The following is a 121,238-nucleotide window of genomic DNA, read 5'->3' on the forward strand; positions in this document are numbered from 1 at the left end:
ATCAAGGCTTACTTCGCCTTATGGAAGTACTACAAAGATGCGGATATCAAAATTTAAAAATTCAAAAACAAATATAACGAACCAAACTACAATTATACCCGTGAAAAACCCAACAATTTACAATATTCCCATGTCAATATTTATACCCGTGAAAATGGCAACATAGACTTAGTGTCTCATGTCACTTTAAATTCCACCCCAAATATGGTGGAATTGACATATGGAAACATATGTCTGAAGAAGAAGAAGGAAGAACTCAACCAAAGTATTTCTCAATGTTATGTTGATTACTTTGCGCCTTAATTACAGAAACAATAGAAATATTGAATTCCATAAAAATTAACATTATTTTCACACAAACAATCTTTCTTTCAATATAATATTTTCACAATACCCCCTTCTACAGTATTTTCTATTTCGATTCTTTTGATTTCTCTAATGTTGCCATATTTATACTAAATAATGAGATTTTCGAAATTCAGGAAATCGATCGAAATCTGAAGAAGCTAGAACAAAAACGATCGAAATGAAATTACGGAATTGAAACTATTTCGATCGGAATCTGCGACATGCCTGATAGATAGTTCTTGCTCTCCTGATCACAACGATATACACTCCATAGTTCCCGAGATATCGATCTTGACTGTTCGAAAAAGTTTCAATATATCACCATTATGTTGTTTTGGGCCGTCCCTCGGAACGGTTTGAAATTTTATTGAATATATAGTCCTTGTTATCCTGATCACAACGATATAAAGTTTTCCGTGGGAAAGTCTATGTCTCTTAAGCTGCTGAGATCCCAAGTGGGCAGATAACTTCAGTATGGGCACTTCCTCCGTCTGTATTGGTCGAGAAGCAGAACGTCGGTATTCGGGTGGGGACTCGTATATTTTTAAAGACCCTATCCAAAGGAAAAATTGCTTCTGAAGACACTTTCCAAAGAGAAGAGTGCTTATAAAGACCATTTCCAAAGGTAAGGGTGCTTCTAAAGACACTTTCCAAGGGAAAGGCTGCTTCTAAAGACCCTTTCCAAAGGGAAAGGTGGCTCTAAATACCCTCTCTAAAGGGAAGGGAGCTTATAAAGACCCTTTCCAAAGGGAAGGGTTCTTCTAAAGACTTTTCTAAAAGGAAGGGTGCTTCTGAAGACCCTTTCCAAAGGGAAGAGTGCTTCTAAAGACCCTTTCCAAAGGGAAGAGTGCTTACAAAGACTCTTTCCAAAGGGAAGGGTGCTTCTAAAGACCCCTTCCAAAGGGAAGGGTGCTTCTAAAGACCCCTTCCAAAGAGAAGTGTGCTTACAAAGACCCTTTCCAAAGGGAAGGGTGCTTCTAAAGACCATTTCCAAAGGGAAGGGTGCTTCTAAATAACCTTTCTAAAGAGAAGAGTGCTTCTAACGACACTTTCCAAAGGTAGGGGTGCTTCTAAAGACCCTCTCCAAGGGAAAGGCTGCTTCTAAAGACCCTTTCCAAAGGGAAGGGTGCTTCTAAAGACACTTTCCAAAGGGAAGGGTGCTTCTAAATACCCTTTCCAAAGGGAAGAGTGCTTCTAAAGACCCTTTCCAAAGTAAAGGGTGCTTCTAAAGACCCCTTCCAAAGGGAAGGGTGCTTCTAAATACCATTTCCAAAGGGAATAGTGCTTCTAAAGACCCTTTCCAAAGTAAAGGGTGCTTCTTCCAAAGGGAAGGGTGCTTCTAAATACCCTTTCCAAAGGGAAGAGTGCTTCTAAAGACCTTTTCCAAAGGGAAGAGTGCTTACAAAGACCCTTTCCAAAGGGAAGGGTGCTTCTAAAGACCCCTTCCAAAGGGAAGGGTGCTTCTAAAGACCCCTTCCAAAGAGAAGTGTGCTTACAAAGTCTCTTTCCAAAGGGAAGGGTGCTTCTAAAGACCATTTCCAAAGGGAAGGGTGCTTCTAAATAACCTTTCTAAAGAGAAGAGTGCTTCTAAATAACCTTTCTAAAGAGAAGAGTGCTTCTAACGACACTTTGCAAAGGGAGGGTTGCTTCTAAAGACCTTTTCCAAGGAAAAGGCTGCTTCTAAAGACCCTTTCTAAAGGGAAGGGTGCTTATGAAGACCCTTTCCAAAGGGAAGAGTGCTTCTAAAGACCCTTTCCAAAGGGAAGAGTGCATACAAAGACCCTTTCCAAAGGGAAGGGTGCTTCTAAAGACCCCTTCCAAACGGAAGGGTGCTTCTAAAGACCCCTTCCAAAGAGAAGAGTGCTTCTAAAGACCCTTTTCAAAGTAAAGGGTGCTTTTAAAGACCCCTTTCAAAGGGAAGGGTGCTTCTAAAGACCCTTCCCAAAGGGAAGAATGGGCAATTCCTCCGTCTGTATTGGTCGAGAAGCAGAACGTCGGTTTTCGAATGAGATGTTGCAGTATTCGGGTGGGGCGTGGTATATTTTTAAAGACCCTATCCAAAGGAAAAGGTTCTTCTAAACACCCTTTCCAAAGGGAAGGGTGCTTCTAAAGCCCCTTCCAAAGGGAAGGGTGCTTCTAAAGACCCCTTCCAAAGGGAAGACTGCTTACAAAGACCCTTTACAAAGGGAAGGATGCTTCTAAAGACCCTTTCCGAAGTGAAGGGTGCTTCTAAAGACACTTTCCAAAGGGAAGGGTGCTTCTAAAGACCCTTTCCAAAGGGAATGGTGCATCTAAAGACCCCTTTCAAAGGGAAGGGGGCTTCTAGAGACCCATTTCAAAGAGTAGGGTGCTTCTAAAGACCCCTTCCAAAGGGAAGGGTGCTTCTAGAGGCCCTTTTCAAAGGGAAGATTGCTTTTAAAGACCAATGGGAAGGGGTGCTTCAAAGACACTTTCCAAAGGGAAAAGTGCTTCTAAAGACCCTTTCCAAAGGGAAGGGTGCTCCTAAAGACCCTTTCCAGGAGAAAGGGTGCTTCTAAAGCAGCCATGCACGCGTCTTTACGAAAAAGTTAACTAAAACTCTCTTTCCCATAAAAAAACCCAAAATAGCATTCTCTTCTTGTGCACCATTGTTCTAAAGACCCTTTCCAGGGGAAAGGGTGCTTCTAAAAACCCTTTCCAAAGGAAAAGTTGGAAAGGAAAGGCAGTTTTTAAAGACCTTTTCCAAAGGAAAAGTTATTTTTACAGACTTTTTCCAAAGGAAAGTTTGTTTTTAAAGACCCTTTCCAAAGGGAAGGGTGGTCCTAAAGGCCCTTTCCAAAGGGTAGGGTGCTTCTAAAAACCCCTTTCCAAGGGAAAGGGTGCTTCTAAAGATCCTTTCCAAGGGACATGGTGCTGTTAGAGACCCTTGCCAAGGGAAAGGATGCTTCTTAAGACATTTAGGGAAATGCTACTTCTAAATACCCTTTCTAAGGGAAAGGGTGCGTGCGAATACCATTTCCAAAGGGAGGTGTGCTGCTTTCCCCTGGAAAGGGTGCTTCTAAAAACCCCTTTCCAAGGGAAAGGGTGCTTCTAAAGACCCTTTCCAAAGGGATGGTGCTTCTAAAGACACTTTCTAAGGGAAAGAGTGCTTCTTAAGACCCTTTCCAAAGGGAAGGGTGCTTCTAAAGACCGTTTCCAAAGGGATGGTGCTTCTAAAGACCCTTTCCAAAGGGAAGGGTGCTTCTAAAGACACTTTCCAAAGGGAAGTGTGCTTCTAAATACCCTTTTCAAAGGGAAGTGTGCTTCTAAATACCCTTTTCAAAGAGAAGAGTGCTTCTAACGACCCTTTCCAAAGGGAAGGGTGCTTCTAAAGACCCCATTCAAAGGGAAGGGTGTTTTTAAAGATCCCTTCCAAAGAGAAGGGTGCTTCTAAAGACCCTTTCCAAAGAGAAGAGTGCTTCTAAAGGCCCTTTGCAAAGGGAAGGGTGCTTCTAAATAGCCTTTCCAAGGGAAAGGGTGCTTCAAAAGGCGCTTTCCAAGGGAATGGGTGCTTCTTAATACCCTTTTCAAAGGGAAGAGTGCTTCTAGACTTCCTTTCCAACGGGAAGTGTGATTTTAAATACCCAAGTAAAATGGTCCTTCTAAAAACTCTTTGCAAAGGAAAGGGTGCCTCTAAAGATCCATTTCTTTGTTTAAAGTTCGCATAATGACTAGGCGAGTCGCCTATAAAAAGCTTCTTCAAAGTCATTTTCAAGTCTCCTATAAAATGCTCCTTCAAGTCGCCCATAAAGGCTTTTTCAAGTCGCTTATAGAAAGGTTCTTCTTTTAAAAAATCCCCCCACATTCCTTGGAAATCAACTTTCCTTGGCAAATTTGACACCATTTTTGTACACAATCTAATTTTAAAATAGATTTCAAAGTAATGAGGAGAGAATTAAATACAGGGTGGCACAAAATTAACCAACATTGGTTAAATTTCGTTATGAGTGGCTAGAAAAAAATTAAATTTCAACGCTTTAACCACTGCAGCAGTTTCTTTCCACCTTGTGCAAAAACTAGTTCTCATAAATTATGCCATGTAGCCATGTATTTCAATTGAAAGAAACCAATTTAATGGAGCCTATCTACAACTATTTAACACTTCCAGCACTTTGCAGACCAGAAAGTCAATGCTATGGCGAGATTACCCCAACGAGAAGAGAGAGCAAGAAAAAGAGTGCAAAAATTAGTCGTTGTTAGTGGGGGCCAGTAAGTTTCTCAATAACCGTTTAACAATAGAGGAGTCTAATAAAAAAAAAACGTATGTACTTCGGGACCGGCGGCGACTTGTTATTCCGGGACAATTCAATATTTCAGTTGAATTGCTGGCGTGGAAAGTAGTGGTCGTGTGTCTTGTTGATCAACGGCAGAGCAGATCGGAGTCTAACGACAAGTTTTTTTATACAAGTTTTTGTTTGTTTTTAATAAAAATTAAGTGTTGTTGGAGAAAAATAAAAAACAATAAATAAACAATATATATTAAAAAATAATAATATAAAATAATAATTTTAAATAATCATAAAACCAGAAAATAAAAAAAATTGCAGAGCAATATGATGTCGCGAAATCTTCTAGGTATGTCTGTCTGTCGTCCCCGTCTGTCTTGTTGTTGACAATCTTCTTCTCGTAGTGAAATGAAATTTTTATTAGTGCATTTAATTTTGCATTTCTTACTTAGCCCATTGTTGTTGGTGCTGTTGTTTATGTGCCTATTTGCATGAATATTAGGGTGTAATGGAGATTTTTTGAAATTCAATAAAACATGATATTTTTAAAAAATATTTTTCATGGACCAAAAGAAGTGAATTTTTTATAGATGTTTTCATCGACCATCAGACGTGGATTTTTTAAGGAATATTTTTTTCAACAGATTAAGAAATGTGGATTTTTTATAGAATATTTTTTTCAGCAGGCTAAGAAACGTGAATTTTTTAAGGATAATTTTTGAGATGCCGTCAGACCAACAAGCGTACTGCAAGAAGACATATTTGTTTTTTATTTTTGAAAAATTCTGTTAAATTGATCGATTTTTGACATGGTCAATAACAATTATTGTTTCCCCTTTCTTTTTACAGTTAATACGTAGTATTTTTTGTAATCTGATTCTAATACATCATTATTATCATTTTGCAAATAGGAAAAATGCTCTGTGACGATACCCCTCCATTAATTGAATGATTTATTTATTCATTGTTACCCATTTCGAAATATTTCGCACATTTTTTGTCATTTGTTTACAAATGAGGAACTTTGATATGACGTATCAGTCAGAACAACCCAAAGCGTGAGAATACAACAAAGCAAAAATATGTATGTAATAATAATTTAGGATTGATAACGAAAATCAACAGGTTGGTTGGTGAACCTTCCATAAAACCTGGATTTTTAAAGAATATTTCTGAGGTGCGACCAATAAACTCGTATTTTTTAAAGAATATTTTTGTGAACCATCCGACCAATAAAAGTAGATTTTTTAAAGAATATTTTTGAGGCACCATCCGACCAATAAACCTCGATTTTCTAAACAATGTTTTTGAGGCACCATCCGACCAATAAACGTGGATTTTTTAAAGACCATTTTTGAGGCACCATCCGACCAATAAACGACCAATAAACTCGTATTTTTTAAAGAATATTTTTGTGAACCATCCGACCAATAAACGTGGATTTTTTAAAGAATTTTTTTGAAGCACCGTCTGACCATAAACGTGGATTTTCTAAAGAATATTTTTGAGGCACCATCCGACCAATAAAAGTAGATTTTTTAAAGAATATTTTTGAGGCACCATCCGACCAATAAACGTCGATTTTCTAAACAATGTTTTTGAGGCACCATCCGACCAATAAACTCGTATTTTTTAAAGAATATTTTTGTGAACCATCCGACCAATAAACGTGGATTTTTTAAAGAATTTTTTTGAAGCACCGTCTGACCATAAACGTGGATTTTTAAAGAATATTTTTGAGGCACCACCCGACCAATAAACGTGGATTTTCTAAAGAATATTTTTGAGGCACCATCCGACCAATAAAAGTAGATTTTTAAAGAATATTTTTGAGGCACCATTCGACCAATAAACGCGGTTTTTTTAAAGAATATTTTTGAGGCACCATCCGACTAATAAACGTGGATTTCTTAAAGACCATTTTGAGGCACCATCCGACCAATAAAAGTAGATTTTTTAAAGAATACTTTTGAGGCACCATTCGACCAATAAACGCGTTTTTTTTAAAGAATATTTTTGAGGCACCATCCGACTAATAAACGTGGATTTTTTAAAGACCATTTTTGAGGCACCATCCGACCAACAAACGCGGATTTTTTAAAGAATATTTTTGAGGTACCATCCGACCAATAAACGTGGATTTTTTAAAGAATATTTTGATGCACCATCCGAATATACCTCAAAAATATTCTTTAAAAAATCCACGTTTATTGTTCCGAGTATACCTCAAAAATATTCTTCAAAAAGTCCACGTGTATTGTTCTGAATATACCTCGAAAATATTCTTCAAAAAGTCCACGTGTATTGTTCTGAATATACCTCGAAAATATTCTTTTAAAAATCCACGTTTATTTGTCTAAATATACCTCAAAAATATTCTTTAAAAAATCCACGTTTATTTGTCTGAATATACCTAGAAAAATATTCTTTAAAAAAATTCACGTTTATTGGTCTGAATATCCCTCGAAAAATATTTTTTAAAAAATCCGTATCCCTACGTATATTGGACGGAATATACCTCGAAATTTTTTTTAAAAAATCCACGTTCATTGGTCGGAATATACCTCGAAATTTTTTTTAAAAAATCCACGTTCATTGGTCGGAATATACCTCGAAAAATATTTTTAAAAAAATCCACGTATATTGGTCGGAATATACCTAGAATTTTTTTTTTAAAAAATCCACGTTCATTGGCCGGAATATACCACGAAAAATATTTTTTAAAAAATCCACGTTTATTGGTCGGAATATACCTCGAAAAATATTTTTTAAAAAATCCACGTTTAGTGGCCGGAATATACCTCGAAAATATTTTTTAAAAAATCCACGTTTAGTGGTCGGAATATACCTCGAAAAATATTTTTTAAAAAATCCACGTTTAGTGGTCGGAATATACCTCGAAAAATATTTTTTAAAAAATCCACGTTTATTGGTCGGAATATACCTCGAAAAATATTTTTTAAAAAATCCACGTTTATTGGTCGGAATATACCTCGAAAAATATTTTTTTTTTTTAAATCCACGTTTATGGGTCGGAATATACCTCGAAAAATATTTTTCAAAAAATCCACGTTTATTGGTAAGAATATACCTCGAAAAATATTTTTCAAAAAATCCACGTGTATTGGTCGGAATATACCTCGAAAAATATTTTTTAAAAAATCCACGTTTATTGGTAGGAATATACCTCGAAAAATATTTTTTAAAAAATCCACGTTTATTGGTCGGAATATACCTCGAAAAATGTTTTTTAAAAAATCCACGTTTATTGGTAGGAATATACCTCGAAAAATATTTTTCAAAAAATCCACGTTTATTGGTCGGAATATACCTCGAAAAATATTTTTTTTAAAAAATCCACGTTTATTGGTAGGAATATACCTCGAAAAATATTTTTTAAAAAATCCACGTTTATTGGTCGGAATATACCTCGAAAAATATTTTTTAAAAAATCCACGTTTATTGGTAGGAATATACCTCGAAAAATATTTTTTAAAAAATCCACGTTTATTGGTCGGAATATACCTCGAAAAATATTTTTTAAAAAATCCACGTTTATTGGTCGGAATATACCTCGAAAAATATTTTTTAAAAAATCCACGTTTATTGGTCGGAATATACCTCGAAAATATTTTTTAAAAAATCCACGTTTATTGGTCGGAATATACCTCGAAAAATATTTTTTAAAAAATCCACGTTTATTGGTCGGAATATACCTCGCAAAATATTTTTTTTTTTTAATCCACGTTTATTGGTAGAATATACCTCGAAAAATATTTTTTAAAAAATCCACGATTATTGGTAGGAATATACCTCGAAAAATATTTTTCAAAAAATCCACGTTTATTGGTCGGAATATACCTCGAAAAATATTTTTTAAAAAATCCACGTTTATTGGTCGGAATATACCTCGCAAAATATTTTTTTTTTTTAATCCACGTTTATTGGTAGAATATACCTCGAAAAATATTTTTTAAAAAATCCACGATTATTGGTAGGAATATACCTCGAAAAATATTTTTCAAAAAATCCACGTTTATTGGTCGGAATATACCTCGAAAAATATTTTTTTAAAAATCCACGTTTATTGGTCGGAATATACCTCGAAAAATATTTTTTAAAAAACCCACGTTAATTGGTCGGAATATACCTCGAAAATATTTTTTAAAAAATCCACGTTTATTGGTCGGAATATACCTCGAAAATATTTTTCAAAAAATCCACGTTTAGTGGTCGGAATATACCTCGAAAAATATTTTTCAAAAAATCCACGTTTAGTGGTCGGAATATACCTCGAAAAATATTTTTCAAAAAATCCACGTTTAGTGGTCGGAATATACCTCGAAAAATATTTTTCAAAAAATCCACGTTTATTGGTAGGAATATACCTCGAAAATATTTTTTAAAAAATCCACGTTTATTGGTCGGAATATACCTCGAAAATATTTTTTAAAAAATCCACGTTTAGTGGTCGGAATATACCTCGAAAAATATTTTTCAAAAAATCCACGTTTATTGGTCGGAATATACCTTGAAAAATATTTTTTAAAAAATCCACGTTTATTGGTAGGAATATACCTCGAAAAATATTTTTTAAAAAATCCACGTTTATTGGTCGGAATATACCTCGAAAAATGTTTTTTAAAAAATCCACGTTTATTGGTAGGAATATACCTCGAAAAATATTTTTCAAAAAATCCACGTTTATTGGTCGGAATATACCTCGCAAAATATTTTTTTAAAAATCCACGTTTATTGGTAGGAATATACCTCGAAAAATATTTTTTAAAAAATCCAAGTTAATTGGTCGGAATATACCTCGAAAATATTTTTTAAAAAATCCACGTTTAGTGGTCGGAATATACCTCGAAAAATATTTTTTAAAAAATCCACGTTTATTGGTCGGAATATACCTCGAAAAATATTTTTTAAAAAATCCACGTTTATTGGCCGGAATATGCCTCGAAAAATATTTTTTAAAAAATCCACTTTTATTGGTAGGAATATACCTCGAAAAATATTTTTCAAAAAATCCACGTTTATTGGTCGGAATATACCTCGAAAATATTTTTTTTAAAAAATCCACGTTTATTGGTCGGAATATACCTCGAAAACTATTTTTTAAAAAATCCACGTTTATACCTCGAAAAATATTTTTTAAAAAATCCACGTTTATACCTCGAAAAATATTTTTTAAAAAATCCACGTTTATACCTCGAAAAATATTTTTTAAAAAATCCACGTTTATTGGTTGGATGGTGCCTCAAAAATATTCTTTAAAAATCCACGTTTATTGGTCGGAATATACCTCGAAAAATATTTTTTAAAAAATCCACGTTTATTGGTCGGAATATACCTCGAAAAATATTTTTTTTAAAAAATCCACATTTATTGATTGGATGGTGCTTCAAAAATATTTTTTAAAAAATCCACATTTACTGATTGGATGGTGCTTCAAAAATATTTTTTAAAAAATCCAAGTTTATTGGTTGGATGGTGCCTCAAAAATATTCTTTAAAAAATCCACGTTTATTGGTTGGATGATGCCTCAAAAATATTCTTTAAAAAATCCACGTTTATTGTTGTGAATATACCTGAAAAATATTCCTAAAAAATTACGTTTTTTGGTCGGATGGTGCCCTAAAATAATCAACATTTTCGTTTTTTTCATGATCCCTTATCTAGACCTAATTTTTGTGACATTTTCAATACTGTATCTAAAATTAAATTTTAGAATCTACATTATATGTTTGTGATTATTAAGGAAATGGGTCAGAAGACATAATTTCGATTTGCTCTATCTTTGCACTCACACTTGTTGATAGCATTTTATTTGTTTATAACATTAATAAAAAAACAATAATCATAATAATAACAACAAAATACCCCCAGTGTAGACCCATCAAAAATAACAAAGACAACAAAGATGGCTATGTCGAGTGTGAGTTGTATTTTTATACTGGGGCCCCCAATCTCGATCATTTATTCAGGCATTAATTGGACAGTTTTTTTATAGTTAAATGTTTGCTAAAATGATAAGAAATTGTTAATAGATTACTAACATACATACATGTGTACATACGGATGTGCATAGCATATGTATGTAGTGCATATTTACCCAAAAAAAGAAATAGATAACATTTTGTTAAATATTTATTAAATTATATGCAAATATTTGAATATACTTATTATACTTTTGCCATATAATTACAAAATAGGCCAGAGAGTGTATACATTTAAGAGCCATATAATTGGGCAAATTCTCTGTATCTGTTTGTACGGATGTAGAGGTGATTTGTTGACACATTCAATTGACGAACTTTCCACTTTGATAAGACAGAATAAATTGTCCACACTAAGAAGATATTTTATTTTAAATTAAATACTTTAAATTGTTTAACAATTTAGTTAATTGTGGATTCGTTCTTCTTCTGCCCTTCCTTGCCATGTCCATTCATAATTGAAGAAATAGCAATGCAACTAAATTTGTTTACGGCGTCATTTAGGGCGTGAGATAAATCGAACGATTTCAACGTTGTTTATAAACAATGAATAGGTAAATTAACAGGCCGACGTTAGTGTCTGGTAGATCAAATCTGAGGCACATAGTTAAAAACTAAAAATAAGTGTATGGATTCTTTTGGGGCCAGCTGACTGATAATTTTTTTCAAGAATATTTTGGAATTATATTCACAACAATAAACGTGGATTTTTTAAAGAATATTTTTGAATTATATTCACAACAATAAACGTGGATTTTTTAAAGAATATTTTTGAGGTGTATTTACAACAATAACCGTGGATGTTTCAAAGAATATTTTTGAAGTATATTCACAACAATAAACGTGGATTTTTAGAGAATATTTTTGAGTTATATTCACAACAATAAACGTGGATTTTTTAAAGAATATTTTTGAAGTATATTCACAACAATAAACGTGGATTTTTTAAAGAATATTTTTGAAGTATATTCACAACAATAAACGTGGATTTTTAGAGAATATTTTTGAGCTATATTCACAACAATAAACGTGGATTTTTTAAAGAATATTTTTGAGATTTCTACGCAACAATGAAGTTGGAATTGTTAAAGAATATTTTTGAGATTTCTACGCAACAATGAAGTTGGAATTTTTAAAGAATATTTTTGAGATATATTCACAACAATAAACGTGGATTTTTTAAAGAATATTTTTGAAGTATATTCACAACAATAAACGTGGATTTTTTAAAGAATATTTTTGAGATTTCTACGCAACAATGAAGTTGGAATTTTTAAAGAATATTTTTGAGATATATTCACAACAATAAACGTGGATTTTTTAAAGAATATTTTTGAAGTATATTCACAACAATAAACGTGGATTTTTTAAAGAATATTTTTGAGATTTCTACGCAACAATGAAGTTGGAATTTTTAAAGAATATTTTTGAGATATATTCACAACAATAAACGTGGATTTTTTAAAGAATGTTTTTGAAGTATATTCACAACAATAAACGTGGATTTTTTAAAGAATATTTTTGAGGTGTATTTACAACAATAAACGTGGATGTTTCAAAGAATATTTTTGAAGTATATTCACAACAATAAACGTGGATTTTTAGAGAATATTTTTAAGGTATACTCACAACAATAAACGTGGATTTTTATTTTTAGTTACGTGGATATTTTAAAAAATATATTTTAGGGCCGAGAATTTTTTAAAAAATATATTTTAGGGTCGAGAATTTTTTAAAAAGATATCCATTAAAAATTCACTTTTTTTAAATATTTTTGAGTCATGTGGATTTTTTAAACAATATTTTTGAGGCAAGAGGAGTTTTTAAGGCATAATTTTGAGGAACTTGGATTTGTTTAAGGAATGTTTTTGAGGCACGTGGATTTTTTATTTAAAGAATATTTGGATTTTTTAACAAATATTTTTACGGCACGTGTGTTTTTAAGAAAATACTTGAATTTTTTAAAATAAAATATTTTTGAGGTCCGTGGTTTTTTTAAATGTATTTATTAAGGGCACATGGATTTTTTTAAAAAATATTTTTGAGGTACGTAGATGTTTTCAAAAAATTTTTAACACACCTGAATGGTTCAGCAAATATTATTGAGGCACGTGGATTTTTTAAAAAAATATTTTTATGACACGTGAATTTTTTTAAAAAAATATTTTTAAAGGGCGCGTGAATTTTTTTAAAAAATATTTTTGAGGCACGTGGATTTTTTAAAATATATTTTTGACACACCTGAATTTTTCAAAAAAAAATTTTTGAGGAACGTAGAGTTTTTAAAAAATATTTTTGAGGTACGTAGATGTTTTCAAAAATTTTTTAACACACCTGAATTGTTCAACAAATATTATTGAGGCACGTGGATTTTTTAAAAAATATTTTTATGGCACGTGTATTTTTTAAAAAAATATTTTTATGGCACGTGAATTTTTTTAAAAAATATTTTTAAAGGGCCCGTGCATTTTTTTAAAAAATATTTTTGAGGTACGTGGGTTTTTTAAAAAATATATTTAGGGGCACGTGGATTTTTTAAAAAATATTTTTAAGGCACGTGGATTTTTAAAAAAATATTTTTAAGGCACGTGGATTTAAAAAAAATATTTTTAAGGTAGTTGGATTTTTTAAAAAATATACTTAGGGGCACGTGGATTTTTTAAAAAAAATATTTTTAAGGCACGTGGATTTTTTAAAAAAAATATTTTTAAGGCACGTGGATTTTTTAAAAAAATATTTTTAAGGCACGTGGATTTAAAAAAAAATATTTTTAAGGCACGTGGATTTAAAAAAAATATTTTTAAGGCACGTGGATTTAAAAAAAAAAAATGTTTTTAAGGCACGTGGATTTAAAAAAAATATTTTTAAGGTAGGTGGATATACTTAGGGGCACGTGGATTTTTTAAAAAAATATTTTTAAGGCACGTGGATTTTTTAAAAAAATATTTTTAAGGCACGTGGATTTAAAAAAAGTATTTTTAAGGTAGGTGGATTTTTTAAGAAATATACTTAGGGGCACGTTGATTTTTAAAAAAAATATTTTTAATGCACGTGGATTTTAAAAAAAAATATTTTTAAGGCACGTGGATTTAAAAAAAATATTTTTAAGGTATGTGGATTAAAAAAAGAAATATTTTTAAGGTAGGTGGATTTTTTAAAAAATATACTTAGGGGCACGTGGATTTTTTAAAAAAATATTTTTAAGGCACGTGGATTTTTTAAAAAAATATTTTTAAGGCACGTGGATTTTTTAAAAAAATATTTTTAAGGCACGTGGATTTAAAAAAAAATATTTTCAAGGCACGTGGATTTTTTTAAAATATTTTTAAGGCACGTGGTTTTTTATAAAAAAAATATTTTTAAGGCACGTGGATTTAAAAAAAAAAATATTTTTAAGGCACGTGGATTTAAAAAAAAATATTTTTAAGATAGGTGGATTTTTTAAAAAATATACTTAGGGGCACGTGGATTTTTTAAAAAAACATATTTTTGATATTTTTTTAAAGAAATATTTGAGAGAGCTTTTTTAAAAAAATATTTTTAATGCACGTGGATTTAAAAAAAAAAACATATTTTTGATATTTTTTTAAAAGAAATATTTGAAATATATTTTTGAGGAACTTGGATTTAAAAAAAAAATATTTTAGAGACTCGGGAATTTTGTAAAACATATTTATGAAGTACGTGTATTTTTTAAGGAATATTTTTGAGGCACGTAGATTTTTTAAAAAAATTTTGTGAGGCACGTGGATTGTTTAAAGAATATTTTTTAGCCAGATGGATTTAAAAAAAAACTATTTTTGATAATTTCGTGGCTCGTGGTTTTTTATAGAATATTTTTAAGCCACGTGGTTTTTCTAAGAATATTTTCGAGGCATGTGGATTTTTTCAAATATTTTTTAGGCAGATGAATTTTTTAAAAAACTATTTTTGGGTCACGTGGATTTTTTAAAAAATATTTTCGAGGCATGTGGATTTTTTCAAATATATTTTTGACACACCTGGGTTTTTTAAAAAAAACATTTTTAAGGAACGTGAATTTTTTAAAAAATATTTTTGAGTCACGAGGATTTGTTAAAAAAATATTTTTGAGGTACGTGGATGTTTTCAAATTTTTATTAACACACCTGGATTTTTGAACAAATATGTTTGAGGCACGTGGATTTTTTAAAAAATATTTTTGAGGCAAGTGAAGACCCGTGGATTTTTAAAAAATATTTTTGAGGCAAGTGAAGACCCGTGGATTTTTTAAAAATATTTTTCGAGGTACATGAATTTTTTTAAGAATTATTTTAGAGACACTTGGATTTTTTTAAAAAAATATTTTTTATTTTTTTTTTTATTTAAGGGCAGCGTATTTAAAAAAAAAATATTTTTAAGGCTTCTATATCTTAAAAAAAATGTTTTTAAGACACGTGGATTTAAAAAAATATATTTTTGAGGTACGTGAATTTTTTAAAGAAATATTTTTGAGACACTTGGATTTTTTAAAAAAATATTTCTTAAGGAAACGAGAATTTTTGATTTAAAAAAAAGTTAGAGACACGTGGATTTTTTAAAAAATATTATCGAAGCAGTTGAATTTTTTTAAAAAAAAAATTAGAGACACGTGGATTTTTTTAAAAATATTTTTGAAGCAGTTGAATTAAAAAAAAAAAAATAGAGACACGCGGATTTTTTAAAAAATATTTTTGAGGCACGTAGATATTTACAGAATATTGTTGAGGAACGTGGATACCCAGCAAACCAATCGTACCGACTTCGTAACGAAATCGGAACAAAATGTCGGACGTATCGTCCGAAATCGTAACGATATCTTAACGAAAGTTGTATGAAGTGGTTGACATAATTTCGGAACAAAATGTCGCAGCGACATCGGATCGATTTCGGTCCGATTTCGTAACGAAATCTGAAGAAAATCCTTAAGAAATTCGGAAAGGAAATTTCTATCCGACATTCGTTCCGAAATCTGAACGAAATCGGTACAAAATCTGAACTATTTCCTCTTCGAAAAATCGTTTAGAAATCGGAACGAAATCTGAACGACTTTGCTTCCGAAATTGTTCAGACGTGTCGGACATCAGACATTTGGTTTGCTGGGTATTTTAAAAAAATATTTTTGAGGCACGTAGATTTTTACAGAATATTTTTGATAATATTTCTGGTCATCATCCGACCAATAAACGTGGATTTCTTAGAGCATTTTTTGAGACACCATGTTACCACCAGATCTTAATTTTTAATTTAATTTTATTTTTTAGTTGTAATTTTTTTATCTGTTTTTATTTATTTATTTTTTCTTTCTTTACAGCAAAATCATCCCGCCTGGTATGTTCGCGGGGTAACCAGCAATATCGTCACACTTCCACATTAAACTCGAAAGCTGCACCTGCCACGGCGACAGTGGTTCAAAATGAAATGCCAGATTGTGATTATAAGCCACCAGAATATAAGGGACCCAGTTATGAAAATATCAAGGAGCTGAGAAAGAATCATCTGACACCCAACATCCAATCCTATTACAAGAAGCCTCTGCTGATACACAGTGGTCACATGCAATGGTTGTTCGATCATGATGGTAATCGCTATTTGGATATGTTTGGTGGTATTGTAACGGTTTCTGTGGGTCATTGTCATCCGTAAGTATTGAAAGGGGAAAAGGAAATTGAAAAGTTCTTTGAAATGTGTTGTTGTTTTACAGAAAAGTCAATAAAGCCCTGGAGGATCAAGTCAAAACCCTTTGGCACACCACAAACATTTATATGCATCCCAAAATCCATGAATATGCTGAAAAGTTGGCTGCCAAATTCCCTGGCGATTTGAAGGCAGTGTGTTTTGTCAACTCGGGTTCGGAAGCCAATGATTTGGCCATGCTCATGGCCCGTCTGCATACTGGTAATCAGGATATATTGACCTTGCGTAATTGCTATCATGGCATGTCACCCTATACCATGGGTCTAACAGCCCATTCCACCTGGCGTTTCCCCCTGCCTGGGGTATCGAATGGCATTCATCATGTTATGAATCCAGATCCCTATACTGGAATATGGGGTGGAGCCCAGTGTCGTGATTCTCCCATACAAACAGATCGTAAATGTGATTGCTCCACGGAGACAGGGTGCAAGGCCTCGGATTTGTATTACAATGAGTTGGAACAGACATTTAAATATTCCCTGCCACGCGGCAAGGTGGCTGCCATGTTTGCCGAATCCATTCAAGGTGTGGGTGGTACAGTGCAATTCCCCAAGGGTTATATTAAGAAGGCGGCGGAATTGGTGCGGGCCAATGGTGGTTTGTTTGTTGCGGATGAAGTCCAAACCGGTTTTGGTCGTACTGGGGAACATTATTGGGGCTTTGAGGGTCATGGTATTGTACCGGATATTGTTACCATGGCTAAGGGTGAGTTGAAATGTGATTTCCTAAAAGAAATTGAGGAAGTAATGTTTACTTTTTGAATCTCTAGGTATTGGTAATGGCTTCCCCATGGCAGCTGTGGTTACCACGCCGGAAATAGCAAAGTCTCTGGGCATGGCTTTGCATTTTAACACATATGGTGGTAACCCTATGGCCAGTGCTGTGGGAATTGCAGTCATGGATGTCATTGAGGAGGAACAACTGCAAAAGAACTCTCTCGATGTGGGCACCTATTTCCTCAAAAAGTTGGCCGAACTCAGGGATAGCTATGAAATTGTTGGCGATGTACGCGGCAAAGGCCTCATGATTGGTGTGGAATTGGTCAGTGACCGTAAGACCAAAGCACCCTTGGGTGTGCCCCACGTCTTGGAGATTTGGGAACAATGTAAAGACATGGGTGTTCTATTTGGCCGCGGTGGACTTAATGGAAATGTAAGTACTACTACTACTACCGCTAAGGGAATATTTTAAAAGCTTTGCTTGGTGTCTATAGTCTGCTTTTGTGTGTTTTCGGTTTTGGCTTTTATGTGTTTCTTCTGTCTGTGGCTTTGCTTCCAAGACTTTTTGTTGGATCTTATCCTAACTGTTCTGTTTTTTGTTTTTGTTCTCCAATCTATTTTTCCCTCTCTCTTTCTCAATATCTTTGCAGATTTTACGCATAAAACCTCCCATGTGTATCACAAAATCGGATGTTAATTTCGCCGTAGATGTCCTTAATCGTGCCATTTCAGATTTCTTGGCAAAAAATTAATTCCATGAATTGAAATTTTGCCTCCCTTTAGAAATGTAGAAGTTTGAAAGACTTTTTTACTTAGCCTTATCTTATGTTTGTCTTAGAATCTTTTTTCTTCTTTTATATATTTAAGGTCATTAGATAATGAAATAAATATACCTGCCTTTACTTTATAATCAACTCTCTCTTCTTCGTTGAAACCATTTTCTTGATGAAAAGGTTTCGACATAAGATTGCTTCTGCTCTCCACACTTATTTCGGTTGCTCGGCACAGAACACTTGTCCCACATGTTTATCTAAGAACAGAATTCCAACACAAGCGCCGCCGCCATCTTCCTTGAGGCCAGATATTGCTTTGCTCGCTCACGTAGGCATGGTTTGCAGCACATCTATTTCACATCCAGTGAAGTTGCGATAATTGTCTCCAAGTCCAAACCATCCAAAATCCCTAACGTTAAAGAAGTTGCGAACAGTAGGTTTGAGCTACTTGACAAAGGTCTTCGAAATATTCATTTCCCATAATTTGCCATTCTAAAGCTAGGCAAATCCGCTACCAATGGAGATTCGTAACTCCCCATATTCATTCATTCACCTGTAGCAAATTTTCTTCCATGCCTGAAAAGGCATTTCCTTTTTTAACCATTGGAGTGGCAATATCTCCAAGAATGTCATCTCTGATAGAGAAAAACCCCGGATTTGCTGATCCGAATCTAGAACATAAGTACATCGGTGATATGTAACAGATGTAGGGAATGGATGCACCTTCGAGACTGCTTTGGTCTTAGCCAGTACTAATGTGATAGGAGTTATGCTTCTACCGGATGTGCCAGAATATCTCCAAGTTCCTCGTCGGAATACGAGACACCCATGCAGTCTACCCAACAACAACAACAAAATCGCAAGGGTGCTTCTTAAGACCATTTCCAAAGGTAAGGGTGCTTCTTAAGACAATTTATAAAGATAAGGGTGCTTCTTAAAATTCTTTCCAAAGGTAAGGGTGCTTATTAAGGCTTCTTATTAAGACCTTTCCAAAGGGTGCTTCTTACGACATTTTACAAAGATAAGGGTGCCTCTTAAGACCCTTTCCAGAGGTCAGGGTTTTTCTTAAGATCCTTTCCAAGGTCAGGGTTCTTCTTAAGACATTTTCCAAAGGTCGGGTTCTTCTTAAGGCCCTTTCCAAAGGTAAGGGTGCTTTATAAGACACTTTCCAAAAGTGAGGGTGCTAATTAAGACCCTTTCCAAAGATGAGGGTTCTTTTTAAGACCCTTTCACAAAGGTCAGGGTTCTTCTTACGACCCTTTCCAAAGGTAAGAGTACTTCTTATGACCATTTCCAAAGGTAAGGGTGCTTCTTAAGACCCTTTCCAAAGGTAAGGGAGCTTCTTAAGGCCCTTTTCAAAGATAGATTTGCTTCTTAAGTCACTTCCAAAATGTAAGGGTGTTTCTTGAGACAATTTCCAAAGGTAAGGGTGCTTCTTAAGACACTTTCCAAAGGTAAGGGCGCTTTTTAAGACCCTTTCCAAAGGTAAGGGTGCTTCTTAAGACCCTTTCCAAAGGTAAGGATGCTTCTTAGGACTCTTTCCAAAGATTGGGATGCTTCTTAAGACCCTTTCAAAATGTAAGGGTGCTTCTTATTACCCTTTCCAAAGGTAAGGGTGCTTCTTATTACCCTTTCCAAAGGTAAGGGTGCTTCTTAAGTCCATTTCCATAGGTAAGAGTGCTTCTTAAGATCATTTCTAAAGGTATGGGTGCTTCTTATGACCATATTCAAAGGTAAGGCTGCTTTATAAGACAATTTACAAAGGTATTTCTTAAGGCCCTTTCCAAAGGTAAGGCTGCTTCTTAAGACCCTTTCCAAAGGTAACGGTGCTTCTTAAGACCCTTTCCAAAGGTAACGGTGCTACTTAAGACCCTTTCCAAAGGTAACGGTGCTACTTAAGACCCTTTCCAAAGGTAAAGCTGCTTCTTACGACAATTTCCAAAGGTAAGGGTGCTTCTTAAGACCCTTTCCAAAGGTAAGGATGCTTCTTAAGACTCTTTCCAAAGATTGGGATGCTTCTTAAGACCCTTTCAAAATGTAAGCGTGCTTCTTATTACCCTTTCCAAAGGTAAGGCTGCTTTTTAAGACAATTTACAAAGGTAAGGGTGCTTCTTAAGTCCATTTCCATAGGTAAGAGTGCTTCTTAAGATCATTTCTAAAGGTATGGGTGCTTCTTATGACCATATTCAAAGGTAAGGCTGCTTTATAAGACAATTTACAAAGGTATTTCTTAAGGCCCTTTCCAAAGGTAAGGCTGCTTCTTAAGACCCTTTCCAAAGGTAACGGTGCTTCTTAAGACCATTTCCAAAGGTAAGGGTGCTTCTTAAGACCCTTTCCAAAGGTAAGGATGCTTGTTAAGACTCTTTCCAAAGATTGGGATGCTTCTTAAGACCCTTTCAAAATGTAAGTGTGCTTCTTATTACCCTTTCCAAAGGTAAGGCTGCTTTTTAAGATAATTTACAAAGGTAAGGGTGCTTCTTAAGTCCATTTCCATAGGTAAGAGTGCTTCTTAAGATCATTTCTAAAGGTATGGGTTAGAGTTGGGTAATCTAGTTCCTAGTTCCTTGTACTAGTTCCAAAACGTATGAGTTACATCATGAAATATAACGTGTGATTTTAAGTATACGCAGTTTGTACAAAGAAAAAATGTGGGCCATTGGAACTGCGAAGTGAACTAGATAGTTCCATATAGTTCCATTGGCACAACTCTAGTATGGGTGCTTCTTATGACCATATTCAAAGGTAAGGGTGCTTTTTAAGACCCTTTTCAAATGGAAGGGTGCTTCTTAAGACCCTTTCCAAAGATAAAGGTGCTCCTTAAACCCCTTTCCAAAGGTATGGGTGCTTCTTATTACCCTTTCCAAAGGTAAGGCTGCTTCTTAAGACCTTTTCTAAAGGTAAGGGTGCTACTTATGACCCTTACCAAAGGCAACGGGGCTTCTTAAGACCCTTTCCAAAGGCAAGGGTGCTTCTTAAGACCCTTTCCAGAGGTAAGGCTGCTTTTTAAGACCCTTTCGAAAGATAGGGATGTTTCTTGAGACATTTTCCAAAGGTAAGGGTGCTTCTTAAGACCCATTGAAAAGGTAGGGGTGCTTCTTAAGACCCTTTCCAAAGGTAAGCGTACTTCTTAAGACCATTTCTAAAGGTATGGGTACTTTCTTATGACCCTTTCCAAAGGTAACGGTGCTTCTTAAGACCCTTTCCAAAAGTAAGGGTGCTTCTTATGACCCTATATAAAGGTATGGGTGCTACTTATGACCCTTTCCAATGCTAAGGGTGCTTTTTAAGATCCTTTCCAAAGGTAAGACTGCTTCCTAAGGCCCTTTCCAAAGGTAAGGGTGCTTCTTAAAACCTTTCCCAAAGGTAAGAGTGATTCTTAAGACCCATTCCAAAGGTAGGGGTGCTTCTTATTACCCTTTCCAAAGGTAAGGCTGCTTTTTAAGACAATTTACAAAGGTAAGGGTGCTTCTTAAGACCCTTTCCAAAGGTAAGGGTATTTTTTAAGGCCCTTTCCAAAGGTTAGGCTGCTTCTTAAGACCCTTTCCAAAGGTAAGACTGCTTCTTAAGACCCTTTCCAAAGGAAACGGTGCTTCTAGACGCCCTTTCTAAAGTTAAGGTTGCTTCTTAAGATCATTTCCAATGCTAAGGGTGCTTCTTAAGACCCTTTCCAATGCTAAGGGTGTTTCTAAAGACCCTTTCCAAAGGTAAAGGTGGTTCTTAAGAACCTGGCAATAATCAAAGGGGTACAGCGCTGACTAAGCAAATAGATATCTCCACGTTTTGCACGATGAATGAAGATACTCCCACGAGGATAAGAGATACCACCATTGTGTCTGGCACCCGGTCTGATAAGTGACGTATCGTGGCCATTATTTCTCTTGGCTAAAATCATCTCCATATCATAACTTCATATCCTGTGACCTCCGTATTTTCTGAACCATGGGAAAAGCTCATTGCCAAGAGTTGAGAGAAATTACCAATCACCGCTTCAAGGAACTTCCCCTCGTTACAAACCTGGGCATCGAATATCGAAATTAGACCAAAATTTCCGAGCGGAGGCGACGAGACTAGCAAATGGCGTTATTGTTGTGGTAGCAGCATAGAAGCTGCGTAGAAGTATAGGTTTGGTGTTGGCTTGGCAGCCACTGGCCGAAAAACTATGGTTTCGGGTCAATCCGGTGCGAAAGATCCTGCTGTCGTGGAAGTGAGCCTGATGTGTTTCGTCATACGAACCGCATAGGCCCAAAGAAAGGGACTTATTCTTGAAGTCAACAGGCCAGTTGGTGAGCCTTAACAGGCTGCCAGCCGACACCTCCTGTCGCCATTAGCAAAGATTCTAGAGGTACTACTCTTTAGCTATGATTAGAAGCCATTTCCCACTTGCTCAATATCAGAATGGATTCCGAAAAACGCACATATCTGATGCAGACTGAAGTCATTGTGGCTCTTGAGCTATCGGACGGAGGCCTACGATACCCTCAACCATGTCAAGCTGGCTTTGTGGACGTAGACAAAACTTCCATCCAGCCGTGTTTGGAACGTTAGTAAGTTTAAGACCCGTTGAGTGAAACAGGGAAATTGAGTCTGCACAAGCCCCAGACGGCGGCATAGAGATTGTAATGTATGCGGATGATTGTACTATCTTAACGTCGGGTTCAATCGTCGATGACATATGTGATGAGTTAAATACCTAGATAACCCACTTAATGCTGCGCTTCCATCTGAGAAATATGAAAATATCTGCCACTGAATCTATCCATACTGAGGTGACCATCATCCAGAGGAACAACTGTCACATTGCTGCCTTCCCAAAGCGATCCAATGTCTTACTGTCTGAACAAGAAAATCTGCCGATTCCTTGTTCTCACAGCTAATCACCTTGACTCCCGCACTTGGCAACCACGTCCGAGATGAGGATATCCGTAAGACCACCTTCCACTAGCAACCAATGACAGTTGCTGATGTGTCCATTGGGTCGGCCCTGTCGATGATTGCTAGTCTAATTTCATCTGGGAATATCCGTCGAGAAGAATTGTTATCTTGCTTCGGGTTAGGTGAGCAGGGAGTCTTCAAAGCACTTAGCTTCGCGTTATTCTTGCTCGCATTCGCATTCGCGGATGCAAAAAGCGTTGAAAAAGTTGCCCTTGTTGAAGGGATTTTGGTCTCTTTAGCAACGATCTTCTCACTAGCCTTCCTTATCAACGAAGCAAACGATGCAGAGGAATGGCCCGTATGCTGCAGGAGGATGTTCTTCGCACGACCTCATACTCTACACAACCACTGTTTGTGATTTTGGATCAGTCAACCGAGGATCGGCTTTCTTTGAAGCAGTCCTTTGGTACGCCTTTACATCCTTTGCTTCTTTGGCTTTGGCATTTTTGGAGGTTTGTTTAATCAGTTATCGCTGCCGCTCTCCTCCTCCAGTCTTTTTTGCCTGAGAAGCAAAGCCTTTGAATAATTTCACACTAAGAGGTAAAGGCAAAAGTTCCTCAACAATTTTTAATGACCACCTTTTATTTTAAGATTACCAAATATCTATAAAACCTTTCGAAATAACTCAACAATAGGTCTGTTCGATAAATTCGCAAGTAAAATGTACTTGCAAGTTCTTCTCAGTTCTCTTTTATTGAACAAGTTTGTTATCGAACAGCATTTTGTAAAAGTTGCAAAAGTTTTTGGGTTATCGAACAGACCTAATAATAAAAATAAACTTATATGTAATAAAATAATGACCGGTAGAGAATGAATTGCTCTGTTCCAGAACCTGCAAGAATCTACTATTTTTTACTACTTAATTAGTTGGTAGTTGTTCCACCTTTTTCCTTATTCAAAATTAATAATTTAGTCAAGCTCGAGGTCAATGTTGTTGTAAATCTTTATTTATTTATCGATATTTCGCAATTACATTGTATTGCATCATCAGGATTGTCTACAATAAATAAATAGATGCAAAATCTTACAATATGTATGTATGTATGTTATTTGTTTTTGTACAATGTATTTTGCCTCGGTCATATTGTAAGATTTTGCATCTATTTATTTACTTATTTATTTACTTACTTACTTAGCTGGCCCATTACAGAACATTTGTTCTATAGGCCGAACTAAGAAAAGATCTCCAATTCTCTCTACTTGTTGCTTCGCTTTCTGGAATACCTCGCCTTTTCATCTCATCTCCACTTGTTTGCGCCATCTATTCCTTGGCCTGCCAATTCTGCGTGCACCGCCAAGCGGTCCGTGTTTATACACCTTTTTAGCGGGGTCATCATCGCTCATTCTTATGATATGGCCTAGCCAACGCAATCGCTGCATCTCAATACGTTTAACAATATTGATGTCGTTGTACAGCAGATACAGCTCGTGGTTCATGCGACGTCGATATTCACCGTCAACGCAGATTGGTCCGTAGATCTTTCGAAGAATTTTTCTCTCAAACACACCAAGCACTGCCATGTCTGCTTGCGCAAGTACCCAGGCTTCGGAGCCATACATCAGCACGGGTAGTATCAGTGTTTTGTAGAGCGTTATTTTTGTTTGACGAGATGTGGCTTTGTTTTTGAACTGCTTACTTAAACCAAAGTTGCATCTGTTGGCCAATATAATTCTTCTTTTTATTTCACAACTGATGTCGTTTGTTGTGTTTACGGAGGTGCCGAGGTAGACGAAGTCTTTTACTACCTCAATATTATAGGAACCAACTTCCACAGTCGGTCCGAGCTCAATGGACGCATTGCGCGTCGACACCATCAACATGTGACTATTGGTGTAGATTGTGCCACTTCTTTTGACGTTTGCCGCTCGTATAACCTTTTCTAGCAGGATGTTGAAGAGGTCACACGAAAGGCTGTCTCCTTGTCTGAAACCTCTTTTGGTACCAAACTCTTCGGAGAGGTTCTTTCCTATTTTAACTGAGGACCTCGTGTCAGTTAAAGTCATTTTACAAAGCCGGATGAGCTTTGCGGGAATACTAAATTCAGACATGGCTTGGAATACCTTTGAACGCAGCGGGCTGTCGAAGGCTGCTTTATAATCGACAAAAAGGTGGTAGGTGTCGATCTGCATCTCTTGGGCCTTCTCCAGGATTTGCCGCAGGGTAAATATCTGGTCAATGGTGGACTTGCCAGGTCTAAAGCCGCATTGGTATGGTCCAGTTATCTCGTTGACCATAGGCTTTAGTCGTTCGCACAATATCCCTGACACGATCTTGTGGGCTTTTCCATCTCTCTCTTCTCCTCTCTCCTTTCCTCCCTGTATCTCTCTCGTGCGCTACGCGTTGCTACGGATTGTGAAGTAGCCTTATATGCCGCATTTTTCTCTTCGGTGGCAGCCCGACACTCCTCATCATACTTTGCCATTGCGCTGATATGTTATCGGGATGAGAAGTGCTTTGATTAAGCAATTGGGCTAGTTGAGTGGAATATGCTGTGGCTATCTGTTGTGATTGCAGCTTACCGATGTCTAACTTTCGTGTTGTGTCTGTTCGTACTTTGTTTGCTGCGTTTAAGCGGGTGCGTTCCTTTGCTGCAACAAGGTAGTGGTCCGAATCAATGTTTGCGCCTCGGAACGATCGTACATCCAACACGCTCGATGAATGTCTGCGATAACCGTTTTTCCTTTATGTTATCGGAACAAATAGTAACAATTAGTAGATTCTTGCAGTTCTGGAACAGACCATATATCTTCCCTCCCGGTTTTAACAATTATCATGCTACTTACCTTGTCTTTATTTCCTTTTTATTTTCTACCAACAGATAATCTGCCTAAAACCGCCCATGTGCATCGGCAAAAACGGCAAAAATGATGTGGACTTTGCCATTGGTGTTTTGGATACGATTTTATCAAATCACTACTTGAAAGAGCCACGAAATTGGAGACAATATGAGAGGAAATAAGAAAAACTATTAAATTTATTTATTTTTTAATTTAGCTTGCTTTGCTTAGTTTATTTGTCACTCCTTTGCAGAGCTCCGAAATACTCGCTCGAATTCTACTCGCGAGTTCGAGCGGGAGTACTCGCGCGAGTTGAAAAAATAAATCGAGTATACTCTTTTTTTACTCGTCACTCGCGGAGCATATTTCAGACTTGCTCGTTTTTACTCGCGAGTGAAAAGTGTTTGCGAGTACGAGTACTTGAAGAGTACGAGTTTTGCAAGAAAAAACGAGTAGGAGTGAAAGTGCTCGAAATTGAGTACGAATTTACTCGAGGAGTAAAATCGAGTAAAAACGAGTTGATATATTTTTGAAAACAAAAAGTGTGTAGTATTGGGGGGACAAGTTGAGGGGGGACAAGTTGAAGAGTTGAAAAAAATTGCCCCCCCCCAAAAAAAAAATTGCCCCCCCCCCCCAAAAAAAAAAATGGCCCGCCAAAAAAATTGCCACCCCCCAAAAAAAAAATTGCCCCCCCCCCAAAAAAAAAAATTGCCCCCCCAAAAAAAAAATTTCCCCCCTCAAAAAAAAAAATTACCCCCCCCCCTCAAAAAAAAGGAAACCGCCCTGAACTTACCCCCCCCCCCTCAACTTCCACGCCCACAACTTGTTCCCCTCAACTTCCACGCCCACAACTTGTCCCCCCCTCAACTTCCTAGCCCTCAATTGAACCCCCCACAACTTGTCCCCCAATACTACACAATTTTTGTTTTAAAAAATATATCAATTTTTTTACTCGATTTTACTCCTCGAGTAAACTCGTACTCAATTTCGAGCATTTTAACTCCCACTCGTATTTTTAATCCGGGAGTACTCGCGAGTACTCCCAAATAAAACAAAAGAGTGGAGAGTAAACTTCTTTTAAAACTCGTACTCTTCGAGTACTCCCACTCCCAGATACTTTTCACTCGCGAGTAAAAACGAGCAAATCGTACTTTTTGCTCGCACTCTTCGAGTACTCCCACTCGCGAGTACTTTTCGCTCGCGAGTAAAAACGAGCAAATCGGAGCTCTGCTCCTTTGTTGTTTTATGACACATTTTCTTTTTGACACTTGACATACCATGATTTTGACAATTTGTTTTAATTTTTTTATTTTATGTATTTGATTATTTTTATGTATTTTCTTTATTTTGTGTGTGTATATTAAAAATATAAGCTTAGTTCTTTAATTTATAAATAAATGACATTTTAATATAAACATGTTTTGTTTTGTTAAATTTATTGTTAAGTTTTTGGCTTTAAGGTAAGAATTCGTGTTTTGGAGTTAAGATTTATTTTTTTAGAATAGAATAGGCACAGCTTGTGGTTGTTTTTATTTTTTTGTGAAAAAAATAGTGGTTGGGTGTTTGCATTTAAAGTTTTGGTGTAGAATTTCTAGACAAGAAGAATAGGTATTAACGGATTTTTTGTAGGTTATGTAAAACAGTGTGCAGTGTCATAAATTAAAGAAAGAGGTGTTAAAGACTTTTTTAGGTTAGTTTAAAGGAGTAATTTAGTGAGTTAAATATAAAAATATGATAGAAAAGAAACTTCATGCAAAATCCGAGGGATGTCCCTAAGCAAGGTAACGGCGATAAAGTAAAACATTTAAAAAAGTTAAGATCCATATCTCAGGGTGCCTATTCTGTAACTTTTTAACAACTTTACTCATTGTTTATTTTACAACAATTTCATTTGTTTGTTTTGTAGTTGTTACAAAAACAAAAGAAATTTTAACAACTTTTCAATCGATAAAAGTTACAGAATTCCTATACAGGAAGTGTTAACTTTCCAGTGGAAAAATATATATCGTTGTGATCAAGATAACAATGTCTAACTATAACGACAATTTCAAACCGATCCGAGGGGTGCTTCTAAACAACATAATGGTGTAAAAGGAAGAAAGGATCCAAGGGGTGCCTCTAAACAACATAATGGTGTAAAAGGGAGACATTTACGAAAAGTCCGGACCCATATCACGGGAAGTATGGACTTTCGGCCGAAAAAAAACTATATATCGTTGTGATCAGAATAACAAGGACTGTCAATCTGATCCAAGGGGTGGTCTCTTCCAGTACTGCAAGAATCTACTAATTTTTACTATTTCTTTCGATAACATAAAGGAAAAAATGTTATCGTAGTAAAAATAGTAGCTTCTTGCAGGTTCTGGAACAGACCACATCTCTGGAAGTGTAGATTTCCGTCCAAAGAACTATATATTGTTGTGAACAGTATAACAAGTACTATATTTGGTAGACATTTCAACCCGATCCGAGAGGTGTCTCTAAACAACACAATAGTGTTGAAGGAAGAAATTTGCAAAAAAAAAATTAGGAACATATTTCAGGAAGTATGGACTTTCGCCCGGAAAACTAAATATCATTATAATCAGGGTAACAAGGACTACCAGTGGTACAAATTTCAACCCGATCCCAGAGGTGCCTCTAAACAACATAATTGCGTTAAAGGGAGAAATTTTCGATAAGTCAGGATATTATCTCGAGAAGTATGGACTTCCTCCAGAAAAAAAAACTATATATCGTTGTGATCAGTATAACAAGGACTATCAGTATAACAAGGACTATCTTTGGTGTCTCTAAACAACATAATAGTGTTGAAGGAAGAAATTTGCAAAAAATTAGGAACATTTTTCAGGAAGTATGGACTTTCGCCCGGAAAACTATATATCATTATAATCAGGATAACAAGGACTACCAGTGGTATAAATTTCAACCCGATCCCAGGGGTGCCTCTAAACAACATAATTGCGTTAAAGGGAGAAATTTTCGATAAGTCAGGATAATATCTCGAGAAGTATGGATTTCCTCCCGAAAAAAAACTATATATCGTTGTGATCAGTATAACAAGGACTATCTTTGGTAGAAATTTCAACCCGATCCGAGGGGTGTCTCTAAACAACACAATAGTGTTGAAGGAAGAAATTTGCAAAAAAAATTAGGAACATATTGCAGGAAGTATGGACTTCCGCCCGGTAAAATATATCATTATAATCGGGGTAACAAGGACTACCAGTGGTACAAATTTCTACCCGATACCGAAAATCAGGATCCATATTCTCCTGACACTTGGTGCGATTAATAATACCCCTTCCCGAAAATCTATGTTTTGAAGCACCAGCATTCTAAGTATGAGCTACATATCCACCGTAGGTGGGTGAAGCCATGCTAGTAACATCTATCTGGAAGGTATGTCAGAGATGGATGTCAGCTTTGCTCCCTGCCAAAGTTCCCCAAGGTCATAACAAGCCTGAACAAGAAAATCAAATGATTTCTTTTTGTGACATTTAATGACATTGACGCCATTGTGGAGGAAGGCCCTACCATGGCAGAACTACCAGGTAGTGGTATCACACCAGCTGATCGAATATGAAAAGTCAAATCCCTTTATAAAAAAAATTATTTTTGTTGTAATTTCCCCAACAACATAAAGAAAGTTTTGACATGACATATTCAAAATTTTACGATGCCACTACCTGGGTAATTGTGCCATGGACCCTACTCATTGATATAGCACCTGCTCTTGATCGTCGTTGTAGAGAAGTTTTTTAGAGCTGCCCATCACAAATTCTGACCTTTATAGAACCACTCATACATAACCTATTTCCACATCTATGGATCCTCCCATCATCTATTCAATCTTCTATAGAGTTCCTCATCATCTATTCAATATTCTATAGAGTTATTCATTACATATTCATACCTCTATAGAGCTCCTCATCACATATTCGGAACTTTATACAGCATCTTAACGCTTATTCGAACCTCTATAGAGGTACTCATCACCTATTCAGGAATATATACATCTCCTCACCACCTTTCCACTTCTATAGAGGTCCTCATCACCTATTCAGACCTCTATAAAGCTCCTCACCACCTAATCCCACTTCTATAGAGCTCTTCATCACTTATTTAGACCTCTATAGAGATCCCCATCACCTATTCGGACCTCTATAAAGCTCCTCACCACCTAATCCGACTTCTATAGAGATCCTCATCACCAATTCAGACCTCTATGGATCTTCAGACATCTATAGAGATCCTCATCACCTTTTCAGACCTCTATAGAGCTTCTCATCACATATTCAGACCTCTATAGAGCTCCTCATCACCTATTCGAACCTTTAAATAACTTCTTATCGCCTATTTGCACCTCTATTGAGCTCCTCATTACACACATATGTATATGTACATACATACATATGTACCTATTCCGACCTATAAAGCTCCTCATAACATATTCGATGTCTCAGAAATGGAGATAGCAGTCCCTTCGCAAAGTTCCCCCAGATCATTAACAGCCTGTAGAAGGAACTCCAGTGATTTCTTGTTGTGGCAGTTAATGACATTGACGCTCGTGTGGAGAAAGATTTACCTTGTTTTTCATGCCTGCATCCGTTTTGTCAATAATTGCCACTCTAAATTTGTTATCGGACATCATTGAGCCGGACTAGTATAAGGTTTAATGAGTCGTTAACCATGAGCTTTAAATGTCGTTTTTTCTGAAGAGGTGCTAGTCTTTTCGGTGTTGAACTTTTTCTCCTTGGCTTTGAAGCAGTGGTACTGGGAAACCCAGTTATTGGCCTTGAATTGATAGAATTCTGTAGTGAACCGAATATATGATAGGAATCTCTATAAATGTCCTAATATGTGATGGATGGATATCTCTATAGAGGTGTGCATAGGTGATAGAGGAAGGAGAACAGTACAAAACTTCCACTAAAAGGAGTGGAAAAGATCGAGGCGCTGGAAAGAACTATTATAGATCTTCAATTGATGGAATTCTGTAGATCTTCTATAGAGTTCCGAATATGTATTGAGGAGCTAATCAGATTGTTTGAATAGGTTATGAGGAGCTCAACAAAATATAAGGTCTTCTATAGGTAGAGGATCTCAAATATACTTTCTTCTTTTTGTAGCAAAACATGTTTAGAATATTTTCAATAGGCCTCTTAGAGATGGAAGACTTAGTACTGGTCTCTACAGATGGATGAATCTTTGCAGTAATCCTGTAAAAAGTGTCCGTAAGTAAAGCTTTAGATGGTCGTAAGTTTATATGATCATCTATTGGTGGCCAAATTTGTTCAGTGGAGATGAAAAATAGGGCCAAAGAATACGCAAATAGAAGTTGTTCTAGAGAGGCATCAATAGCCAATAAGGAGCATTATGGAGTCTTGAGTGGCTCCGTAAAACGGGTTTTGGAGAATAGAACTGTTTTTTTTTTTTGCAACATTCTAACTAACATTCTTAAAAAACAATTAAATTAAAAAAAAACATAATAACTTTTTTATATAAAACATAGATTCTATTGATAATAAATTATTTATGTACAATTTTTTCGAGATTTATTTTGTTACTAATATTCAACTTTTTGCAATAACCATTTGCTTTTTTTTCTCTTATAAAAATAAATGTCATGTTTAGTTTCATTTAGCGAAAGAGCATAAAAATTATTAAAATATAAATGCTTTGATTTTATTTCAATGGAAAAATTATTTTCAAAGGAAAAGCAAAAAATTAAACAAAATATTATGTTAACAATAATGAAAAGAACAACAATAAAATTTTTTTTAAAAAATAAATGATTTCTGTTTTGTTTAAATTATTAGAAAATAATTCATATTTTATAATTTTTTACATAAAAAAATTTACAATATTTTTAAAAAATTATGTGTGTTTTTTTAGAATTTTCTTTGTTTTTGTTAAAAAATAACAATAATAGTAATTTATTATAATAATATTACTAATATAGTTATAGTTATACTAATACAACAGCAGTCTTGCTTGCGCTACACTTGTATATCGATTAGTTTGCCATCATTTCCAATATCGGTTAGAAGAGTTTCCGATAATTCTTTGCGTGCCTTTTGCACCACCCAAAACATCAAGGCTATGCCGCAGACAACCTGTAATTGAAAAACAACAACAAGAACAACAAAAAGTTAATGAAAAGAAATCAAAAATTAATGGTTAAATTTAATAATGACCACCCACCACAGCAAAGAAAATGTAAATGCATTTTTGTAATTCGTCAGTGAAGTGAATAATTGATTACAATAAAATTGAAAGCATACTTTAAGGCTGTAATTTGAAGGTATAAAGATAAAAGGAATTGAAGAATCAATGAGTACACTGTGAAACATGATGAATTTGATTGGAAACATGTTATTTATTAAAAACATTTTGCCACTACTTTGTCAGGGGAAGGCAATGAAAATGGGAAAACAGTAATTAAGACATACGACTTCATATAAGTCAAAACAGGTTATGTCCTAGCACTACACTATAGATTCCTAGCACTGTTACTTGTAAGAACTCGAAAATGTCATGAGAAACTTTGTGGAGATTTTGTATGTCACGGAGAGCTCTGTGGATATTTAAATAGGTCATGAGGAGCTCTATGTAAATTCGAATATGGTATAAGTGGCTCAATAGAAGTTCAAATAGGTGATTAGGACCTCTATAAATGCTCAAATATGTGGTTAAGAGTTCTATATAGATCCAAATAAGTGATGAGAAGACCTCTATGGAGGTTCGAAATTATGCTGGAAAGCTATATAGAGGTCCGAATATGTGGTAGTGAACTCAATAGAGCTCCGAATATGTAATATGGAGCTCTATAAAGGTCAAAAGATGTGATGAGGAGTTCTATAGAGGTCCGAATATGTAATATGGAGCTCTATAGAGGTCCGAATATGTAATCTGGAGCTCTATAGAGGTCAAAAGATGTGATGAGGAGTTCTATAGAGGTCCGAATATGTAATATGGAGCACTATAGAGGCCCGAATATGTAATATGGAGCTCTATAAAGGTCAGAAGATGTGATGAGGAGTTCTATAGAGGTCCGAATATGTAATATGGAGCTCTATAAAGACCCGAATATATAATATGGAGCTCTATAAAGGTCAGAAGATGTGATGAGGAGTTCTATAGAGGTCCGAATATGAAATATGGAGCTCTATAGAGGTCCGAATATGTGATCTGGAGCTCTATAGAGGTCAAAAGATGTGATGAGGAGTTCTATAGAGGTCCGAATATGTAATCTGGAGCTCTGTAGAGGTCAGAAGATTTGATGAGGAGTTCTATAGAGGTCCGAATATGTAATATGGATCTCTATAGAGACCCGAATATATAATATGGAGCTCTATAAAGGTCAGAAGATGTGATGAGGATTTCTATAGAGGTCCGAATATGTAATATGGAGCTCTATAGAGGTCCGAATATGTAATCTGGAGCTCTATAGAGGTCAAAAGATGTGATGAGGAGTTCTATAGAGGTCCGAATATGTAATCTGGAGCTCTATAGAGGTCAGAAGATGTGATGAGGAGTTCTATAGAGGTCCGAATATGTAATATGGAGCTCTATAGAAGTCCGAATATGTAATCTGGAGCTCTATAGAGGTCAAAAGATGTGATGAGGAGTTCTATAGAGGTCCGAATATGTAATATGGAGCTCTATAGAGGCCCGAATATATAATATGGAGCTCTATAAAGGTCAGAAGATGTGATGAGGAGTTCTATAGAGGTCCGAATATGTAATATGGAGCTCTATAGAGACCCGAATATATAATATGGAGCTCTATAAAGGTCAGAAGATGTGATGAGGAGTTTTATAGAGGTCCGAATATGTAAAATGGAGCTCTATAGAGGTCCGAATATGTAATCTGGAGCTCTATAGAGGTCAAAAGATGTGATGAGGAGCTCTATAGAGGTCCGAATATGTAATCTGGAGCTCTATAGAGGTCAAAAGATGTGATGAGAAGTTCTATAGAGGTCCGAATATGTAATCTGGAGCTCTATAGAGGTCAGAAGATGTGATGAGGAGTTCTATAGAGGTCCGAATATGTAATATGGAGCTCTATAGAGTCCGAATATGTAATATGGAGCTCTATAAAGATCAGAAGATATGATGAGGAGTTCTATAGAGGTCCGAATATGTAATCTGGAGCTCTATAGAGGTCCGAATATGTAACATGGAGCTCTATAGAGGTCCGAATATGTAATCTGAAGCTCTATAGAGGTCCGAATATGTAATATGGAGCTCTATTAAGGTCAGAAGATATGATGAGGAGCTCTATAGAGGTCCAAATATGTGACGATGATCTCTATATAGGCCAAAATATTTAATGAGGAGTTCTATAGAGGCCAAACTGTTTAATGTGGAGCACTATAGACGTCCGATTAAGTAACGAGAAGCTCTATAGGAGCCAGAATTTGTAGTGAAGAACTGTACAAGGTCCGAATATGTGACGAAGAGCTCTATTCATGCCATAATATTTAATGAGCCGTTCCATAGAGGACCGAATATGTGATGAAGAGTGCTATAGACGTCCGAACCCGTGATTAAGAGCTTTATAGAGGTTCAAAAAGATGACGAGGAGCCATATAGAAGCCCGAATATATAGAGGTCTGAATATGTGATGAGAAGCTCTACAGAGATCCGAAAATAATGTGAAGATCTCTTTAGAGGTGATTAGGTTCTCTACAGAGGTCCGAATATGTGGTGAGAAGCTCTAAAGAGGTCAGAATGAGTGATGTGGAGGAGCTCTATAGAGGTTCGAATATGTAATTAGGAGATCTATACAGCTACGAAAAAGTTATGAGGAGCTATATAAAGGTCTGAATAGTTTATGGGAAGCTCTATAGTGGTCCTCGAATGTAATGAGAAGCCCTTTAGAGGTCGGAATGGGTGAGAGGCCAGAATATGTATTAAGGAGCGCTGCATACGTGCGCATATGCTATGTGGAGCTCTACAAAGATCCATATTGGTTTTGACAAGGCCTATAGAAGTCCGAATAGTTATGGGAAGCTCTGTAGACGTCTCTATGTGATAAAGAGCTCTGTATAGCTGAGAAACTTTATAGAGATGCGAAGAAGAGATAAAGAACTTTATACATATTCGAATAGATAATAAGGGAATTGATAGAGCTCCGAATAGATGATAGGTGCTCTATGGATGCTCGAATGGATGATGAAAAGTTCTAAAGAAACTCTCAAAGAGGTTGGTATCTATAGAGGTTGGTATGGATATTGGGGAACTGTAAAGAGGTTCGAATAGAAAATGAGTGTGAATTGCTGACAATATAGGGGTTGTCTCTTATATCAACGGACCTCTCTAGATCATGAATATCTTTCCTGAAACATTCAAGTAGGAACTGCAACGAACGCATGTTATAAAGATAAAATCTTCGTCATCTCATGTAAATAATTTACAGGAGTCATAATGAGGCACCATGTGGCCATTCTCAAGGCGTTGTTCTAACAGATCTGATTACTCACCATGGAGACATAGCGTTTCCCATGCCATTTAACTGCAGTCTAACTGATTTCAAGGAATGAGATAAGCTGACAGTTGTCTGTCCATTGAGATGCAAGGGGTTTCAAGTGCGTTTATGGTTTTAATTTAGTTCAGTATAGGGAAATGGTCTCATCCAAAAGAAATGGCGGGTTGGAACTACCATCATAGATCGTGCAAAACATGGTATTTTCTACCTGATCAGTCGGCACTTTTAGTATGAAAAATTCCTCCCTGCTGTCCATTGATCCGAAACCACAAGTGTTTTGGCCAGCAGCTGCAAATCCAGCATTATATGCTGCTACAACAACAACAATATCTAAGTCAGTCAGTTTTTCCATGATTGCAAAAAGTGTCTTATATTGAGATGGAGTCGTGCGCTCAGGTAATTTAGACGACTATAGGAAGATGTCCAGATCTAAAAGAACTGTGGATTAAATCTCTAAATTCAAGATGGAATAATTAATAGTGGTACGACTACTGTAAATTACTGTGGAGTTCAAAACAATATTAACATCATCATCTTAAAAATCTATCCAGCATGATTGTATTAATCAAAGTTCTACGAATTAAGTGACCGCTGTACTGTTTTAAACCTAACTCAACATTCATTAACACGAGACTGTAGGGTTAAATGTCAATGCAGCAGACAAACAGTGCATCAAACTTTTAGGCGATTGTGAAATGTAAAGCAAGAAAGATGATGATAAAGAGTTTATGTAAAACTTATTTTACGGGTTAATAATTCTTTGTGTGAACGATTGTTGGAGACGAGAAGATTGAAAAACAGTTTTATTGACGAAAAATATTAATAAACCAGTAAGGAAAGGATCAAAGTCGGGCGGGGCCGACTATATGATATCCTACACCAGTGATGGCCACCAACAACAACTTTCCTTTTCCCGCGGGCATACGACACACACGTACACTGTAAACACATTCGTTCGGTTAATGCATTTTTTACGTTTCCACTCACACTAGCGCAAGTTATAATCTGCAAATGTGTGTTTTTGGCCATCACTGCCCTACACCATTGTGAATATGTAAAACATAAACCGGAGCTATATCCAGATCTTAATCGATTTCGATATAATTTGGCACATTCATTCCCAAACCGAATTTAGTCACACATTTAAAATATCATTGAAATCGGACTTAAATATGTATGGGAGCTATATCCAAATCTGAACCGATTTTGATATAATTTGGGACACTTATTTCTAGATCAAATTCAGTAAAAAATTCCAAATTTCATCAAAATCGGACGTATATAGCGTGTTGGGTGCAGCAAATACGTGAAATCGGGCGAAAACATATATGGGAGCTATATCCAAATCTGAACCGATTTCGATATAAGTAGGCACATTTATTTCTAGACCGAATTCAGTCATACATTTTAAATTTCATCGAAATCGGACATATATAGCGCGTGTGGTACCGAAAAATACGTGAAATGGGCCGAAAATATATATGGGAGCATATCCAAATCTGAACCGATTTCGATATAATTTGGCACACTTATTTGTAGACCGAATTCAGTCACACATTCCAAATTTCATCGAAATCTGACGTATATAGCGTATTTGGTGCAGCAAATACGTGAAATCGGGCGAAAATATATATGGGAGCTATATCCAAATCTGAACCGATTTTGACCAAAAGCAATAGCGTTCTTCCTATGGCTAAAAATATTGTAGTCGCCAATTTTCAGCTGAATCGGACAAAAAATGAGACCTGTACGTTGCGAAAAAATACATGGACAGACGGAAATGCATAAATCGACTCAGACAGTGATTATATGTATATCCCCAAATGGAACTATGGGTCTATTTCGTTTCCTTTTGTATGTTACATACAAATGCACAAAGACATAATACCCCTTACCACAGTGTGGTGTAGGGTACAATTACGCTTTCATTGCCATTAAAAGTTAAATATTCTTATCATCATCTTTAAAAATCTATCCAGGATGAACACAAAGGTAGTCTCAGGAGTGAAAATTCTGCGTTTATGGTGAGTTTAAAAATTATCGAACCTTCAACAATCTAGAGTGTTAAATGCCAATGTGGCAAATAAATAGTGCAGCATACTTTTAGGCTTTTGTGAAAACAATGGGGAAATAATGAAGATGACAATTTTTTTTATTTTTTTCGGGATGAGATTTAATAGAAAAAATGACATCAATGCTTTATTTGAAACAATAACAAAACTGGTATTTAATAAAACGGATTTTTACGGGTTATTAACGTTTTGTGTGAATAATTGCTTGTTGGGGAAGGGGGAGGAGAAGAACAATGAAGCCGAGAAGATATTAAAACCAATTGCTATTTGTTTTTAGAAGAAACCAGTTTGACGTACGTTCAACAGGTATTTTAACGAAAGTATATTAATAAATTATTTAATAAATAACGCTTGTTTCTCAATAAAAAAAGATCTAACAATCTACATCATCTTTCTTTTGTTATGCATGTTCTCTTCTCAAGTACCATATCTAAGTGTACTCGTATGTATCTTAATAGATTTAAATTAACAGTAATCAATTGTCAATTATTATATAGAGAGAAAACAACAACAAAAACAAATTTGTTGATAACATGCACATGACATGGCTGGTTGTTGTTATATTATAATAACAACTAAGCTGACATGTGTATCAATTTACTTTATGACACCTTAGCACCTTTTGTTTTAATAGCTACTGGTTGATATTACAGCAACAACAACAACTTACCTCAACACCAAAACTAATGTAACCAGTTATCGCTGTCCCATGATTATTTAAGACTTCATGCATTGACCTAAGGGTTGAACCCAAATAAACGTTAATTAATTGAGCTGGCAGCAGACCCAGAAATGTTGCCGTATGATAAACTTTGGGATTAATGGTGCTAACCTGTAATAAAAAAGAAAACAAAGCGAATAAATTAGTAGGTATATGCATGATAATAAAGGGTGTAGTCATATGGATAACAGACATAAAAGCAAAATAATATTATTTACATAATACAAAATGGTAATTGATATTTTCGTAATGGATACGGGGAGTGGTGTGGTGAGCTTTGGGGAAAAGATTATTTTTATTCGTAAATAAAAAAGAAAAGATAAACGGAACGACATAACACTATTAAAGGCAAACGACTTCTTTCATATAGTACCAAAACGCCATTTATTAAATGTTTCTATTTTGCTCTGTTCTTTTATGTGCAAGAATCTTCAAGTTTTACCACTTTTTACTCGGAAAGCGTTCGTTTACTTGATGTAAGCATATTGATGATACGAGAGCAGTTCACAACCTTTGCTATTTTTGCAATTTTTACCATTTTTACAAGTAAAGGAACAAACCATTTATTATTGACGTTGCCGCCTAGCGCTTTTGTTGTGTTTACAATCTATTATTGATAACGATCATCATTGCAACTTAACTTATCGTTTGTGTTGTTGATTAGGGCAAGAGAAAATTTCAACGTTACTATTCCTGATATTTGTGTTTTGCTGTCAAAGGAGAAGGTGAAAAACGACGGTAAGCATCATCAACGATATTATTTGTTGTTGTAATTTGTTTTAATGAATTTAACCTTTTGTAGAAATAAACATCCTCATAACTGTATGAACATGTTTATGCACTGTTTAGCGCTAAACACAAGCCAAATATTAACAGGTTTTATACCCATTTTTTGGAAGGGAAGTTGGGAACTTAAGCAAAGTTCTCAACCTATCCAAGCAAATAAATTGAGTAAATAGAAGATTTTTATCAATTACCTATGGCAACTGAATACTGGTAATTTAAACAAAATTTTTAAACGTTTTTGCAAAGAAAACAAAAGTTTGGAAAGTGTCTACAGAAGCACCCTTTCTTTCGGAAAGGGCCTAAAGAAGCTCCTTATCTTTCAGAAATGTTCTATAGAAGCACCCTTCCTTTCAAAAATGTTCTATAGAAGCACCCTTTCTTTCAGAAAGTGTTTATAGAAGCACCCTTTCTTTCAGAAAATGTTTATAGAAGCACCCTTTCTTTTAGAAAGGGTCTATAGAAGCACCCTTTCTTTTAGAAAGGGTCTATAGAAGCACCCTTCCTTTCAGAAATGGTCTATAGTAGCACCCTTTTTTCAGAAGGGGTCTACATAAGCACCCTTTCTTTCAGAGGGGGTCTACAGAAGCACCCTTTCTTTCAGAAGGGGTCTACAGAAGAACCCTTTCTTTCGGAAGGGGTCTACAGAAGCACCCTTTCTTTCAGAAGGGGTCTACAGAAGCACCCTTTCTTTCAGAAGGGGTCTACAGAAGCACCCTTTCTTTCAGAAGGGGTCTACAGAAGTACCCTTCCTTTCAAAATTGTTCTATAGAAGCACCCTTCCTTTCAAAAGTGTTCTATAGAAGCACCCTTCCTTTCAGAAATGGTCTATAGAAGCACCCTTTCTTTCAGAAAGGGTCTACAGAAGCACCCTTTTTTCAGAAAGGGTCTATAGAAGCACCCTTTCTTTCAGAAAGTGTTTATAGAAGCACTCTTTCCTTTGGAAAGGGTCTATAGAAGCACCCTTCCTTTCAGAAGTGGTCTATAGTAGCACCCTTTCTTTCAGAAGGGGTCTACAGAAGCAGAAAGGGTCTAAAGAAGCACCCTTTCCTTTGGAAAGAGTCTAAAGAAGCACCCTTTCCTTTGGAAAGAGTCTAAAGAAGCACCCTTTCCTTTGGAAAGGGTCTAAAGAAGCACCCTTTCCTTTGGAGAGGGTCTAAAGAAGCACCCTTTCCTTTGGAGAGGGTCTAAAGAAGCACCCTTTCCTTTGGAGAGGGTCTAAAGAAGCACCCTTTCCTTTGGAGAGGGTCTAAAGAAGCACCCTTTCCTTTGGAGAGGGTCTAAAGAAGCACCCTTTCCTTTGGAAAGGGTCTAAAGAAGCACCCTTTCCTTTGGAAAGGGTCTAAAGAAGCACCCTTTCCTTTGGAAAGGGTCTAAAGAAGCACCCTTTCCTTTGGAAAGGGTCTAAAGAAGCACCCTTTCCTTTGGAAAGGGTCTAAAGAAGCACCCTTTCCTTTGTAAAGGGTCTAAAGAAGCACCCTTTCCTTTGGAAAGGGTCTATAGAAGCTCCTTTGGAAAGGGTCTTAAGACCCTTTCCTTTGGAAAGGGTCTTAAGAAGCACCCTTTCCTTTGGAAAGGGTCTTAAGAAGCACCCTTTCCTTTGGAAAGGGTCTTAAGAAGCACCCTTTCCTTTGGAAAGGGTCTTAAGAAGCACCCTTTCCTTTGGAAAGGGTCTTAAGAAGCACCCTTTCCTTTGGAAAGGGTCTTAAGAAGCACCCTTTCCTTTGGAAAGGGTCTTAAGAAGCACCCTTTCCTTTGGAAAGGGTCTTAAGAAGCACCCTTTCCTTTGGAAAGGGTCTTAAGAAGCACCCTTTCCTTTGGAAAGGGTCTTAAGAAGCACCCTTTCCTTTGGAAAGGGTCTTAAGAAGCACCCTTTCCTTTGGAAAGGGTCTTAAGAAGCACCCTTTCCTTTGGAAAGGGTCTTAAGAAGCACCCTTTCCTTTGGAAAGGGTCTTAAGAAGCACCCTTTCCTTTGGAAAGGGTCTTAAGAAGCAAAGCACCCTTTCTTAAGAAGCACCCTTTCCTTTGGAAAGGGTCTTAAGAAGCACCCTTTCCTTTGGAAAGGGTCTTAAGAAGCACCCTTTCCTTTGGAAAGGGTCTTAAGAAGCACCCTTTCCTTTGGAAAGGGTCTTAAGAAGCACCCTTTCCTTTGGAAAGGGTCTTAAGAAGCACCCTTTCCTTTGGAAAGGGTCTTAAGAAGCACCCTTTCCTTTGGAAAGGGTCTTAAGAAGCACCCTTTCCTTTGGAAAGGGTCTTAAGAAGCACCCTTTCCTTTGGAAAGGGTCTTAAGAAGCACCCTTTCCTTTGGAAAGGGTCTTAAGAAGCACCCTTTCCTTTGGAAAGGGTCTTAAGAAGCACCCTTTCCTTTGGAAAGGGTCTTAAGAAGCACCCTTTCCTTTGGAAAGGGTCTTAAGAAGCACCCTTTCCTTTGGAAAGGGTCTTAAGAAGCACCCTTTCCTTTGGAAAGGGTCTTAAGAAGCACCCTTTCCTTTGGAAAGGGTCTTAAGAAGCACCCTTTCCTTTGGAAAGGGTCTTAAGAAGCACCCTTTCCTTTGGAAAGGGTCTTAAGAAGCACCCTTTCCTTTGGAAAGGGTCTTAAGAAGCACCCTTTCCTTTGGAAAGGGTCTTAAGAAGCAAAGCACCCTTTCTTAAGAAGCACCCTTTCCTTTGGAAAGGGTCTTAAGAAGCACCCTTTCCTTTGGAAAGGATCTTAAGAAGCACCCTTTCCTTTGGAAAGGGTCTTAAGAAGCACCCTTTCCTTTGGAAAGGGTCTTAAGAAGCACCCTTTCCTTTGGAAAGGGTCTTAAGAAGCAAAGCACCCTTTCTTAAGAAGCACCCTTTCCTTTGGAAAGGGTCTTATAAGAAGCACCCTTTCCTTTGGAAAGGGTCTTATAAGAAGCACCCTTTCCTTTGGAAAGGGTCTTATAAGAAGCACCCTTTCCTTTGGAAAGGGTCTTATAAGAAGCACCCTTTCCTTTGGAAAGGGTCTTATAAGAAGCACCCTTTCCTTTGGAAAGGGTCTTATAAGAAGCACCCTTTCCTTTGGAAAGGGTCTTATAAGAAGCACCCTTTCCTTTGGAAAGGGTCTTAAGAAGCACCCTTTCCTTTGGAAAGGGTCTTAAGAAGCACCCTTTCCTTTGGAAAGGGTCTTAAGAAGCACCCTTTCCTTTGGAAAGGGTCTTAAGAAGCACCCTTTCCTTTGGAAAGGGTCTTAAGAAGCACCCTTTCCTTTGGAAAGGGTCTTAAGAAGCAAAGCAAAGGGTCTTAGGAAGCACCCTTTCCTTTGGAAAGGGTCTTAAGAAGCACCCTTTCCTTTGGAAAGGGTCTTAAGAAGCACCCTTTCCTTTGGAAAGGGTCTTAAGAAGCAAAGCAAAGGGTCTTAAGAAGCACCCTTTCCTTTGGAAAGGGTCTTAAGAAGCACCCTTTCCTTTGGAAAGGGTCTTAAGAAGCACCCTTTCCTTTGGAAAGGGTCTTAAGAAGCACCCTTTCCTTTGGAAAGGGTCTTAAGAAGCACCCTTTCCTTTGGAAAGGGTCTTAAGAAGCACCCTTTCCTTTGGAAAGGGTCTTAAGAAGCACCCTTTCCTTTGGAAAGGGTCTTAAGAAGCACCCTTTCCTTTGGAAAGGGTCTTAAGAAGCACCCTTTCCTTTGGAAAGGGTCTTAAGAAGCACCCTTTCCTTTGGAAAGGGTCTTAAGAAGCACCCTTTCCTTTGGAAAGGGTCTTAAGAAGCACCCTTTCCTTTGGAAAGGGTCTTAAGAAGCACCCTTTCCTTTGGAAAGGGTCTTAAGAAGCACCCTTTCCTTTGGAAAGGGTCTTAAGAAGCACCCTTTCCTTTGGAAAGGGTCTATAGAAGCACCCTTTCCTTTGGAAAGGGTCTATAGAAGCACCCTTTACTTTGGAAATGGTCTATAGAAGCACCCTTTCCTTTGGATATGGTCAATAGTAGCACCCTTTCCTTTGGATAGGGTCAATAGAAGCACCCATTCCTTTGGAATGGGTCTAAGGAAGCACCCTTTCCTTTGGAAGGGGTCTAAAGAAGCACCCTTTCCTTTGACAAGGGTCTAAAGAAGCACCCTTTCCTTTGGAAAGGGTCTAAAGAAGCACCCTTTCCTTTGGAAAGGGTCTAAAGAAGCACCCTTTCCTTTGCAAAGGGTCTGTAGAAGCACCCTTTCCTTTGGAAAGGGTCTATAGAAGCACCCTTTCCTTTGGAAAGGGTCTATAGAAGCACCCTTTCCTTTGGAAAGGGTCTATAGAAGCACCCTTTCCTTTGGAAAGGGTCTATAGAAGCACCCTTTCCTTTGGAAAGGGTCTATAGAAGCATCCTTTCCTTTGGAAAGGGTCTATAGAAGCACCCTTTCCTTTGCTAAGGGTCTATAGAAGCATCCTTTCCTTTGGAAAGGGTCTATAGAAGCACCCTTTCCTTTGCTAAGGGTCTATAGAAGCATCCTTTCCTTTGGAAAGGGTCTATAGAAGCACCCTTTCCTTTGGAAAGGGTCTATAGAAGCACCCTTTCCTTTGGAAAGGGTCTAAAGAAGCACCCTTTCCTTTGCAAAGGGTCTGTAGAAGCACCCTTTCCTTTGGAAAGGGTCTAAAGAAGCACCCTTTCCTTTGGAAAGGGTCTATAGAAGCACCCTTTCCTTTGGAAAGGGTCTATAGAAGCACCCTTTCCTTTGGAAAGGGTCTATAGAAGCACCCTTTCCTTTGGAAAGGGTCTATAGAAGCACCCTTTCCTTTGGAGAGGGTCTATAGAAGCACCCTTTCCTTTGGAAAGGGTCTAAAGAAGCACCCTTTCCTTTGGAGAGGGTCTATAGAAGCACCCTTTCCTTTGGAAAGGGTCTATAGAAGCACCCTTTCCTTTGGAAAGGGTCTATAGAAGCATCCTTTCCTTTGGAAAGGGTCTATAGAAGCACCCTTTCCTTTGGAAAGGGTCTATAGAAGCACCCTTTCCTTTGGAAAGGGTCTATAGAAGCACCCTTTCCTTTGGAAAGGGTCTATAGAAGCACCCTTTCCTTTGGAAAGGGTCTATAGAAGCACCCTTTCCTTTGGAAAGGGTCTTAAGAAGCACCCTTTCCTTTGGAAATGGTCTATAGAAGCACCCTTTCCTTTGGAAAGGGTCTATAGAAGCACCCTTTCCTTTGGAAAGGGTCTATAGAAGCACCCTTTCCTTTGGAAAGGGTCTATAGAAGCACCCTTTCCTTTGGAAAGGGTCTTAAGAAGCACCCTTTCCTTTGGAAAGGGTCTATAGAAGCACCCTTTCCTTTGGAAAGGGTCTATAGAAGCACCCTTTCCTTTGGAAAGGGTCTAAAGAAGCACCCTTTCCTTTGCAAAGGGTCTGTAGAAGCACCCTTTCCTTTGGAAAGGGTCTATAGAAGCACCCTTTCCTTTGGAAAGGGTCTATAGAAGCACCCTTTCCTTTGGAAAGGGTCTATAGAAGCACCCTTTCCTTTGGAAAGGGTCTATAGAAGCACCCTTTCCTTTGGAGAGGGTCTATAGAAGCACCCTTTCCTTTGGAGAGGGTCTATAGAAGCACCCTTTCCTTTGGAAAGGGTCTAAAGAAGCACCCTTTCCTTTGGAAAGGGTCTTAAGAAGCACCCTTTCCTTTGGAAAGGGTCTTAAGAAGCACCCTTTCCTTTGGAAAGGGTCTATAGAAGCACCCTTTCCTTTGGAAAGGGTCTATAGAAGCACCCTTTCCTTTGGAAAGGGTCTATAGAAGCACCCTTTCCTTTGGAAAGGGTCTATAGAAGCACCCTTTCCTTTGGAAAGGGTCTATAGAAGCACCCTTTCCTTTGGAAAGGGTCTATAGAAGCACCCTTTCCTTTGGAAAGGGTCTATAGAAGCACCCTTTCCTTTGGAAAGGGTCTATAGAAGCACCCTTTCCTTTGGAAAGGGTCTATAGAAGCACCCTTTCCTTTGGAAAGGGTCTATAGAAGCACCCTTTCCTTTGCTAAGGGTCTATAGAAGCATCCTTTCCTTTGCTAAGGGTCTATAGAAGCATCCTTTCCTTTGGAAAGGGTCTATAGAAGCACCCTTTCTTTTGGAAAGGGTCTATAGAAGCACCCTTTCCTTTGGAAAGGGTCTAAAGAAGCACCCTTTCCTTTGGAGAGGGTCTAAAGAAGCACCCTTCCCTTTGGAAAGGGGCTAAAGAAGCACCCTTTCCTTTGGAAAGGGCCTATAGAAGCTCCTTTGGAAAGGGCCTATAGAAGCTCCTTTGGAAAGGGCCTATAGAAGCTCCTTTGGAAAGGGTCTATAGAAGCACCCTTTCCTTTGGAAAGGGTCTATAGAAGCACCCTTTCCTTTGGAAAGGGTCTATAGAAGCACCCTTTCCTTTGGAAAGGGTCTATAGAAGCACCCTTTCCTTTGGAAAGGGTCTATAGAAGCACCCTTTCCTTTGGAAAGGGTCTATAGAAGCACCCTTTCCTTTGGAAAGGGTCTATAGAAGCACCCTTTCCTTTGGAAAGGGTCTATAGAAGCACCCTTTCCTTTGGAAAGGGTCTATAGAAGCACCCTTTCCTTTGGAAAGGGTCTATAGAAGCACCCTTTCCTTTGGAAAGGGTCTATAGAAGCACCCTTTCCTTTGGAAAGGGTCTATAGAAGCACCCTTTCCTTTGGAAAGGGTCTATAGAAGCACCCTTTCCTTTGGAAAGGGTCTATAGAAGCACCCTTTCCTTTGTAAAGGGTCTATAGAAGCACCCTTTCCTTTGAAAAGGGTCTAAAGAAGCACCCTTTCCTTTGGAGAGGGTCTAAAAAAGCACCCTTCCCTTTGGAAAGGGGCTAAAGAAGCACCCTTTCCTCTGGAAAGGGCCTATAGAAGCTCCTTTGGAAAGGGCCTATAGAACCTCCTTTGGAAAGGGCCTATAGAAGCTCCTTTGTAAAGGGTCTTAAGAAGCACCCTTTCCTTTGGAAAGGGTCTTAAGAAGCACCCTTTCCTTTGGAAAGGGTCTATAGAAGCACCCTTTCCTTTGGAAAGGGTCTATAGAAGCACCCTTTCCTTTGGAAAGAGTCTTAAGAAGCACCCTTTCCTTTGCAAAGGGTCTATAGAAGCACCCTTTCCTTTGGAAAGGGTCTTAAGAAGCACCCTTTCCTTTGGAGAGGGTCTAAAGAAGCACCCTTTCCTTTGGAGAGGGTCTAAAGAAGCACCCTTTCCTTTGGAAAGGGTCTAAAGAAGCACCCTTTCCTTTGGAGAGGGTCTAAAGAAGCACCCTTTCCTTTGGAGAGGGTCTAAAGAAGCACCCTTTCCTTTGGAAAGGGTCTAAAGAAGCACCCTTTCCTTTGAAAAGGGTCTATAGAAGCACCCTTTCCTTTGCTAAGGGTCTATAGAAGCATCTTTTCCTTTGGAAAGGGTCTATAGAAGCACCCTTTCCTTTGGAAAGGGTCTATAGAAGCACCCTTTCCTTTGGAGAGGGTCTTAAGAAGCACCCTTTCCTTTGGAAAGGGTCTAAAGAAGCACCCTTTCCTTTGGAAAGAGTCTTAAGAAGCACCCTTTCCTTTGCAAAGGGTCTATAGAAGCACCCTTTCCTTTGGAAAGGGTCTTAAGAAGCACCCTTTCCTTTGGAGAGGGTCTTAAGAAGCACCCTTTCCTTTGGAAAGGGTCTATAGAAGCATCCTTTCCTTTGGAAAGGGTCTATAGAAGCACCCTTTCCTTTGGAAAGGGTCTATAGAAGCACCCTTTCCTTTGGAGAGGGTCTTAAGAAGCACCCTTTCCTTTGCTAAGGGTCTATAGAAGCATCCTTTCCTTTGGAAAGAGTCTTAAGAAGCACCCTTTCCTTTGCAAAGGGTCTATAGAAGCACCCTTTCCTTTGGAAAGGGTCTTAAGAAGCACCCTTTCCTTTGGAGAGGGTCTAAAGAAGCACCCTTTCCTTTGGAGAGGGTCTAAAGAAGCACCCTTTCCTTTGGAAAGGGTCTAAAGAAGCACCCTTTCCTTTGAAAAGGGTCTATAGAAGCACCCTTTCCTTTGGAAAGGGTCTGAAGAAGCACCCTTTCCTTTGGAAAGGGTCTCAAGAAGCACCCTTTCCTTTGGAAAGGGTCTATAGAAGCACCCTTTCCTTTGGAAAGGGTCTATAGAAGCACCCTTTCCTTTGAAAAGGGTCTATAGAAGCACCCTTTCCTTTGGAAAGAGTCTTAAGAAGCACCCTTTCCTTTGCAAAGGGTCTATAGAAGCACCCTTTCCTTTGGAAAGGGTCTTAAGAAGCACCCTTTCCTTTGGAGAGGGTCTAAAGAAGCACCCTTTCCTTTGGAGAGGGTCTAAAGAAGCACCCTTTCCTTTGGAGAGGGTCTATAGAAGCACCCTTTCCTTTGAAAAGGGTCTATAGAAGCACCCTTTCCTTTGAAAAGGGTCTATAGAAGCACCCTTTCCTTTGGAAAGGGTCTATAGAAGCACCCTTTCCTTTGGAAAGGGTCTCAAGAAGCACCCTTTCCTTTGGAAAGGGTCTATAGAAGCACCCTTTCCTTTGGAAAGGGTCTATAGAAGCACCCTTTCCTTTGGAAAGGGTCTATAGAAGCACCCTTTCCTTTGGAAAGGGTCTCAAGAAGCACCCTTTCCTTTGGAAAGGGTCTATAGAAGCACACTTTCCTTTGGAAAGGGTCTAAAGAAGCACCCTTTCCTTTGGAAAGGGTCTATAGAAGCACCCTTTCCTTTGGAAAGGGTCTATAGAAGCACCCTTTCCTTTGGAAAGGGTCTATAGAAGCACCCTTTCCTTTGGAGAGGGTCTAAAGAAGCACCCTTTCCTTTGGAAAGGGTCTTAAGAAGCACCCTTTCCTTTGGAAAGGGTCTAAAGAAGCACCCTTTCCTTTGCAAAGGGTCTATAGAAGCACCCTTTCCTTTGGAAAGGGTCTTAAGAAGCACCCTTTCCTTTGGAAAGGGTCTAAAGAAGCACCCTTTCCTTTGCAAAGGGTCTGTAGAAGCACCCTTTCCTTTGGAAAGGGTCTATAGAAGCACCCTTTCCTTTGGAAAGGGTCTATAGAAGCTCCCTTTCCTTTGCTAAGGGTCTATAGAAGCATCCTTTCCTTTGGAAAGGGTCTATAGAAGCACCCTTTCCTTTGGAAAGGGTCTATAGAAGCACCCTTTCCTTTGGAAAGGGTCTATAGAAGCACCCTTTCCTTTGGAAAGGGTCTTAAGAAGCACCCTTTCCTTTGGAAATGGTCTATAGAAGCACCCTTTCCTTTGGAAAGGGTCTATAGAAGCACCCTTTCCTTTGGAGAGGGTCTATAGAAGCACCCTTTCCTTTGGAAAGGGTCTAAAGAAGCACCCTTTCCTTTGGAGAGGGTCTAAAGAAGCACCCTTTCCTTTGGAAAGGGGCTAAAGAAGCACCCTTTCCTTTGGAAAGGGCCTATAGAAGCTCCTTTGGAAAGGGCCTATAGAAGCTCCTTTGGAAAGGGCCTATAGAAGCTCCTTTGGAAAGGGCCTATAGAAGCTCCTTTGGAAAGGGCCTATAGAAGCTCCTTTGGAAAGGGTCTATAGAAGCACCCTTTCCTTTGAAAAGGGTCTATAGAAGCACCCTTTCCTTTGGAAAGGGTCTATAGAAGCACCCTTTCCTTTGGAAAGGGTCTATAGAAGCACCCTTTCCTTTGGAAAGGGTCTATAGAAGCACCCTTTCCTTTGGAAAGGGTCTATAGAAGCACCCTTTCCTTTGAAAAGGGTCTATATATAGAAGCACCCTTTCCTTTGATAAGGGTCTAAAGAAGCACCCTTTCCTTTGAAAAGGTTCTAAAGAAGCACCCTTTCCTTTGGAGAGGGTCCAAAGAAGCACCCTTCCCTTTGGAAAGGGGCTAAAGAAGCACCCTTTCCTTTGGAAAGGGCCTATAAAAGCTCCTTTGGAAAGGGCCTATAGAACCTCCTTTGGAAAGGGCCTATAGAAGCTCCTTTGGAAGGGTCTATAGAAGCACCCTTTCCTTTGGAAAGAGTCTATAGAAGCACCCTTTCCTTTGGAAAGGGTCTATAGAAGCACCCTTTCCTTTGGAAAGAGTCTTAAGAAGCACCCTTTCCTTTGCAAAGGGTCTATAGAAGCACCCTTTCCTTTGGAGAGGGTCTAAAGAAGCACCCTTTCCTTTGGAGAGGGTCTAAAGAAGCACCCTTTCCTTTGGAAAGGGTCTAAAGAAGCACCCTTTCCTTTGGAGAGGGTCTAAAGAAGCACCCTTTCCTTTGGAAAGGGTCTAAAGAAGCACCATTTCCTTTGGAAAGGGTCTAAAGAAGCACCCTTTCCTTTGGAAAGGGTCTAAAGAAGCAACCTTTCCTTTGGAAAGGGTCTAAAGAAGCACCCTTTCCTTTGGAAAGGGTCTTAAGAAGCACCCTTTCCTTTGGAGAGGTCTTAAGAAGCACCCTTTCGTTTGGAAAGGGTCTTAAGAAGCACCCTTTCCTTTGGAAGGGGTCTAAAGAAGCAGCCTTTCCTTTAGAAAGGTTCTAAAGACGCTAATATATCATATACGACGCTAATATATATGGCAGCTATATCCAAATCTGGACAGATTTTGATCATTTTCTGATATGATTTGTGCAAAATATTATATCAATCGGATTATAAATGAGCTTTTCAGGAGTTTTAATCAACTTTTAACATACATTTCCCCTCTGTGCGCCGTTCGGACTCGTCGATAAACTGTAGGCCCATATCATTGAGTTAATATGAATCGATGAAGTCTCCCTTGTCCCATCTGGGATGTTTGTGGAACAAGTATAGTATTACACTGTTTAGCGCTAAATCCAAGCCATCCTGTGACTGGATTCTTGTTCTATGAAAATTTGAAACGAAAAATATTTCCTTTTCTATTTTTTTCATTTGACAGTTTCTTCCTTCATAAAAGTTTTAATTTTCATAGAAACAGAATTGAGTCCCTGATTTGACTTTAATCCATAATGCCTCTTATTGTTAGGTTATGTGTTCATATACAAAAATTCCACGTATTTTAAAGCATATTCTTAATTAAGAAATAAAAAACACAAATCATTTATACCTAATTGTCTAAATTTGTAATTGTTTGTAATTTGTTATAAAAATACATATGTATGTACGTATGTATGTATTCATGTATGTAACGAACAACCTTAAACCTCCAATTAAACAATTGAAATCAGTTTTACTTTTGTTGGATTGGGGGGATTTTACTGTGTAAATCGCCTAACCGCAAATGTTTAAATCAGACAGCAAGCTAACCATTGATGGCATGTGGATTTGAATTGTTAGCACATTCGTATGTATGTACATACAGTGAGTGTCAAAAAGATTCGGTTTTCAATTTCACCAAGTGGCAAGTCTATGAGAAGCTTTAACTTATGATTTTTTGGGATGTTGGTTCATATTTTCTATCTTCTGAAACTCATTTAGGACTTGGTGACCTATTTTAAGAGGGTGACGTAGGGGATGGAATATACCAAGCAACGGTCCTGGCCGGTTTTAACATGGCAAAGCCCAGGATTTATCTTGGTCCCTCTTTCATCCCAAGTGGACACTGACCTCCCCGTGGTGTCACCTGGGGAACTGCCTTTAACACACGTTAAAGGTAGTGAGCTAACATGTGCCTCGCGTTCACCCATAAGAACGTTAAAAGCTTGGGTTTGGGCGTCGGGTTAGTAACCCTCCCCTAGAAAAAACAGCATACTATGAAAAAACGAAAGAAAAGAAAAATAACCCCCTCTAAAGTTGACGAACCCCGCAAACGTTTTAAGGACCATGATCTGCGAATCTGCACCTGGAATGTTCGCACTCTTTATAGAGAAGGCGCAGTCTTCGCATTGGCAGACGTACTTGAAAAGTACAAGGCCGATATTACTGCCATACAGGAAATACGATGGATTGGGACAGGCGTCACAACAACACCTAAAGGTGACGCACTGTATTATAGCTGCCATGACGTAAAGCATGAGTTTGGTTGCGGATTTGTAGTTAGTCGGAGACTAAAACATCTGGTATCCAGCTTCACTCCAGTGAATGAAAGACTTGCTGCAATTCGAATAAAAGCTAAATTCTTCAACATCAGCTTTATTTGCGCTCATGCTCCCACTGAAGAAAAGGACGAACAGACCAAAGATATATTTTACGAGCGCTTAGAAGAAACATATGACCGTTGCTCTGCCCATGACATTAAAATCATTCTAGGCGATTTTAATTCCAAAATTGCAAAGGAGAATATCTTTGGCCCAACAGTCGGGAAATTCAGTCTCCACAGTGAAACATCTGACAATGGTATGAGGCTGATAGACTTTGCAGCTGCAAAAATCATGGCAGTTAGCAGTACCAGATTTAATCATCTCGATATTCATAAGGGCACCTGGCTGTATCCAGATCAGAAAACAAAAAACCAAATTGATCATGTTGTGATAGATGGAAGACATTCAACGAGCGTGTTGGATGTACGATCGTTCCGAGGCGCAAACATTGATTCGGACCACTACCTTGTTGCAGCAAAGGTACGCACCCGCTTAAACGTAGCAAACAAAGTACGAACAGACACAACATGAAAGATAGCCACAGCATATTCCACTCAACTAGCCCAATTGCTTAATCAAAGCACTCCTCATCCCGATAACATATCAGCGCAATGGCAAAGCATTGCCCACTCCATGCAAACAGCCGCAAAATCCATACTTGGATACCAGAGACCTCCACCAAGGAATCCATGGTATGATGAGGAGTGTCGTGCTGCCACCGAAGAGAACAATGCGGCATATAAGGCTACTTCACAATCCGTAGCAACGCGTAGCGCACGAGAGAGATACAGGGAGGAAAGGATAGAGGAGAAACGTCTTTTCCGCAGGAAAAAGAGAGAGATGGAAAAGCGGGAGTGTGAAAAAATCGAGATGTACAGGAGCCAGAATGAAGTCCGAAAATTCTACCAAAGAGTCAAGCATCAAACTGATGGCTTTGGTACAGGCACATCCTCCTGTAGAGACCAGCAAGGTAATTTGGTAACTGATACTGATAGTGTACTCAGGATATGGAAAGAACATTTTTCAAATCTGTTGGTATCCAATAGCAGCGAAGACGACGAAGATACCACAGTCCCAATCCCAGAAGATGGTATTGAATGTATACCGCCCAGCCAAGATGAGGTAAAGACGGCAATAAATCGGCTGAAGAATAACAAGGCAGCAGGGGCCGATGGCTTACCAGCCGAGCTGTTCAAAACCGGAGGCGACACGCTGATAAGGTGTATTCATCAGCTAGTTAGCACCATCTGGCAGGAAGAACGAGTACCCGACGATTGGAACCTGAGTATCCTTTGCCCCGTCCACAAGAAGGGAGATAAGACTGTATGCTCTAACTATAGGGGCATAAGTCTACTCCCTATTGCCTACAAGATCGTGTCAGGGATATTGTGCGAACGACTAAAGCCTATGGTCAACGAGATAATTGGACCATACCAATGCGGCTTTAGACCTGGCAAGTCCACTATTGACCAGATATTTACCCTGCGGCAAATCCTGGAGAAGACCCAAGAGATGCAGATCGACACCTACCACCTTTTTGTCGATTATAAAGCAGCCTTCGACAGCCCGCTGCGTTCAAAGGTATTCCAAGCCATGTCTGAATTTGGTATTCCCGCAAAGCTGATCCGGCTTTGTAAAATGACTTTAACTGACACGAGGTCCTCAGTTAAAATAGGAAAGAACCTCTCCGAAGAGTTTGGTACCAAAAGAGGTTTCAGACAAGGAGACAGCCTTTCGTGTGACCTCTTCAACATCCTGCTAGAAAATGTTATACGAGAGGCAAACGTCAAAAGAAGTGGCACAATCTACACCAATAATCACATGTTACTTGCTTATGCTGATGATATAGACATCATGGGCCGATCAGTAAAAGAAGTAACTGATACCTATATAAAGGTCGAAGGAGAATCTGCTAAAGTGGGTCTGGCGGTAAACGGTGAGAAGACCAAGTTGATGGTGTCGACGCGCAATGCATCCATTGAGCTCGGACCGACTGTGGATGTTGGTTCCTATAATATTGAGGTAGTAAAAGACTTCGTCTACCTCGGCACCTCCGTAAACACAACAAACGACATCAGTTGTGAAATAAAAAGAAGAATTATATTGGCCAACAGATGCTACTTTGGTTTAAGTAAGCAGTTCAAAAACAAAGCCACATCTCGTCAAACAAAAATAACGCTCTACAAAACACTGATACTATCCGTGCTGATGTATGGCTCCGAAGCCTGGGTACTTGCGCAAGCAGACATGGCAGTGCTTGGTGTGTTTGAGAGAAAAATTCTTCGAAAGATCTACGGACCAATCTGCGTTGACGGTGAATATCGACGTCGCATGAACCACGAGCTGTATCTGCTATACAACGACATCAATATAGTTAAACGTATCGAGATGCAGCGATTGCGTTGGCTAGGCCATATCATAAGAATAAGCGATGATGAGCCCGCTAAAAAGGCGTATGAATACATGCCACATGGCGGTGCACGCAGAATTGGCAGGCCAAGGAATAGATGGCGCAAACAAGTGGATGATGAGATGAAAAGGCGCGGTATTCCAGAGTGCAAAGCAACAAATAGAGAGGAATGGAGATCTCTTCTTAGTTCGGCCTATAGAACAAATGCTCTGTAATGGGCCAGCTAAGTAAGTAAGTAAAGACCTATTTTAAGAAAATTCAGGGAGGTTTAACCGCAATTTTCCAGGAGATTCCTCTACCTTTCCTCCCACTCCTTGGTTTTGGCTGGCTTATGTGTTTTACGAAATCTATTATTTCTATAGTTTTGTGACTTTTGCACATTATTACAACTATACTCGACTAAATATGGAATCTGGCTCACGCACTGCTAATGTCATTTATTTCTTATCGTATTGAGGTTATATCAGGTACAACTGATGAACAGTTGAAGAGAGTAGAAAAGCTTTTTAATATGGTTGTCAGATTTGTTTACAGTTTGCGTAGAAGGGACCACATTTCTGCTCATGCGCACAATTTCCAAAGACATAAATACAACAAGATAAGACATTTTTTTGCTATCATTCTTCAGTGAATGGCTTTTGAATTTAACATAATGTTATATCACGATATGGTGATATAACATTTTTTTCTTTTCTACATTTTTGCGTATTTAACCGAATTTACCGATCCAATTGACATAGAATTATTCTTGAATAGATCCTTATATTCATAAATTTCGTTTCTGATACCATTACATGAAATGTTCCTCCTTGGTTGCGATTTTGAATTAACTGCAACCTGTTAAGGTTAATGTTTCTATACAAAGTTTCGTAAAAATTTTTTTGTTGCATGCATTTTGTCTAGTCTTAGTTGTATTTATGTCTTTGCAATTTCTTAGGAGTACCTTTTAAAGTTTTTATCCAACAACGTGTTGTGTCTTTTCTTTATAAATCGATATACTTGGATCTGTCAGTATTACTTCGGGAACGATTTTCGTTTTCAAGATATACTCGTAACATACAGATAATTCTGCCCATTCTTTCCACATCTTGGTTAGAAAATTCTTTTGTTGTTCGTGCTGCTCGGCTGTGGAATCACCTACCCAATGAGCTACGTAATTTTGATAATATGCTATAGATTATAATATTTTTGCACACAGGAACAAATATTCTGTTCGCAATTATTAAAATGTATACTAATATTGCAGAAAAATTTCGATAATGACCTGTTTTTTTTTTGGCAAAATATTTAACAAAAGTTACAAAAACCGAATATTTTTGACGCATAGAAAACAGAGTTGACATTGTTTTCTTTGTTATTCTCGCTTATAGAGTTGCCATGGATCCATTTTACATACATTTTTTAATTGCCACCGGACAAACATTTTTTAAGTATTTGGTTTTTGGGATATTGGGCATGAGCTTCTAAAATACTGAGGTGTTATTACTGGTGAAATTGAAAACCAAAATTTTTGACACTCACTGTATGTCGTCGGTCGGTCGGTATGAATAATTGACATTGATGGCTTGTAAATAATGTAATTTGTTGAAAAAAAAAAGCGGAGCGATATGGATATAGCGGTTTTTGTAGTTTACCTTAACCTCAACCTTGACAATAAGAAATACAAAAAATTACTTGAAAACGTAAAGAGAAGTGAGGCAAAAGACAAATAAATTTAGAATTCTGAGGGAAAGCGGATACAAGTACTCCAAATACTGCATAGGTATGTTTACAAGGTGATGGAGTTGGATGTTAAGATAATTTATACGATTATAGGAAGATGGTCTAAAATCCAAAAGAAATGAAGTGTCGCCATGTCGCTTGCGAGCTAGCATTGGGAAACATATAAAAGATATTCTATTGTCACCGTCTCTTCTTCATCTGCAGTAATCAACATCTTCATCGTTCCATTTGCTGGTAAATCGCTCCATGAGCTGTAAAGGGGTTCAAATAAAAGGTGAGGGACTTGAGACATCACTTGTAAAGAAGTTGTGCATGGCTGAAACACCCAGGAAATGTTGCCAACATTACACTGAGAGGTATTTTGTCACCGAAATTTAATATTTCCAGGCCTGTCTACTTCGCCTGCATGTAAATAAATTCCTGTCATATAATAAAATTTATTTGCCGCTTGAATAAAGAAGAGCTATGATAAACGGTTTACATTTGATATTAATAACTGTCGGTGTGAGGTGTTGGGTGGTTTTTGGAATGTTAAATGTGATTTTAATTGTGAATTGATTTGAATAGATATGAAATTGCACACCAATTGCCAGATATTTCCTCTCAAAAAAAGAAATGTGGTTTTCAAGGTGCACTTGTTTTGCAAACAAAATGTGTATTGAACTCATTTACAGCAAGTGGCAGTGGCCTAGCCGGCACTTAACGAACAGGTCTCTAAAGTAATTAGCAGGTGAGACTGTTTTGTTGTTAAAAGCAAAATAACCCCCTCTTTATTTGAAAACAGAAAATAAAAACTGTGCAAATATTAACAGTTTTTATACCCATTTTTTGGAGGGGAAGTTGGGAGCTTGCGCAAAGTTCTCAACATATCCAAGCAAATAAATTGAGTAAATAGAAGATTTTTAACAATTACCTATGGCAGCTGAATGATGGTAATTTAAAAAAAATTATAAAACGTTTTTGCAAAGCAAACCAAAGTTTGAAAAGTCTTAATAGAAGCACCCTTTCTTTCAGAAAGGATCTATGGAAGCACCCTTTCCTTCAGAAAGGGTCTAAAGAAGCACTATATCTTTCAGAAAGTGTCTAAAAAAGCACTATATCTTTCAGAAAGTGTCTAAAGAAGCACCCTTCCTTTCAGAAAGGGTTTATAGAAGCACCCTTCCTTTCATAAAGGGTATATATAGAATCAACCTTTCTTTCAGAAAGGGTCTAAGGAAGCACACTTTTCTTTGGAAATTGTCTAAAAGAAGCATCCTTTCCTTTGGAAAGGGTCTAAAGAAACATCCTTTCCTTTGGAAAGGGTCTAAATAAGCACCCTTTCCTTTGGAAAATAAATAATAAAGAAACATCCTTTCCTTTGGAAAGGGTCTAATAAAGAAACACCTTTTCCTTTGGAAAGGGTCTAATAAAGAAACACCTTTTCCTTTGGAAAGGGTCTAATAAAGAAACACCCTTTCCTTTGGAAAGGGTCTATAGGAGAAAGGTCTGTCCCTTTAATTCAAAAAGGGTCTATAGAAGCATCCTTTCATTGAGGAAGGGTCTATAGAAGCACCCTTCATTGAGGAAGGGTCTATAGAAGCATCCTTTCATTGAGGAAGCGTCTATAGAAGCACCCTTCATTGAGGAAGGGTCTATAGAAGCACCCTTTCATTGAGGAAGGGTCTATACAAGCACCCTTTCTTAGAGAGAAGCACCCTTTCGTTTGGAAAGGGTCTAAAGAAGCACCCTTTCGTTTGGAAAGGGTCTAAAGAAGCACCCTTTCGTTTGGAAAGGGTCTAAAGAAGCACCCTTTCGTTTGGAAAGGGTCTAAAGAAGCACCCTTTCGTTTGGAAAGGGTCTAAAGAAGCACCCTTTCGTTTGGAAAGGGTCTAAAGAAGCACCCTTTCGTTTGGAAAGGGTCTAAAGAAGCACCCTTTCGTTTGGAAAGGGTCTAAAGAAGCACCCTTTCGTTTGGAAAGGGTCTAAAGAAGCACCCTTTCGTTTGGAAAGGGTCTAAAGAAGCACCCTTTCGTTTGGAAAGGGTCTAAAGAAGCACCCTTTCGTTTGGAAAGGGTCTAAAGAAGCACCCTTTCGTTTGGAAAGGGTCTAAAGAAGCACCCTTTCGTTTGGAAAGGGTCTAAAGAAGCACCCTTTCGTTTGGAAAGGGTCTAAAGAAGCACCCTTTCGTTTGGAAAGGGTCTAAAGAAGCACCCTTTCGTTTGGAAAGGGTCTAAAGAAGCACCCTTTCGTTTGGAAAGGGTCTAAAGAAGCACCCTTTCGTTTGGAAAGGGTCTAAAGAAGCACCCTTTCGTTTGGAAAGGGTCTAAAGAAGCACCCTTTCGTTTGGAAAGGGTCTAAAGAAGCACCCTTTCGTTTGGAAAGGGTCTAAAGAAGCACCCTTTCGTTTGGAAAGTGTCTAAAGAAGCACCCTTTCGTTTGGAAAGTGTCTAAAGAAGCACCCTTTCGTTTGGAAAGGGTCTAAAGAAGCACCCTTTCGTTTGGAAAGTGTCTAAAGAAGCACCCTTTCGTTTGGAAAGTGTCTAAAGAAGCACCCTTTCGTTTGGAAAGTGTCTAAAGAAGCACCCTTTCGTTTGGAAAGGGTATAAAGAAGCACCCTTTCGTTTGGAAAGGGTCTAAAGAAGCACCCTTTCGTTTGGAAAGTGTCTAAAGAAGCACCCTTTCGTTTGGAAAGGGTATAAAGAAGCACCCTTTCGTTTTTTTTTTTTTTTTTTTTTTTTTTTTTTGGTCGGGGAAAAAATCATCGAAAGACTCTGGCTACCTGGTTTATAATTTCGCCAGGTGTGCGAGACTTTAACACGCTAAAATAACCCCTTTATAGAACACTTCTATTTGTTATTCTTCTTCCAATATCGTCTTGCCTCCGTAATTCCAATATTATTGACTTTACGTACTCACATACATACTCCCAATTGCTTAGAGACGTCATCATAATTTCGATTATGTTTTCTACACATATCTCACTACCAACTTGCCGCTCTAAATTTGTCCTCTCTTCACTGAATCGCGGGCACAGAAAGAAAACGTGGTATGGGTCTTCTACATGTTCCACGCAGCAGGGACAATCAGGGGAGCAGTCAAGTCCAAAACGGTATAAATAGGACCTGAAACAGCCATGTCCGGAGAGAAATTGGGTGAGATAGAAGTTTAGATCTCCATGTCGCCTATTTGACCATGTGTCCACATTTCTTATCAGAGAATACGTCCATCTGCCTTTTGTAGATGCTGACCACCTACTTTGCCATTCGGTAATGCTACGTCTTCTTGCGACGTCGGATTCATTATCTATTTCCTGTGAGCTTCTTGAGTTGTATACGTATTCTGATTCTCTTGCAAGAATATCTATGGGAATCATAGCTGCGATAACATAGGCTGCATCGTCAGAAACAGTCCTATATGCACAGCATACACGTAGTGCTGCCAGTCTGTATACTGTACCAATATTTTCGTAATAAGTGGCATACCTCAAGGATTTCGCCCATATTGGTGCTGCATAAAGAATAATATTTTTTGTAACTCCTGCCAGAATTTTTCTCTTTAAGTATCTCGGACCTCTTGTGTTTGGCATTACACGGCACAGCGCTTTACAAGTGTTTCCGGCTTTCGCCTTTACGTAATTCAAATGCTCCTTGAAGGATAAACGATTGTCTATAATAACGCCTAGGTATTTCAGGCTTTCCGCTGTTGTGATTGTACATTCTCCGATTTCAATATTTATCCTTTCTACAGTTCTGCGGCTTGTAATTAATACAGCTTCCGTTTTTTGATCGGCTAATGCTAGGCCTTGTGAACACAGCCACGATTTAACCAACTGTATGCTGACTTCTGAGACATTTTTTGCTTCTTCGGTTGTTTTTGCAACTATAACTAGCGCAATATCATCTGCAAATCCAATAATATTTGCTCTCTCTGGGAGTTTTAGCTTTAAGACACCATCATACATTACGTTCCACAGAAGAGGTCCAAGAACAGATCCTTGTGGTACTCCTCCTGATATTCGGTATTCTTTTAAACCCTCCTCAGTTTGGTATATTAGTATTCTGTTGCGGAAGTAGTCCTGGAGTAAAGCCACAAGATATGCCGGGACGTTTAACCGTCTCAGAGCGTTTATAATATTCTCCCAGTTAGCTGTGTTAAAGGCATTTTTAACATCTAGTGTTATGACAACACAATACTCTTTTTTCCAGCTTTGGCCATTTATTGCTTCCCTTGCGATATCTTTTACCATTTTTATTGCATCGATCGTAGATCTTTTTTTTTCTGAAGCCAAATTGGCTTTCAGATAAGCCCTTTGCACGTTCTATGTACTCTTCAAGTCTGTCGCGGATAATGCTCTCAAGGAGTTTTCCGCATGTATCTATCATACATAGCGGGCGGTATGATGAAGGATTTTCCAAGGGCTTGCCGTTTTTGGGCAATAGGACTAGTCTTTGCCTTTTCCATAACGATGGAAAGGATCCATATTCTAAGCAGGAGTTCAGTAATTTAAGCATTTGTTCTCCACAGCAACTTATAATCTCTTTTAGAACGTAGTTGGGAATTCCATCGAGACCAGGCGCTTTAGAGTCATCGAATTTAGAGACGGCAATATTTATCTCCGCTGGTGTAACCGGGGGGTAAGCAAAATGTCCCCCAGGGTCAAAAGTTGCCCATGATGTTACAGCTTGGTGAGGAAAAAGGTGATTCACAATGTTATCTAATGTTTTAGCATCCGTAGGTGTACTTGAGCCGAAGCATTTCAGTTTCTTAGTCACAATCTTGTACGCGAGTCCAAACGGCTGGGATTCTACATCATCGCAAATAGCGAGAAAACACGATCTTTTGCTTGCATGAATGGCTTTTTGGAGGGCTTTCTTCTTCATCTTGAGAACCTGTCTATACGCTTCATTGTCTTCTCTATCACGAGTTCTTACAAAACGTCTTCTCGCACGAAGACACTCTTTACGTAGTTCACCTATTTCAGCGTTCCACCAATATACTGGGGCTTTGTTGACACCCCTCTTCCTTTTTTGCATCGATGCGTTGCATGCTTGTGTTGCTCGAAGAATAAGCTCTTCCGCCATATTTTCGGGGGTTCCCTGCAGTTCTGTGTCTTCCATACATAGCGCAAATATGTCTTTATCAAATGAGCCTTTTTTCCAACCAGATATTTCAGGCGTTCGAACCGATCTTCTTACTGTTGTCGCGTCATTACGATTAATGATTATAGCCTGATGATCACTATAAGTGAACATATCACTGATTTGCCAGTTAAACTGATTGAAGATGTTAGTACTGACAAACGCAATGTCGATTATGGAACTCCCACCATTTCGACTGAATGTTGGATTACTCCCCGAATTCAAAATTTCCACATCTAATTGGGCAAAGGATTCTAACAATATTCGGCCCCTTTCATTTGTTCTAGGGCAACCCCACTCTGTGGCCCAGGCATTAAAATCGCCCGCTATCAAAATGGACCCTCTGGATGCGGCATCATTTGTTAAGTCAGTTATAATTCTTCTGTAATCTTCAATATCATATCTTGGTGGTATGTAGCAGCTGTAGACTGTTAATCCGGCGAAAGTAGCGCGGACAAAACCAGTTGCAGAATTCAAAGCATTTTGTATTGGTTTGTTTAAGGACCAGATCGAGGTTGTGCCGGACTTATCACATAACCAATTTGCTGAGCTTATGTTCTTGTAGGGCTCGCTGATAATTGCTAGATCGACCTATAGTTCCCGAACTGTCTGTTTTAACAAATCTTGGGCAGCTTCACAATGATTTAAATTTAATTGTATAAATTTCATTAAGATCCTCTAAGTTGGCGTAGAGCTTCCTTGTATTTCGGACACACAGTCGACCCAGTGATGTGGCTACGATCTGTTGATGGTTCATTGCATAGCATACACTTGGGGGGGGTTTTTACAATTAGCAACCTTGTGACCCGCTTCTCCACAGCAAATGCAGCGACCTGAGTTGTCGTTCGGGTTTTTACATCTAACTGCTGTATGACCAAAGTCCAGACATTTATAACACCTCATTGGTGTCAATTTTTCACGTATTCGACAATCCGCCCATCCAATACGTAGTATTCTTTTCTTTAAAAGAATATTCGCTAGCAACGAGCTTACGGAAACTGTAGCAGTTTGTGTGCCTCTATATGCTTTTCGTAGTGATTTTATTGCAGATGCTTGCAATGCTTTAAAATCGTCCGAAACGTCGCTGATAGCCTGGAGAATATCATCTCTATTAGACACCCCATCTATATCTTTAATTTCCAGTTGTACTTCCTGGGTTAAGGCACGAACTTCAGCGGTTGGGCCTAAGACTTCTTCAATGGCTTCTCTAAAGTCATTTGTGTTCTGGTGTGCTGGTTTATTTAGTTCTAACAATAGCTCACCCTTCTCTGTCTTCCGAATTGTCTTCACATTTTTGCCTAACGCAGCCAGCTTTGCTTCACTTTTCACTTGCTTCAGAATGTCTGAATATGAGGAATCTCCACATGTTTTAATTATTAAAGCATCTGGTTTACTTGGTTTCCTTTTCCTTCTAGATCTTGTTTGAACTTTATTCCATGCTGCCGCATTTTGTACGGTATCGGATTTTCCCACATTTTCGTTGATTGTCTCTTCTATTGTCTTTACAGAATCTGGCTCTTGAATTTTAGGTACTACTTCTTTTTTCTTTTTTGTCCTATTCTCCTTCGGGCTTTGGGTCTTGGGGCCTCTTTTCAACGCAGGTGTTGTTGGGGTTCCTGGTTGTTTAGGCTTAATCCATGCTTCGGTTTGGGTCTGCTTATTGTCTAACTGGCCCATTTGACGTATTTCAGCTTCCTTATTCATATCATCGGCTACTTTTAAATATATTGCCTGTATCTCTCTCATCATAGATTGGATATCTTTGTGGATGTTATTTTTCGATTTGACAAATTCATCCAGCTGAGCTATTTTCCTTCCGAGCCTCCTTAGATTTTCACTTCCAGGACTTTTGTTTTTAGGCGCTTCTTCGCCTGAATTATTAGTCGGTGTCGCCATCACAATCACCGAACTCCTTTCTAATGGGGAATTTACACCTCCCGTGTTTTTGACCCGTAGACCCGAGCATCTTCCCAGTGGGGTTTCTTCAACCTCTATATTTGTTCTCCTTGTTTCTTGATTTGCTTCGTTCATTAGCACCCTTTCGTTTGGAAAGGGTCTAAAGAAGCACCCTTTCGTTTGGAAAGGGTCTAAAGAAGCACCCTTTCGTTTGGAAAGGGTCTAAAGAAGCACCCTTTCGTTTGGAAAGGGTCTAAAGAAGCACCCTTTCGTTTGGAAAGGGTCTAAAGAAGCACCCTTTCGTTTGGAAAGGGTCTAAAGAAGCACCCTTTCGTTTGGAAAGGGTCTAAAGAAGCACCCTTTCGTTTGGAAAGGATCTAAAGAAGCACCCTTTCGTTTGGAAAGGGCCTAAAGAAGCACCCTTTCGTTTGGAAAGGGTCTAAAGAAGCACCCTTTCGTTTGGAAAGGGTCTAAAGAAGCACCCTTTCGTTTGGAAAGGGTCTAAAGAAGCACCCTTTCGTTTGGAAAGGGTCTAAAGAAGCACCCTTTCGTTTGGAAAGGGTCTAAAGAAGCACCCTTTCGTTTGGAAAGGGTCTAAAGAAGCACCCTTTCGTTTGGAAAGGGTCTAAAGAAGCACCCTTTCGTTTGGAAAGGGTCTAAAGAAGCACCCTTTCGTTTGGAAAGGGTCTAAAGAAGCACCCTTTCGTTTGGAAAGGGTCTAAAGAAGCACCCTTTCGTTTGGAAAGGGTCTAAAGAAGCACCCTTTCGTTTGGAAAGGGTCTAAAGAAGCACCCTTTCGTTTGGAAAGGGTCTAAAGAAGCACCCTTTCGTTTGGAAAGGGTCTAAAGAAGCACCCTTTCGTTTGGAAAGGGTCTAAAGAAGCACCCTTTCGTTTGGAAAGGGTCTAAAGAAGCACCCTTTCGTTTGGAAAGGGTCTAAAGAAGCACCCTTTCGTTTGGAAAGGGTCTAAAGAAGCACCCTTTCGTTTGGAAAGGGTCTAAAGAAGCACCCTTTCGTTTGGAAAGGGTCTAAAGAAGCACCCTTTCGTTTGGAAAGGGTCTAAAGAAGCACCCTTTCGTTTGGAAAGGGTCTAAAGAAGCACCCTTTCGTTTGGAAAGGGTCTAAAGAAGCACCCTTTCGTTTGGAAAGGGTCTAAAGAAGCACCCTTTCGTTTGGAAAGGGTCTAAAGAAGCACCCTTTCGTTTGGAAAGGGTCTAAAGAAGCACCCTTTCGTTTGGAAAGGGTCTAAAGAAGCACCCTTTCGTTTGGAAAGGGTCTAAAGAAGCACCCTTTCGTTTGGAAAGGGTCTAAAGAAGCACCCTTTCGTTTGGAAAGGGTCTAAAGAAGCACCCTTTCGTTTGGAAAGGGTCTAAAGAAGCACCCTTTCGTTTGGAAAGGGTCTAAAGAAGCACCCTTTCGTTTGGAAAGGGTCTAAAGAAGCACCCTTTCGTTTGGAAAGGGTCTAAAGAAGCACCCTTTCGTTTGGAAAGGGTCTAAAGAAGCACCCTTTCGTTTGGAAAGGGTCTAAAGAAGCACCCTTTCGTTTGGAAAGGGTCTAAAGAAGCACCCTTTCGTTTGGAAAGGGTCTAAAGAAGCACCCTTTCGTTTGGAAAGGGTCTAAAGAAGCACCCTTTCGTTTGGAAAGGGTCTAAAGAAGCACCCTTTCGTTTGGAAAGGGTCTAAAGAAGCACCCTTTCGTTTGGAAAGGGTCTAAAGAAGCACCCTTTCGTTTGGAAAGGGTCTAAAGAAGCACCCTTTCGTTTGGAAAGGGTCTAAAGAAGCACCCTTTCGTTTGGAAAGGGTCTAAAGAAGCACCCTTTCGTTTGGAAAGGGTCTAAAGAAGCACCCTTTCGTTTGGAAAGGGTCTAAAGAAGCACCCTTTCGTTTGGAAAGGGTCTAAAGAAGCACCCTTTCGTTTGGAAAGGGTCTAAAGAAGCACCCTTTCGTTTGGAAAGGGTCTAAAGAAGCACCCTTTCGTTTGGAAAGGGTCTAAAGAAGCACCCTTTCGTTTGGAAAGGGTCTAAAGAAGCACCCTTTCGTTTGGAAAGGGTCTAAAGAAGCACCCTTTCGTTTGGAAAGGGTCTAAAGAAGCACCCTTTCGTTTGGAAAGGGTCTAAAGAAGCACCCTTTCGTTTGGAAAGGGTCTAAAGAAGCACCCTTTCGTTTGGAAAGGGTCTAAAGAAGCACCCTTTCGTTTGGAAAGGGTCTAAAGAAGCACCCTTTCGTTTGGAAAGGGTCTAAAGAAGCACCCTTTCGTTTGGAAAGGGTCTAAAGAAGCACCCTTTCGTTTGGAAAGGGTCTAAAGAAGCACCCTTTCGTTTGGAAAGGGTCTAAAGAAGCACCCTTTCGTTTGGAAAGGGTCTAAAGAAGCACCCTTTCGTTTGGAAAGGGTCTAAAGAAGCACCCTTTCGTTTGGAAAGGGTCTAAAGAAGCACCCTTTCGTTTGGAAAGGGTCTAAAGAAGCACCCTTTCGTTTGGAAAGGGTCTAAAGAAGCACCCTTTCGTTTGGAAAGGGTCTAAAGAAGCACCCTTTCGTTTGGAAAGGGTCTAAAGAAGCACCCTTTCGTTTGGAAAGGGTCTAAAGAAGCACCCTTTCGTTTGGAAAGGGTCTAAAGAAGCACCCTTTCGTTTGGAAAGGGTCTAAAGAAGCACCCTTTCGTTTGGAAAGGGTCTAAAGAAGCACCCTTTCGTTTGGAAAGGGTCTAAAGAAGCACCCTTTCCTTTGGAAAGTGTCTAAAGAAGCACCCTTTCCTTTGGAAAGTGTCTAAAGAAGCACCCTTTCCTTTGGAAAGTGTCTAAAGAAGCACCCTTTCCTTTGGAAAGTGTCTAAAGAAGCACCCTTTCCTTTGGAAAGTGTCTAAAGAAGCACCCTTTCCTTTGGAAAGTGTCTAAAGAAGCACCCTTTCCTTTGGAAAGTGTCTAAAGAAGCACCCTTTCCTTTGGAAAGTGTCTAAAGAAGCACCCTTTTCCTTTGGAAAGTGTCTAAAGAAGCACCCTTTCCTTTGGAAAGTGTCTAAAGAAGCACCCTTTCCTTTGGAAAGTGTCTAAAGAAGCACCCTTTCCTTTGGAAAGTGTCTAAAGAAGCACCCTTTCCTTTGGAAAGTGTCTAAAGAAGCACCCTTTCCTTTGGAAAGTGTCTAAAGAAGCACCCTTTCCTTTGGAAAGTGTCTAAAGAAGCACCCTTTCCTTTGGAAAGTGTCTAAAGAAGCACCCTTTCCTTTGGAAAGTGTCTAAAGAAGCACCCTTTCCTTTGGAAAGTGTCTAAAGAAGCACCCTTTCCTTTGGAAAGTGTCTAAAGAAGCACCCTTTCCTTTGGAAAGTGTCTAAAGAAGCACCCTTTCCTTTGGAAAGTGTCTAAAGAAGCACCCTTTCCTTTGGAAAGTGTCTAAAGAAGCACCCTTTCCTTTGGAAAGTGTCTAAAGAAGCACCCTTTCCTTTGGAAAGTGTCTAAAGAAGCACCCTTTCCTTTGGAAAGTGTCTAAAGAAGCACCCTTTCCTTTGGAAAGTGTCTAAAGAAGCACCCTTTCCTTTGGAAAGTGTCTAAAGAAGCACCCTTTCCTTTGGAAAGTGTCTAAAGAAGCACCCTTTCCTTTGGAAAGTGTCTAAAGAAGCACCCTTTCCTTTGGAAAGTGTCTAAAGAAGCACCCTTTCCTTTGGAAAGTGTCTAAAGAAGCACCCTTTCCTTTGGAAAGTGTCTAAAGAAGCACCCTTTCCTTTGGAAAGTGTCTAAAGAAGCACCCTTTCCTTTGGAAAGTGTCTAAAGAAGCACCCTTTCCTTTGGAAAGTGTCTAAAGAAGCACCCTTTCCTTTGGAAAGTGTCTAAAGAAGCACCCTTTCCTTTGGAAAGTGTCTAAAGAAGCACCCTTTCCTTTGGAAAGTGTCTAAAGAAGCACCCTTTCCTTTGGAAAGTGTCTAAAGAAGCACCCTTTCCTTTGGAAAGTGTCTAAAGAAGCACCCTTTCCTTTGGAAAGTGTCTAAAGAAGCACCCTTTCCTTTGGAAAGTGTCTAAAGAAGCACCCTTTCCTTTGGAAAGTGTCTAAAGAAGCACCCTTTCCTTTGGAAAGTGTCTAAAGAAGCACCCTTTCCTTTGGAAAGTGTCTAAAGAAGCACCCTTTCCTTTGGAAAGTGTCTAAAGAAGCACCCTTTCCTTTGGAAAGTGTCTAAAGAAGCACCCTTTCCTTTGGAAAGTGTCTAAAGAAGCACCCTTTCCTTTGGAAAGTGTCTAAAGAAGCACCCTTTCCTTTGGAAAGTGTCTAAAGAAGCACCCTTTCCTTTGGAAAGTGTCTAAAGAAGCACCCTTTCCTTTGGAAAGTGTCTAAAGAAGCACCCTTTCCTTTGGAAAGTGTCTAAAGAAGCACCCTTTCCTTTGGAAAGTGTCTAAAGAAGCACCCTTTCCTTTGGAAAGTGTCTAAAGAAGCACCCTTTCCTTTGGAAAGTGTCTAAAGAAGCACCCTTTACTTTGGAAAGTGTCTAAAGAAGCACCCTTTCCTTTGGAAAGTGTCTAAAGAAGCACCCTTTCCTTTGGAAAGTGTCTAAAGAAGCACCCTTTCCTTTGGAAAGTGTCTAAAGAAGCACCCTTTCCTTTGGAAAGTGTCTAAAGAAGCACCCTTTCCTTTGGAAAGTGTCTAAAGAAGCACCCTTTCCTTTGGAAAGTGTCTAAAGAAGCACCCTTTCCTTTGGAAAGTGTCTAAAGAAGCACCCTTTCCTTTGGAAAGTGTCTAAAGAAGCACCCTTTCCTTTGGAAAGTGTCTAAAGAAGCACCCTTTCCTTTGGAAAGTGTCTAAAGAAGCACCCTTTCCTTTGGAAAGTGTCTAAAGAAGCACCCTTTCCTTTGGAAAGTGTCTAAAGAAGCACCCTTTCCTTTGGAAAGTGTCTAAAGAAGCACCCTTTCCTTTGGAAAGTGTCTAAAGAAGCACCCTTTCCTTTGGAAAGTGTCTAAAGAAGCACCCTTTCCTTTGGAAAGTGTCTAAAGAAGCACCCTTTCCTTTGGAAAGTGTCTAAAGAAGCACCCTTTCCTTTGGAAAGTGTCTAAAGAAGCACCCTTTCCTTTGGAAAGTGTCTAAAGAAGCACCCTTTCCTTTGGAAAGTGTCTAAAGAAGCACCCTTTCCTTTGGAAAGTGTCTAAAGAAGCACCCTTTCCTTTGGAAAGTGTCTAAAGAAGCACCCTTTCCTTTGGAAAGTGTCTAAAGAAGCACCCTTTCCTTTGGAAAGTGTCTAAAGAAGCACCCTTTCCTTTGGAAAGTGTCTAAAGAAGCACCCTTTCCTTTGGAAAGTGTCTAAAGAAGCACCCTTTCCTTTGGAAAGTGTCTAAAGAAGCACCCTTTCCTTTGGAAAGTGTCTAAAGAAGCACCCTTTCCTTTGGAAAGTGTCTAAAGAAGCACCCTTTCCTTTGGAAAGTGTCTAAAGAAGCACCCTTTCCTTTGGAAAGTGTCTAAAGAAGCACCCTTTCCTTTGGAAAGTGTCTAAAGAAGCACCCTTTCCTTTGGAAAGTGTCTAAAGAAGCACCCTTTCCTTTGGAAAGTGTCTAAAGAAGCACCCTTTCCTTTGGAAAGTGTCTAAAGAAGCACCCTTTCCTTTGGAAAGTGTTTAAAGAAGCACCATTTCCTTTGGAAAGTGTCTAAAGAAGCACCCTTTCATTTGGAAAGTGTCTAAAGAAGCACCCTTTCCTTTGGAAAGTGTCTAAAGAAGCACCCTTTCCTTTGGAAAGTGTCTAAAGAAGCACCCTTTCCTTTGGAAAGTGTCTAAAGAAGCACCCTTTCCTTTAGAAAGTGTCTAAAGAAGCACCCTTTCCTTTGGAAAGTGTCTAAAGAAGCACCCTTTCCTTTGGAAAGTGTCTAAAGAAGCACCCTTTCCTTTGGAAAGTGTCTAAAGAAGCACCCTTTCCTTTGGAAAGTGTCTAACGAAGCACCCTTTCCTTTGGAAATGGTCTAAAGAACCACCCTTTTTCAGATAAGGTCTATAGAAGCACCCTTTCTTTCAGAAAGGGTCTAAAGAAGCATACTTTCCTTTGGAAAGGGTCTAAAGAAGCATCCTTTCCGTTGGAAAGGTTCTATAGAAGCACCCTTTACTTTGGAAAGGGTCTAAAGAAGTACCCTTTCCTTTGGAAAGGGTCTAAAGAAGCACCCTTTCCTTTGGAAAGTGTCTAAAGAAGCACCCTTTCCTTTGGAAAGTGTCTAAAGAAGAACCCTTTCCTTTGGAAATGGTCTAAAGAACCACCCTTTTTCAGATAAGGTCTATAGAAGCACCCTTTTTCAGATAAGGTCTATAGAAGCACCCTTTCTTTCAGAAAGGGTCTAAAGAAGCATACTTTCCTTTGGAAAGGGTCTAAAGAAGCATCCTTTCCGTTGGAAAGGTTCTATAGAAGCACCCTTTACTTTGGAAAGGGTCTAAAGAAGTACCCTTTCCTTTGAAAAGGGTCTAAAGAAGCACACTTTCCTTTGGAAAGTGTCTAAAGAAGCACCCTTTCCTTTGGAAAGTGTCTAAAGAAGCACCCTTTCCTTTGGCAATTGTCTAAAGAAGCACCCTTTCCTTTGTAAAGTGTCTAAAGAAGCACCCTTTCCTTTGGAAAGTGGCTAAAGAAGCACCCTTTCCTTTGGAAAGGGTCTAAAAGAAGCACCCTTTACTTTGGAAAGTGTTTAAAAGAAGCACCCTTTACTTTGGAAAGTGTCTAAAAGAAGCACCCTTTCTTAAGCTTTGTTTGAATCGCCCTTTCCTTTAAAAAGTTTGTTATGAAGGCCCCTTTCCTAAAATATTCTTTAGAAAATCCATGTATGTTGGTCGTTGACCAAAAATATTATCTAAAAATGTTTACATGGTCACCCCAACAAGTTCATGTGACCCCAAACATGACCGTCTGTTTTGAGGCCTTTGTGTGTAGTATTGGAATTTTGTTTTGGTTTCTTTCAACTCTTTTGACCACCAGACAGACGACCATAGAGAATAATGATCACATCACCATTTCGTCCAGACGTTAAAATGTCATATGCAGAAATGTGTGTCGGTGTGTGTATGCATAGGCAGATGGTTTTTGTACCATTCTCTACTATAGATATACAATTTTAAAAATATCATAAACAATAAAAATAAGAAAAATTTTAATTGTATATTTTTTTGTTTTTGTTTATGGTTACTTTCGAACAGAAACATACATATATAAAGTGCCCCAAATAAATATAAACATAAAAAAAAAACAAAAAAATGTGGAGACACCATTAAAAGTGTATTCCAGATATAAAGACAATCAATGACATACAAACGTCTATATATATAGACAAAATTATACAAGATTCTCATATCAAAAATAAAAAAGATTACTTGCGATCGACTGATATTGGGTTCTTTTATGTGATAACAACCTGTAATATACCTAGTGCACCGAAGGAATACTTAAGGGACCTAAAAGAACAATTTGGCCATTGGTCAAGCAAGCTTTGACATGTCAAAATATTTGATTTGAAGATGTTGAATATTTAAAAAAATAATTTAGCCCACCAAAGAACTATTTAAGAAATTTGCCCATTTATCAGGCAAGTCTAAACATGTCAAAATATTTGATTAAAAAAAAAATGTTGAATATTCAAAAAATGCTTTTGGCCATATTGGCTTTTTTATATTATGTATTGAAGTAAAATAAATGAAATGAAAATGCTTTTGGTTAATTTCAACTTTTCCCAAATGAGAGCAGATGAAATGTTTTTTATATGGTTAGGGGAAACATATTGTTTTTGTAAACACCAACACGTGTTTGGCAGCACCATAACATTTTTAGTGGAACAGTGGTTGCACATCAGATCATATTTCCCATCTTCAACAATATAAACAACAAAAATCATGGAAATGAGAAGCTGAAACACCTGACCAATTACTAAAGTCGCTCAGGACCATAGATCCAACTGTTGTAGGTTGTCAAACGGGGATCTTAAGACCACATAAACTTTGGGAAACACAATTCTAATATTTCTTATTTAAAGTCGACTGCCTTGAAAATGTAGGTCCTCAATCCACACTGGATACCCACGGCAATAATATTTATTATAAAATCATGGCCATTTATCCGTGAATTCTACGGATACTTTTTGGGACAAAACTAGGGTATATATTTAGGCGGGATTCTTGAAAAAAAAACATTTGAAAACATCTTACTTACCCCAAATATTGCATTTTGTATACCAAACGGTATTGGCGTTAAACGTGTAAATAGAACGACACGAAATGCTCTCGTCCAGATATAACACGCAATATGGCGCGTCCAGTCTCATTTTTAATTAATCTGCAAGAAGAAGAAAAAAAAATAAAAATATTAATAAACAAAATTTCGATACGAATATTGAAATGAGTATCACAATAATTGGGATCAAAAGTAAATTCAACGTCTTAAAAACTCTTTCCAAAGGAAAAGTGAACTTCAGACATTTTTCAAAGGAAAGTGGGCTTCTTAAGACCTTTTCGAAACCTTTCCAAAGGGAAGTGAGCTTCTTTAAACACTATCCATAGGAAAGTGGGAATCTCAAAGCACTTTCAAAATTAGGCTTCTTAAATCCTTTCCAAAGGAACCTGTTCTTCTTAGGACTCCTTTGCAAAGGAAGGTGGGCTTTTTGAGACCCATTCTAAAGAAAAGAGTGCTTCTGAAGACCCTTTTGAAAGGAAAGGGTGCTTCCTAAGACCCTTCCCAAAGGAAAGGGTGCTTCCTAAGACCCTTCCCAAAGGAAAGGGTGCTTCCTAAGACCCTTCCCAAAGGAAAGGGTGCTTCCTAAGACCCTTCCCAAAGGAAAGAGTGCTTCCTAAGACCCTTCCCAAAGGAAAGGGTGCTTCCTAAGACCCTTCCCAAAGGAAAGGGTGCTTCCTAAGACCCTTCCCCAAGGAAAGGGTGCTTCCTAAGACCCTTCCCAAAGGAAAGGGTGCTTCCTAAGACCCTTCCCAAAGGAAAGGGTGCTTCCTAAGACCCTTCCCAAAGGAAAGGGTGCTTCCTAAGACCCTTCCCAAAGGAAAGGGTGCTTCCTAAGACCCTTCCCAAAGGAAAGGATGCTTCCTAAGACCCTTCCCAAGGAAAGGGTGCTTCCTAAGACCCTTCCCAAAGGAAAGGGTGCTTCCTAAGACCCTTCCCAAAGGAAAGGGTGCTTCCTAAGACCCTTCCCAAAGGAAAGGGTGCTTCCTAAGACCCTTCCCAAAGGAAAGGGTGCTTCCTAAGACCCTTCCCAAAGGAAAGGGTGCTTCCTAAGACCCTTCCCAAAGGAAAGGGTGCTTCCTAAGACCCTTCCCAAAGGAAAGGGTGCTTCCTAAGACCCTTCCCAAAGGAAAGGGTGCTTCCTAAGACCCTTCCCAAAGGAAAGGGTGCTTCCTAAGACCCTTCCCAAAGGAAAGGGTGCTTCCTAAGACCCTTCCCAAAGGAAAGGGTGCTTCCTAAGACCCTTCCCAAAGGAAAGGGTGCTTCCTAAGACCCTTCCCAAAGGGAAAGGGTGCTTCCTAAGACCCTTCCCAAAGGAAAGGGTGCTTCCTAAGACCCTTCCCAAAGGAAAGGGTGCTTCCTAAGACCCTTCCCAAAGGAAAGGTTGCTTCCTAAGACCCTTCCCAAAGGAAAGGGTGCTTCCTAAGACCCTTCCCAAAGGAAGGGTGCTTCCTAAGACCCTTCCCAAAGGAAAGGGTGCTTCCTAAGACCCTTCCCAAAGGAAAGGGTGCTTCCTAAGACCCTTCCCAAAGGAAAGGGTGCTTCCTAAGACCCTTCCCAAAGGAAAGGGTGCTTCCTAAGACCCTTCCCAAAGGAAAGGGTGCTTCCTAAGACCCTTCCCAAAGGAAAGGGTGCTTCCTAAGACCCTTCCCAAAGGAAAGGGTGCTTCCTAAGACCCTTCCCAAAGGAAAGGGTGCTTCCTAAGACCCTTCCCAAAGGAAAGGGTGCTTCCTAAGACCCTTCCCAAAGGAAAGGGTGCTTCCTAAACCCTTCCCAAAGGAAAGGGTGCTTCCTAAGAACCCTTCCCAAAGGAAAGGGTGCTTCCTAAGACCCTTCCCAAAGGAAAGGGTGCTTCCTAAGACCCTTCCCAAAGGAAAGGGTGCTTCCTAAGACCTTCCCAAAGGAAAGTGGGCTTCTAAGACCCTTCCCAAAGGAAAGGGTGCTTCCTAAGACCCTTCCCAAAGGAAAGGGTGCTTCCTAAGACCTTCCCAAAGGAAAGGGTGCTTCCTAAGACCCTTCCCAAAGGAAAGGGTGCTTCCTAAGACCCTTCCCAAAGGAAAGGGTGCTTCCTAAGACCCTTCCCAAAGGAAAGCGTTCTTCCTAAGAACCTAAGGAAAACCACGAAAGACAAATATTTTTAAAAATAATAAAATAAATATTTTTAAAATAATCCACGCATGAAAAATATTTTTTACAAATACTCTTAAAATAATCCAAGCTTGAAAAATATTTTTAAAAATATTCGTAAAATAATCCACGCCGGAAAAATGTTTTTAAAAATATTCTTAAAATAATCCACGCTTGAAAAATATTTTTAAAAAATATTCTTAAAATAATCCACGCTTGAAAAAATATTCTTAAAATAATCCACGCTTGAAAAATATTTTTAAAAATATCCCTCAAATAATCCACGCTTGAAAAATATTTTTAAATAATAATAATAATCCATTCTTGAAAAATATTTTTTAAAAACTTTTCTTAAAATAATAAGCTTGAAAAATTTTTTTTTTAAATATTTTTGACAAATATTTTTAAAAATATTCTTAAAATAATCCGCTTTTAAAACATATTTTTAAAAATAAAGGTGCTTCTTAAGAACCTTTGGAAAGGAAAGTGAGCTTTTTAAGCCCTTTTCAAAGGAAAGTGGGCTTCTTCAGACCCATTCCAAAGGGATGTTGGCTTCTTGATACCCTTTCCAAAGGAAAGTGGGCTTCTCAAAAACCTTTTCAAAGGAAAAGATGCTTACTAAGATCCTTTCCAAAATATCCCCCAATGTTTTGTTCTAAAAAATTTCCCATTTATTCCCCCCACGAAATATAATTTCTTTGTTTTCAATACAAAATACAATTTTCCCCAACCATCTGTCAATTACAGTTGTTTTTTGTTTGTGCTTTTTTGAATAAATATAAATTAATAGATGCAATTTATTTGCATATTTTATTGTTTACTTGGAATTTGTTTATTTCTCTTAGTCGCCTCGCCCCAGCAGCACATTTTCTTTTTTTTTTTTTTCTTCACATAAAACGCAAACTTTGGAAATGCACACAAAATTGAATTTGGAAATAAAGTTGCTTTTATTTTGAAATTGAAGGAATTGACGCAGTTTGAAAGAATCAACATTTTCGTCGTCGTCGATTTTGTGTTCGTCATCATCATTGTCTATTAACATGTGGCACATTATGGATCGATGGATGGATGGTTGCTTGGTTGAATGGTGGATATTGTTTTCAACACAATTGTTTAATTTATAAAAACTCAAACAATTGGCAATTCATATTTGTTTAATTGTGGAGAAGTGACGACGAGAGCAAAAGCAATTGAAAATCACTTTTGAAAGCAAAATGAAAATAATGAAGATTTGTTCAAGTGTTTTGATGCATTATTTCAAAGCCCAAATTTTTCTATCAGTCTGAGGACAATTTTCTAACTATGCCATTTGAAGGTCATATTGCCACCGTCCATGGCTCTTCCCTGAGAAATATATCTTCCCTTCTCCAGTCACGTTTTTGTTATCTTTATTGGGTGTTAATAACTGATTACTGTCTACTGTGGTTATAGCCCTCCAACCACAGAAATGCAATTTTACCGCATTGGTAAATACCTACATAATCTTGATAAAACATGTTTATTAATAATTTATCAATTAGTTGGTAGCTTTACCAATAGAAGCGTCGGGCTACTCGCAACAAAAAACAATAATGTGGTTTAATTGATTTTTGTTATATCGCTAAATAAATAAACAAATCAATTTATTTTTATTTCTATCAGATTAGTGTTGTTGTTGTTCTTTTTGGATCTTGTGACAGAATATCAATTGTAATCGTTTGTTATTAATTGAGTAGCCGTGTTATCTATCTAGCGCGATATTTGTTATCGCTCAACGGTAAAGGAAGGTAGAGTACCTCATAGGTAACGGGGATTTTTTCGATAGAAAACAGTTTTCCATGGCAATGAGCATAGGAAAACGCTAAACTATCGGGCGACAAGAAAAACCCTCAGCCTGAGGCTGTACAACGTTTGAAAAATTATTTTTAAAATAATTCTTGCCTAAAGAATATTTTTAGAAATATTCTTAAAATAATTCACGCTTAAAAAATATATTTAAAACAATTCTTAAAATAATCGGCGTTTGAAAAATATTTTTACAAATATTACACGCTTGAACTTTTTTAAAAACATTTTTAAAATAATCCACGCCTAAACAATATTATAAAAATATTCTTAAAATAATCCACTCCTGACAAATATTTTAAAAAATATGAATAATCCAAGCTTGAATTTTTTTAAATACTCTTAAAATAGTCCTTGTTTGAAAAATATTCTTAAAAATATCTACGTTTGAAAAATATTAAAAAAAAATTCTTAAAATAATACACGCTTATAAAATATTTTTAAAAATATTCTTAAAATAATCCACGCTAGAAAAATATTTTTAAAAATATTATTAAAATAATACACGCTTATAAAATATTTTTAAAAATATTCTTAAAATAATCCACGCTTGAAAAATATTTTTAAAAATATTCTTAAAATAATCCACGCTTGAAAAATATTATTAAAATAATTCACGCTTGAAACGTATTAATAAAATATTCTTAAAATAATAATCCACGGTAGAAAAATAATTTTAAAAATATTCTTAAAATAATCCATGGTTGAAAAATATTTTTAAGAATCTTCTTAAAATAATCCACAATCTTGAACATTATTTTAATAATATTGTTAAAATAATCCACGCTTGAAACTTATTAATAAAATATTCTTAAAATAATAATCCTCGGTTGAAAAATATTTTTAAAAATATTCTTAAAATAATCCCTGCTTGAAAAATATTTTTGAAAATATTCTTAAAATAATGCACGCTTGAAAAATATTCTTAAAATTAATCCATATTTGAAAAATAGTTTTAAAAATATTCTTAAAACAATCCACGCTTAAGAAATAGTTTTAAAAATATTCTTCAAATAATCCACGCTTGAAAAATATTTTCAAAAATATTCTTAAAATAATCCACGTATGAAAAATATTTTTAATAATATTCTTAAAATCATCCACATACTTGAGAAATATTTTTAAAAATATTCTTAAAATAATACACACGCTTGAAAAATATTTTTAAAAAATCCACGCTTGAAAACTATTTTAAAAAATATTCTTAAAATAATACACACGCTTGAAAAATATTTTAAAAAATATTCGTTAAATAATCCACGCTTAAAATAATCCACACTTGAAAAATATTTTCAAAAATATTCTTATAAATAATCCACGCTTGAAAAATATTTTAAAAAATATTCTTAAAATAATAATCCACGCTTGAAAAATATTTTAAAAAATATTCTTAAAATAATCCACGCTTGAAAAATATTATTAAAATAATCCACGCTTGAAAAATATTTTTAAAAATATTCTTAAAATAATCCACGCTTGAAAAATATTTTTAAAAATATTCTTAAAATAATCCACGCTTGAAAAATATTTTTAAAAATATTCTTAAAATAATCCACGCTTGAAAAACATTTTTAAAAATATTCTTAAAATAATCCAGGCCTGAATAATATTTTTAAAAACATTCTTAAAATAATCAACGCTTGAAAAATATTTTTAAAATATAATCCACACTTGAATTTTTTATATATGTATTTAATAATATATTTTTTATTGTCTACTATTATTTTATTTTTTATTTATTCTAGTTTTTCTTCTACGTCTTTTCAGTGAAAGTTGTGTATAACAAAAAATGCCCTACATTAGAGTCTAAACAATAAATTTCATTGTGTCTCACGTGAAATTTTTGCTAAATGAAATTATTTATTTTCAATCCCCCACCTCCCCCACCCCTTTCTCAATCGATTTGATGATTCCAATGCATGAAAGCCGTCATTCACAACAAAGAAAAACGTGACCAAAATACTACTTAACTTTTGGCATTGACGACCTTCTTTCTTTTTCGGTTTCTTTTCTCTTTGTGATAAGAAGCCATAAAAGTCTCCAAACAAAAAACACACAAAAATTGGGAAAAATTTCTACACTTGTTTCGTTATTTTTAGTTTAAGTTTTTTTTCGGTTTGAATTGAATTGATAATAAGAAAATTAAAGAGCGGAAAGAATTTCTTATATAGGTCACCGTTTAATTAGATCTACAAAAAAACTAGGGAGTAGTGAGGGGGAGGTGAAATTATAAAATTGTTGCTTCTATTCTGTAATAATAAAAAAGAAGACATGAATCTTATTTGGATATCGTCCACAGTTCTCAGCGGGAGGAAATTGTGGCACTTAAAACAAATTGTTGAAAACATTTGTCAGTCAGCCAACATTCCACAACGTGAGCGGGGAAGGGAGAAGGTGTTGCCAGTTATGGATAAAGTTATAAAAAATTGTTTTTATACCAACCCTTTAGCATGACCTTCCCCGTTTTCAAAGTTAATAATTCATGGCCTCAATCTAATTGTATATGTCAGACAGTTATTCAATAACTTGGGGGTGGTTTTTGCCTATTCCCCACAATAGTCCTTAGTATGAATTGTAATTATTGTGTATGCGGAAAGTAAACTTTAAGTGGATTTAGTTGGCAAACTTGTTTTTTCAAAGGTCAAATTTGAACACCCTTTAGATAATTATTTAAAAATGTTATAAAGTGGACAGGTTCCAAGGGGTTTAGATAAAATAAAACCTAAGATTAGACAACGTGACAAGCAGCATATAGAACACCAGAACACCTATGGAAGGCTTTGTGTCTAACAGGCCTCTTTTCAAGAACAAATGTTCATAATGTAGTTATCATTTTGAACTTGACCTCGATTGAAACTTGTTTCGATTTCAGCCATTAAAAAAACCCAATGACTCAATTAAAGTGCTTTTCTATGTCAAGCTCTATTTGAAAACCATTGAAAACATAACTCAAAACTTTTCGAAACAATATTAAGAAATGTGTCTAATTTACTATTCATTGTTCTTATCAGTCACTGAAAAAAAAAACAAAAATTGAATTGAATTGAACTATGCTCAGCGGCGACAATGTTGATGAAAGAAATGTATGGCGTTGCGATAAGGTATCCGTGTCCATACGTTTCTAAAAATATTTCTAGATTTTAGGAAATATTATGAAATTGTTTCAAAAGTTCGGTAATGATGATGGCAAGAGGTATAAACGGCGTAATGCTGCATCTACTATAGTATTGGCTTAAATTTTGGCATATAGCGGCCCATATGAGACATTTTTTTCTATAAAAAAAAACAGTCATCAGAGGGAAGAGTTAAATGTGACCTACTTCCCCAAAGTGGGAAACTGAGCCATACATTACCTAAGAACTATAGGCCAATAAGTTTTCCTTCCTTTCTATTGAAGACAATGGAAATGTTACTCGATCTTGGAATTAGGGCACAATTATATTCTCCTAATACAAATAAATATCAGCACGTTTGCATCAAGGGCAAGTCAATAGAAAACACCATAAATGAAGTAGGCGCGATAGAAGGAGGATATAGAAAATTCAAACTTTACTTTGGCATTTTTCTGGTTTTCAATAGAAAAAAATTCTTAGTAACTGTTTTTCTATAAAACAAGTAAAAAAGTGTCAGTCAGCTTTGCCGACAGATATATACCCTCAGCCAATGTGAAGTGAAACTTTCACATACGGACAGATCGAATGTATTTAAGATCTCTTCAGAATTGTGTGTCCCTTTTTGGGCATTTGAATTTGCCGACAATTATGGATTAGGAATTAACTGCACTAAGACACAAATGTTGAACCTTTGTGGGGAGGTACCCTTAGGGAGGAACATTTTAGAAGTTAAACTAAATTTCGACAAAAAATTAGGAGCTCCAAAGTTTGGACCAAATTGGTTGCCCCATTCAAGTGATATCGTCCCAGCATTTTAGTGACATTTTTTAAATATTGGGAAGAAGTAACGGAAGTAGATGACCGGTATTCCCCCATGAAACTATGTTTGGATATATGTCGAAGACAAAATGTTGGACCAAATTGGTTGAACAGTTCGAGAGTTATCGTGCTTTCCGACAGCCACATATGGTGGCATAGGGATTTTTTACACCTTTCAGGCTTTTTTCCCAAGAAATATGGACTCGCCCCTGAAAAAAAGTTTACCGTCGTAATGGAGGTAGCGAATGCATATCGCTTCAACAAAAATTAAAGCAGGTCTTAAAGTGAACTTATCCGAAATTGTGTGTGAGAGGTACCAGAAGGAGTAGACAAGTCCATATTCGAACCTGATCTATATCTGGTAGATATATTAGGATGTGCAAAGTATGGATTACATCGGTCTCTCCCTTCAAGAGTTATTGTCCGCACAATTTTTCCGAACATTTTTTAACTTTTGTGGGGGAGGTACCTGAAGAAGTGGACCGATATGGCTTATCTTCGAATTTAAACTATTTTTGTACAAAATATTACGAAGACCAAATTTTTAGACCGAATCGGCAGATCCGTTCGAGTGTTATCTTGCGCTCCATCCACTACACACGGTGTTGTAGGGGCTTTTTGCATCTTTCAGGCCATTTTCTCAGGAAGTATGGACTTGCCCCTGATGAAACTTGTACCGTCGTATGGGGGGCAATGAATACAAGTTGTCGCAACAAAAATCAAAGAGATTCGAGAGCAGCTCCTAATCTGAACTTATCCGAAATTTTGTGTGGGAGGTACCCGAAGGAGTGGACCGATTGAGTCAATTTTGGAACCTCAGCTAAGTTCACGATGTGCAAAGTATGGGTCAAATCGGTTACTTCCTTCAAGAGTTATCGTGCACAAAAATTTTCCGAACATTTTCGAACTTTTGTGGGGGAGGTACCGTAAGGAGTGGACCGATATAGCCCATCTACGAACTTAAACTAAGTTTGGACAAACGATTACGAAAACCAAATTTTGGATCGAATCGGTTGATCCGTTCGAGAGTTTTCGTGCGCTCCAGCCAGGCAAACAGACAGACGGACGGACATTGCTCAATCGACTCCAAATTGTCTGAATCACATTTCGTCCAAACATACTTGCGGTCTAAAACCATTATTTCGATGAGGCACATTTTGCCCGTATGAAAGTGTATATACCCTCGTTGGCATAAATGCTGAGGGTATAAAAACGGCATCCTTACCTTTGAAAGAGTCGTAAGAAGCAACATTACCTTTGGAAAGGGTATAAAGAAGCAACCTTACCTTTGGATACGGTCTTAAGAAACACGCGCACCTTCGGAAAGGGTTTTAAACAGCACCCTTACCTTTGGAAAGGGTCTTAAGAAGCACCCTTACCTTTGGAAAGGGTCATTACAAGCACCCTTAACTTTTGAAAGACTTAAGAAGCACCCTTAGCTTTGAAAAGGATCGTTGGAAGCACCCATACCTATGGAAAGGGTGATTAGAAGCACCCTTAGCTTTCGAAAGGGTCATAAGAAGCACCCTTAACTTTGTAAAGCGTCGTAAGAAGCGCTCTTACCTTTGGAAATGACCTTAAGAAGCACCCTTAAATTTGAAAAAGGTTTTAAGAAGTACCCTTGCCTTTAGAAGGGGTCTTAGAAAGCACCCTAACCTTCGGAAAGGCTCCTAAGTTGCACCTTTACATTTTGAAGGTTTTAAGATGCGCCCTTACCTTTGGTAATGGTCTTATGAAACACCCTTACCCTAGGAAAGGGCTTAAGAAGCAACCTTACCTTTGGAAAGGGTCCTTAAGAAGCACCCTTACCTTTGAAAAGGGTCGTAAAAGCACTCTTACCTTTGGAAAGTGTAGTAAGTACCACCCTTACCTTTGCAAAGTGTCGTAAGTAGCACCCTTACCTTTGGAAAGGACGTAAGAAGCACCCATACCTTTGAAATAGGTCTTAAGAGTCACCATTGCCTTTGAAAAGGATCTTAAGAAGCAACCTTACCTTTAGAATGGACCTCAAGAATCACTCTAACCTTTGCAAAGGGTCTTAAGAAGTACCCCTATCTTTGGAAAGGGTCTTAGAAAGCACACTAACCTTCGGAAAGGGTCTTAAGAAGCACCCTTACCTTTGGAAATGGTCTTAAGAAGCACCCTTACCTTTGGAATGGGTTTTAAGAAGCACTCTTACTTTTCGAAAGGATCTTAAAAAGCACCTTGACCTATGGAAAGGCTCTTAAGTAGCACCCTTACATTTTGAAGGCTATAAGAACCACCCTAACTTTTTGAAAAGTTCTTAAGAAACATCCTTACAAAAGCAAAGGGTCTTAAAAAGCAACCTTACCTTTTTAAATGGTCTTAAAAAGCAAACTTACTTTTGGAAAGTGTCTAAAGAAGCACCCTTACCTTTGGAAATGGCCTTAAGAAGCACCTTACCTTTGAAAAGTGTCTAAAGAAGCTCCCTTACCTTTGGAAAGGGTGTTAACAAGCATCTTACCTTTGAAAAGGGTCTTAAAAGGCACCTTTGTCTTTGGAGAGGTGTTAAAAAGCATCCTTGTCTTTGGAGAGGTGTTAAGAAACACCCTTATCTTTGGAAAGGGTCTTAAGAAGCGCCCTTACCTTTGGAAAGGATCTTAAGAAGCACCCCTACCTTTGGAAAGGGTCTTATGAAGCACCTTTACCTCTGGGAAGCGTCTTAAGAAGGACTTTTGGAAAGGGTCTAAAGAAGCACCCTTGCCTTTGGAAATGGCCTTAAGAAGCACCTTACCTTTGAAAAGTGTCTAAAGAAGCACCCTTACCTTTGGAAAGGGTGTTAACAAGCATCTTACCTTTGAAAAGTGTCTTAAAAGGCAACTTTGTCTTTGGAGAGGTGTTAAGAAGCACCCTTACCTTTGGAAATGGTGTTAACAAGCACCTTACCTTTGAAAAGGATCTTAAGAAGCACCCCTACCTTTGGAAAGAGTCTTAAGAAGCACCTTTACCTCTGGGAAGCGTCTTAAGAAGGACCCTTACCTTTGGAAAGGGACTTAACAAGCACCTTACCTATGAAAAGTGTCTAAAGAAGCACCCTTATCTTTGGAATGGATCTTACGGAGGACCTTTTCCTTAGAAAAGGGTTTTAAGAAGCATTTTCCCTCGGAAAGGATCACTGATTACTGATTATATGGTTCTGTTTCTATTATCGCTGGTTATAGCAGTATACTTCACTCGAATTCAACTTCAAAGTGGTGCACAGATTGATTTCATGATCGGAACAAAACAAAAGAAAGCCGACAGCAATGGATATTGGAGAAACAAAGCGCTGGCGCAACAGGACAACATCTTCGTTTGTCATTTGTTCGGAAGCCATATTGTTTAAAGCTACACAAAATGCACCACGATCACCTCTTTGACCCCTTATTTCACTAAGCTCGAAATACTTAAATTTATACAAAGATATACATATAAACTTATATAATCTTATTCTACTAAAATACTTACTTTTGCACCGGCAAACGATGCTTTAGACTCCTTAAGGTTAGATGAGCAATGGCAATACCCATATTAGCACCCAATATCACAGTTAGGAAGCCCCGTACCAAACCGAATAAGTAACCGGCCGTTATCATTAACACAAAATAACCAACAACTATGGGAAAACTAACAACAACAAAGAGCAGCATAAATACGGCAAATATAATCCATGGATTTTGTGTCTCTATCCAGAAGAGTAATCGCTTCGCATAGTCTCGCGTTAGATAGGCAACAAACATTAGAGCCAATAATATGGATAATGGTACCAAATAGCTGAGATACCAATTGCGGGATATAAAGGCATTTGCACGATAACATATTGATGAGCGGGTTTTACTATTCGAACGATGGCTGGTGGAACGGCGATTTTTTGCGCTTAACGGTGGTGGAGAGCTAATGCCGGCGGTATCAACAATATTGGTGGTGTTGATCAAAAACGAATCTTGTTCATCACAGGCATCAGCATCATTGGCACACAACGTTGAGGATGTTGGTATAATTCCCTCCAGGGGAGTGGTGTTGGAGTAAGTGCCGCCCACTGTGGCGCCGGTAATCATCATGGCACTGCCGTATTCACTATCACTATCGGTTAGACTAGTATTAATGCGTCCATTAAAACTATCCTGTTTTATAATGGTGGACTTGCCCTTCAAGGTTATGCCGTTATAACTGTTGCTCTTGTGCAGTAGAAGACTTGTGGCAGGTGTGGCAACAATGGGGGCAACTGTTGCTACTGTGGGTGGTGATGGCGGTAATGACTCGAATCTTGTTAAAAGTTTATCAATATCATCATTGTCATCATGTGTTGGGCATAGATCCAAGGGTTCGGTTTTACTATAACTTAAGCTGTATTCATGATGACGTTGTGATCTTTCCGTTCCGGGAAAATGATAAAATGTTGCTGATCCTGTTAAATTGTTGTTATTGTTGTGGTATTGGTATTGATTATGATTGGAATTTGATGACTTAAGGCCTTGACTTTGATAACCTCCTACTCCTCCACCACATTGAGATTTATATTGATTTTCTTCAAATGAAGATACACGACTTAGGGTTAAAGTACTGGATACGCTCATCTTCTGCTGTTGGGAGTTTGAGCTATATTCAGGGAGATTAGAAGGGACCGTGGAAGGGGGGAGAGGTGTTGATTTTGTTTTGCCTGGTTTTTACACGTTATTAAAGATGAAATACATTTATAATAGAGAGAGAGAGAGCTTGAATTTATAGTTTCTTTTTTATGTAATCAAGATTTACATAGTTGCAAATATTTATACAGTTTTGCAGAATTCATTGAGCGGATTTTTATGACCTGTAAAAGAAGAAGAAAAAGAAAATATTAAATTTCAAAACAAACAATAGGCGGCTTAAAAATAAAGTAATGAAGATCAAGTCGAGGAATGTTGGTTTGTATTACTAAATATAGTTCCATTAAAAATAAATTCACGTTTGAAAAATATTTTACAAAATATTCTTAAAATAATCCACACCTGAAAAAGATTTCTTTTAATATTCTTAAAATAATTCAAGCTTGAAAAATGATTTTTAAAAATGTCCAAGCTTCCAAAATATTTTTAAATTTCTTAAGTTAATCCACGCTTTTCATTTTTTTTTTAATATTCCATAAATAATCCACGCTTGAAAAATATTTGTTAAAATATTCTTAAAATAATCCACACTTGAAAAATATTTGTAAAAATATTCTTAAAATAATACACGCCTGAAAAATATTTTTAAAAATATTCTTAAAACAATCCAGGCTTGAAAAATATTTGTAAAAATATTCTTAAAATAATCCACACTTGAAAAATATTTTCAAAATATTTCTTTAAATAATCCACGCTTGAAAAGTATTGTTAAAAATATTCTTAAATTAATCTAAGCTTGAAAAATATTTTTAAAAATATTCTTAAAATAATCCACGCCTGAAAAATATTTTTGAAAATATTCTTAAAAAATTCACGCCTGAAAAATATTTTTGAAAATATTCTTAAAATAATCCCGGCTTGAAAAATATTTTTCAAAATATTCTTAAAATAATCCACGCCTGAAAAATATTTTTAAAAATATTCTTAAAATAATCCAGGCTGCTTGAAAAATATTTTTAAAAATATTCTTAAAATAATCCACGCCTGAAAAATATTTTTGAAAATATTCTTAAAATAATCCAGGCTTGAAAAATATTTTTCAAAATATTCTTAAAATAATCCACGCCTGAAAAATATTGTTAAAAATATTCTTAAATTAATCTAAGCTTGAAAAATATTTTTAAAATAATCCACGCTTGAAAAATATGTTTAAAAATATTCTTAAAATAATCCAGGCTTGAAAAATATTTTTCAAAATATTCTTAAAATAATCCACGCCTGAAAAATATTTTTGAAAATATTCTTAAAATAATCCAGGCTTGAAAAATATTTTTCAAAATATTCTTAAAATAATCCACGTCTGAAAAATATTTTTAAAAATATTCTTAAAATAATCCAGGCCTGAAAAATATTTTTAAAAATATTCTTAAAATAATCCACGCTTAAAAAATATTGTTAAAAATATTCTTAAATTAATCTAAGCTTGAAAAATATTTTTAAAATATTCTTAAAATAATCCACGCTTGAAAAATATGTTTAAAAATATTCTTAAAATAATCCAGGCTTGAAAAATATTTTTCAAAATATTCTTAAAATAATCCACGCCTGAAAAATATTTTTGAAAATATTCTTAAAATAATCCAGGCTTGAAAAATATTTTTCAAAATATTCTTAAAATAATCCACGCCTGAAAAATATTCTTAAAAAAATCCACGCCTGAAAAATATTTTTGAAGATATTCTTAAAATAATCCAGGCTTGAAAAATATTTTTCAAAATATTCTTAAAATAATCCACGCCTGAAAAATATTTTTAAAAATATATTTAAAAATACTGTTAAAACAGTCCACGCCTGAAAAAATATTTTTTAAATAATCCACGCTTGAAATATATTCTTAAAATAATCCATACTTGAAAAATATTTTTTAAAATATTCCTTAAGTGATCCAATATTCTGAAAATAATCCAGGCTTAAAAAATATTTTTAAAAATATTTCTAAAAATCCACGCTTGGAAAATATTCGTAAAATAATCCACGCTTGAAAGGTATTTTTAAAAATATTCTATAAATAATCCGCGCTTAAAAAATATTTTGAAAAGATGCATAAAATAATCCCGGATTGTAAAATTTTTCTAGAAAAGTTTTAAAAATAATCCAGGCTTTAAATAATATTTTTTAAATAATCCACGCTTGTAAAGTATTCTTTTAAAAATCCACCCTTTAAAAACTATTGTTAAAAATATTCTTAAAATAATCCGCAGTTGCAAAATATTTTTAAAAATATTCTCAATATTTTTAAAGAATATTCTTAGAATAATCTACGCTTGTAAAATATTTTTAAAAATACTATTAATATGTTTATAATATATTCTTAAAATAACCCACGCTAGAAAAATATTTTTAATAATTATCTTAAAAAATCCACGCTTGGAAAATATTTTTACAAATATTCTTAAATTTTTTTTTTAAATAGTATTCTTAAAATAGTCGAAGCTTGAAAAATATTCTTAAAAAAATATTTTTAAAATAATCCACGCTTGAAAAATATTCTTAAAAATTATTCTTAAAAAAATATTCTTAAAATAATCCACGCTTAAAAATATTCTTAAAAAATATTCTTAAAAAAATATTCCTAAAATAATCCACGCTTAAAAAATATTCTTAAAAAAATATTTTTAAAATAATCCACGCTTGAAAAATATTCTTAAAAATTATTCTTAAAATAATCTACGCTTGAAAAATATTCTTAAAATAATCCACGCTTAAAAAATAATCTTAAAAATTATTCTTAAAATAATCCACGCTTGAAAAATATTCTTAAAAAATATTCTTAAAATAATCCACGCTTGAAAAATATTCTTAAAAATTATTCTTAAAATAATCTACGCTTGAAAAATATTCTTAAAATAATCCACGCTTGAAAAATATTCTTAAAAAAATATTCTTAAAATTATCCACGCTTAAAAAGATTTGTAAAAATTATTTAAAAAATCCGCGCTTGGAAAACGTGTTTAAAACAATTAAAAAAGTATCAGTCGGCTTTGCCGACAGAGATATACCCTCAGCCTGTGCAAATTGAAACACTTGTTTCACAAAAAAACTTATGTATTTAGGGGGTTTCAAAATTTTGGTCGTATGAACCGACAAAAATGTTGATTAGGATTAAAGTTCAACAATTTTGCGGAAAAGATACTTAAAGGAATGGACCGACATAGACCATGGTTGTGCCATAGGGGGGTTTTTACACCCTTGGGGCTCAAAATCTCAAGAAGTATGGACTTGCCCCTGAAACAACTTTTACCATCGTAACTGAGGCAGCGAATGTAAGTTGCTTCAACAAAAATCAAAGTGATTCAATAGCAGGTCTTAAAGAGAACTTATCCAAAATTTTGTGTGGAAGGTACGGGATGGAATGGACAAATATAGGCCATATTCGAACCTGATCTATATCTGGTAGATATTATGAGAATGTGTAAAGTATGAACCAAATCGGTCACTCCCTTCAAGAGTTATCGTGCGCACAATTTTTCCGTACATTTTTGAACTTTTGTGGGGTAGGTACCTGAAGGAGTGGACCGATATGGCTTATCTACGAACTTAAACTAAGTTTGGAAACAATATTACGAAGGCCAAATTTTGGCCGGAATCGGCATATCCGTTCGAGAATTATCTTGCGCCATAAGGTTTGTTTTTCAACTTTCTGGCTATTTTTTCAGGAAGTATGGACTTGCCCCTGAAGAAACTTGTACCTTCGTATAGTGGACAGTGAATACAAGATGTTACAACAAAAATCAAAGCGATTCGAGACCAGGTCCTAAACTGAACTTTTTCGAATTTTTGTGTGGGAGGTACCCGAAGGAGTGGACCGATTGAGTCCACATTGGAACCTCATCTAAGTTTGGTAGAAATTACACGATGTGCAAAGTATGAACCAAATCGGTTATTCCCTACAAGAGTTATCATGCGCACAAGTTTTGCGACAATTTTTGAACATTTGTGGTGGAGGTACCTGAAGCAGTGGATCTATATGGCCCATCTTCGAACTTAAATCGAATCTGGACAAAATATTTCGATACCCAAAATTTGAACCGAATTGATTGATCCGTTCGAGAGTTATCGTGCGCACCAGACAGACAGACGGACGGACGGACATTGCTAGATCTACTCAAAATTGTCTGAAACGGATATCGTACAAACATACTTGGGGTCTAAAACCATTATTTCGATGAGGCACATTTTTGATCGTATCAAAGTGTAAATACCCTCTTTAGCCTAATGGCTGAAGGTATAAATATTCTTTAGAAAATATTCTTAAAATGATCCGCGGTTGAAAAATATTTTTAAAAATACTCTTAATATTTGTATAAAATATTCTTAAAATAATCCATGCTTGTAAAATATTTTGAAAAATACTATTAATATGTTTATTCTTAAAATAACCCAGGCTTGAAAAATATTTTTAAAAATCATCTTAAAAAATCCATGCTTGGAAAATATTTTTAAAAAATATTCTTAAAGTAATTCAATCTTGAGAAATATTTTAAGGATCTTCTTAAAATAATCCACTCTTGAGAAATATTTTAAAAATCTTCTTAAAATAATCCACGGTTAAAATATATATTTTTAATAAAAAAAATATTATCTAATAATCCTCTCGAGAAAGAAATATTTTCAAAAATATTCTTAAAATAATTTACGATTGTAAAATTTTTTTAAAAACATTCTTAAAGTAATCCATGCTTAAAAAATTATTTTTAAAAATGTTCCTAAACTAATCTACGCTTGATAAATATTTGTAAAAACATTATTATTAAAATAATCCACGCTTGTAAAATATTTTTAAAAATATTCTTAAAATAATCCATGCTTTTAAAGTATTTTTAAAAATATTCTTAAAATGATCCGCGCTTAAATTTTTTTTTTTTAGAAAAATTAAACATTCTTTGTCTAGGGGTACGATGCATTAACTTGCCCGTGTAAACATACCCATGCACATTTCCCCCTGGAATTGATCACTTAGTGCTGTGTAAGTGAGAGTATGGAGAGGAAATAATTGCAGTGCACAAAAAAATATGACTCACAATAATGAATGGGAAATAAACTTTTTTTAGTTTGCGATTATACGTTAACACGGAAAGTGGACGCCGGGCCGGACTTTTGCTTAAATCCCGCACAACAAATAAAGGAAAGAAAACAAACAAAAATGATGTCTGATTATGATGTTCCATATCAGGAAGATATGGCAGAAGATTTTATAGACGATGATGATACGGAACGAGTTTATCTACAGCCACATTATGAGGCCCGAACAATGTTGGGATTATCCATGCGTTTGCATATACTCCATTGCGATGATGTGGATCATCAGTTGGATCCCAAGATAACTGAAGTTCGGAAATTTTTTCACACATTACAAGTATCATTTCGTATGTTCGATTTTGATTATTTACCGGAATGCCCTCAGCGGATTTATGACAAATTGCAGAGTGGTATGTATATACGTTATGCCTGCATTATGGTCTTATTGAATATCAAATGCCAGTGTAAAACCAAAATATTGGAAAATGTTCTACAGCGTATCAAGGAGAATAGCTTCCTGCGTTATAAAACAAAAATGGTGCTCTGTGGCTATCAACTGAATACAGCTTTTGATATGGAATATCAACCTTATACCAATGACTTAATTGTGGATAAATTCCCCCAACAATTCACCACAACCGGTTGTACATATTTGTATCGGCCCACGCCATTGTGGGTTGCAGCAAAGAGACCAGTGTTGGAAGGAGATATAAGTGTTTGTGATGCCGATATATTGGCGGATAATAATGTGTTTCGCAAAGCCAATGCCGATAATACCCTACTGATGCAATATTTTACCCAACGACACACCGACTTTGCATTTCAAATGGAATCAATTGCCGTACAACTTGCCATGAATCCGTTGATATCGGTTAATGAACTAAGTGTGGTTGAACTAATGTCCGATTTTATTGTTCAAGCCTCGGCTAATGCTGATTATTATTTTTATAGCATAAATCCAACATTGGCAATCATATCGAATACCTATCATTTTACAAATGATAAGCTAAAGGCCAGGCAAGGCAGTGAAGTTGATGTAAGGCGAATTATTCGAGAGCTCAAAATTGCCCATATTCCATTTATCCTCCTACAAGATTGCACACGTGGAGAATATATGAAGATAATAGAATACATAAAACACAGCAACCTGCGGGCCCTTAAAACCCTAATGTTGTTCCTAATGTCTCACGGCAATTCGGGAAATGTTGTTTACGCCAGTGATGGCGAATTGAATCTATTTGAGGACATTATTATACCCATCGAAGCAAATCGAACTTTGGCAAATGTTGAAAAGCTGCTTGTGTGCAACTTTTGCCGTGGCCCCATTGACTATGAATATGCTACCTATAGAGATTTGGCGAAAGTAAAACCAACCTACTGCCCACATTTGGGTGAAAAATTCACCCTAATGTGTAGTGTTGCCAACGGAGTTGCTGCACCCCGAGACATTGAATACGGTAGTCCATTTATAGAAATATTTTGTGAATTATTTCATTCCATGCAACCCGACAAAGATCTACATAACCTACAAAAAGAAATCGATAAACGCTTAAGGAAGGTCGATTATTACTGTGGTGTAGATAAACGTTCGGATCTTGTAATGGGCAATTCTAATATTTGTCATACCATCTTCTTCAGGTCTCGTAGCAAAGCTAGAGAAATGATTGATTTGGTTAAGTTAATAATACAAGATTTTCCACAATTAATAGACACCACTGGACTGGCTGCTGCTGCTGAACGTCCCAAATCGTTATTTTACATATGCGGAAGTTTGAAAAATATTCCAGAGAATTCTAGTACGAATAAATATTTTCTTGATAAATATTTAACCAAAGAATTGGATAGCGATCAAAGAGGCAATATGAAAACTCTTTGGGTTAAGCGTAACACAAATGATGAGGAAGGACAATGAAAGCCATAGGCTTGAAAGCTTGGAAAGAGATTAAGAAAAAAAAACATGAATAAGTTTTACATCTTTAGTTATATGTTCTTTTTAAATAAAAAAATAACCAATAAAATGCATTTTTTTCAATAAGGAAACCTTTCTACAATTGCGTGAGTGAGCTACCGTAGCAAACCTCATAAAAAGATCAAAACTTGGGTAAGTAATCCTCCACATCCCTAAACAATAACTTCCTATAACTCTGTTCTTAATACTTTAACTCCGAGGTCCTCAGAGGTCTCTTTGTATAGGTCATGTAAGTTTTCTGCAGAAGCCTTTTGAGGTTACAAGTCGTATACAGAAAACCCTCTGAGGTCACCATGACCTATGCAGAAGCCATTTGAGGTCTTCATGGCATATAAACGCCCTTTCAGGTCTTCATGCCTATACAGAAAGTCCTCTGAAGTCTTTATGTCCTATAGAGAAGCCCTCTGAGGTCTTCATGACCTATACAGAATACCTCCGAATGCTTCAACACCTATACAGAAGCCCTGTTAGATTTTGAGTCATATACAGAAGCCCTTTGAGCTTTCAAGACCTATACTGAAGCACTCTAATGTCCTGATGACCTATATAGAAAGCTCTGAGGATTTCATAACCAATACAGAAGCCCTTTGAGGTCTTCATGACCTATACAGAAACTCTCTGCCTGTGTTTATGGCCTACACAGATGTCATCTGAGGTTTCAAATCTTATTCAAAAGCCCTCTGATGTCTTCATGGCCTATAAAAAAAGCCCTCTGAGGTCTTCATGTCCTATACAGGAGCCCTCTAAGGACTTCATGGTCTATAAATACGCTCTCTGAGATCTTCATAACCTACACAAAAGTCATCTGAAGTTTCAAGTATTATACAGAAGACCTCTGAGGTCTTTATGACCTATGAAAGAGCCTTCTGAGGCCTTCATGCCCTATACAGGAGCCCTCTTCATGGCATATAAATACGCTCTCTGAGGTCTTTATAACCTATACAGAAGTCATCTGAGGTTTCAAGTCTTACACAGAAGCCCTCTGAGGTCTTTATGACCTATTAAAGAGCCCTCTAAGGTCTTCATGGCATATAAATACGCTCTCTGAGGTCTTTATAACCTATACAGAAGTCATCTGAGGTTTCAAGTCTTATACAGAAGACCTCTGAGGCCTTTATGACCTATTAAAGAGCCCTCTAAGGTCTTCATGGCATATAAATACGCTCTCTGAGGTCTTTATAACCTATACAGAAGTCATCTGAGGTTTCAAGTCTTACACAGAAGCCCTCTGAGGTCTTTATGACCTATTAAAGAGCACTCTAAGGTCTTCATGGCATATAAATACGCTCTCTGAGGTCTTTATAACCTATACAGAAGTCATCTGAGGTTTCAAGTCTTATACAGAAGACCTCTGAGGCCTTTATGACCTATTAAAGAGCCCTCTAAGGTCTTCATGGTATATAAAAACGCTCTCTGAGGTCTTTATAACCTATACAGAAGTCATCTGAGGTTTCAAGTCTTATACAGAAGTCCTCCGAGGTCTTCAAGGCCAATACATAGGCTCTGTGAGGTCTTTATGACCTATACAGAAGTCATCTGAGGTTTCAAGTCTTATACAGAAACCTTCTGAGGTGTTCATGTCCTATACGGAAGATCTCTGAGATCTTCAAGTCTTTTACAGAAGCCTCAAAGGTCTTCATGACCAATACAGGAGCTCCCGGACGTATTCATGCCCTATACAGGAGCTCTCTGAGGTCTTCAGAACGTATACATTAGCCGATTGAGATCTTCAAGACCTATACGGAAGCCCTCTGAGGTCTTCAAAAGCCCTCTGAGATTATCCTGATTTATAGAGAAAGATCTATGAAGTCTTCATATCCTATACAGAAGCCGCTGAAGTCTTCAATATAAATGCCCTCTGATGTCTTCATGACCTATACAGAAGGCCTGTGATGTGGTCACTTCCCGTACAGAAGCCAGTTGAGGTTATAAGTGATGTATAGACGTCCTTTGAGGTGTTCATGTCCTGTACGGAAGCCCTCTGAGGTCTTCAAATTATATAGAGAAAGACCTATGATATTTTCAAGTCTTTTACAGAAGCCTCAGAGGTCTTCATGGCCTGTACGGGAACCCTCTGACGGGTTCATGCTCTATACAGGAGCTCCCTGAGGTCTTCAGAACCTATACATCGGCCCCTCGAGACCTTCAAGACCTATACGGAAGCCCTCTGTGGTCTTCATGATCTATAGAAAAGAAGTTCTGTGAGGTCTTCATGGTCTATAGAGGAAAAGTAGTATGGGGTCTTCATGAATCCCTGTGAGATCTTCTTAACCGATATAAAGGCCCTCCGAGATCTTCATGACCTGCACAGAAGGCTTGTGAGGTCTTCGTATTTCGTACAGATGTCATTTGAGGTTTCAAGCCCTATACAGACGCACTTTGAGGTGTTCATGTCCTGTGGGGAAGCCCTCTGAGGTCATCATGATCTTTACAGAAAGACCTCTAAGATCTTCAAGTGTTTTACAGAAGCTGCAAAGGTCTTCATGACCTGTACAGGAAACCTCTGACGTGTTCATGCCCTATACAGGAGCTTTCTGATGTCTTCAGAACATATATAGCAGCCCCTCGAGATCTTCAAGATCCATACGGAAGCCCTCTGAGATCTTCATGGTCTATAGAGAAAGAAGTCCTTTGGGGTCTACATGAATCCCTGTGAGATCTTAACCGATATAAAGGCCCTCCGAGATCTTCATGACCTACGCAGAAGGCTTGAGAGGTCTTCATATTCCGTACATATGCTATTTGAGGTTTCAAGCCCTATACATACGCCCTTTGAGGCGATTATGTCCTGTACGGAAGCCCACTGAGGTCTTCATAATCTTTATAGAAGGACCTCTGAGATCTTCAAGTGTTTTACAGAAGCTTCAGAGGTCTTCATGACCTGTACAGGAAACCTCTGACGTTTTCATGCCCTATACAGGAGCTCACTGAGGTCTTCAGAACCTATACAGGAGCCCCTCGAGATCTGCAAGACCTATACGGAAGCCCTCAGAGGTCTTCATGGTCTATAGAAAAAGAAGTCCTCTGGGGTCTACATGAATCCCTGCGAGATCTTAACCGATATAAAGGCCCTCCGAGATCTTCATGACCTATGCAGAAGGCTTGTGAAGTCTTCATATTCCGTACAGATGCTATACTGACGCCTTTTGAGGCGATCATGTTCTGTATGGAAGCCCTCTGAGGTCTTCATGATCTTTATAGAAAGACCTCTGAGATCTTCAAGTCTTTTACAGAAGCTTCAGAGGCCTTCATGACCTGTACAGGAATCCTCTGACGTCTTCATGCCCTATACAGGAGCTCTCTGAGGTCTTCAGAACCTATACGGTAGCAAAAGAAGTCTACTGGGGTCTTCATGAAGCCCTGCGAGATCTTCTTAGCCGATATAAAGACCCTCCAAGATTTTCTTGACCTACACAGAAGGCTTGTGAGATCTTCATATTCGGTACAGATTCCATTTGAGGTTTCAAGCCCTATACAGACGCCCTTTGAGGTGTTCATGACCTATACAGGAGCTCCCTGAGGTCTTCAAAACCTATGCAGAAGCCCCTTGAGATCTTCAAGACCTATACGGAAGCCCTCTGGGGTCTTCAAAAGCCCTCTGAGATCTATGAAGTCTTCATAACCTATACAGAAGTTTCTGAATGAAATTTCCCCACTTGCATAAAGGCTGTCAGCCTTTTCTTTAAGAAAATGCTTATAAAATATAAATAACGAGGTACATTTTCCGTAACTCCGTGTTGAAGATGTAGTGCCCACAGGATCTCTTTCGAAATTGTAGTCTTTACAATAGCTGGGGCACAGTACGGTTTTTCTCAATTGTGGACATAATTTATTGCTAGATACTAAAACTGAATCTTATTTGAAAATTTTAGAAACAAAGGCGGGTTATGCAGCTTGCCATTGTCATCCCCGCATGCTTATTAAAAATATAACATTAATTCCGAAAAAGTTATCCATTAATGTTAATAGCATGTGGGGAATGTCATACGTACAACGTGTAAAAACTTCAGAATTTTGAGGAAAAGGAATAATTGGAACAATAGAGTTTTGGTATTGCTTCATAAATTTAGACTGAACAGTGTGTCTATGGCAAATGCAAAGAATAACGTTCAAATTCAAGGGTTCTATATTTTGGAAAACAATCCGATGTAAAGACGCCAGTACCATGATGTTGTATTCCTTTGTAAGAATGAATCCTACAAGTAATCTCCATTGACTACACACGCCTATTATTTGCAGCCCAAATGCTAGTGTAGTGACATTATTATTGTCCGATTCCGTTGCTTTTAGTTGGTCAAACTGTACGGCGCACTGACGTTGCTCTGTAGTCATTTTCTGCAATTGTGTACGCAATACATCCACAACCGACTATATGATACCCTACACCCCTGTGAATATGTTAAATTTTATTTGGGAGCTATATCCAAATAGACCAATCTGAAAGTCAAGGCTGTAGTTATTTAAAACAACCCAGCAAAATGTTCGATGCCAAAGATGCCATTTAATCATGGGTGCAAGTGATCTGGCATGTCATCTTTTTAGCATCTTCATCGACGAATTTTATATGAGCGTGGACCCCAAAAGATGCTATTCATTTTTGGATCCAAAGCATGTCATTTACACCAATGCTTTGACACGTCATTTTCACCAATGCTTTGGCATGTCATTTTTACCAACCCTTTGCAATGACATTATCATTACGACGAGATTTTTAACAACGTTGGTTGTGATTTCGAGTCTCCGACAACATCAACCCTATTGTAAATAATTTATCTTATATGTATATTTAGAAAAATATGTATGAATAAAAACACAAAATTCATCTCTATTGGATCGATGGAATGGGTTCAAATGCTGATGAAAAGATCGGATCTTTCACTACTTCCTTTGCATTTTGTCAATAAGGAAACCTTTCTACACTTGCGTGAGTGAGCTACAGTCGCAAACCTCATAAAAAGATCAAAACTTGGGTAAGTAATCCTGCACACCCCTAAACAATAACTTCATATAACTCTGTTCTTAACACTTTAGCTCCGAGGTCTCCATGACCTATACAAAAAGCCCTCTGAGGTCTTCAACTTCTCTGCAGAAGCCTTTTGAGGTTACGAGTCGTATACAGAAAACCCTCTGAGGTCATCATGACCTATGCAAAACCATTTGAAGTCTTCATGGCATATACAGAATTCCTCCGAATGCTTCAAGACCTATACCTGTTAGATTTAGAGTCATATACAGAAGCCCTTTGAGCTTTCAAGACCTATACCAAGCACTCTAAGGTCCTGATATACATCATTACCTGTGTTTATGGTCTACATAGGAGTCATCCGAGGTTTCAAGTCTTATTCAGAAACCCTCTGAGGTCTTCATGGCCTATAAAAAAGCCCTCTTAGTCTTCGTGCCCTATACAGGAGCCCTCTAAGGACTTCATGGCCTATAAATACGCTCTCTGAGCTCTTTATAACCTATACAAAAGTCATCTGAGGTTTCAAGTCTTATACAGAACACCTCTGAGGTCTTTATGACCTATGAAAGAGCCCTCTAAGGCCTTCATGCCCTATACAGGAGCCCTCTAAGGACTTCATGGCCTATAAATATGCTCTCTGAAGTCTTTATAACCTATACAAAAGTAATCTAAAGTTTCAAGTCTTATACAGAAGCCCTGTGAGGTCTTCATGACCTATGAAAGAGCCCTCTGATGCCTTCATGCCCTATACAGGAGCCCTCTAAGGTCTTCATGGTCTATAAATAAGATCTCTGAGGTCTTTTTAATCTATACGGAAGTCATCTGAGGTTTCAAATCTTATACAGAAGCCCCTCTGAGGTCTTTATGGCCTATAAAAAGGCATCAGAAGTGTTCATGCCCTATACAGGAGCCCTCTAAGGTCTTCAAGGCATATAAATACGCTCTCTGGAGTCTTTATAACCTATACAGAAGTTATCTGAGGTTCCAAGCCTCATACAGAAGACTTCTGAGGTCTTCATGACCTGTAAAAAAGACCACTGAGGTATTCACGCCCTATACAGGAGTCCTCTAAGGTATTCATGGCCTATACATAAGCTCTCTGAGGTCTTTATAACCTATACAAAAGTCATCTGAGGTTTCAAATCTTATACAGAAGCCCTCTGAGGCCTTCATGTCCTATACAGGAGCCCTCTGTGGTCTTTATAACCTACACAGAAGCCACCTGAGGTTTCAAATCTTATACAGAAGCCCCTCTGAGGTCTTTATGGCCTATAAAAAGGCATCCGAAGTGTTCATGCCCTATACAGGAGCCCTCTAAGGTCTTCATGGTCTATAAATAAGCACTCTGAGGTCTTTTTAACCTATACGGAATTCATCTGAGGTTTCAAATCTTATACAGAAGCCCTCTGAGGTCTTCATGACCTATTAAAGATCCCGCTGAGGTCTTCATGCCTATACAGGAGCCCTCTAAGGTCTTCATGGTCTATAAATAAGCTCTCTGTGGTTTTTATAACCTACACAGAAGTCATCTGAGATTTCGAATCTTATACAGAAGCCTTCTGAGGTCTTCATGAGAGGCCACATACATAAGTAGTATGAGTTCTTTATGACTTATACAGAAGTCTTCTGAATTTTCAAGTCTTATGCAGAAGCCCTCCGATACATAAGTTCTATGAGGTCTTAATGACCTTGAGGTTTCAAGTCTTATACTATTGAACTATACATAAAACATTTAAGGTCTTTATAACCTTTAAAGATACGCTCTGAGGTCTTCATAATAGAGTTGTATAGTTCATGAACGAACTATTTCAATTGAACGATTCATTGAAAAGAGCATATGAACTAGATCAGTAGACATAGTTCAATAGCTCACTGAGCGCCGACCGAAAGATCCACGAAGAACGATCAACGAACGAACGATTCACAATCTAGTTCAGCATGTCATTCACATATGAATAAAGTGACGCCGTCTTGTGTGCTAATAATTGGTGCCTTCGTAATGTAATGAGTTTTGTTTATGTTTTGGATCTATGTGAAGTGTCAACCACCACTGTAACAGAAGTAATTTCTACATAAAGAACATTTTTGACATAACATATCCCAATATATCGAATCCATTACCTTCAATGTGCCTTGTTTTGGATAGAAAAAAAGGAAAAATAAATAGAAACGTACATACACAAAGCTTTTTTTCGCGGTGATAATTTCTACACACACAGCAAAAGACATTTTTGCCAGCCATTTAAATGAAATTCTGATTACAATTTTTTCCAAAGGACGTTTTTTTCTAAACTCAATGCAAACTAAATCTTTCTTTATGAAGGGAATAAAAATATCTAAAGTTAATATTTTTATAGTTTAATTATACTATTCTAATGTTTGTTCCTATTCGGTGTATGTATGTGTTTTCATCATTCTGATGCGAATGATTGAACTATGAACTAGATTACTGAACTAGTTCAGTTAAAAGAACTGAGCTATTGAACTAGATCTTTCAAATGAACTAGATTGTACAACTCTACTTCATAACCCATACAGAAGTCCTGTGGGATTTTACGTTCTATACAAAAGCCCTTTGAGGTGTTCATGTCCTGTACGGAAGCCCTCTGAGGTCTTCATGATCTTTTTAAAAAGACATCTGAGATCTTAAAGTGTTTTACAGAAGCTTCAGAGGTCTTTATACAGAAGCCCCTTGAGATCTTCAAGAACTATACGGAAGCCCTCTAAGATTAACCTGACGTATAGAAAAGGATATATGAAGTCTTCATAACCTACAGAGAAGCCGCTGAAGTCTTCATGTCCGATACAGAAAACCTTTTCTTGGTCAATATAAAAGCCCTCTGATGTCTTCATGACCTATACAGAAGGCTTGTGATGTGGTCACTTCCTGTACAGAAGCCAGTTGAGGTTTTAAGTCATATATGGAAGTCCTTTGAGGTGTTCATGTCCTGTGCAGAAGCCCTCTGAGGTCTTCAAAAGCCATCTGAGATCTATGAAGTCTTCATAACCTATACAGAAGCCTCTGAGGTCTTCATGTCCGATACAGGAGCTCCCTAAGGATGGAACTCAATTTTGGCAGTGTAAATTTCCCCAAATGCCTTCTATACTTTTGGTGGTGAATATATCGCTTTTTCTGCAAGTTGTTCCTAAAGATATAAGCGAGGGCAACTTCGAAAATTTCGGGGTCTATACCTCAGGAATTATAAATTTCCGCAAAAATAGTTATACATCTTTAAATTCGGTGGAAAAAACACTTTCTGTGGTAATTTTTTTCCATATTTTTCTGCGAACTGCCAAAAAAGGGTATTGGTAATCATATGGTATTGTTGGTGGTGGGGTATTGTTTTTACAGTTGACAGGTAATTTTTTCTACCTGTGTAAATGTCTGTAAATATCCCCCCAACACTAAGTCCGTTATTGTTGTTATTGGTGTGGGGGATTTTTGTTTTGTTTTTACATATTACAAGTTCTCCCCCTCGTATAAAAGGAAGAGTGAGAAATGAGAAGAGAGCTTAACGGAAGTTGCATTTTTAACAAAGACGTCATTGAAGCGCATTATTGCAGGCATGCTCACAAATAAATATTTCTGTTTGGACTTGTTAAGACAATAAACGGTACACAAAATACAGGAGGGGACTAAAATATCATTACGAAAACGCTGGATATTGGATGGATTGCGTTGCATATGCATTTCTCAGTTGGGGGGTTACTCACAAAAACACGTTTATTGTTGTTATTATTTTTATTTTGCGATTTCAACATAATAAACTCGCCATGTTATTTAATTTTTTCTTCGTGGTTTAAGCATGGGAGGAATGAATGGTATTGTTTTTGTTTTAACTTTCGCTTTTGATATTTGTTGATTTTATTATTGTTGCTGTTGTTTGTTTCTTCTTTTTTTATTTTGTATTTTTATATTGAAATTATTGTTTTCTTTTTATATATTCCATTTCCTTAACCACAGCAAAATAAAACAAAACACAAGCTGATAAACTTTTGCATTTGATTTGCAAACTTACAAACAAACATATTTTGAACTATCACTTTTCACAGGGGAAATATTGACGGATACACTTCATTTTCAATGTGCTTTCAACAAAAAAACGGAATTTAACTAATTTTTATTTATGCAAATTTATTTTTGTCATAATCCAACTATGGCTGTTATTTATTTCCGTTTTCCTCAAGTAAGTGATTGAGAAACATCTTTTGACCTTTTTTGAGAGTTGTCTTGCCATATACTCTTCTCCGTCCACACACAATGACCACCAACCAAACCAACAACCTCCAAGACAGACACGTTGATTTTATGAATGGTAGTTATTGTTTCCTTTTATTTTCACTCGCTATTCATTTTATACCTTAATTTGTGATTTCCTTTTCACATCCACGTTATATCATTTTTTCTTTCAACTATTTCTTAAGCTCTCCAATTTTCATTTTCTTCTTTTAATAACCGTGTCTGACAACAATTCATCACACGAAAATAAGGCGCCTTTTTTGTTTTAAAACATCGAAACGAACCGGACACGCTAAATCGACGCTTTGTTTTTAAATGTTTCTCGCAAACTGAATGTGTTAACAAAAAAGATGTAAAAAAATGACAGCTGTTCTTTTTTTGTTAACAAAAGAGAGTGATTTAAGGCGAGAGAGAGAATAAACACCAAATTAACTCTCACAAACAAATAACATATAAGACAATAAACAGGTGGCGCTCTAAATACACTGTATTATCGACAGCATATCTTAAGTAGGGTACACACGATCAGTTTTGACTGTCAGTTTTGCTCAAATAATCGGTTGCTTGCCAGTGTGGCCGTTCATTTTTGTCAGTCAACAGGCAACCACAAAATAATTTGTGGTTGTTGGACAGTTTGACATTTATCGATGTTTCCGAAACATCGACAGTCAAAACTGATCGTGTGTACCTCGCTTTAGGGTACTACCCATGGTAGAATAAGAAAAGGTAGCAGCAATACACAGCTGACTGAACTGGGTTGTAACGTTAGTGTCAAATTTCATATGACATTTTATACATTTACTAGCAAATACCCGCTACTTCGTATGCGGAAAGGGCATAAAATATATATGAACTCTGTTTTGTTGTATTAAAATCTATTTTAAATACCAACATTTAATCGATTTAATTCCAAAAAAATCATATCTGCCGTATCGCACCCCTACACAGCTACCATATTTTTTATTTGGGATTTCCAAAACTACGACCTCATATCACAGACATACACCAACAGCGACTCATATTGCAAATTTCAGACTTGACTTCTGGTTTTACTCCTTCACGTACACAGCATTCCCTCCCAATACGAATTTCCAAACACTAAACTTTCTCTCACCCCTTCAAAACAACAATAACGCACATTCACAATTCAAGGTTCTAGCTTCAGCGGTTTCGCCAAGAACCCGAATAGGTTCCAAAAATTTTCCAAATATATCCCCATATAAGGGCACCCCACGACTTAGTGTTTTTTAAAAATAGAACAAAGCTATACTGCCCAATTTTCTTTACATTTGGACCTTGAATACTCAGAGGATATAAAAGTTTTATTTAAAAAATGTCTACTTCAATCCACTTTTATTAGAAGAGGTATTTTGAAGACTTAGAGCATTTTGAAGATTTTATGCACATTTTCCAACCGAACTCCGAACTTTATCTCCAAGTTCAGAGTGATCTTCATAACAAATATTTTTCCATTTCGTATTTTTTGTACAAATTATATAATCCAAGCTTTGTTCCTACACCCAACACCAAATTTAGTACCATTTAGTACTTTTCGTTCACCTATAGCAGGTATTTCTCACTTTAACCGTTTACACAATACCAAAATGGTTTTGGTACCAACATGTTACCAAACTTTTCGTACACATAATTAAAGGTTTCAAAGCCTACTTCCTTATACTCAACATATATCCCGACCGCAATTCACTTTTCCAGCTTTATATGTTCCGCTGACAGCAATTATATTACTATTTAGTACTTTTTGTATAAATAAGTGTAAAAATTCTGTACCATATAGCAAACACCAAAAGGTACCAAATTTTGTACCATTTGCCACTTATCGTACACGGCTTTCCAAAAACTACTTGCATAACTCACTTCTTTCACTTCACCTAAATCCAAATTATAGCCAATGTACTTTCATTTAGCACTTTTTCATAAGTACGAATTTCCAAAGTAACCGCAATCCTACACTCCAACAGTAATCTGTTCACGCAAATACAAATTGTATCGCATTTAGTACCATTTAGTACTGCTTCGTGCACATTAGTATGATTTTCTAAAGTTACCTCCATATCTCAATTCTAATTCTAACAGTAATCTTAATTCCAAGTTTCACTCCACCTTTCTTACTCTTTATCAGTGACCCTTATTTCAAATTTCAGCACTATTCGTTAATTCAAATCCAAATTGTACTATATTTAGTACTTTTCGTACACTTTTAGTTCGAGTTTCTAAAAACCTGTCTTTGTTACTCTCCATCAGTCACCCTTATTCAAAATTCCAAGATTCCTGTCCTATCCGTTCACCCAAATCCAAATTGTACTAAATTTAGTACCATTTAGTACTTTTCGTACGCTTATAGTTCGAATTTCCAAAAACCTTTATTTGTTACTCTCCATCAGTGACCCCTCATTCCAAATTTCAGGATTCCAGCTCTATCCGTTCACCCGAATCCAAATTGTACTAATTTTAGTACTTTTGTTAATCTCCATCAGTGACCCCTCATTCCAAATTTCAGGATTCCAGCTCAATCCGTTCACCCAAATCCAAATTGTACTAAATTTAGTACTTTTCGTGCACTTACAGTTCGAATTTCCAAAAACTTTTCTTTGTTGCTCTCCACCAGTGACCCTCATTCAAAATTTCAGGATTCCAGCTCTATCCGTTCACCCGAATCCAAATTGTACTAAATTTAGTACAATTTAGTACTTTTGTTAATCTCCATCAGGGAACCCTCATTCCAAATTTCAGGATTCCAGCTCTATCCGTTCACTTAAATCCAAATTGTACTAAATTTAGTACCATTAAGTACTTTTCGTACACTAATAGGTCGACTTTCCAAAAACCTTTCATTGTTACCTTTCATCAGTGACCTTCATTCCAAATTTCAGTATTCCAGCTCTATCCGTTCACCTAAATTCAAATTGTACTAAATTTAGTACCATTTAGTACTTTTCGTACCCTTATAGTTCGAATTTCCAAAAACCTTTCAACGTTTTTCTTCATCATCGACTCTCATTTCAAATTTCAGGATTCCATCTCTATCCGTTTACCGAAATCCAAATTGTACTAAATTTAAGACTATTTAGTACTTTTCGTATCCTTATAGTTCGAATTTCCAAAAACCTTTCATCGTTATTCTTCATCAGCGACTCTCATTTCAAATTTCAGGATTCCACCTCTATCCATTCACCCAAATCCAAATTGTACTAAATTTAGTACTTTTCGTGCACATACAGTTCGAATTTCCAAAAACTTTTCTTTGTTGCTCTCCACCAGTGACCCTCATTCAAAATTTCAGGATTCCAGCTCTATCCGTTCACCCGAATCCAAATTGTACTAAATTTAGTACCATTTAGTACTTTTGTTAATCTCCATCAGTGAACCCTCATTCCAAATTTCAGGATTCCAGCTCAATCCGTTCACTAAAATCCAAATTGTACTAAATTTAGTACCATTTAGTACTTTTGTTAATCTCCATCAGTGGCCCTCATTCAAAATTTCAGGATTCCAGCTCAATCCGTTCACCGAAATCCAAATTGTACTAAATTTAGTACCATTTAGTACTTTTCGTACCCTTATAGTTCGAATTTCCAAAAACCTTTCATCGCTTCTCTCCATCAGTGACCCTCATTCCAAATTTCAAGATTCTAGCTCTATCCGTTCACCTAAATCCAAATAGTACTAAATTGAGTACCATTTAGTACTTTTCGTACACTAATAGGTAGAATTTCCAAAAACCTTTCTGTGTTACTCTCCATTAGTAACTCCCATTTCAAATTTCAGGATTCCAGCTCTATCCGTTCACCCAAATCCAAATTGTACTAAATTTAGTACCATTTAGTACTTTTCGTACCCTTATAGCTCGAATTTCCAAAAACATTTCATCGTTATTTTTCATCAGCGACTCTCATTTCAAATTTCAGGATTCCATCTCTATCCGTTAACCGAAATCCAAATTGTACTAAATTTAGTACCATTTAGTACTTTTCGTACCCTAATAGTTCGAATTTCCAAAAACCTTTCATCGTTACTCTTCATCAGTGACCTTCATTCCAAACTTCAGGATTCCTGCTCTATCTGTTCACCCAAATCTCAATTGTACTAAATTTAGTACCCTTTTGTACTTTTCGTACACTTATAGTTGGAATTTCCAAAAACCCTTTGGTACATCTTTCTAGCTCTCCATCAGTTACCCTCATTCCAAATTTCAGAACTCTAGCTCTTACCGTTTACCTAATACAAAGGGTACCATATTTAGTACCTTTTAGTACTTTTCGTACACTTCTAGGTCGAATTTCCAAAAACCCAGCCTTATCTCACCCCTATACACCAACAGCAACCCACACCCAAAATTTCAACTTTCTAGCTTCAGCGGTTTCGTCTGGGCGCTGATGAATCAGTCAGTCAATCAGTCAGTCAGTCAGTCACTCACCTCACTACTCTTTTATATATATAGATTTATATTTCGATGTACAATAGGGACATATATTTTTTGGGAAAAAATATATCATTCGGAAAAAAACATTTCTCAGAAAGACTTCTTCATATCAATGATATGTAACCTCCTCCAAGTTCGAACGATAAGCCGCGCAGTAAATCGCCGCTTGTAGAGGCGATACAACTTTTGATAATATGTGAGGTATTTTGTTAAAATTTAAAAAAAAAAAATAAAGCCCTAATAAACGTGTGCTTCTTTAATTTCTAAAACAAAACATTGAAACAGTTTCTCCTTTCTCTATGAATTTCCAGCGACCCCAAACTTGTCTGCAAGAATTCTACTTTCTGCGAGAATTTATGCATTTAGTGGAATGATGTGGAAACATAAAAATTGAAAATGTAACGAATTTTCATTCATGTTTTCCAAAATATTCAAGCAAATGTGAAAAATGAATATTTTTTTTAAATTGCAATAATTTATAGGCATTTCCTTGTTTTGTTTACAAATACAACTGACAGTAACGTTACAAAAACAAATTCCTTTGTGGTTGTTGTTCGAGTTGTATTTGTTGTAGTATTAACTTTACCTTATATTTGTTCCACCATGGGTACTACCCAGAAAAAAAAATTGGAAGTTGTGCAGGTGGAGTTATGATTTCACAACATCTTTCCTTGCGGTCCACACGAAGTTATGAAAAATGCACTCCGTTCGATACATTTTATAAGCAGTTGCTTTAGAGATCCCTACAAAACAAAAAACAGTTGGTTGATCCCTATACAGCGTTACCATTTTTTTTTAAAGACAACAAAAAAGTATGTTTATTTCTAAAAATTTGTTATAAAATAAAGAAAACAGGATAAACACGAACATTTTTGCGGCAATTCATGAGAAGGAAATTCTTAATGGAGTGGAGTTGGAGTCCATGTCGATAGCTGTACTGGTGATGGGAAGGCAACATAAAACCTTTTTGATGATGAAGCAAATTCAGTTGGGGTTATATAAAATGCACAGTAGGAGGCAGTAGATTCAGTTGTGATCAAATTTAATGACGAGTTTCCATAATTTCTGCTAATGTAACAAAGTTCTTAATATTCTTGTTTTAAACAAATACAAATTAAATTTATTCTAAGATATTTCGCAATAGCTTGCATTTTTACTGCATCTTTAGATTGATTAAAAACCGTTTTCTATCCAAATCACAGCTTTTGATGTATAGTCCGGTCAAAATAGACATTGAAATAGCAAAAATTCCCACAGAGCTGAATTTTGGTGGAGAGCTAGGGTTTGCCATTAGAAGCAACGTCCTAAAAGTCCCCATCGATCGCATGTGTGCAAAAAAAAAATTATTCGGGGTCAAAGGTCAAATTTTAAGAGTTTTTTAGGTTTTCGGATTTATTTTTTGAAAACGGTTGATCTAATCAAAAAGTGACTAAACTAAATATTGTAGACAGGAAAATTATCTACAAGTTTGACCTTAATAATTTTTTTCCTAGGAGGAACCATTCTTGAGATATAGCTGTTCTAAAAAACACATGATTTTTATGCACTTATAAGGGAAATATGCACATATTCAGAAGAACCGGCTAAAATAAGCGAAGTAATCGGGTCTGTCCCCCAAAAAAATATATATTTTCTTGAAGAGCGAAATTATATTCTAAAAAAATCCAACAAATTCGGAGCGTGTTTAATAGAGTTATTCAATGTTAGAGTCATTTTATGCAAAAATAGCCCATTTAACCCACATGTATAATCGAAAGCCCAACGGGAACGACCCCAACGAAAACTCTCCGATTTTTTTCAAGTTTTGTCCGAAGGTAGGGTTTGCGGATCCGATTCGCCGGTTATTCGACCCGAAAGGCCAAATTTAAAAACCGGGTTAGACCCGGTTCTACTGAACCGATTACTGCAAAGTGGATATCGTTTGAAAGCTTACGGAAGTATCTAACACATAGTGTCGTTACTTTAACCGGTTCGCCTCATAATGTACTTACGCGGCTAATTTTTTATTAGACCTTTAGATCGCGATATCTCGAAGATGGTAAGTCCTTTTACGAATCATAAAGACCACCCTTGTAGACAATTATTGAATCTACAACTTTTACTTTAGCCGGCTTTTGCTAAGTTTTACCGTTTTTGAGAAAAATTAAAAAAACTGAATAATGCCTCCAAAAATGACCTTTGACCCCGAATAACTTGTTTTGCACACATGGGATCGATGGGGACTTTTAGGACGTTGCTTCTAATGGCTAACCCTAGCTCTCCACCAAAATTCAGCTTTGTGGTAATTTTTGCTATTTCCCCCTTATACGCATGTCTATTTTGACCGGACTAGTAGTGTTTTGGATTGAATTTAAAGGCACTCTTCGGATTGGTGCCTTTAAATTCAATCCAAAACACTACATCAAAAGCTGTGATTTGGATAGAAAACGGTGTGCATCCTAGCTGCGTGCTGTGGAAGCAAAATAGAGTGCATCCTGGCTGCGCGCTCTCTTGTAAAAGTGCCTTTAAATTCATTCCAAAACACTACATCAAAAGCTGTGATTTTGATAGAAAACGGTGTGCATCCTAGCTGCGTACTGTGGAAGCAAAATAGAGTGCATCCTGGCTGCTCTCTTGTAAAATCCATAAGTGAATTCATAGAAAAAGATGTACTCCAACGGCACTTGTACTGTACACTTGTAGTGATTCAAATACATCTGCGGATGCAAACTTTTTGCTGGGTAGAAAAAGATGTACTCCAACGGCACTTGTAGTGATTCAACTGCATCCACGGATGCAAACTTTTTGGTTGGTAATGTCATGTTCACCCGAGCGTTTGAAGTACGTTGTTCGCCTCTCGAAATACGTACATGAATTAACCCGTTTCCACAACACCATTCGTAATTAAGAGAAGCATAATTTATTTTTCCTTACTTTTTGTTTCCTCGTTTTCATGAGAATTTGAACACATAACACGTGTAACTGACTTTCATGCAGGTATTTGACTTTTGTATCTAGATTGTATGAAAAATTTGCTATGCTTTAAATGTATACCAATCTCTGAACCGTTTACTTTTCATTCATGTTTTGCAGTTTTTTCTAATAGCCCGTTTCCACGGTACGTCGTTCGTTCTCTATTCGTTGTTCGACCCATAACTATGAATAAATTACTTATTTCGCCACACAAAATTCTATGAACGAACGACGATTTGTCTACGTTGTTTGATTAGAAATACTCTCTGAACGACGAATAAGTATGTCCCATCCCTAACAAATGAGAGAATTTATCGAAAAAATTAATTATGACATGTCCAAATTCAAAATTAAAAAATTTTTTGAATACACAAAAGTTTTTAGAAAAAAGGAAGAAGATGAATGAAAGTTAATGATCTAAACATTTTATATAGATGCAAAAGGAAGATTATTGTGTCTCCTTCTTAATTCCACACACATTTCTTGTCCATTAGTTCAAAATCGCGTAAAAAATCAGAAACAAAAAGGAAACAAATAACAGAAAGTCTCTCTCTTTAATTTTGAAAATAGAAACATATAAAAAGATATTGAAAATACAAAATTATTCAGAATTTATGGAAAAAATTAATGAAATGTGTGTAGTTAAATATAGAAGATACATTTAAAGGAAAGTCTATTGCTTTTCCTATTCATTTAATGCTTATTTTATGTGTTTTCGGTTCAAATTTTCGTGAAAACAAGGAAACAAAAATTAAGAGGTAGTTTACACTATCTATCAATGTCATATGACACGAAATAAAAACAGTCCATATTTACCCACGGAGGCAATGTGGAGACGTAGTTTTTTTACATTTTTGCTGGTGTGGACGCACAGAGTAAATGGCGTAAGGAAAATCTTCAATATTATTCATATTAGCGAATATATAACGATGGAAAATTTCATATCATATGACATTTACATATAGTGTAAACTACCCCTTAGGGGTAGTGTCGTGGAAACGGGTTAATTCGTGTACGTCGTTCGGCAGGCGAACAACGTAATTGAAACGCTCGTGTGAACATGACATAAAAATCCCTACATATTTAAATTTTGTATTTTGTCTGCCATAATTAATTTATTTCGGTAAATGCTCTCATTTGTTAGAGATGGGACATATTTTATCGGTGTTCGGAGACTATTTCTACTTGAACTTTCTACGTTGTTCAATCGTCATTCATTCTCAGAATTTTCTATGCGGAATCAAGTAATTTATTCGTATTTGATGGTCGAAGAACGAATAGAGAACGAACGACGTCAAAACTTTATGTCAAAACTTTCTTTATGTTGTTGGGGAAATTACAACAAAAATAATTTTTTATATTATTTTGTCAACAAAAACCCGATTACCCGAAAATTTCTTTTAATTACATTTTTCAATTATATGACTCACATCTCCCATCTCTGTATAGAAAACACTGTTAACGACATATAAAAAATTGGCAACTCTGTGCAATTCACAACATTCCTTATGCCCATTTTCTAAACAAAGTGGAAAGTGGGGTCGGATAGGTCGGTTACGAGAGGTTTGCATGTTTTTGGAATAATATAGTCAGTTCCTGTAATGTTAAGAAAGTTAATAAGAAGAATATCCTGCAACAGTAGCAACACCAACAACTTATTAAAATGTTTACCCCAAAGGAAATTTTATGTCACAGAGCAGGAACAGCAACATCAACAAGATGCAACAGGCAAGGGAAGTAACATTTTCTCCAAATACACCGAAGAAGAAGGGCAAAAGATCTTAAAAAGTCTTAACAATTATAACCTAAATGAACTTCTGTGGTAAGTAGAATCAGATCAGGAATAAATTGAATACTCTTCCAGAGAACTTCAGAGGTTCATATTTCGACCCTCAAAGAAGTACATATATATTTTTGTAATAAGGACAAAAAGATCTACCTATCATACAAATTTCAGATATTTCCGGCAGCTGGAAGAGTATTCAATTTATTACCAGAATCATTTGCCAAACTAATCAAACATAAAAATGTATATAATGTCTTTTGATGGTCACTTCTTTCAGTTATGAAATTACCAAAGGACGGGCAAATAAGTTACTAGCATGGCGTATGCGTAATGGATTATTATCCCATTTATCCGATATATTCTTAATTGAAGGTTTTGGACCAAAAGTTGCTGATAAATTTTATCAAAGTCTTTTAAATGAACCCAAAACTACAGCACAAGATATTGATTTGGCTAAAGTAAATCGTTTAAGGACAGCACCATTTATAACTCCAGCCATTACACCGGAACAACAAATGCACATTAAATCTTGTGTTTCTGTAAGGGTGGGCGTGAATAGTATTACATGGTCTAGATTGGAATTAGCTCCAGATGATTGCAATCAACCTTGCCAGCTGACACACTGGCAGCATCATGAAATATCCGAAAAGAAGTTGCATTTACATGAACTAATTCAAAGATGTTTATATGTAAATCATATGATACCGGATGCTGATTGTTATCTCTTTGAAAATCCCCAAATCGCCCAGGCCAGCAATAATCCCGGCAGTGTTGATCAACAAAATATAAATATACAAAAGGCTCAAGTGACAGCAGTTATGGGCTATGCATTGGCATCACGTCACTCGCCACAAATCGACCATCCAGCAGCAGATGAAGTTCCACCGCCACAGGGAAGCAAGGAAACCATTAAAGACTCCTCATGCGCTTCGAAACGCGCACTATTATTCTATGTTAGACGTTTTTTAACCGCTCGTCTATTCAATCATTTGGTTGGCACTGAGCGTATATCCTCCGAAGAGACAATCATTAATATGATGCGTACCTATTATAATGTCAATGATATGTTGGAAGAACAAAGCGAAGACGACGAAGTTTTAAAACCACCAATAAAACCGAACACAAATGCTACTGCTGTGGAAGAAATACCTTTAAGAGGAAATGTACAATTCCCCATGGAATTAAGGCAAATGTTTTCAAAATCATTACGTTATCATAGGGAATTTTTGGGTCAAGCATTACTTTTGAATTTGGCATTTGTGCGACTAGTGTTGCTACAAGACTCGGAGAGTATTGCGAAAGTTTCGCGAGGTAATAAAGCAAAAAATGGTGTCAATGATGCTGTTTGAATTCTTATTGTTCTTTTTTAAATAAAGATTTGTTGGCGTGTTGTTTTACATAGACTGCAAAGTGTGAATTTTTTTATCCATAAGAACTGCCTCATCCTAGCCCTTAGGGCCATTATTACATGTTTTCTTTAAAAAAAAAAACTTCTTCAAAGTTCTTTGCTCCTTTTCTGTCGTCTTGAGGAATATGACAATTTCCGCAGCTAAATCCTTTGCCGCATTTGTTCACCACTTGGACGGCTGAAATGAAGCTCCCACTGAACATATTGATCGATGGTGTCCTGATTCCGACGTTCGAGAGCATGTTTAAGTTGTCCGCGTAAGCCACAGCTATTTGCGGTAAGACCAGAAGTAGGAAAAAGTCCTCATGTTGCTGGCCGGCAGCACTTGGGTGTGCTGACAAAGGCTTCTTTGACCTCTTACAAAGCAATAGGCCGGTCTGTGGTAAACAATGCGGCGCCAACGTGGTATGCAAATGTTAGCGTTACGCAGAGGAAGAATATTCAAAACTGCCAGAATGTCATTTGCATTTCAAATAAAAATTAATCAGAAAACCAGTTGATTTGACATAGAAGCAAAGGAATGGACAGTTGAATTCCACTGGATTTCGTAAATGTACACGTAGGACATTAATGAAGGGCACATAATAATTATAATAGACCTAAGGTAGAACAATTATTATCGTTAATGTAAACCTAACCTTAGATATCGTTGCGCGATCACAAAATTCCGCGCCGCCGTCAATATTTATTGTTCTCTAGGCAACAACGGCTTTGAATTTTTCTATCTTCAGAGTTTAGTTTTGGGGAATCCACCGTACCGTTAATAAAAAATAAATTTGCGTACCTAATAAAAATCCACTGAAGATGGCTACTACTATACATTTCGGAAAAATTAATAATAAATTTTTATGGCAAATCGAACAAAGATGTGGTTGGTTCAATTCACAATTCAAGTCTCCCAAATTTATTTTTGATTGTTGTGGTGGTATCAAGTCGGAATGGATACTGTATCTAGGTTATAATCCTCTCCGTCCTGCCTTTGAATTATCTATAGAAATAAATTCAACGATCCACCAAAATGCACGGTTTCAAGTTAAAATTATTTTCGAAGGACATGGAATAATTACTAAAAATGTAACAGTAGACGCGATAAAAAAATGGTTCAAAGTTATGGATATTATGGGTTGTAACAATACTCATGTGAATCATCAACATATCGTCAAAGTTGAAATAAAATGTATAAACAACGAAGTTGCATCCAGCAGCAGCAGAATTACATCCAGTAACAGCAGCATTACACATGACATGGCAAATATTCTTGCTAGTAAAGAATTTAGTGACGTAACTCTCGTCGCACGAGATGGAACGGAATTTAAAGCCCATAAACTTATATTATCTATTCGTAGTGCGGTTTTTGCTGCAATGTTTCGCAATGATCTCCTGGAGAAACAAACAAATCGTATAACCATAGATGATACGGATGCTGATGTAATTGAAGAAATGTTGCAGTATATTTACACGGATAAAAAAGTGTCTCAACATCATTTAGCTGCCGATCTCTTTGCAGTTTCGAATAAATATGCTTTGTTGGGTCTACAAGAAATGTGTGAAAGCAATTATAATCCAAAAAATGGAAATTGCTTCTGTTGCTGAAATTCTTTTCTTGGCCGAAAGTCACACAAGTGAACGTCTTAAAAATGCCGCTGTTCAGTTTATAATGAAAAATGTTAAAGCTGTCATTCAAACGGAAAGTTGGAAGAAGTTAAGAGATACTGATCACGATTTATGCATGAATGTCTTGGAAAAAGCATTCCAGCAGCTTTGATCTCTTTATTATGTAAATAATTTGATGCCATCCAGCCCCATTAAAATTAAATTACAAAAATAAGATTAGCCGTGCTAATCCACTTTATAAGCATCTATTTGACATTTGAAATCCAAAACCACTGGGTTAATCCGGTTAAGTGTAACCGGGGTATAAGGTCGAAATACTGGGCATATGAGAAATGAAATAAAAAAAATAGTAAAAGTGTTTAGACCATCAGTTTCAATTCAAATTAATGGAAACACTTATCATTTGTGTTTATACAATAAAGTTCTTTGTATTCTTGTTTTACACAAATAATAAATACATTTTATTTATTCTGGGATATTTTGCAATGGCTTGAATTTTTATTGCATCTTAAGGCCATGTTTATATTATAGCGTTTTGCAGGGTTAACCTTCTTAATGAGGATTTATTTGAGGTATACGCAAAGGAATTGACATCTGAAACCCAGTGGGTTTTCTAAATCCGTTTATATATAAACGTACTATTAGACTGATTAAAAACACAATCCGAAGAATACATACAGTCTGTCGCAAAAGCAAACAATTATAGCTCTGTTCCAGAACTAAAAAGTTTTTACAACTTTTACCACTTTTACACATTTTGCGTTCCCGTACACAAAATTTTTATGAAAATCGTTTACGACTTTTACCACTTTATAAAGTACGGGAACAGGCCATATTTTTATTTGATATACACGAAGGTTGTCTTCGATAATAACAATTAAAAGTGTGCAATATTTGCATACATTAGCCAATGTATGGTTCGAATCGCAAAAAGGCCAACGTTTATATAGCAAAAATTAGTATGCAACGAGAATCCTCATGGAACTGTATAAAAAAATCTTGATATTTTTGAACAAAATGAAACTAAATTAATTGGTTTTAATGACATATACTACATATAGTAACAAGTAGAACGTACACTGGATCGTGACTCATTGGTCATCTATAAATACATCTACTGTAACGACAAAATTCCGGTTGTTATGTCCTGTTTATGAATTCTAAAGCCATGAAATGCTCAGAAAAGCTCTAAAGTCTCAATAGCTCTGTTCCTTTACTTGCAAGAATTTTCAAGTTTTACCACTTTTTACTCGAAAAACGTTCCTTTACTTCAGACACCATACAATTCACATGAGAGCAGTTTACAACTTTTACTACTTTTGCCGGTTTTACCATTTTCAAAAGTAAAGGAACAAACCAAATATGCCGTATTTCCTGAACGCAATACCTTAATAGGTCCTTCTGACTAAAACTGTTGACTGTTATTGTTGCCAATGAAAGCAAATGTACTCTGTTTGGGTCGGCCTTGGGCCGTAAACACACAATTCCAACCGTAAAGCACGTAGGAAGATATGTTATGGTATGGGGGTCTTTATCGAAGGAAATATGAATAAGATGTTTTATTTAAACATTCTGAAGGATAATTTGCAATGTTGCGCTGATAAAATGGGATTTTGGACAACATTCCAATTTTATCAAGATAATGACCCTAAGCACAAATCAGTCTTTTTCGAGAATGGATGCTACATACACATAGCCCAGAAAGTCTGCGTTCACCTTACTACTTTTTAAAAATGATGCTAAAACTTTAATAAATGGGTGAATGAGATCAGTTTTTCTTTCATAAATATGTTATTGGCACTCTTTACTACCAGAATAAAATTATTATTACGAAGATAACGGTAAAAAAGTGTTACAACTGCTAAATTAGAGCCCCAAAAAGTCTGCGTTCACTTTGTATGTTGCAATAATACCGTTAGTTTTTTTTTGAATTTTTTTGCAGTTTTCTCCCATTTTTAATCAATATTGTCACAACTGGTCATTCTGTGAGGTCGTTTGCACACTTAACATAAAAAGGGAAAATATTTCAAGAGTGGAAAACAAGGACAAAGAAATTGGCATCGATAAAAGGAAAATTCTAGGTAAATTATGGAAAAAGCTATCGAAATATTGGCGAAACTGTAGGTAGAACATATTAGTCTATACATAGAGTGATAATTAACTATAAAAAAATCGGAATTTTGAAGTCAATGCCCAGATCTGGACATTATATAGGAGCCAAAACCTATCTTTGTTTTCCATTCTTGAAATACATATTTTACTTTTTTAAGTTAAGTGTGCAAACGACCTCACAGAATGACCAATTTTGACAATATTGATTAAAAATGGGAGAAAATTGCAAAAAAAAATCAAAAAACTAACGGTATTATTGCAACATACAAAGTGAACGCAGATTTTTTGGGGCTCTAATTTAGCAGTTGTAACACTTTTTTACCGTTATCTTCGTAATAATAATATATTTTCAGGAATTTTTCTTTTTATTCTGGTAGTAAAGAGTGCCAATAACATATTTATGAAAGAAAAACTGATCTCATTCACCCATTTATTAAAGTTTTAGCATCATTTTTAAAAAGTAGTAAGGTAAACGCAGACTTTCTGGGCTATGTGTAACTGTTCAAAGGTGATTCAAACAACTCCCCAATCCCGCGATTTGAATGCTATGAAAAATTTATGGAGTGTTTTGGAGACAGATATAAGAAATCATAACATCTAATGTATGTATAGGAACCCTGAAAAATGCCTTGCAAGAAGAATGGGGAAAAATCAGATTTCTTGTACCGAAAATTTAGTTAAATCTATGCCAAAAAGGCTCGAAGCTGTAAAGGATAACAAAGGATATCGTACCAAATGCTAAAAACCTAAGAAATCCTTTTTGTTTAATAAAACTTTTTGGGTGGATACTTTTCACTGTGAATTTTGCTATTTTTATTTTATTAAAGCTCTGTTCCAGAACTAAAAAGTTTTTACAATTTTACCACTTTTACACATTTTGCGTTCCCGTACACAAAATTTATATGAAAATCGTTTACGACTTTTACCACTTTATAAAGTACGGGAACAGGCCATATGTTTAAGTTAAGACACTAAAGCTTGGTTTACATTTACGAAATCCACTCGATTTCAACTGTCAATTCCATAGCTCAAACGTCAAATGAAATCTCATCTGGATTTCATTTGATGTTTAACCTATGGATTTGACACTTATGTCCAATTTACATTAGCAACTTTTTCGTCATTTAGAGCTGATTCGTCATTTATTTGCTAAAACAGGAAACATTTTGCGTCATTTGCCATACAAAAATAAATGACGATAGCTGCGTCATTTATTCTAAACAACGCACGAAAACACCATACTTTTATACGCAACCCTGCTTTTTCGTTATATACTACCAAAAAATGCAACTGTTTTATGATGTCTTTGTTTGTTTGTGTGTGTTGTAGAAAAACAAAAATACTCAAACGATGACAAAAGTGAAAATAAATGGTTAAAAAACTTGTAAAAATTATGTTTTTTTGTTTTTGGAATTAATTTAAGTTATTTGATACACATTTGTGTTGTGAAATTCCTATTTTTCAGAATAAATATATTGTGTGCGTGTGTTTGTGTTATTGTATAAGTGTGTATGTGCGATTGTGTGTGTAAGCAAATGGCGCAAAAAACAGATGTAAATACACTTCATTTGATTCTAGGATTTCGTAAAACGAAATCATTTAATGTGCATATGTAAATTGGACCTTAGCATAAGGCCATGTTTATATTATAGCTTTTTGCAGGGTTAACCTTCTTAATGAGGATTTATTTGACGTATAAACAAAGGAATTGACTTTTGAAACCTAGATTCTTTTGTTAAATCCGGTTATATATAAATGTACTATAATGTAAAAATATAAAAACAAAATAATTTTCATTAATTTACTCTTAGCAATCGCAGTTTTAATGAAAGAACTGAAGTGGTTACTTTTCACTGTGACTCACTGTATATCGCTCAATTCTTTACTAGCTAGAATATTTAGAATATTTGCCACGTCATGTGTAATGCTGCTGTTACTGGAAGTAATTCTGCTGCTGCTGGATGCAACTGCGTTGTTTATACATTTTATTTCAATGAATCATACGAATCACATAACACTGCATCTTGGTGGCTCGTTGCATTTAACACTTTAAATAATTCATAGCCAACACAGAGGTTTCAATTCAGACTTGAAACCACCACAACAATCAATTATAAATTTGGGGATTTACAATTAGGTACGCGAATTTATTTTTTGACTAATGCTAAGTTTACATTTACGAAATCCACTCGATTTCATCTGTCAATTCCATAGCTCAAACGTCAAATGAAACCTCATCTGAAATCCATTGGATTTCATTTGACGTTTAACCTATGGATTTGACAGATGAAATCGAGTGGATTTCGTAAATGTAAACATAGCATAACGGTACGGGACTCCCCAAAATTAAACTCTGAAGCATTGGTGTCCACAATTAATGAGAGAAAATTGATGGGAGAGTAATGTACCTTTGTTAAACAATGGCAGACATGCTCTCATTTGAATTCGTTACTCTCTGTTGTTACGACAACGTGCGGGCGTGGACATCAATACTCTGAAGATAGAAAAATCCAAAGCCGTTGCTGCCTAGAGAACACTAACTTTGTGATCGTGCAACGATATCTAAGGTTATAGCCCGTTTCCACGGTACGTCGTTCGTTCTCTATTCATTGTTCGACCCATAACTACGAATAAATTACTTATTTCCCCACACAAAATTCTATGAACGAAAGACAATTTTTCTACGTTGTTCGATTAGAAATACTCTCTGAACGACGAATAAGTATGTCCCATCCCTAACAAATGAGAGAATTTATCGAAAAAATTAATTATGACATGTCTAAATTCAAAATTGAAAAATTTGTTATAAACACAAAAAATTTTAGAAAAAAGGATAAAGATGAATGAATATTAATGAACTAAACATTTTATATAGATGCAGAAGGTAGGTGGTTGTGTTTCTTTCTTAATTCCACACACATTTCTTGTCCATTAGTTCAAAATCGCGTAAAAACTCAGAAACAAAAAGGAAACAAATAACTGAAAGTCTGTATACACAAACATTGTTTTGACATGACTCTCTTTAATTTTGAAAATAGAAACATATAAAAATATATTGAAAATACAAAATTATTCAGAATTTATGGAAAAACTGAATGAAATGTGTATAGTTAAATATAGAAGATACATCTGAAGGAAAGTCTATTGCTTTTCCTATACATTTAATGTATGTTTTATTTGTTTTCGGTTCAAATTTTCGTGAAAACAAGGAAACAAAAATGAAGGAAATTTTGTTTATGTTTCTGTTAATTACGAATGGTGTCGTGGAAACGGGTTAATTCGTGTACGTCGTTCGACAGGCGAACAACGTAATTGAAACGCTCGTGTGAACATGACATTAGGTTCACATTAACGATATTCTACCTTAGGTCTATTACAATTATTAAGAGTTTTGTGACTGAGAACTTGCAAGTTTGATCAGCTGACTTTTAATCACCTGTTCAATGTAAACAACTCGAAATGTTAACATTTTTGACAAAGAAAATTTCGCAATTGCACTTTTTTTTAGGTTCCAAACCCTTAAAAATTTAAACTTCTTTATTCATCTACCAGAAATTGCACAAAACTTTACTCAAACCTTGGATGTGTTTAGGGCTTAAGGTTAATAGTGCGGTTACACTACAGTTTTTTGCCGGGTTAACCCACTTTATGAGGATTTATTGCTTAATCTGGTCAAATCTGACCAGATTTGCCATACAAAAATTAAATCCTCTCACGACTGGGTTTATTTTAAATCCGGCACAAATCCACCAAAAATACAGTGTTGTATTCGGTATATGTGCAAAAAAATCCAACTATACTCAAAAAGTACCAAAAGTTGCAACTGTTTTTCCAACAGAGTTTGTCGTGTTTTACACGTTTACGATTGGTCGCATGAGATTTTATGGAGTTAATAAATCTAAAGTTATTTGAAAATCATAAAATTATTTATTTTTCTACATTAGACACTTTTTAACAAAAAGTACGCTTGATACCGTGGTACAAAAATGTATCCCTGTGTGTAAAATATACCATTATGAGCAAAGAGGGGACGATATCTCATACGAGAAATTGCAAAAGTGTAAAACACGACTTTATTAGTTATTTTGTATGTATACGTAAACAAACATCAGCTGACAGTTTATATCCTCGAAAAGCTAAGTGTAACCAGCAAAGATTAACCCACTGGATCTATTAAACCCAGTGGGTTAACCTTCAATAGTGTAACCGGGGTATAAAATACATTGAACTTTGTTGCTTGCTTCACGCTCAATTTCATGTAGAAGAATAAAGGCCAAGTACTACCAAATTCAAGTGCTGCCTAGTTAATTTGAATTAGGTAGTACTTTGCCTTTAGTCTTTTACATGGAATTGAGCGTGATAAAGCGGCATATTTTACTGTGTTTCTACCTTTAAAGCGTTGTGGATAGGATTAAAGCATGAAATATGTAAACTGCAATTTTAAAATTTATGTTTTTGTTCCGTTTGGTTCAAAATATCAAACAAAAACAATTTTCATACATTTTCCGAAACAGCTGATTTTCTTGCAAGTTTTTGCAAAGTTATCGTACATACCTATTATTCAGGGGTCGGAATGTGAAAAAACATATTTGGGGAAAAGGTCGACGTTGTATTTCAAATCGAATATCTCTGCTTCTGAAAGAGGTTTATCGATAGCAAAACCTGGCAAGGGAAGTAGAAAATATCACCCTTACAATGATGTAAAGTAAGTGTTCATAAGTGTTCAAACAACAGAGATATCGAAATAGTCGGTAATGCATCCCTTTTTCATTTTTTGTGCAATAACACTACAGGTCGGAATTTTGATCGGATCCTCAAGAAATTTTGGGGGTTGATGGAATGAAGGTATCCTGATAAAAATACCAAAAAAGGGGGATCCCAAAAATTGTAATAACTACAGAGGAATTACATTATTACCAATCCCAAGCAGAATATTAAGCAGTATAATTCTAACCCGAATATCTGACTCGGTGATTGATACACTCCGAGAGAATCAGTTTGGATTCAGAGAGAACCGTTCCTGTGTTGATCTTATTAACACTGTAAGAATAGTATTGGAGCAGTGCTATGAGTTTCGCACACCAGTATACTTGGCATTCACAGACTTCATGAAAGCTTTTGATAGTATTAACCGACTCTCTCTATGGAATATTCTGGAACGACGTAACATACCATCTAAGATTCTCAATTTAATCAAGGCCATGTATACTGACTTCAGATGCCGAGTTCTTCATAATGGTAAATTACCAGATCATTTTTAGGTCAAAACAGGGGTTAGACAAGGATGTATTCTGTCACCTATACTTTCCATTCTTGTCATCGATGATGTAATGCGTTCAGCTTTGAATGGCAGACGTGGAATCCAGTGGACGCCGTTTAAACATCTGGAAGACTTGGAATACGCTGATGACGTATGTCTACTGAGCCAAGTAACTAGTCACCTGCAGGAAAATCTCAACTCCATTAAAAATGAGTCACGTTCAGTCGGGCTCCAAATCAACATCTCAAAAACTAAGTCCATGCCGGGAGGGTATGGAGCGAACTCGGATTCACACATCCGCCATCGAATGGGTGGAAAAAATCAATTACCTTGGTAGCCAAATAACGATAAAGGGTGGATCTGAAGAAGACATCAACGCTCGATTAAATAAAGCAAAGGCTGCTTTCGGCATGCTTCAGCCTATTTGGAGATCTCGATAAATCTCAACACACACCAAGCTTCGCATATATAATTCGAATATGAAATCTGTCCTTTTTTACGGATGCGACACCTGGAAACGTACGAGTTTAATAGACAAAGTTTTACAAACAAATGTGTGCGGCAAATTTTAAACATTTGGTGGCCGAACCGAATACGAAATGCTGAACTATTGAACATCGATAATCAAATTGCAGCTCCCCCTGAGGTTTGTCAACGGAAATGGCGCTGGATAGGTCACAAGCTACGTAGACCTGCCGAAAACATTGCTCGTCAAGCGCTTCTCTGGAATCCCCAGGGTAGAGGCCGGCGTGTTGGTGCACCAGCTAACTTGGAGAAGGTCGATCGACGCAGAACTACAAGCTGCAAACTATTCATGGAACGACGTCAATCAAGCATCTCACAACAGAGTTCGATACAAAAGAATGGATGAGGCCCTATGCCCACAGGGAGTGAAGGATAACAGAAGAATGAAGACATTCTGAGTTATCCTAATTTTAATATTTTGAATTTTATCAGTCAAAAGCTTATGACCTGGGGTAGTGGGGTAGGGTATCACATAGTCGGCCCCGTCCCGACTATAGCCTTGACTCATACCCCGGTTACACTTAACCGGATTAACCCAGTGGGGTTGGATAATAATAAGAATAAATCCTCATGAAGTGGGTTAACCCGGCAAAAAGGCTCTAAAGTAATCGTACTATCACTTGTTTTACATTTAACTTGTTTTATAAAACATGCATCATTTCAGATGTCAATTCCGTACAATATTTGTCGCAAACGTAACGTAAACCCGCAAATCACCTGTTTCAACTAGGCGTTTACACCAGACAACTTGTCTTCAAATACAACTCTGATTTACTAACACATACATAAATTTGTCGTTTGTCTCCCAGCTGTCCATCATTTTTTCACAGACAGTAAGAAGACAAATTTTTGGCATTTTTGTAAAAATAAGTGAGATAATAATTGAAATGTGTTGAAAAGAAAAGAACATGAACAAAAACGAAATATGTGAACGGAAAACAAAAATATGTCGATGATTTTCATTCAAAATTTTACAACTGTTTTTGCAGTTGTCGGGACGACTACGTCACATAGGCAAGTTGTGGCATTTTGACAATCAATAGATGTACTCAACTGTCCTGTCATTTGTAAACGCAGGGTAAAAGTTTAAAAAAGATCTATGTCGATGGTCAAACTAGCAAGGTTTTTTGAAACCAATTTCGGTAGAGTATCTTTTCAAGTTTCGTGAAAATTATGTTTTTTGCGCGTCCTCTTTATTTTACAATTCCCGTTTGTTGTGTTTCTCATACCAATAAAAACAAAAGAAACAGAGATAAACCAAAAAAACACAAAGTAATTAACATTAATGGGTACTTTACACGATATGTTTTTTAAATATGAGTTGTCACTTTGCATATACATTTTGTATGGCAGAAGTGACAACTCATATGTAAAAAACATATCGTGTGGAATACCCATAACAATTGCCGCTGGAGTACATCTTTTCCTATGAATTCACCTATGAATTTTACAAGTGAGCGCGCAGCTAGGATGCACTCCATTTTGCTTCCACGGCACACAGATAGCATGCACTCCATTTTCGATCCAAATCACAGCCTTTAATGTAATGTTTTGGATTGAATTTAAATGCAGTCTAAAGATGCTATAAAATGCAAGCCATTGGAAATATCCCAAAATAAATAAAATACATTGCTTATTCGTCTAAACAAGAATATGAACTTTATTACACTAAGTCCCAATTTACATTGGGCGAGTTTACTTGCGGCAATTGTCATTTTGTAGGAGAGAGAGGTGAGGCATATGGTAACCCTTTGCCTCTCAGCACCCTCTCTCACCTACAAACTGACAATTGCCGCAAGTAAACTCGCCCAATGTAAATTGGGACTTATACAAATTATACAAACTCTCCATTAAATTTTGTCATAACTGAGTTTACATCCTCTGCTCTGATTTTTGTGACACCGCAACTGATATTGCTTCATCATCCAAATGGTTTTTCATTTTTCCTCCAACTCCAGTTCAGATTTCCAAAAAAACTCTAAAGGACTGCGTACATAAGCTGCTCTGCCTGCTTGCCTTGCTTTCCTGCTTCATTTTTGACATAATAAAAATAAAAGAATAAAGAAGGCCGAGCAAATTTCGAACTGTTTTGCCCTTTTCTTTTTTATTCTTTTATCAGAAGCAAGCAAGGTAAGCAGGCAAGGCAGCTTATGTACTCACCCCTTAACTCCACTTCAAAAATAACTTGCGTCTCGTGAATTACAGCAATATTCATAACTTTAGTTTGTATTTCTTTATTTTTTATAAAACAAATTCTTAGAATTTTAACACTCTTGTGTTCAGAAAAAAGGACTGCGACTGTAGGGATCAAAAAATTGGCTTGCTTGGCTAGGGATCTACAATCGAGTGCTTCTAAAATGTATCGAGCGGAGTGCATTTTTCATAACTCCATGTGGACTGCATCGAAAGATGTATTGAAATCATAACTCTGCATTCATGGTAGAACAAGAAAAGGTAGCAGCAATACCCAGCTGACTGAACTGGGTTGTAGTGTTAGTGTCAAATTCCATTCGACATTTTATGTATTTATTTCTATGTTCGATGTATATTAGGGATATATATTTTTGAAGAACAAATTTATTCATCAGAAAAAAACTATTTCCCATAAAGACGGCTTCATATCATTGACA

The 121,238-nt window shown here is 36.9% G+C and overlaps 4 protein-coding genes across 5 annotated transcripts; 3 read left to right on the plus strand and 1 right to left on the minus strand.

Moving 5' to 3' along the window:
- Nucleotides 1-4,564: 4,564 nt before the first annotated feature.
- LOC141400745 (alanine--glyoxylate aminotransferase 2, mitochondrial) lies at nt 4,565-26,905 on the plus strand. 2 transcript variants are annotated; one of them, XR_012412189.1, is made up of 6 exons: nt 4,681-4,941; nt 15,906-16,233; nt 16,296-16,993; nt 17,058-17,440; nt 25,532-25,739; nt 26,706-26,905. XR_012412189.1 is itself a non-coding variant. In XM_073980201.1 (5 exons), the coding sequence occupies exons 1-5, from the start codon at nt 4,920-4,922 to the stop codon at nt 17,757-17,759; spliced, it is 1,533 nt and encodes a 510-aa protein (XP_073836302.1). In that variant the 5' UTR covers nt 4,565-4,919; the 3' UTR covers nt 17,760-17,914. The 2 variants fall into 2 exon arrangements, 1 of the variants encoding a protein (XP_073836302.1); XM_073980201.1 differs by lacking the exons at nt 25,532-25,739; nt 26,706-26,905 and adding an exon at nt 17,658-17,914 and having other exon boundaries at nt 4,565-4,941.
- Nucleotides 26,906-31,351: 4,446 nt separating this feature from the next.
- Nucleotides 31,352-98,838, minus strand: LOC141400746 (uncharacterized). Its single transcript, XM_073980202.1, is given in 6 exon segments — nt 31,352-31,609; nt 37,729-37,890; nt 69,773-69,846; nt 69,849-69,895; nt 81,142-82,483; nt 98,632-98,838. Coding segments are annotated over 5 exon segments (1,509 nt in total). The 5' UTR covers nt 82,251-82,483; nt 98,632-98,838; the 3' UTR covers nt 31,352-31,492.
- Nucleotides 87,390-89,356, plus strand: LOC141401108 (uncharacterized). The gene has a single exon (XM_073980957.1). It carries the CDS (start codon nt 87,463-87,465, stop codon nt 89,248-89,250), a length of 1,788 nt encoding a protein of 595 aa, XP_073837058.1. The 5' UTR covers nt 87,390-87,462; the 3' UTR covers nt 89,251-89,356.
- An 8,586-nt stretch (nt 98,839-107,424) lies between the features above and the next one.
- On the plus strand, nt 107,425-109,099 carry LOC141403989 (uncharacterized). Its single transcript, XM_073987136.1, has 2 exons — nt 107,425-107,725; nt 107,967-109,099. Exons 1-2 carry the CDS (start codon nt 107,505-107,507, stop codon nt 109,036-109,038), a joined length of 1,293 nt encoding a protein of 430 aa, XP_073843237.1. The 5' UTR covers nt 107,425-107,504; the 3' UTR covers nt 109,039-109,099.
- The last annotated feature ends 12,139 nt before the right edge of the window (nt 109,100-121,238 follow it).

This window comes from Musca autumnalis, unplaced genomic scaffold, assembly GCF_047663935.1.
Source record: "Musca autumnalis isolate F117 unplaced genomic scaffold, ASM4766393v1 scaffold_4, whole genome shotgun sequence".
Taxonomy (NCBI): Eukaryota; Metazoa; Arthropoda; class Insecta; order Diptera; family Muscidae; genus Musca; species Musca autumnalis.

Coding starts and splice junctions, on each gene's coding strand:
- LOC141401108 (XM_073980957.1), top strand. CDS start 87,463: ATGATGTCTGATTATGATGTTCCATATCAGGAAGATATGGCAGAAGAT.
- LOC141403989 (XM_073987136.1), top strand. CDS start 107,505: ATGTTAAGAAAGTTAATAAGAAGAATATCCTGCAACAGTAGCAACACC. Junction 107,726..107,966: donor AACCTAAATGAACTTCTGTG/GTAAGTAGAATC, acceptor CACTTCTTTCAG/TTATGAAATTACCAAAGGAC.
- LOC141400745 (XM_073980201.1), top strand. CDS start 4,920: ATGATGTCGCGAAATCTTCTAG. Junction 16,994..17,057: donor TATTGTTACCATGGCTAAGG/GTGAGTTGAAAT, acceptor TTGAATCTCTAG/GTATTGGTAATGGCTTCCCC. Junction 17,441..17,657: donor GCGGTGGACTTAATGGAAAT/GTAAGTACTACT, acceptor ATATCTTTGCAG/ATTTTACGCATAAAACCTCC.